The 140,760-nt window shown below is 51.7% G+C and overlaps 2 protein-coding genes across 3 annotated transcripts; one reads left to right on the top strand and one right to left on the bottom strand.

Annotated features, from left to right (window-relative positions):
- Positions 1-701: 701 nt before the first annotated feature.
- On the bottom strand, positions 702-38,786 carry USH1C (USH1 protein network component harmonin). 2 transcript variants are annotated; one of them, XM_068989106.1, is made up of 21 exons: positions 38,672-38,786; positions 38,176-38,243; positions 37,227-37,370; positions 36,946-37,084; positions 32,306-32,414; positions 32,154-32,178; positions 31,915-31,972; positions 31,548-31,642; positions 29,936-30,020; positions 28,940-28,999; positions 28,722-28,778; positions 28,277-28,419; positions 27,162-27,227; positions 26,439-26,563; positions 23,347-23,420; positions 8,719-8,760; positions 8,191-8,244; positions 7,752-7,851; positions 4,667-4,773; positions 3,247-3,302; positions 702-1,140 (listed from the first exon to the last, which is right to left on the bottom strand). In XM_068989106.1, exons 1-21 carry the CDS (start codon positions 38,738-38,740, stop codon positions 1,128-1,130), a joined length of 1,689 nt encoding a protein of 562 aa, XP_068845207.1. In that variant the 5' UTR covers positions 38,741-38,786; the 3' UTR covers positions 702-1,127. The 2 variants fall into 2 exon arrangements, with proteins under 2 accessions (XP_068845207.1, XP_068845208.1); XM_068989107.1 differs by lacking the exons at positions 38,176-38,243; positions 38,672-38,786 and adding exons at positions 11,492-11,542; positions 37,715-37,798.
- Positions 38,787-54,922: 16,136 nt separating this feature from the next.
- OTOG (otogelin) lies at positions 54,923-136,941 on the top strand. Its single transcript, XM_068988828.1, has 56 exons — positions 54,923-55,019; positions 55,454-55,514; positions 55,680-55,740; positions 58,514-58,589; positions 59,496-59,588; positions 59,756-59,910; positions 62,384-62,502; positions 63,950-64,155; positions 64,989-65,119; positions 65,385-65,491; positions 65,891-66,000; positions 66,392-66,520; positions 67,383-67,491; positions 67,757-67,803; positions 68,286-68,431; positions 70,593-70,725; positions 71,608-71,785; positions 73,459-73,583; positions 74,466-74,678; positions 75,260-75,452; positions 76,773-76,847; positions 77,088-77,131; positions 78,632-78,785; positions 86,510-86,617; positions 88,048-88,186; positions 89,873-90,007; positions 90,300-90,446; positions 90,752-90,871; positions 92,669-92,785; positions 93,471-93,627; positions 97,774-97,800; positions 100,351-100,518; positions 104,723-105,001; positions 107,100-107,217; positions 107,783-107,862; positions 108,350-110,151; positions 110,961-111,129; positions 111,413-111,558; positions 112,102-112,191; positions 114,056-114,239; positions 116,562-116,782; positions 116,999-117,137; positions 118,777-118,971; positions 119,193-119,405; positions 119,976-120,080; positions 120,240-120,347; positions 121,238-121,339; positions 124,390-124,488; positions 125,715-125,755; positions 127,202-127,277; positions 127,404-127,582; positions 128,305-128,409; positions 128,603-128,722; positions 133,879-133,924; positions 136,538-136,617; positions 136,741-136,941. The coding sequence occupies exons 1-56, from the start codon at positions 54,923-54,925 to the stop codon at positions 136,939-136,941; spliced, it is 8,778 nt and encodes a 2,925-aa protein (XP_068844929.1).
- Positions 136,942-140,760: the final 3,819 nt, after the last annotated feature.

Raw genomic sequence — 140,760 nt, 5'->3', positions numbered from 1 at the left:
CAGGAAGCCTAGCCAGAGAGAGCTGCTCCTCTGAGGCACCTTAAATCAGAATCACCTTCCACTTCTCAGAAGGCCTGGGGACCCTCGGCTCCTCATCTTGGATCCCCATGATATGCTGACCACTCTTTTCCTTGGAGCCAGCCTGGGAGCTCAGCCCTGGACTCTGAATCAGGAGGGCTTCCACTCACCCCCTCCAGCCCCTTAAAGCTATGTCCCTTCTGCCTCACATCTTGCCTCCTTCCATGAGGATTTGCTAGATGTAATTTCATGGATGGAGTGGACTGCCTGAAGCTGCCTTGCTCACATCCTGTCTTGGTGACTTCAAGAGAAATACCTGTGACCATGCTGTCTGTGAGAGAAACTGGGACACCTCACACCTTGAGGTGACCCTCTGGAGCTGCAGGCTTCAGCTATACTTTCTGGAATTGAGCAAAGTCCCTGCCACAAGAGCTTCATTTCCTGCCATCCTTCTGCTGAGAAGACACTGAAGAGCCCAGCCTGTCTCCAGCTTCCCCAGCCCGCTGCTCCAAGCCAGCTCCTAGCCATTGGATCACATCCTTCAAGTCCGTCCCAGATCCCAGCACCCAGATCTGTTTCTCATTCTTGAATAGGTGGCAAAACTACATGAATTTTAATTTGACAGCCTTGAACCTGCTGTCCAAAGCCACACTCAATCCTATAAGCTAGAAAAGAAGTCTGCTTATTTTATTAATGAGTTCAGAGTAAGGTTGTGGCATCAATCATAGCAGCAAGGAGACCAGGAGAAGGAGGAGAAGGATCGGGAGAGAGAGAGAGAGACCCAAGAGTCAGGTCCTAGCAGAGCTCAAGGGAGGAGTCTCCCAGATTCACTGGGCCAGGGGAATGACAGAAGAGTCTGGATCACAGGGCCTCTTCAGAATGGCTGGCTGCTCCCTCCCTCCATGCTGGCCTTCAGAAGGGTGGCCCAGCTGCTCCTTACGCAGCCCTGCTTCCAGGTCAGAGGAAGTTTGCCATCCCTGGGGGGTGGCTGCGGGTTTCCAGGGAGCCTGCAGGCGGCTGTGTCTCAGATGGTTCCCGGCATGACGATCAGGAGGGTGGAGCCACAGCTCACTGGCTTCTAGGGGTGAATTTGTTTTCTCCTCTGAACTTCAGAAGAAGGTCCTGTGGGGAAGAGGAACAAACCAGGCGGGTGCAGGCCTGCGGGCGGGCACTCAGCCGAGGGCAAGGCCAATGGCAGGGAGCACACACTGCACCCCCAGAGGCACAAAGCACTGCCGGTTTCCGGATGCCCCTCTCGGTGCAGGCCCCGAGCAGCCACACCCCAGCCATAGCCGCAGCACACAGGAGCCAGGGAGGGAGCAGGAGGGACACCAGGGATGAGGTAAGAGGGGACGAGAAGGCAAAGGGGCCGAGGTCCCTAGAAAACAGCAGATGGCAAGTGACGGAAAACATAGGGCCACTGAGGCCACCCCGCCAGCCACAGGCACAGTTGAGGTCAACTGACTTGGGAGCATGAGGCCCTAATGTTCTGAGCAACTTGTAACCAAAAAGTCAGCACGTCCAGGCTTCGGTCCACCCCAGAAGCTGCCAGCTGTGGGCTTTAGGCCACACCAAACCCCAGGTTCACGGCCACCTACCAGCTCTGTCCATGGGCACCGTCCTGTCACAGGGCAGGAAATACATCCCAAAGCTGGGCTCCACAGTGTCCCACAGGTAGAGTCCAGAGTCAAGGGGGAGGGAAGGCGCCAAGGACAGTCTGGCCTGAGCCGGGCTCAGGCCACAGGTCACAACAGGACATGGACCAGTCAGATAGGCCAGCCCTGGTTCTCTGGACCAGCCTCAGTTGCTTCTAAACTGCCCCAGCTCTACTCCAGGACAGTGTCCTGGTGGAGCTCCAAGGGGTGGGCTCACAGGGAAGGGGACATCCAGGCTGTGCTTCCTTTGGGCTCTCTCAGCCCATCATACCTGGTTTGAGGCGCTGCCTGTGCCCAGCAGAGAATGGTGCTCACTGCTCCATCCTGCTTAGGGGGTGCGGTGGGGACCCAGGGCAGATCCCCAGGCCTGTGGTGAGTGAGGACACCCAGATCTCAAGCATGCTACAAACTGGGCTCTGCTCGGCTTTGCTGAGCAGGAGGGCCTCTGAGTCCCACAGAATTGCAGCGTCATCACCAGCAGGCCCAGGTGGCACTTCAGGGATGGCACATCCCCCAGACACCAGTCCAAAGAACGTGCTGACAGCGTGGGCAGCAGACGGCCACGACATGCAGCCCGCCTGCCTATTCACCGGTTGCAGGAGGAACCCATGTCTAAGCACGGGAGCACGGTCTTCAAGGAGCTTTCAGACTGGCTGGGGGCTTTTGGCTGCAGAAGAGGGAAGAGAGGGGCTAAATACGCAGAGCAGAGCAGGAAACACAAAACAGGGCTTGGTTACTCCAGGCAGAGCGCCTCTGGACTTCTCCCTTCACTGGGCTCCTGCTTTGGGTCCTGCCTGGACCCTGGGTTCCAGAATTAGTTGCTACAAGACCTTGATTTCTCTCTAGGACATACAGGACTCAGCTTCTGCTGGGATGGGGAGTGAGCAGGCACAGCTGTGACAGGCAAGCAGGGAGGTGGGGGAGGTGCTGTAATGAAGTGAGGATGAAGGCCAAGAGAAGGGGGAGAGTGATGAAGGCGAGAAGGATGCAGGGGAGAGGAGTGAATGGGAGAGAGAGGGACAGGAAGGATGGGGGAGTGGGAGGGAGGGGCAAGAGAGTCAGAATGAGACAGAGAGATATACACAGAGACAGGAATGAGACACACACAAAGACAGGCCCTGGACCAAGGAAAACCTGCAGGGTGGGGCCGAAGCCTATGGCCCTGGCTACACGAGGTAAAGGAACTAAGGATCAGGAAGACCCTCCGGAGAACAAAAGACACAGAAGTCTTTAAACTAGCTGGTGATGGGGCTGGAGACGAAGGGTTGCATGGAGAATCAGAAATCTGAGGCTTTGTCCCTACTTCTTTGTTTACTTGGCCTGTTTTCCAGATGGAAAGAAGAATTTGAACAAGACGGACTTGCAGACAGCTCTGGCAATACTTGAGGACTGTGACTTTGTTCTAGGCTTGTTCTAGACGGGGAGCTTTCTAGGATCAATTATTACTAGATGTTGTGTGCTTGGGCCATTCCTTCAAGCTGGAAGAGGGCTGGGGCTGGGGTGAGAGAAAGTGGCCAAGATTCCAGACGAGGAGGAAGACAGCAGACTGGGCCAGGTGCCCGCACACACTTACAGCTCATCGTCATACTCCTTGGGGGGACAGACGGCGACAACAAGGTCGATCCAGTCCTGTGGGGAGAAGCTGTGTGACTCTGGGGCATGCTCAGTGGTCGCGGTGTGTCTGCCCCTGACACTCCGTTCCCATGCCTGGGCACTGTGGCCCAGCACCAGCCAGCTGGGATCTTCTCCCCATGGGAAGGTGGGCCCAGGTGGGGCTGGAGGTCCTCCTGGTGGGGAGGACTCTCACAGTGCAATCCTTTGGTCTGGGGAAGCTTCCAGTCCCTGAGGTTTCAGAACCACTGAGACCAGAGTTGCCAGGTCCTTAAATGACACCAGATTCCCAAATGGTGATCTGTGGACCACAGTCAGGCAAAAACCACAGAATCACTCAGGAAATTTCTCCAAATTCTAGATTCATGGACTTGGTCCCCAGAAATCTGAGGTTAGGTCCTGGGAAACAGCATTTTCAACAAACTCCCTAGGTCATTCTGATGCACAGCCAATTAGGGAACTTCAGGCTCTTTCTGCTCCTAACATTTAAATCCCCTCAATGGCATCACCTCCATCCTTATCTTGTTCCTCATTGTCCATCCTTGGCTTGGGTATATCCAACACAAATTTTGTGGAATATCATTAGGCCCCTCTACCATGTAATCGTTCCTGATATTGATCTGAAATCTCTCCCCAGGACCTCCCTCCATCCAATCCGGTTCTGCCCTCAAAATCACAGAAAACACTCTGTTCCCTCTACCTTAATGCAGCACTTCAGATAATCAGAGACAGTAATCATGTTACCCGTAAGTCTTGTCTTCTCCACATCCCTTCATGGGGGTCCCAGGCCCATCTGGTCAGCATCCTCGGCACTGAACTTAATAGCTCAGGCTCGGCTGCCTGCATACAGTTGCACAGGTTGTGCACTGCACAACATGAGCGGGCACCATTCACACTGTAGTCTGTAGGAGGGCACCCCCTCTGATTGTGCAGTGCACAGCCTGGGAGACCTTACATGGCAGTCCTGACCCAGGTGGGTGTCTAATGAGCCAGAGCAGACTGCCACCAGCCCCTCCTCCATTCTGGACCCTCTACTTCTGTTAATGCTTTCTGGTAGCCCCAAGCACTCTTTGATTCCTGTTTGGCATGTACTTAATGAAGACTTTAAGTCTTTTTCTTGAGTGGGTTGCCACATCTGGTCTGGTGAAGTCTATTTATGCTACTTGGTTTTTGGACTCAAGGTCAGAAACTGACTTTGTGAATTCTATTTTGTCAGATTAAGATCACTGGCCAGATAGGATATGTGGGTGTCACCCAAGAGTTACCTGGACCTTGGATATCTGCCCTGGGATGGGGCACCCTGACTGTAAGGTCTGGCTGAAGAGGCCAGGGTTTGAGGCAGGCAGACCAAGGAGAGAAAAAGGGAGGGGGTTTGTTCTTACCCCTTGATTCCAGGCTTTCTGCAAGGCGGCCTCAGCCTCAGCCAAGGTGTAGTCTGTCACGATCTTGCCATTGATGGCCATGATTTCATCCCCTTTCACAATGCCACCTGCAGGAAAGGAAGGCTGACATGCAACTGGGCTGTACGTGGAAAACAGGGCGTCACTGTAGGGCCACAGAAGGGCCTGACTCCAGGATTCAGAAAGCTCATATAGGTTCAGAAAGCATGAGGGGAAACAATCGACCAGGTTACTCAAAGGCAGCACTTCCTTCCCACCCCATCCACACGCCCTCCCCCGAGCTCAGCAGAATTGGGACACGAGTGATGAATTACTGCCAACCCAACTTTTGTCCCTCTGACTGCAGAGGAAGGCTGACCTGTATTTCCGGTGAGGTTAACCAGAAACACAAGCTACTTCTGTCAGCCCTCCCTCTCTGTGCTTCAGCCGTTCTGGTTGGTTTTAGGTCCCTGAGCCCGAGTTCTTTCCTGCCTCAGAGCCTTCACATGCTGTTTTACCTGGAGCACTTGCCTCCACTCTTTCCTCATTTGTTCCAAGTCTGAGATAAAACCCTTGACAGGTCTTCTCTGACTCACTCCCCACACTCAATCTCAAGTGGATCTTTCCTATTATCCTCTCATAACATAGTATTCTCCTGGTCTTTTCCTGTACAGCATCTTCACAATTTGTAATCATATATCTATTTGTTGACTGGTGCTCTCCCCTATCATACCGTCAGCTCCATAAGGGCAGGGATTGTATTTTTGATTCACCACCACGTATCCAGTGCTTAATGAAATACCTAAAACAAAATAGGAATTCAACAGATAGTTCTTGAATGAATGTGGTTGAAGGTGTTCCTGGATAAGCGGACCTATGATCTGATAAGGTTGAGAAAGGCTGAAGTTATAAACTAAATGGAAGTACTTGCTGCAGGACTTGTCAGAGCCTTGAATATACTAATACAGTATGCTTGAGTATCCTGATATGCATTGCGCCTCTCCAAGAAGTTGATTATGCGTGGTTTCCCCACACATCTTCAACTTCAGAGCCTCTTCTTATTTTTTTGAGGACTTTCTCCCAGTCCTGGTGTCCACAGAACATTCTGTGTTATGTTGACACAGCTTACCCAGGAGCCTCGTGGACACGAAGGCCTACCAGACTGTGGTGTGTGCTACTGAAGATGGTGGCTGTGGTGGCTTAAAACACACGTGCTCCTGGGGGAATTTCACCAGCTGCTTGTATGTCCAAGCAGTGTGGGACCAAACTGTAGACAGCAGCTTCTTCTGGACAGCGGGTCCGGGGAGAGGCAGCTTTCACATTTTCATTTCGTACAAACCCAAGATGGAGCTGCAGGGCCAATAAGACAGTGCTTGGGCTGGGGTTTCATAAGGAGGGGAGGGCTCAGGAAGTCACCCAGCCATCCTGGTGCTCTTTCCCTGCTAGGCATGGCAGACAGGTGGGGCTGAGCATCAACCCTTCCCTCATCTGATGCAGGAAAGGAGGGCAGAGGAGGAGGCTGTGAGCTGGGTGGGGAGAGGTGGGCCCTGGCAGCTGCCTGGTTGAGCAGGACCCCCTTCTATGGCAGAAATGAAGGCTCAGAGTGTGGCTGTGAGGGGCGAGCTCATGAAGGCCATGGGAGGCTGAGCTGGACTCACCCTAGTAACTCACAGAAGCCTGGCTGCCACCGTGGCCAGGTCCCCTTGCCATCACTCCACCTCCTTCCTCAGGCCTGCACCGCCCTCTGTTCTCACCTCAGCTTGTGGGAGAGACTCCAGCCTAGCACTGTCGAGAAGGGATCTGACCCCGGGATTCCCTGCAAGGGTGTGTGGTGTGTTCGTTGCTCAGTCATGTATGACTCTTTGTGACCCCATGGACTGTAGCCCACCAGGCTCCCCTGTTCATGGGATTTCTTAGGCAAGAATACTGGAGTGGGTTGCCATGCCCTCCTCCAGAGGATCTTCTCTACTCAGGGATCAAACCTTGGTCTCCTGCATTGCAGGCAAATTCTTTACCATCTGAGCTACTAGGGAAGCCCTCTTTGGCCTGTAAAGGGACTCCTCCTTCAAGGACATCTATTCCTCCACAAGGAGTCAGGAGTACTGAAAAGCTGCCGGACTGGAAGAAGAATTCGTTAGTGGTGGCATTTTGGACACTGACACATGAATGGGCTGATCATTTGAAGCATGAGTCTGTGCTGGGTCCACAGAGGCTACACTCATTAGCAGGGGGTGTTTTTTTGTTGGTAAGAGGATCAAGGCAAAGCAAGAAGATCTGCTGCAGAAGGTCCCAAGCTGGGTGGCACTTATGCTGGCCAGTAAAGCAAAGGACCAAACAGTTGTGTCCAAGTGCTGCCTCCACTGCTACTGGCTGCAGGCCCTGAACCCTTCCTGTGCCTCAGTTTCCTGAGATGTGAAATGAGAGTGATAACCGGATCTACTCTCAGGGTTGTATATGGATTAAACAGGTTAATACACATGAAATACTTAGACACAGGCTATATGCAGGTACTTAGAATAACGTCTGGTGCAAGGCTAGTTCTGGACAGATGTTAGCTCTTATCGTTGTTAAAAGCACAGGTAAAGTTTCAGCGGTTTCTTTCTTGCCTTTACTTGTGTGGTCCTCTCTGTCTGGAAAGCTCCTTCTCTCCTTCTCAAGGCAAGCATTGACTTACCTTTAAAGGCTCAGCTCAGGTATCACCGTCACAGGGAGCCCTCCAGGCTGCCCCCTTTCCCTCAGTGGGTTAGGCCCTCAGGGTTCCCACAGCTTCCCTCTACCCTCTCAGTCCTTGGCCAGCCTGCAGCACACCACACTGGTATAGTCAGCATTCGGTGATTCTGAGGATGTTTCCACCCCTAAACAAGGAGCCCTTGGAGGGCAGAGTGGTGTCTGCGTGGCTCTTTGCTCTCAGATCCCAACACCATCATGTGCCTGCAGGGAACATGTGGGACTGGTGGATGGATCCAGCGGGGAGAGCATTCCTGAGAGCTGTCAGCCCTCTCCCAGCAGGCTGCTGTTTGCTTTCCTGGAGGAGCCGGTATAACCATCACACCATCCCCAAACCTGAGCACGGCTGGTCCCCACTCACCATGCCGCTCAGCAGCTCCACCCTCGTAAACAGCAGAGACAACCACCTTCCCGATCGGGGAGTCCACGCCGCCTTCCAGGGCCAGGTCTAAAGCTCCCTCCTGATGAGAGGGAAACAGGCCTTTGGAGCCAAGCAGACAACAGACTGTGGGCACCTGGGCACCCAGGACCCTCTTGTCGGGGCCACAGAGAGGGCAGGAGAAGTCATGGGGGGCAATGACGGGCAGTGCCATCAGCAAGAAAATGGGACGTGGGCACCAAGTGGGGCCTGGGCACGTGGTCCCACCAGAGGAAGGGGTGTCCCCAGGGGGGCGGAGGAGAGTGGGGATCTGAGAAGTCACCCAGGAGTCACTTTGAGAGTAGGAGAAACAAGGGACCAAGACAGGAGGGGGCAGGGACAGAGAAGCATGGTCCCCGCCCAACCTCCGTGTGCCCCATACCTTCTTAATGCGCAGGAGCCGGACATCCTTCCCCATGATCTGCTCCGGGGTGAACTAGAGGAAGAAGACGGGGTGAAGGATGCAGGTGGGGGCAGGGGTGGGAGCGAAAGCCAGGCACCTGTGGGACTTTGGGCCCCAGAGAAGGGATGGACAAGGGGGCCCTGCCCACCCCACTCCTATCAGTCATCTACTGGGGACCCCATGGACACCCATACACAGAGATGGTTTGTCCCTGGGATTGTTGTGAGGACTGGGAGACAGCATGCCAGGTGTCACCAGCACAGTGCCTGGTACGCAGTTAGTGCTCAGCAAGTGTAACTATTGTTATAGAGCACACGCACACACACTTCACAGTGGAATGCTGCTTGAAAGAAGCCTTCACAGGCAAGAGCCTCCTTGGGGCTCTTCACAGCCCCTAACTCATCCCCAGGACCCTCAGAGCCCAGAAGGCATCGCCACCAAATAGACCACAATCCCCCACCCCCTGCTCCTGGGCTTACTCCCCAGGGGAGGAGAGTCATCTCTCACCATGGAGTAGGGGTCGAAGCCTTCCTCATATTTCCGGAAATCCTGGAAGCAAAGAGAGAGTGTAAGGGCTTCGGGCTCCTCCAGGGGCGCTGCAGGAAAGAAGCCTAGGGTGAAGGAGGACAGCGAATGGCGGGAGGCAGGGAGAGAGCGGCGGCGTAAGGGGGCAGCTGCGGCCAGCATGGGGGATGTGGGGAGGAGGCTGCTCACCCCGACAGCCAGAGCATCTGTGTCTGGGAGAAGCAGGAAGCTTGGGAAGCATTTGAAGGACCCCAGCCCTGGACCCTGCACTGTTCTGGAGGGGTGGGCATCTGTGGCTGGCAGGGGCACCTGCTGATGTCAAGGTGGTCTGGGCAGCCTTGCTGAAGGTTGCCTTGCCCACAGCTTTAGGTCTTTCAAGCCCTTTCTCAGTCCCTCCAAGCCCACCGGAATCCAGGTCGAGGTTCTGGGGGTGAAGCCAAGCTTTTCTCCACCCACTGCTCTAGCCCCTAAATAAGGACGATACAGCTTAGGGGTCTTCCTGTGGAAACCAGCTACAGCATGATGGGCGTGGGGAAGGGACGTAAGGCACCCAGAGGGAAAGGGGGTGTCTGTGCTTGCCCAGTACCCAGTACCATGCTTCATGCCATGCTTATCTAGAAGGCAAGGCTCCCCCAGAACTCTAGCCAAGGGAGGAGGAGGGAGGCCCTCAGTTCAGAGGACCTGGCTTAGTGGGCGCTGTGGGGACAACATCCCCAAGAAGTAGAAATAAAGTGATGAGAAGGGAGAAGGAGAAGCAGAATCAGAAAGCACAGTCTTTCCAGGAGTCACGCACAGGCAGTGGAAGCCCAGGGTCCACAGACTGAGGGGCTGGGCACCCCAAGCCTCAGTCAGTCCCCTTGGCAAGGTGGGTGCAGAGGAGAAGCCCTGTGACCGATGCCCATACATGCTTTGTTGAGTGGAGCCATCCCCCAGCACACAGTCACCTGGGCCATACTGAGTCCCCTGGGGCTTGTGGTTGGCATCATGGGTAGCCACAGCCCCCTCCATGCCCAGCATGGAACAACCAAGCTCAGGGCACAAGACAGGGGCCAGAGAGCAGCAGACAGGTCCCTGGGCCTCTGCCTCCCCTGCCTCCTCATGAGCCTTCATCACTCAGGCTCACCCCCAAAGAGCCTGGGGGTCTCCAGCCCGGCCCAGCTCTGAGGCCACTCCCAGGCTGGCATGTGGGTGTCAGGGCAGCAGAGAGAGAAAGGGGTGCAGCAAATCCACGGGCAAGAAGGGTAACGGCAGGACGTGGAGTCAATTCTCTTCTACCAAGAGGTCTCTGCCTACCCATGGCTGTTTCTTCTGGAAAACTGAGCTATGCTGGCCAGGGGTCTCCCTCTTTCCTTCCCTCTGAGAATTTGCTCTCAGCCACAGGCCAGATGGCAAGGACTTGTGCCTTGCATGAATTCAGATGAGAGATCTATAACCAACTAGCGCCGGTCAGCCCTTGAAGAGGGACTTAGCCCTTCATCCAACAGACTGGAGACACTGGGACCCAGAGAGGTGACATTCATGCCCAAGAGGGAGGTAGAGGATTTAGGAGCCTGACTGTGGAGCCCGACCTCTTAGGTTAAATTCCAACCCAAGGTCTGACACTGGCTGTGCCACCAAAGGCATGACTCCCAATCTCTCTGCATCTACAAAATGGGGATGATATAAGCGGTTACTTCCTAGGTTCTGGTAAAGATTAAAAGAGTTAAAATACATAAAGTAGTTATAAACAGTGCTTGGCACAGGACACCTTGGGTAGCTGTCACTGCCCAGTGGGTTGGGGACAGCCTCCTTAGAAGGCCCTCCTGTTTCACTGTACAGCTGATAGCTCCCCTTCCTTCCCTGCCTGCAGTCTGTTTCAGCCTGTACTCAGACATTAGGCTATTGGTGAGCATGTTGGTGGGCTTCCTGAGTAGCTCAGTGGTAAAGAATTTGCCTGTCAATGCAGGAGACACAGAAGACATGGGTTCAGGCCCTGGGTTGGGAAGATCCCCTGGAGGAGGAAATGGCAACCCACTCCAATATTCTCGCCTGGAGAATCCCATGGACAGAGCCTGGCAGGCTACTACAGTGCATGGGGTGGCAAAGAGTCGGGCATGTCTGAGCATGCACACACGAGGAGGTTGGCTGTAAGATCTCCATCTTGAGCTCTTTCATCGGCAATGGCTAAACCAACGGCTGGCTCTGATGGTATAAGCCCCAGGAGGTGGGATGACAAATGGTTGCCTGCCTGAACCCACTCAGGGACCAGCAAGGACTTCGGCGGGCCCCGTGCACAGGTGTGCCCCTGCAGATAGAGGTCCTTGGGCCCCACTTTCTTCCTGATGCTGGTTTGGGGCCAAGTGGGGTTTGTTGAAGCTGTGATCTGCCTTGAGAAGGAAAGGAGGGGCAGGGGCAGGGAAATGCCTCAGGCAGTGCTTTCTCTCTAGGCTGCAGCAAGCAGCCATCTTGGCCTCTGTGACACTCTGAGCGTTCCCTCTTCCTGCTCCTCTGTGAACAAACGGCAGCAAAAGGGGTGAGTCCCCAGGGACCTGCGGCCTTCTCAGCTTGGGCATGGAGTCTCACCCCAGGGTTCCCGCCTTATATGAGAACCCCCAGCCCAGAGCCACAGGGAACGGGGGACACAGTTTTGGCCTGAGGCTGCCAGCAGATGGTGCTTGGGGCCCCCTTGGAGCTGACAGGCACCCCCAGAGAGGTCAGAGCGGGAGGGGCAGAAGGAGGTGCAAAGGTCCACAGACACACGACGGGGATCCTTTACTTGTCGGAACGCTGTCTGATAAACCACCATCCTCTTCAACATCTCCTGTGGCTGCCAGAGGGGAGAAAAAGAAAATCTATGCTGGACTCTACCAATAGGTCTCATCTGCCCCCTGGTGCCAGGCCTTGGGCCTGCCAGCCTGGGGCTGCCTGGCCAACATCCTTCCCCAGACAGACGCAGCCTGGTTTATGGTGGAGGGGGCCTCAACACCCCCAGACACAGCAGCTACCAGTCCCAGGCAAGCAGATACCACCCCTTGTCATCAGCCTGAAAACGCAATGCAGAGGCATCTGCAGGCTGTCATGGGAGAGTGAACTTTCGCTTTTTGGGGAGCTGAGAGGACAGTTAAAACTCAAAGTAAGTATCAAAGTGGCCCCACCCTGACATTTGGATAGGCTTTCCTTGAGAGGGGAATATAAACTCTAGCACGGCTCTTCCCACCATGGGTGGGAGGCCTGTCAATGGCTGGCACCTCTGGAGGGGGTGCACCTGGTCCCAATTTGCTCAGTCATAGGTGACGGGAGTGGGAGGGTAGACCATCCCCCTCCCCCCAGGACCACACCCCACACTCCTGGCCCCAGTGAGGAGTGAGGCGAGAAATGGAGAAGGGAAATGGGTCAGCTTTGCTCACTGCCCCATCTGAGGGTGACCCACCATAGGCCTTAGGGGCTCAGGCCAGGGCAACTGGAATTGCTGTAGGTTTTGACAAAATGGCATGGAGAAAAGAACTTGGGCTTTGGAGTCTGAAAGACTGGAGTAAATAGTCAGATTTGGCTCTGCCTTGGACAACCTACTTAACCTCTCTAAGCCTCAGTTTCCTCAAGTGTTGAACTGGGGTAGCAAAGGAAACATCTCACTGGATTATTGAGAGGATTAAATGGGGCCTGACACATGGAGGCTGATAATAATCAGTCCTGTTATTATTTTTACTTTGAGATGGCGCTCTAGGCCGTTTGATCAAGTGAGGAACAGGAATTTCACTGGTTGTGGCAACACCCACCTATACCCACATGGATTCACCGCCTGGCTAATGAGAAGGTTATTAGCCTTACAAAGAGTTATTACAAACACTGATGTGAGTTTGAATCCCACCTCGCTTTTCCTCTAGAGGCAGCAGCAGCAGCCAGGGGAGACAGCCCATGTCCACTCTGAAGCAGCCTTGCAGGGGACCTGAGGGGCTTACCAGGACCTCGGATTTCACAGGTGGCCTGTAGACATAGTTGGACTCCTGGTGGACCATGACAGGCTTGGAGATGGTGGACACGCCAGGGCCTCGTGGAGGCTGTGGGCTTGGGCAGAATGTCTACAGGGGTTAGTTTAAAGAGAGGCCCATGTGAGGTCATGAGATGGGCGACCCAAGCCAACCACGGCACTTTGACACAAAGGCAAATTCACACCATGCACTGAGCCAGCCTGGCCCATTCGCCCTGTGGCATGTCCTAGGTGTGTGACCTTCAGCAGAGGGACAAGAAGTCCATCGGCCACAGTGTGTCCTGAGGCTACAGAAACGTTTGGGTGGTTCCGAGGAATCAGGGACTTGAGCTGGAGCCTGTTGTGGCGGCGCCAGCAGGCACTGTCACTTAGAGAATACTTTCAAGGCTCCCCCTCATTGGCCATGGGTGCCATCCATCCCCTTCTCTTTCTAAGGAGGCAGCTGCAGTCCCCAGACTGCACACGCAACGTCTGCTGCTCCTGGTGGGTGGGCACAGAGGCCCTGGAGGCGGGGGCTGGGAGGGCGGACCAGTAAGCACAGCATCAGGAGAGCTGATGCAGCATGTCTTCTTGGCTCTGACCCACTTGATTATCTTGGGCAAGACAAATCGGGTCACAGCCCTGCCTCGAACCCTTCATGGGTCCTCATTGACTACCAAGCTCCTTGGATCAGCCCCCAGGAGCTTCTCTACCTTCCTTGGCAATCTCATCCCTCACTCCTTGCCCTCCTCACGCTGTAGATTGAGCCTCCAAAGCGCTCGGCTTCCTTGCCTCGAGGCTTTTGCACATGCTCTTGCCTCCTGCTTTACCTGCCCAGGTGTCGGCTTGGGTGTCACCACCTTTGGGGACCATTCCTTGAGCTTTTCCTCCCCACCCCTCCTGCGTTTCCCTCATCTGTCATGGTGCGCGGGCATTTCCTGCCAACTTGGCTGTCCTCCCACCAGACTCAGGACTGGGCTGTCCATCTTGTGCTGGCTCTCAGTGCCCAGCACAGCGTCTGGCATAGAGTAGGAGTCACTAAACAAGTTACATGAGTAAATGAAGGACTTAGTAGGTAAGTGGGCGCATGGGACTGGGGGCGGACAGTGCCCTGGAAACCTTCCCCTGGCAGGTGCCTGTGCGGCGGACACGGGTGTTTGTTTCCACCACCCGAGACCTGCTGGGGGCAGGGCTGACTGTGCAGACGTGTGATGCCACACGTCCTACTGCAGCACTGGTGACCCTCGCCTGAGCATGCAGGGAGGAGGAGGATGGGCAGGGTCAGTGGTGCATGGACCCAAGTGCTGATGCAGGAGAGATGAAGCTCACCGAGACAGCTCACCCCCAACCTTCGCGGCTTTTATGTCCCTTAAGGCATTTAGGGTCCAGTTCTTCAGAGGCTCCTTGTGTGGGGGGAGCTTTTAATTTTCTCTCTGCTCTGATCAGGAACTAACAGTGGGAAACTTCATGATGACTGGAGGAATCCGAGAAAGTGGGACCTGGCTTTGAATCTTGACCCTGACTCAGAAGGCTGCAGTTTACCTCTGACCTCCTGTTCGCAGCTTCACCCAAATTTTCTTGTATCCTGATCTGTCACTGATCACAGGTAATGTCTACTGAGCGCCTTCTATGTGCTCCAAGTATTAACTTAGAATGAGTTCATGTGTTAATTCATTTGATCCTTGTAATAAGTAGGTGCCGTTAGCATTCCCATTTTACAGATGAGAAAACTCGGGCTCAGACAGATGAGGCAGTGCATGCCCAAAGTCATAGAGCCAGCGACTGAGCCAGGATTCAAACCTGGGTAGCTCCTTCTCGTCATTGCTACGTCCATGGCACCTGCAATAGCCTTCTCCCATCCTACATGTATCACTATCCCCCAAGGCTTAGCTCTAAAGAGGTGCCGTCAACCTTCCATTAGAATGAATCCCTCCCATAGCACCTAGCCTGTGCTGCTGCTATAGCTGATTCCCGCCTGGTCAGCTGTTAATCCTTTAGCTGGGTCCTGGAGAGCACAACTGTGCCAACTGTCTCTGTGCAGTCTTCAGCTCTGCTCCCCGCACCCTGCCGCCACAGCCCCAACACAGAAGCACAGGGAAGGTGCTCAGCTGATTACTGAGCTGAATACATGGAGGAGAAGCTGCTGCCCATCTGGGTGGGTGGCCCCCTCAAGAAGGATGTTGGCTTCTGTGCCAGACGCACTCAGCCCCCTGCAAACCTGCTCTGGCTGGGCCTTGGGGCAAGACATCCTGGGAATGCCATACTTCTGTCAGGGCTCAGGGCTCAGGGCTCAGGGCTCAGGACCCCACTGGGAGTGCCTCTGAGAGCCCCCTGCTGGCAGTTGCAGCCTTGTCAGCATCTGGCACTTTCTTCGTTCCCAAATTCCTTTCTCCAGGCACTCCCGAATGCTCTGAGATGCTTAGTCTGCAGGAACCCAAACCCGTGCAGCAAAGGCTAATAAAAATAGCTGATCAGGCACTACTGACTACCCTGCCCTCAAACCCCACTCGTAGTCGACATGAGTTGCTGTAGTTCTGACTCAAGTCTTCCCTTACAGCTACTGGAGCAGAGAAATATTTCGTTTTTCCCTCTCAGGGATCAAAGCTCTGTGTCTTCACTGTGGATTGCCTCTTAGTCTTTGGCTAAAGAACAATTAATGAGGAATATGTCTTTTTGAGAAAGATCACTGTTCTGCCTGCTGACATCCAAGAAAAAGGGCCCTAATCTTTTAGCTGCAAATTTGGAGCTTTCTAGGAGCTATCCATTTTCATTTTTTTCCGTAGCTGGCAGTTGGCCAGAAATTTCTGGGTATTATGCTTCAAGCTAATATAGTTGGCTAGTGTCATAGAAAAAGGCTTGGTAATGTCTTAATACTTCAGTGGACTGACGGTGTTATCACCTCATTTACAGAGCCTAATACCGCTCCCCTGTTAAACAGAGGATTCATTCACCACATTCAAGGCTTCCTGAGCTAATAACAAGAAAGGACTACCTGGCATATAAATAGAGCTCTGGCTCTTCATTAACACAACCTTGCAAGTGCTACAGTGAAGGTTACCAGCGGTACTAGCCAAGAGGAGCAGAGAGAACAATCAACACTGATACACTGTTGCTCACCCCAAGTATCACAGGCAATTCACCATACCATGCAGCACTTCAGAATCAGCAGAAGCCACAGACATGCAGGAAGTCCACAACTGCAGGCTGGGGAGCCAGTGCCTGGAAAAGGGGCTGGGGTGATGTTTCCTCCCGTCTGTACTCGCAGGAGCAGAGGAGGGCGTAGGAAACAGCAGCCCGGCCCACTCTTCCTGCTTCCCTGCGTCGCATGCGGAACAGAGGCAGTACCTTCTGGGTGGGTGGGAAGCTCCGATCGGGGACAGGAGAGTTGGCAGGCTTCCCACTGTGGTTCTTGGCCTCCCAGTCCTCTGCTGGATTGCCTGTCTCCCCAGCGCGGAAGGGGTGGTTGCCCAGCGCTTCTTCCAGTGCCGAGGGCAGTGGGCGGGTGGGAGTGAGGTCTTGGGTGGGGATGGAGGGCGGGGGAGGGATGGGAATGGGGGGTGGAGTGCGCTGCACCCAGGGTGAGGAAGAGGCACTCACCCGGCCCGATGAGGGCAGGACAGGGGGCGCGGGGACCTTGGAGGGTGGGTTGGAGGGTGGAGGGTGAGGCATCACAGGCAAGGCAGAGGCACTCTTGGGGGGATAGTAGAACATGTCCAAGGGGATGTCATCCAGGTCAGTGGTGTGCAGGTGCAGGCCGCCTGCGAAGCGTCTCAGGGGCGGGGCCAGGGGAGACACAGAGGGCGGGGGAGGGGGGGGCCCTGTGGTCATCTGGGGGTAGCAAGGAAGTTCTGTCACTGAGGAGCACCCCACTTCACGATACACCGAGTCTAATGCTCATCTGTTTCTCTTGCTGCTGGAGACCCACCACCCTCAAACCCGAACCTTGGAAGCAGAGGGGCAGTCAATTCTCTGCCACTTGGGTACCCAGCTGATCCCATACCAGGCAGCCAGTAGGGGGTACCCAAACCCATGGGAGTGATGAAAAGGCAACCATATAATTCATCATCTAAACTGGAATGCACATGACAGGGAAACGTACACTCCTAATAATTATGCCAGGACAGCAGGCCTAACTGATCATTTCTGATGGGCTGGGACTTAGAGGTCACTCTGGAAATAAGCCCAGAAATACAGACACACCTCCCTCCTCAAGAGGGGAGCATGGAGCGGGCTGGTCAGTGGCCCTGGAGGATGAAGCTTGTCAGTGGCCAGGCTGCCTCCCGCTGTCCCCAGGGTGGGTGGTTCCAAAGGCAGCAGGAGGGCCTACTAGACAGAAGGGCTCTGGGAAGGGCTCTGTTACCTCTGAAATCTCATTATCAGCAGAGGAAATCTGCTCAAGGCGTGTCTGACAGAGCCTTTCCACCCAATACTGAATCTTTTCCGACTCCTCAAGGTCTTCCCGCTCTGTCTCAGATACCTGGGACCCAAGGCAAGAGCAAAATGGAGAGGACAGAGGGCACACTGAGTCACACATGGGTGGCACACTCAAGTCAACAGTTCAAAGCACTTCTTAAAAAACCCAGAGTACTGCTGAATGTGTCAACTACCTAGAAAAAGCCCCAGGCTTATTCCACCTGGCCCCAGTGGAGGGGAAATAAGAGAGAGAGGGGTTGGGGTGTTAGCTTACAGCAGGTGTAGGCAGAATTCGAGAAGGGGCATATGCCTTGCATGGGATTAGCTGTCTTTAGGATTCCCACAAACTCTGAGGCTCTTAGGATTCTCCAAAAACGGTCCTTTTGTAGGCACATTCCAAGAGTCCAGCTTTACTGTTTGTTTCTTTATCCCCTCATTCCAGGCTGCCTTGTCCTCAGGAGCACAAGCTCAATGTTGTCTTTAATTCTGTAGCTAATTTGTTCTAACGTCAAATCTAATGCATCTCACGTTTTCCAGGATTTCTCTGGTTTTGTGATCTAATCAGCTTGGCATTCTGACTCTCAGAAGCCTTAAAGAGAAACATCACCTGAGTTGCTGATGGCGGGGGCGGGGTGGGCAGGGAGCTCAAACTGCCCCAGGTCTAATGACAGGTGAGCAGAAGGCTAACATCAGATCTACAGTCGGGGCAGAAGGGTGAGCCTCAGACTCAAACCCTGAGCAGGGAGGCCAGCCTTACGGCCATACCAAGCAGGAGAGGCCTAGCCTTGTGCTCAGTCTGTGGGGGCGGGGATTGAGGACAGACACAGACCTTTAAGCATGTGCAGGGAGACCAACCTGAGACCCACAGTCTGGGCAGAGAGGCCAACTCCTGAGCAAGGAGGTGAGTCTCGATCCCAAACATACACACCTTAGCCAGAAGCTAGTCTCGCGCTGGGGAGGTGGGAAGATTTCACCCTCCAGCCTGGGGAGGGGGCTGGGCTCACTCCATCCTCAGACTCCATCTGGGAACAGCTACTCTAGCTGGTTCCCTGAAAGCATGGTGGGGACCAACCAAACTGTCCCAGGGATGCTCCCTGGCCTGGGAGCAGGACACATCATACCTCCTGGGCTAGCCGGTTGATCTTCAGTTGCTTTTCCTTCTCCAGCATTTCCTCTTTCTCTTTGTAAAGCTTCTGCTCAAACTCCAGTTCCTTCTTATTCTTTCTCAACTCCTGAAGGCTATCATACTTGGCTTTCTTCTTATCCTTTCCTTTCTGAGCAGATGTGGCATTGTTTATACAAGGGTTACAAGGCAGTGTTGACACTGGCACGGCACAGCAAACAGGGCATTCAGACAACAGCAGGCACCTCCCCGCCATGAGTCCCTCTCCTCGGTCTGCTCAGTCACACTCGGCACTGGGCTTCGGGTTTAGAACAGGCAGGATGCTGCTACCCATCACAGAGCAAGACACACTTCCTGTGCCAGTCAGAGGAACTAGCTTACTGGTTCACTAACAAGCTGTGTGACCTTGGTTAAGCTCCTTAACCTCTCTGGGCCTGGTTCATCTCACCTTCAAAATGGGGGAAACACAGGTTTGCCATCTAGAGCCAATGAAACATCTATGAGAGCACTTTGTCAGCTTCCAAGTGCTGTACTTTAAAAAGGCACTGTATTTATTTCCCAGTGTCTGGGCACAGGCCTTCTCCATTATCTGGATGTTCAGACACCACAGATGCATCCTGGTAGATTCTAGAGAAAATCTGAGACAGCTGGCTAAGCCTCATTTACAGAGATTCTCTGTCCTGAGCTAAAGGAGAAGGGGGCAGCCTCAGACCTGGAAGCCCAGAGCCAAGGACATCAATTTTGTCCTGCTGCTTTAACTCCGGACCTTTTCCTCCTGCAGAGTCCAAACCCACTGTTTCCTCTGAACTAGGTGGACTAGGGAGAAACTACAGGACTGGGAGTTGGTGTGGAGGGGCAGGTAGGAAGGATGGCCCTCAGGGTTCCAGGGGACTCAGGGCAGGCGGTGGGGGGTGGGGGGGGGTGCAGAGATGGAGGGCAAATGGACTTCTTTTTCCTGTTTGAATTAGCCCACAGTCTGCTTTCCTGGCTGCTTCTCCCATGGGCTTGCAGGGAAGCCAAGGAGTAAAGAAGGAAGAGAATTAAGACTTATGGACTGCCTGTGTGCCAAGAGGTTTACACTGCTTATCCCATCCATGGGGCTTCCCTGGTGGCTCAGATGGTAAAGAATCTGCCTGCAATGCAGAAGACCCAGGTTCAATCTCCCTTCTCTTGATGAAGGTGAAGTCCCTTGCCTGGTGTCAAACATCTAGCAAGTGGTGGTGCCAGAATTTGGACTAGAGTCTTCCAGGTCCCACAGTTTCCCCACTGCAACCTGATGAGCTGGGGCAAGGGGAGCATGGCAGGAGGGCGTGTCAGCCCCTCGTACAGCATGGAGGACAGGGGCCAGGAAACGGGGAAGAGGGAAACCCACACGTTCGCTGAACTCGCCCCCACCCTCCCAGGCCTTCCTGGGTGGGGCCTGCTCTCAGAACTCCTGAATCATCCCATCATTCAAAGCCAGGAATGAGAAATTGAGTTTCCCAGCCATGGACACATAACTTTGTTCACAGCTAGAGGGGCCTGATGGATCATTATGGACCTGTGACGGAGTCATTCTATCTCCCTTCCTAAAGACAACAACCACCTCTGTGGACAGGTGCTTTGGAGATGGTCCCCCATCTAGCAGACGGGGGGCCCACTCTCAGAGCAGTCTATGAGCCACTTGAGAAAATGGTTTTCACTGCTTCAGAGCCCTGCTTGGTTCCTTCTCACCTTATTCACTAGACTCTTGGCTCAGTTGATAGATGACTCTCTACCCTAGCATTATGGATTCAGACAACTCCTCAGGAGGAGTCAGAACCATTCTGCCCAATGGCAGCTTGCTAGACGAAGGGCATGACCTCCCACAGGGACCATCATAATAGGCATGGCCATTCTACTGCTTTAAAAAACAAAACAAAACAAAAAAAAACAGTGTTAAGATTTTAGGGCTAGGGCTCCTGGATGGGGAGGGAGCTGTGACAGTTTCTGTCCCATCTCCAAGAAAAGAGCACCTGCTTACTGATGCAGAAAGGCAAGCTGCCCCATAGCGTTGCATGGTGATCTCACAGTAGCCTTCTCCGTATGGGTTACTTAGCTGTGTGTGAATCTGCCTCTCTTGCCAGATGGCAGGCTCCTACCAGGAGGGTTGGTCTGCATAATTTACTCAAGCAGTCCTGAGGAAAGGACTCAGTCAGGACCACAAAGCCTTCAGGCACTGGAATAGACTTTGTGAGGCCACATGCCTGGGCTTCTTGAGCCCCAGGGGGCCCAGGAAAACTCTGAATCTTTTCAAATAAGGGGAATTTTGTGCATTGCTGATCACGGCCATCAAAGGCCACTTGTAATACCTGGGGACTTGGTTCTAGCTGCTTGGAGACAAAGCATCTTACATAACTCTAGAAAAAAATGTCAGTGGATTTTCAGAGTCAGCATGAGGGACATAATTCTGTTGTCCTTTAGCGGTCAGTTAAATTCACTGCAAATGTTCCTTCTGGTCCAGACCAAGAGGACAGGCAGATGGGGGGTGGGGGATGCTCTTGCTTCTACCTTCATGTAATTTTTCTCTCTTTTGGAAATGAAATGAAAACCAAAACACAAGTGATTTCTGGAATGACTAGACTAATGAGTAGAGGAAAACAGGCTTTCTTCTTTACCAACAGCGATCCTCAAGTGCTGCGATTTCTGATGGGAGGTGTGTGTGAAGGAGACAGTAGTTCTTTTAGATTTACCTAGTTATTAGTGCTTGGAAAAGAATTTACCTGTAAATCTCCTCTTATTATTTTTTCAAGTAAAATCCTCTGTGGAGGGGGCATGTGTGTATGTGTGTGTGCACATGTGTGTGTTATCTTGTCTAGTAGAGACAGTACGTATATAGAGAAGAATTAGAAATTGAACCCAGTGAAATATCATAAGCCTTAGAGTCAGCCTGTAAGATGAAAAGGACAGCCTATGAGACCAAGACCTTTCTGAGAGAGGGGCAGTGTAGAAAGGGATCCCCTGAGATGCTCTGTTGTGCTTATTCAATGCCATACACATCATTATCTGTGCTCCTAAGGTAAAGACATTTACCCCTGTCAAGAGTAATACTGCCATCTATTATCTTAACAGTACCATGTTACAGGAAGGGGGTGGTTGTTTCCAGCACATCAGATATTCCCATTTTCCAGACAGGGAGATGTTACATATCATCAAGGTCACCCAGCTGCCAGTGCTTTGGTTTCTGGGGAACTGACATCCTGCCAGAAAGAGCCAGTCTAATGATAACACCTAAATTAGTTCACCCAGATTTATGCTGATGCCTGATTTCCAAATACCAAGTCATTCTGAATGTCCAATCTACAAATATTAACAGCAGCATTTTCATAATCAAATGCCAAAGTGGCTTAGGAAAAAAAAAAAAAAAGAGGGAGCTTTATGGGGTCTGAAGATATAGGAATAAGATTTAGAGAGAAAACTCAAGGCCCCAGAGGCCAGAAAAATGCATTATCCTGGGCACATGCAGGGAAATTTCTAAGATAGAGCTAGGATTGGTGCGGCTTTGAATCCAGCCTGAGGCAGAAAAATCCCCACCCTGAAGCCAGTCTGTGTCTGGTGCAGTCAGCCTCATAACCCGTCCTGCATGCACCCAATTGGATTTTTCACTCTCTCTGACCTTGGCTTCTGCTCTTAGCCTCTGGTTCTACTTGACAGAGAAACAAAGCAGAAGATTCCTGCCATGGCTCTGCCTTGCCCCGTGCCCAGTGGGCCTGGTGCCGACCTAGCAGAGCCTGATGGTACCTGGGAAGGTCTCCACCTGTGAGTACTTCCCCCACGGTGCCCCTGTGAGAGCGTCCTGTCCTGTGACAATCAGCATCAGAGAGGCACAGAGGGGGTTAGCCCCCCCAGGAAACAGGTGGTCACACTGTTGAGAGGCAACAGGAAAAGAAACAATGGAAAGGTCAAAACCCACAGCAAATGCAGCTGCCAATAGCACTCAGTCCTGGCCTACCTTCCGGATGGTTGGGAATTTGCCATCGTATCGATAAAACCAGCCAAAGGCTATAAGAACACAGAGAACAAAGCGATGAGATGCAGATCAGCTTAACCAGGGCATCCACAGGCAGCAGCTGGGAGCCGGGTTCCCAAGGAACATGCGGCTTTGTGAGCTGAAAGCAGCCCTGGCAAATCCAACAGCTGAACCACACCCTCTGCCTGACTCTCCACTTACCTGGCCTCACCCAGGTTGTAAAGCAGGCCCAAGACAACCCAAGAAATGGCCCGATTCCCAGGCACTGGGCCGCTATCAACTGCCTCCCCCTGGACACTGGCTTCAGAAGTCAGTGCCAGAAAGTCCAAGACAAAGCCCCTTGTAGAAGGATGAGCTTTTCCCCATCACAGCCACAGTCTGCAAACACAAAGCCCCATTGAGTAAGGCCTCTCCTAACCGGTGTCGGGTCCCTCCATCCAAGAAACAACCCAAAACAAAAGGGAGCCTGGGTCTCTGCCTAGAACGACTGTCAGACAGGACAAAATGGTCTTGCCTCACAGTGTGGTCCATGTCCTCAGGTTTTAATGTCGAAAGAGGAGACCCTGCAGGGTGGGGGGAGGGTGTCAGCCCTGGGAAGGATGCTCAGGCAGCAGTGGGCAGAAGAACTGCCCCCAGAAAAGCATATCCCCATCCAGGCCAGATCCGCAGCCCCTGCCTTCCCCAACAACAGCATGAAGGATGGGCTAATATCGCAAGGCTAAAGCTCCCTGGCCAATGGTGATGGCTTAACGACCCACCCTTGATCAGCTTGAATTCTGGAAGAGGATCTAGAAAGCCCCCTGCTGGAGCCAGCACTTCCCTCTTAGTTGCTGGATGTTGGGGAGGTCTAGAGAGCCCTAGGGGAGAGGCCAGGGCACCAGAGGAGGAACCTGGGCCTGTGGAGTATTAAATATTTGAATCAGCGGTTCCAGCTAACATTTCAGTCCAGGCACAAGTGTTTTCCTCAAGGTTTTGTGGGCAGTGCTTGGATCAAGTCGGGGGCTTGGAGGAGCTTCCCAGACTTCAGGAGTCCCCACCACATACTGGCCCCACAGAGCTGAGAGTGTGCAGGTTTGGCAGGAAGAAGCAGGCAGGGCAAGCAGAGCAGCAAAGCCAGGGAGCGAAGCAGGGGCTGCAAACCTGCTCTCCCCGCTTGTCCGTGCCTCCGTCCAAGTCATCTGCTGGGTCAAACTCGGGGTCCACGCCCAGATCGTCTACCCAGGAAAAGAGGAGGAAGCTGGTGAACCAAGAGAGACTCGGAAGACCAAGGGGCCAGAGGTGGCTGGGGGAGCCTGGGGGCCTGTGGCCAGCTTATTCCGTGGGAGAGCTGGGAGGTCAGGGGCAGGAACAGGGCTCAGGAATCCAGAGGAAAGGTTTCTTGCTGTGGGATGGTGCAGGCACCACTTTCAGCCTTAGAAGCTCTCATCTCTCTTTTTTGGGCTAATCTGATCTGACAGCAGCATGAGAAGGATTTTGCAAGGTATTTGGTTGACACGGGAGGGGTGGTGCTGATGACGGGAACACCTGAGTATTTACCAAGGGCCTGCGATGGGAGAACAGATCCTCCCTGCTTCTTCTGATCACCCTGGGAGCTCTGGGTCCCCAGGGGATGTCAGAACTGTGTGGATGGGCAGCAGATGGAAGTTGGGATCTTAAGGAGGTGAGGAGATACCAAGGAGTAAAAGCAGTTAGGAAGACATGGATTTTGACCTAATGTGGAGAACACCAAACCATCTGTTCCAGTGGTTCCTAACCCGGACTCTGGCCTCCCTGGGGCCCTGGAATATTTGAGTCTGTTATGAGCTGCTTATTAATATTCAAAATATTAATGAGAAGAACTTTCCCATTATCAAAGGAAAAGGTTATAAGTATTAAGAAGTTCCTTTGCTTTGGGCTCTGTTTATATTTACTCCACAGTGAAACACTTGCTTTCTTGCTAATGAGAGGGATTACTTAATGAAACAATGAACACAAAAGGATGACTTAATAGTTTGGTAGGAAATTAAACTCAGCTTCTAAACCATGGGGTCTAATGGGGTGGGGGCTACCAGATGGGATCCTTGATCGGGAGAAATGGCTAGAAAGCTCTTATTTAAACTTCTTTATCTCTCAAGCCTTCTTCCAGCTCTGGGATCCTTAAATACCCCTCTGCTCTCTGTTGCTTTTGCCAAGGAAAGCTATTTTGGGGCCTCTGTGATGGCGTGTCCTGGCTTTGTCCATATGGTGTTGGGGTTCTGCTGGGTCAGTCATGGGTAGGCAGCCAGATCCCTGGGGCAGGGAGTAGGGAGAAGATCAGGGTGGGTCATTAGGATGACCAGGCAAGGGATGTTCCAGGCAAGAGATGTTCCTCGCTCTTTCCTGTCTGTTCAGAAATGCAGGGTCCACATAGACAGACACTTGAGTCAGATAAATAACCTGTCAGCTGACTGGTCCCCCAAACTGAAGAGTGGTCAGGGAGAGGCAGGCTGCAGCCTAGTTCCATCAGCTCAAGAAGAGAGCGTTCCAGCCTCCCAGCAATGCGCAAGAGGCAGGAATTGGGCTGGCTCAGAGGCCTTAGTATATTTCCTGACCAATCTGCAAAGCAGAATTAAACTGCCAATGCAAACAGAGGTGGATGAAGGTGTAGCCACTTCAGCTCAGCTGGCAGGCCCTGGTCATCAGTCACGTGCTTCCCGGGGTCCCCTGAGAAAACACTTATATCTCGAGCAAAGGGAAAGTTCCTGCTCCTTTTATTCAAGAAGATTGATTTGGGTTAAAAGCAGTGAATAAATAGCTAGAGAAAGGGTTTTTTATTTTCTACAGTTCCTGAAAGGGTGTGTTTGCTCTGAAGCCCAGATCCAGTTTCTAGGAAGGTACTAAATTGACTAGGATTACTTTCATAAGAAGCAATTAAAATTGATTCCTCTCCTTTGGAAGCTCCTATTTCACTCCTAAGAGCAAATTAGCTCCCTGTCTAAAACACTGATTATTCACTGAGAATTTAGCTCAACTAACACCAAATGTCATAGGGTGACTGATGACAGCGTGCTTGGTCCTTGGGAGAGGACCCGAGATGACCCTGCCCTGGTGCCCGCAAGGAATGTGCTGGGGGCTGTCTGCCCTGCTCTAGGGAGGGGTGACGTGGAACTCTCCAGAGGCCCTGCACCTCTTGTTGACCCAAGTGGCCTGTGCTGGCAAGCTGATGTCCCTCCAGGGCTCAGTGTGACCCACAGTTGGGGCCACATCTGTCCAGACCCCATCACAGGATTCCACATGGCTGTTGCACAGCAGAAGTGGGGGAACCTCGGTTCTTAGATGCAGACTCAACTCCATATCTGGAGGATCCCAGGTCAGCTGAGCACAGTCAGCTGGAATAGATTCTGCCCCATGTCAGGTACAAATCAAAACAGCTGGAAAGTCAGAGTAAAGGCCCAACCGGGAATCCTGGACCTGTGACTGCCTCGCCCCCACACTGCTTTGCTCCTGACTCCCCACCACTAGCCCACAGGTGAAGCGCTGAGACTGAACCCCCTCCTCTGCCCCTTGAAGAGACATGACATCCTGGGAGCTGAGGTGGACAGCAGGTGGACAGGCGAGCAGTTGGTGGGGGCCTGGACTCAAAGCGGACGTGGGATCAGAAGACAGATGAGGAAAGATGGGAAGGGTAGAGGTTGCTGACGCCCCAGGATGGCTGAAGCTTGGTGCTTCGGAGGGTTGCACAGTTCTCTCCCCAACTCCACCCTCGGAGGGGAGTGACTGCGGTCCACACACAGAGGTGCAGGAGGTAGGGGTGTTCCCAGGAAGCTCCTCCCACGGCTACCCATCATCCGTGGATCACAGAGTCCTTCTCTCACGTGAATCCCTTCCCCTCTTTCTTACCGCTCTTTCACCACAGCCCCAGTTTAGAACCCGGCAAAAAGAGGACGTGACACCTGACATATGAAGATGATCATCCCTGAGCAGTTTCTGCTTCCACCGCTCTCTAGTCCCTCTTCAGAGGTCCAAGGGCACATACTGGAATCTGTGTCATGGGGCAGAGCGTGGCAGCAGACCCCAGGACAAGGTGGGCAGGCAGACTCCACTCATCCCAACACCCTGGCAGACAGCCCCTGCACATGGCTGCCCCTCCGTGAAGACAGCCATGGCCGACTGGCCTGGGCAGGTGGTGGTAGGTGTAGGGATACCTGTACTTTTGTCAAGACACCCCCAGGCCCCTGGAGGAAGCCCTCTCCCCGCCAGCACATGATACATACACTTTGGCTTGTGAAGCGGTATTGGGTGCACCTCGGCAGTGATGGTTTTAGGTGACCGCAGCTGTTCCTTTGAGCCCCAGTCTTCTTCCCATTGCTTCCTGAACTTCTCTTCCTCCTCCACAATCCTGAAATACGATTCCCATGCCTGTGACTGGAGTCACAACCTTCACAGGCCAGCCTTCTGCCTATTGGAGAACCCCAACCACCCTGGGGAATAGCCATGTGGTTCCAGTTGTGGTGAAGGAACCAAGTCCCTGGCACTTGTATTCTAAATCAGGTGGGAAGGCCACCCTGGCGAACAAAACCATGTTCCAGTCACCCCAATCTAGGAAGAGCCATTACTGGGATTATGGAATGGCTGCAAATAAAGGACGATCCACCAGGGGACAAGCTGCTGCTGCTAAGTCGCTTCAGTCGTGTCCGACTCTGTGCAACCCCACAGACGGCAGCCCACCAGGCTCCTCTGTCCCTGGGATTCTCCAGGCAAGGACACTGGAGTGGGCTGCCATTTCCTTCTCCAATGCATGAAAGTGAAAAGTGAAAGTGAAGTTGCTCAGTCATGTCTGACTCTTTGCGACCCCATGCACTGCAGCCTGCCAGGCTCTTCTGTCCAGGGCCAGGTAAACTGGGCCTGCAAGTGGCCTCTGGGGTCACACTCCTGCAAGCACACCCACGTCCACACACAGATGTGTGCGTGCAGACATGTGGGGCCAAGGCACTCACTGTTCCATCTCCTTCCGGTATCTCTCATTCTCCTCTGCTGCCTTCTGGGCAATTTCCTTTTTCCTTCTGAAACACAAATTCAGGTTGACATGCTGGAGTCGACATAAGAGAAGTTAAATCTTCCTTGCAGCTAATCTCTGATTTGAGAAAAAGCTTTAAATATTTCTTCCAGGCTCCTTTCCAAGGATGCCTGGACCAAATTTGGATGCTGGGGAAGTGGGTCCAAAAAAGTCTGGGTCCCAAAAAAGTCTGTGTGGTTTCGCTTGGCACTGTTGAGCAGAGATGCTCCTCTGCAGGGGACTAAAGGCCATTCAGGGTAGGCCACATGCCATGCAGCCACCGCTAAACACCAAGAGGAACTGACTGAGTGAGGTCCTCCCAGAGGAGGGCCCCAGACCCCAGAAGCAATCCTGGGGCTGCTAACCAAGGCCAGGGTGGTTCTCCAGGCTAATTCTGTGATGGGAAAGATGGAAAGATCCTGTCCACCTTCTTTTCCCAAATTCTTACTATGCTTGTAGAATGCAGCTAGATTGGAATTTTGACAGTGGGTTTTGAGTTATGAATTGCTAGCTCCATTTATTCTCAGTCATCATCCCAGCCACTCTGGGATTGTTGGGGGGACAGTTCTTAATCACCACAGTCGGGGTGGCCAAACTGCCGGGGTGTGAATTCCACAGCTTGGCCATATCTGACTTGGTGCACGAGCAGTGTAACCTCTCTGAGTCTCAGTGTCCTCACCTGTAAAATGGGTTAATAACCACATATCTTTCACAGTTATTATGGGAATTCAGTTAAGGAATATAAACAAGGCCCTCATGCAACGCCAGCCGCATGGTTGGTAGTTGACAAACGTTAGCTACTGCTAGTAGAATCCTCATTTTCCATATTTCTGAGTCTTGGAAATCAGGGGGTTTCCTTGTTAAAGAGGGTGGAGCCCAGTGGTCTGGAGGCAGGGTATACTTGCGCTGAGCATCACTGAACCCCTCTAGTGTGAGGACAGGCCTCGGGGGAGAGAGTGAAGTCAGCTCAGGACCCAGCCGACAGGAAGCAAAGCAGGTGGGATGGGACGGGGCCCGGAAGGGCTGGGCGGGGGCTCCCTGGCTGGCCACACTCACTGCCTCTCCATCTCCTGCTGCTCCTGGAGGATCTTGTTGGATTCCATTGCCAGCCGCTTCTGCATCAGGAGCTCCTGCCGCTGCAGCTCGTGCTGCCGAACCTCCGCCAGCCGCTCCCGGTCTGTCATGAACAGCTCCCGGCCCTTGTGGAGAGAAAATAGGCCCCTTGCTCAGTCCCCGGGGAGCCTAGAAGTACAGAGCCAGAGTTTTGGGGAGGGGGGCAAGATGTGGGTTGTCTTTTCGTCACCATCGCCCCCCATGTCAGGCATGTGGCTCCTGCTCTCTGTGACCCTAATATCTGGCTGGGCAGGGGTCTTCCCATCAGCTATCAGAGCTTTAGGGACGGAGACCCCTGGGCCAGGAGAGTGTGGCGGAAGCCAGAGGTCTGAGTAGCTGGGCTGCAGGTAGGGGTCGTGGGGCCCCCACCAGCTCGTTCTGGACTTACAGCTCCAGCTACAATGGAGATGGTCAGGCTGCGGCTACTCTTCAGCACGTTCACGGCCTACAGGGGACAGACGGACAGTCAGCAGAGGCCTGACAGACCAGAGCAACCGAGGCCTCTGGGGAGCACAGAAGGGTTCAGACTCTGTGGCAAGGGAGAGGAGGGTAGAAAGAGGAGTGCAGAGAGGCTCGTGGCCGGCAGGTGAAAACCCCACATCTCACCTCCTTGTGGTCCAGGTTGGAGAAGTCGATGCCATTGACTTCAACAATCTGGTCCCCTGTCTGGGGGAGAAGCGGAGAGGCATCAGCGTACTTGTACTATCTGGACACTTTTTCTGTTGGAAGGGCTCCCCCTGGAGGCCAGTATCGGACACTGGCTCTTCAAGTAGCAGCACCTCAACTCTTTCCAATGAGCAGCGTTCCAATGGGGTCCTCCCAGGGCCCTTCCATTCTGTATTTCTTTCAAATATTACACCAATAGAGGTTCATTCCTTTGGTTGAATTTATGCATTTGCTTAAAAATCTCAGTTTGTAGACAGGAGCCTTTAAGATTCTCATACAGTAGATTCTGTGTGGAATCATAATTAGTATAATAGCTAATATTAATTGATCCCTCCCTACGTATCAGACACAGTTTGAAGTATATGTGTTAGTTCATTTAATCTACACAATGACCCTAAAAGGAAGACTATTACCCCCCATTTTACAGGATAGGGAACTGAAGCACAGAAAAAGGAAGTAATTTGTCAAAGGTAGAGGTTAGAAGTTCTTGTTTCAGCATCAGACCACCGAGAGTTGAATCCCAGCCCGGCCTTACCAAGTACATGATCTTGGGAAAAATCACATACTTTCTCTGGGGCTCGGTTTCCTCATCTGCAAAATGAGGCTAATGATAGTACCTAATTCTCAGAGTTCTCATACGTTTTAAAGGGCTTAGAACAATGTCCAATCCAGTAATCACTCAATGAATGTCAATTCAGATTATTGTTACTACATTCCCAAGCTCAGGACCAAAGGATCCCAGAGCTGGAGAAGGGCTGTAGAAAGGGTCAAATGTCACCCACTCTGTGAAGCCTTCCCTTCGAGGGATTAACAGGAATCCTCAGCCAATGAGTGCTGAGAGAGCACTCTGGGAAAGCATGTGCTGTATCCCTAGGAGGTCACAGTCTGATCTGGCATCCAATGGGGCCCCCCTGGAGCAGGCCCAGGGTCACTCACCTCCAACCCCACCTCAGCAGACAGGGAGCCAGGCTTCACATGGCTGATGAAGATGCCGGGTTTCTGGATAGGGCCACTGGAAATGCTGTGGGAGAGATGGGAGGTGTAGGTGAGCCTCGGCTCCAAAGTGCTTGCTCATTCAATGTCCTGCCCCATCTGCCTGTGTATCCAGGCCACCTGTGAGCTCAGCACCCAAGTCCTCTGCCATCTACCTCCTCAGCCTCTGTCTACCAGTCCAGGTTCATTCCCCTGGGGCAATAACCACAGGAAGCTACTTCTAACTCCCCACACCCAACCTCTCATCCAGCACATGCAGGTGCTGTTTCTTCTCTTTTTATAGCATTTGCCAATGCTTTCTTTAAAACTCAAATGCTATCTTCTCTTCATGGTTTTAACCAAACTCCTTAATACTCTCAAGATGAAGCTGGTTGCCCCCTTCCCAGTGTGCCTAAAACACCTACAGCTAGGATGGCGTTTGCACTGTTATCCTCCCCTCCCAGGGCTGTGGCAGACATCACTAATCAATCAAACACTCTTTTCTACCTGAGCCTAGATACAGCCTTAAAGTTCTTTTCAAAAGAGTACTCCAGGGTGGCCGCTGCTGCTGCTAAGTCGCTTCAGTCGTGTCCGACTCTGTGCGACCCCGTAGATGGCAGCCCACCAGGCTCTGCCGTCCCTGGGATTCTCCAGGCAAGAACACTGGAGTGGGCTGCCATGGTGGCAGCTACCACTAATTGATTAGAGATAGCACAGAGTAGACCATCTGTTTGCCATGCTTGCGTGAGAGCCCCCCCTCAGTACTGTAACTATTTATGTGGTTGGCTTCTATATTAAGGTATAATTTCTTAGAAAGGAGGGACTTTTTTTTTTTTATCACTTACACTTGGCAGAAAAGTGTTAAATAAATGTGACAGAAAGGAAATAAGGAGAATCACTTAGGGAATTCCCTGGAAGTCCAGTGGTGAGGACTCTGCACTTTCACTACCAAGGGCCTGAGGTCAGGGAACTAGGATCCTACAAGCAGTGGGGCATGGCCAAAAAACGAAAAAATAAAGAATACCTTAAATAATAATAGCTAATATTTGCAAAATGCTTACTACCTGCCATGCACTAAGCTTGGTGCTTCACTCTGTCATCTCATTCTTTCTCACAACAACCTTGTGAGGTGAGGACTGTGACCTCTGATTTATAGGGAAAGCTGAGGCTTGGAGTGCTTAAGGAATTAGTCCAGGGTTCTAGAGCTCATAGGTGACAGAGAAGGGCCCAGAACCTAGATCTCTAACCGTTGCACTTATGTGCTTAACAAGACCGTCCCATGAGCCCCTCTGTCTGTTAGCAATTCCCTGGCTGCCTCTTAAGGAAGTCACAAAGTAATAAGTAGCAAGAGAACTGTGTCAGAGGTGGCCAACTGGACAGGCTCCTTTTGCGTGACTTGAGGGCCCACCAAAGGAACATGGCTCTGCTTTTGGGCCTCAGTTTCCTCCTCTGTAAAATGAGCCTGATAGAGCTGTCCCTCTGGCCCTACAGGACTGTTGTGAAGCTCAGAGGGGAAATCAGCGGTGAGAGAGGCCAGCTGGCCATGAGTGAGCCCCAGTGTGCGCCTGCCACCCACCTGCAGCCAAGGCCCCGGGAGCCCACCAGGCTGATGAAGACCTTCTTCTCCTTGTTTTCCTGGCTGCCAGGGGAGCCCAGGCTGCTCCGCCCGCCCTGGCGGAAGGAGAGGCTGAGGTCACCAGGTGTCCACACTGCAATTGGCCTCCTGTGCTCAAGGCCTCCAGGGTGCAAGCCTGACTGCTGTTCTGGCCCTCGGGGTGTGTGTCTGCACTGGCTGGGCCACCGCCTACAGGGCCATTCTGGATGCGCTGGCAGCCTGTGTGAAGCCCCCAAGAGCACCTCCCTAGAGCAAGCCCTCCTTCAGGCAGGCTGCCCCTCCTGGAAGACCGCCCCATCCAGACCCACCAGCGTGGTCCTGACCTTACCCCAGATTCTGACACAAACTGGTCCACGTACTGCCATTTGAGGGGCTCGTCGGGAGAGCTGATAGGATGGGAATGTAGAAGAGGGGTCCTTAGGGAGAGAAGGTTAAGGCACCAGCCCAGAATCCAAGTCTGCCCTCTCTGAAGCCTCCACTGTCACTGGCCTAGGGGCAGAGCTGGCCAGACCCCAGGACCCTGAGTGCACAGGGAAGAGTCTGCCTGTGGAGGAGGGTCCTGCTCACCTCTTCACAGGGATCAGGCCTATGTCTGTGGGAGAAAGGGGAGGTGGGTTATGATGGCTTCTCTGCCCTTCCTTCCTCCCATCGCAGCTGGGTACCACCAGCTGCCAGGCCCCACCCCACCGTCAGCAGCCCTTTGTCCTGGCCTCACTCACGTCTCACTTTGATGGACACAGTCTTCTTGGTGCGGATGAGGTTGATGACCTCCTCATGGGTGCAGGAGGAGATGGAATACCCGTTGATCCGGACGATCTCATCCCCTACCTTGGCCACAGACAGAGAGAACACGCATCGGGCAGCTGGGCAGGCTCACGGCCAGCGCCTTGTCACCAGCCACACCCCCTCCATCGGCTGGAGGACCCCCAGGGCAGGCAGCACTCCCCAGCAGTCTTTCTGCCCATTTCGCAGATGGGGGAACCAAGATGGAGGTGGGCGTCACAGAGAGCAGGAAGCAGAACTGGGGGTAAAAGTCAGAACTCGCTGCCCTCACCCCATGTCACTTCCATCCAGGGGGCACCATCAGGTTCTGGAACCCATGCAAAGGGTGACCTTTCACCCAGATTCAAGCGCTTCTTCCCTGGCCTTTGTCCCCACAACCCCAAGGAGCAGGCTTGCACCACAACACCGCAACTGAGTTGGGGTAGGAACTTCCATGGCTCCTGACTCAAGCTCACATCACGGACACACACAATCTCTTCTGTTCCATTTGATGGAAACTCATTGAACATTTTAACTCTGCCCTGGCCCTGGCCCTGACCTCTGAATTCCTCTTCTGGAAGAAAGCAATGAACACTGAATGAATACAAGGCTCTAGCATCAGATGTCCTGGGTTCAACCCCCTGCTTTTATTTTTATTAGCTGTGTGACCTTAGGCAAGTCTCTTGAGCTTTTTGAACCTGTTTCCCTCATCTGTAAAATGGGGAAATACTGTGGCTGCCATGAGAATTAAGAGAGTGTGTAAAGTCAGCTAGTGCCCAGCACACTGTAAATAACCAATAAATAGTTGCTGTTACCATTAATTGGGCTTCAACTGTAAGCTCTCTGCTCAGATCCCTCTTCTCAGGACTTTAGTCTCATTAACTGGGAGAGATGGGGGCTGAGGGACCTGCAGGGCCAGCCCTGGATACGGATCCCTGGTGACATCAGTCGGTTCCAAGCTGGACACAGCTGTGGGCTCCCCCAAGCACCTTGGCTCTGGGGGTCAGTCCTGAAGTTCCTCATTTAACAACCACAGGCTGGAAGGATGCCCAGACACCAGTTGAAATGGAGGCCCAGGAGGTGATGGTTTGCGCAGGGTCATGGTTCTGAGCTGCAGAAGAGGGACTGGTTGGTGGAGGCCCTCCCCAGTCTGAGACCAGCACGGGTCAGCTGTAGGCTTAACTCACACCACATTTGCTGACCTTTTGGAGGCTTGTCAGTGCATGCAGGAGACTCAGCTTGACTCCTTGGAGGGTCAAGGACTGGGCAGGCATCCAGCCTCTCAGAGGTCCCTTAGGCCAATTCCTACCCTCTACAACATCCCTGCCCCAGAGTCACCTTCTTCCTATTGTCACCCAAACACTTCCAACCTGGACATAGACCCCAGTCTTCTCAGGGGCCTGGGAGGAGTGGCAAGCAGCTCAAAAAGGTGACACGGGGCAGGGGAGGGACTTGCTAAAGAACTCGGTATGTTTCTGGGGATGTCTCAAGGAAGGAGGACAGCTGGATGACCTACCTGCACCCATTCTTCACAACAACCTGCATTTCTGCTAATAAGGTGAGGGAACTGAGGCTCAGAGAGGTAAGGAGACTTGCTCAATGTCATCCAGCTAGTAAAGAGTGTTGCTGAGATTTGAAGTCAGGTCTCCCTGACAGACAGCAATTGCTGGTTGTCTGGAAGCAGGAAAGAAGGGCGTCTGGCCAAGCTGGGCTGCAGTTCCCTGCGTCCTGTCTTCTCTGGATCTTTGCCGCCTGACAGAGCCCCTGAGGACCATAGGAAAGGCAGGGATTACTCTGTCCATTTTACAGCCGGGACAGCCAGGGCACACGGGATCATTCTCCAGCCCTGGACTGTACAGTAAGCTGTGCAGGGCAGAGGATGCAGGTTCAGACAGGATACATGTGGATAAAAACCTAACACACCTCCAGTAGGGAGACTGGAGAAGGCAATGGCAACCCACTCCGGTACTCTTGCCTGGAGATTCCCATGGACGGAGGAGCCTGGTGGGCTACAGTCCATGGGGTCACTAAGAGTCGGACACGACTGAGCGACTTCACTTACACTTTTCAATTTCATGCACTGGAGAAGGAAATGGCAACCCACTCCAGTGTCCTTGCCTGGAGAATCCCAGGGACGGAGGAGCCTGCTGGGTGCCGTCTATGGGGTCACACAGAGTCGGACACGACTGACACGACTTAGCAGTAGCAGCAGCAGTAGGGAGACTAGAGCGGAGATGGAGTTCCAGGGCAGGGTCCAGGACCCCATTTGGAGTTCAGACTCACAGGTCAAATCAGCAGAACCTCTGGTTCAGCCAGGCTTGTCTGAACATGCCCCTCCCCTGCCTTCTGGAATCTTCCCCTAGCCACCCTGAGGCATGGGATGTCTCCAGAAACATGAACTCCAGACAGGTGAGTGGAGGCAGCCCTTTCTCCCCAAGCTCCTCTGAGTGAAGCTCCCTGTCTTGTTCCGAAAGGGAACTTGTGGGACCCCAGCAGGATGATTCCCACACAATCCCCAGCTCAATTTGCAGGATCAGCTTTCCTCTCCTTCCCGCCCCTGCATGAAGCCCTGCAAAAAGGCCTTTGTGTGAGGGCCACGGTGAAATGACGATCTGAGGGAGAGCGGCACAAAGGAGAGATGAGCCCATCAACCTGAGAAAGGGTCAATAATTCATAAGCCTGAGAAACGGCAGGGAGGTACAACTCTAAGATTCATTAAAATGCCCCCAAGTCCCCAGGCACAGAAGCGTCGTTGAGAAATGGCCTGTCCTAGGAGGAGAGCTCACCCTGGGAGAAAAGAAAGGGCTCAGCTGACGCCAAGAGAGGGGCTCATTATGCTTTTTCTCTGGCTGTGTTTCTGGGCTGGAAAATGTGCGGCACAGGAGAGGGATAATGAAGGGGCTGAAATTTCAGACGCTCCCGGCGAGCCGTGAGACGGGGATTTAGAACAAAGCACTGCCTGTCAGCGCCCAGTTTCTACCTCCCACTCCACAGAGTCTTATACCAGCCTTCGGCCCCCTGAAGCCCCTGGCTTGGCAGCCCAGATTGGGGTGCTTATGAGAAACATGCTGGAAGCTCTGGGGAGGGTGTGGGAAGGCCTCTTTTAACTGGACATATGAAAACACAGCTCTGGGCTCTGGCAACAGCGAGACCTGAAGGTCTTCCCGTCTCTGCTCGGACACTGAGGTGTGGAGACCCCAAGGGAGGGACCCTGGGGTGTTGGACAGAAATCCCTGGGCTTGGCAATAAGGAGACCCAGGTTTAAATCCTGGCTCTGTCACTTAATGGCTGTGTGATTCTAGTCAAGTCCCTGATCTATCAACTCTGTAAAATGGGGATGATCCAGCCGAGGCACATAAAAAGAACTGATTGTCAGCACGTTATCTGGCACATTACAGGTGCTTATTAAATCTCCCTCTCTGCATGTTTAATAAGCACATGGCATTTACTGGTATAGAAAGAATGGAGAAACAAGATTCTTCTGTATAGCACAGGGAACTATATTCAACATCCAGTGATAAGCGGTAATGGAAAAGAATATGAAAAAGAATGTATAATGTTTATAACTGAGTCACTTTGCTGTACAGCAGCGATTAGTACAGCACTGTAAATCAACTAAACTTCAATAAAACATCCATTTAGAAAAAAATAATACATTCATATGATTCAAAAGCCAATCTAAAAGGTGTAGCCGTAAAAAACTCACTATCACTTTATTCCCTATCCACTCGTTCCTCCTCCAACAAGTAACGGCCTTTCACTGGTGTGCGTGTGTGTGCTCCTGCACACAAATACAAACAGAAGTCATGCTATTCTAGGAGCATTAAATACATGCACATAGCATTTATGTGCCAGGTACTGATACAAGTACTTTGTAATATGAATTCATTTATTCCGTCAGAACAACCTCATGAGGTAGGCTGTTTGTCATCCCATTTTACAGATGAGGAAACTGAGGTAGTAATTTCACCAAAGGCATCCAGCTAATGAATAGCAAAGCCAGGAGATTCTGGCTCCAGAATCTATACTTGAAGCACTGCACTATGCCAGGATTTCCTTCTCCCTTCCAGGGAGAAGGCTATGTATCCAGAACTTCAGGTGTCAGGGCATAACTATGCTTTTCCTTTAGACATAAGGGAGGTGGGTGCAGAGCAGCAGAGGCAGCGGCAGCTGGAAGCCAGGTTCTCCACTCCCCTCAAGAAAACAGGCAACACACTATTAGATATAAAGTGGATAATAAGGACTTAGTACATAGCGCAGGGAAAGCTACTCAGTACTCTGTAATGGTCTATATGGGAAAGGAATCTAGAAAAGAGTGGATATATCTATATGTGTAACCGATTCACTTTGCTCTACACCTGACATCAACACAACGTTGTAAATCAACTATGCTCCAATAAAAATTAAAAACTGAAAACAGACAAGTGCCTGCAGCCCGATTTCTATGGGCCTGAGAACAATCTGTCAGGATACAGAGGCCTTTTCCTCTCCCAAAGGCTCAGAAGGGTGAGGTGACCACGTTACACCACACAACCTAGTGTGCAGAGACAGGAAGCCTGAGGCCTGGTGCCACGACCCCTGGGCCCTGCTCACTCACCTGGAGCCCGACGCTGTCGGCCTGGCCACCTTTGATGAGGTGGGAGATGAAGAGTCCACAGCCAAACTCGAGGCCGCCACGCACGCTGAGGCCGAGGCCTTCGGGGTGCAGCCGGTCCAGACGTACCTCCTTCAGCTTCCTGCCACGGGAGGAGGGGCCGATGACAGCCCAGCTCTGGTCCGATGGCCAGCACTGCCCCATCCACTTGTCAGCGACCCTGTCCATCCCAGGGTAACCTCTCCCACCCCTGCCTCCAGCCTGCAGCTCCCTCTGTTCCACACCTGGAGCGCCGGGGGGTCAGCTGGTCATACTCCACCTGGTGTTTCAGTGGGATCAGAGGTCTGATGGCATCGAACAGGGGCAGACGGCTGGGCTCGTTGATGACCAGCTTCAGGTCCCCCACAAGCACGGCCACATCCATGGTCCTGCAGTGACACGGGGGCCCTGGAGCCTCATCCACAGCCATGGCCTCTGAGACCCAGGGATTCCCAGAGGAAGCAGTCCTGGGTTGAGTCCCCAGCCCTGGGCCCAGACCTTGGGTGGATAAAAGCTTAGAGCCCCTAACCCTGGGCCAGGTGCCTCAGAAGAGTCTGTTCTCCCATCTAAGTATCCCAAGGAAACTGTCCAGGTAGGGGTTGCTAAGCCATCAGGCAGATGGAATCAAGCCAGGATTCTCACTCGTCTCTGCCTAGTTCCAAAGCCCAGGGTCCTTCCAGACTGGAAACGTCTGTGAGGTGGTGGCCAGCCCTCTCAATCCCCTGCTTCTCACCTGCAAGCTGCAGCTGAGCTCTGTAAATCCTGAAATCACAGTATATCGCACGAGCCTCCACCTCATACTGTTCAGACCCTCAGCGTCTAGAGCCGACACTTTTCTGGCTACCAGCTGACTTGCTTATTCTCAGTCCATCACCTACTTTTAAAAATGTAAGTTGGTCCCTTCTCAAAACCCTTTGACGGTTCCCCACTGCCCAAAGGGTGCAGTCCATCCTCTTGGGCAGGTTCAGGGTCTCCGTGACCTGTCACTGTGGACCTGCCTGGGCTGTGTAAATATTTGCTGACATAAGTGAATGGCGTGTCTATCTGATTCCCAGGAACACTGAGCATTGGCCTCCCTGAGCAACCCCAGGATTCAAGAGGGAAGTCGTCCTGTCTCAGAATGACCCATCGCAGGGCTTCCTGAAGATAGAGGTACCCGGGCTGGTCCACGGAACCTGGAACCCGCACACTTACTGGTGGTACATCCGCAGCACATCATACAGATAGTCCTTTTCTGCATCATTTTCAATCAGAAAATCCACCTGGAAAACCCCAAGGCAGAGTTATATCTCCAGGCCCAGCACCCCCACAGCAGATCCCAGGACAGGGAGGTCACTGACGGTGGCGGCAGGGGGTGACCCTCCTCCGCATCTCTTCAGGGTTGTGAGAAGAGGAGGGAAGCCAGAGGCCAGGCTGGCACCTGACTGCAACACATCAGAAGTGCAGACTACCCTGATGTGGCCACAGGAGTCCCTCTGCCTCGCGTCTGGATGTGGTCGGGCTGAGCCTCGTCCCCAGGGCGGTGATGCACAGAGCGATGCATACGCGCATCATACTTGTGAACCCCTCGCGAGGGTGATGCTCCCCCGCGGCAGCTGTACTGCCGATCACCTCCACGGCTATGTCACCTGTGTCCAGGCTGGCAACTCGAGTGTCAGCTCCCCGGTCTGGAAGAAGCCCACTGTCTTACCTGATGGTGGCTGTAGTGCCGGATGACTGCTTTCAGAAAGGATTTAGGCCACGCACTCAGACAGCACATTCCCCGCCCCCCGCCGGAGCCCCCTAGCACTGAATTCTCCCTTGTCCAGTCCTGGCCTAAGCTGGGTCGGTCCTGACTTCTGGTCACGCTTTCCCCTTCCCACGTCCGTGTGTGCCTCCCCTGCCACCGGAGGGGGAGAATCAGGTTACGTTTGTTCAGCTTCCCTGACGTCAATGGCTGGGAGCCCAGGGTCAGGGTCAAGAGCAGGAGCCCCAGATTCCACTCCCTGGGACAGCTCATTGTGTATCTCTGCACTATGTCCTGAGCTCTCTCTTCAGCCCAGGACTGAGTGAGAGAACATGGTGGGGGCTTGAAGGGTGCTTGGATTCCTCCCTTCTCCAGGCCCAGCAGCATGGTCCAGGGCCTCAGCCCACATAAGGGAGAAGATGCTGCTGGAAGCTGCAAGCTCCCACTTGATTGGTCCTCAGAGGAAAATCGGAGCACCTTTGCCTTTTCTGTGGGTATCTTAAGGATTCTGGGAAGTTGGGGGGAATCCATCTGTTCCAACCCAGAGAGGACATACGAACCCCAGCCCTTGGGATTTCTGGCCTGAGCAGATGGGTACAGAATGCAGACTTCTGGTCTTCACCTAGCAGTACCTTCTTCCCTCTTGGAATCAAGCTGAACATTTGATTAGAGATGAGAATAAGCTAGGAGGCTTGCCCTGCACTGACTCACAGTTGGGCTTCAGAAATTTATCCTACCCGCTCCAAGGAGGGCATTCCTACTTCCTCCTGTTTCAGTGCCCCTTTCCTCCAGGCCAGTAGAAGAAGGGGGACAGAAGCACATGCTAGAGTGGGCAGCACTGAATCTCAGGTGGTAGCCTTGGCTTTTCCACTCACCACAGAAGTGGGCACCTCGAAAAGCCCACATCTGTGAGGACCCAGTCTGGACTCTCTCTGCACTCTGGCTGGGCTTGCGTGAGAGGGGTGGGGAGCCACACTGAGACAGACCTGGACTGCCCACATGTGGCTGCCGTGCAGGAGTCTGAGCATAGAAAAATTCTGAATTTCTCTAGGATCAGGTTCAGAAATACTTAAATAAACTGGATCATATCACTTTCGTGCTTAATAACTTCTCATTATACTTAAAACAAAACTCAAGAACTTCCCTGGTGGTCTGGTGATTAAGATTCCAGGTTCCCAGTGCAGGGGCCCTGGTTCAATCCCTGATCTGGGAACTAGATCCTGCATGCGGCAACTAAGACCCGGCACAGCCAAATTCCTTACCTTATCGAGGCCCAGCTTTAGCTCCTGCCACTCTTCCTAGCTACACGAGCCTCTTTTCAGTGTTTCTCACAGGCTACACTAGCCTCAGGGCCATCACATATGTGTTCCCTCTGCCTGGATGGTTTCCCTCCTTCCCTGCATGGCTGGCCTCTGCCCCAGGGAGGTCTTCCTGCTCACCAACCTAAACAGAACCCACTCCATCACCCCAAAGATGCTTCAATTCCTTCTTTACAACAGTCACAATTTGCAATTATTTAAAGGCTTGCTTTTTTGTGAACTGGTTTGTTTCCTTCATCAGACAGAAAAACCCCACGAAGGAAAGATGAAGTCTGTTTTTTCTAAGTCTCTTAAGCCTAATGCATAGAATGTGGTCAGTAAAGAAGTATCAGAGGGGTTTCTCCATCCCCCTGCCTCCTGGTCCATGCACAGTCAGATGGGAGGAAAGGAATCATGGGAGCCGAAGGGGAAGGGAAATAATACTTGCATCATGGGATGGCATCAGGAGCTTCTCTGGGCTTTACTCCACTTGTTTATCTCACCCGCCCTACAAGGCCAATTTTGCAGATGAGGAAACTGAAGACCAGAGAGGTTACAACATGTCACACATGGTCCCACAGCTAATCAGAGACAGAGCTAACATTTGAACCTCAGTCTATCTGATTCTGGGGCTTCTCCAGTGGCTCAGCAGTCAAGAATCTGTCTGCAAGGAAGGAGACACAGGAGACATGGGTTCGATCCCTGAGTCAGAAAGATCCCCTGGAGTAGGGCATGGCAACCCACTTCAGTATTCTTGCCTGGAGAATCCCATGGACAGAGAAACCTGGTGGGCTTCAGTCCATGGGGTCGCAAAGAGTCGGAGTCACTGAAGTGACTGAGCATGCGCATGCTATCTGATTCCAAAGCCTGTGCTCTCCCTGCTACACCACTGTCTGTGTGAGTCAGGACTTCCAGGGAAAAAACTTCAGGGCCTCTTCAGGCCAAAATTTCAAAACTTTTGCTCTCAAGCAGGTTCCCCTTATCTCGAATCCTCATCTCTCTCCTTTACACTCTTAAGAAATCCCTTTGGGTTTGGTCTATAACAAGCAAGAAAATACCTCTCGTGGATGACTCCTGGAACTACGGATGTTCTGCTTTCTATGAAAGTACAAAAAGCCTATCTGCTCTGATTGCAGTGAGGAGAGCCCAACCAAAGGGCTTCTAGCTCAATTCCAGCCATGGGCGGTGACATAAGACAAAGTAGAGGAGAGGGAAATCTCTTCTTGACTGAGGCCTTATGACTGAAGCTCTCTGCAACCCCTCCTTGCAGAAACGCCTCCTGCTGCATCATTAAATGTAAGAAATGAGGCACTGTCCTTGGCAGACAGCGTTTATGCACTGGGTGGAAAGTAGAAACGGAAGACAAAGGCAATTCCCAGTATTAGAGTCTAAGGTTCTGCTTTTCTGCATCCCAAGCACAGATCACCTGGAGATGCTCTTCAAGGAAAGAGCCTATTTCTGGGGGTCCCAGGCTCCTGGTCCTTGTGGGCAGCCCTCCAATGCTGACCCCTGCATCCAGAGGTCCCCAGAAACTACATCCTATCAGTCTCCTTCTGAGGCAGCCTGCAAAGTTCAGCTCTTTAGCTCCACTCATTCTCAGAGCCTAGGTCACTCCAACCCTGACTTTCAATTCTGCCCTTCCCTATCCCTCCAGGGTCATCTCTATCACCTCCCAAGTGTGACTCAGGCTGCAGCCAAATAGACCTTCCCCTAACACACTGGAACCGCCTCAACCTCATTCAGAATTGTCCCATCTATCCCCAGCAATTCAACTTGTCCATTAAAAAAATTATCCATTTACCATAATATCTGGGAAATCATATCTGGCTTATGTAGAATATTTTTTAAACCCCAATGTAAGGGATAAATAAAAATGGTGGGAGTCTCGTGACCCTGACCATTCCCCACCCAGGAATGTTTCCAAAAAGACTCAGAGATAACAGCATCACTTTGTCCTCTGACCACACCTGAGTGAAAACACACACGCCAAGAAAGACAGCTGAGAAGGATGGAACTTTCTCTGGAAATCTGAATGTGCAGAAACATCACCACTGTAGTTCAAATTTTGCTTGTAAGTATTTTAAAAACATATATGATGTCTCTTCCTCCTGGAATCTAGGTTCAAGCAAACTCCCCAGGAGGGTCTCCCCCATACCAGTCCAAGGGGCAGCTTCAGGGATCCTGTCCCTGAATGGGATGTGTGTCAGAATGGCTGTGTGCCATTCTCCCAAAAGCTTGTGCTCAGCTACCTGTAATATACATAGTACACAGTAGGTCTTAAAGTACCATGCCATGCAAATAGGCGCTCAGTGCTCAGTGGTGTTTGCTGAATGATGAGTGAACTCCAGCGGCCTTAGTCTAGAGCCTTCCTTCTATCCTCTCTGCCAGTCCGGAGTCACCTTCCCATCACTCCTCAGTACACAGACTCCTGGATCTGTCTCTTAGCTCAGTTCCAGTCTCAGACCCACACAAGATGACTTGCCCTCCCTCTTCCCACTGACCTCTGTTTTCATTTAAGGGGAGTCCAAGCCCCCTCCTCTAGAGTCTTTCCTGACCATGCCCAGCCCAGAACCTCCTTACCAGCCTCCCAGCCTGAGGCCCTTGACTGGCTCCCTCATTTGGGCCAGACTCTGCTCACAGACAGGCCACCACGTCTGAAGTTCTTTACTTGTATTGTCTTTAACAATCCTCTGAGGTGGATGGATATTACCCCCATTTGACAGATGAGGAAATCAAGGCTCAGTAGTAGAGATGAGATGACTGCTGGCTCCAAAACCCTTGCTTTATCCAAACTACCACATGGTATCCACTTACCAGGTAGAACCTCCTTATTTGCATTTGTCTAATACACATTAATTGAGCACCTACTGTGTGCAAGACACCATGTCTTCTTTCTCTAACTAGATATAAAAAGCCTTTCCCTTTCTTGGATCCCTCCTGATGATGGACACAGAAGCCCTAAAGAGACCACCATGTACAAGTAACCGTGTGGGGGTCTCTTCATCACATCAATACCCTATGGCCACTCATCTTGTGCCCACTCATCTTGTGTCCAGCATTGGCCTTCTCTGGCCCATGTTCAGCTGGCTCAGTGCTATCTGCCTGCATGGTAAGGGATCTCTCCCTCCTCACAAGGTGCAAGCCCTTGTCTAGGGCACTGGAAGTTGACTCTGGGTTTGGCCTTAGGTGTCTCCAGCTTCACCTCCCTGCCTTCCTCCATACGGACTGCCCTTTCATATTGGCTTCACAGAGGAAGCACACAACCTTCCGCTCATGAAAATTCATGTATGCACTCAGCCAAAGATGGAAAAAGAGAGCAAGAAGCAGATTAAATAATGCATGTTGTTCCACTGGGTGACATTTGCCCTCCTAGGGCTGTGTTGGGATTAAATGAGTGAATATCTGTAAAGTGCTTAAGACAGTGCCCAGGGCTCCGAAACTTCAAGGGCTCTAAAATGTGTGCTGTGTCACCTCCCTTTTGCCTCCAGACCCACAACCCAGCCTCCTCCATCTAGAGGAGTGTCCCAGGAATCTTTGCTGGGCTCGCTGCCCTCTACTTCCTTCTGGGTTCAGCCAAGGAGGGCGGTAAGACACCTGGGGAGAAAGGGAGTGGGGTTCTGATTCCCCGGCTCTCTCCGTGCCAGACCACCATGAGGCAGGTGCCCCCACCTGAGGCTGCAGCGTCTGACTGGGCGTCTCTCTGCAGCCACTCTCTCCTTTGTTCTGGAACACCCTTCCCTTGCCCCCTGGGGAGCCCCTGGCCTCCAGCTGCGGCTGCTCCCCGGCTGTGTCACCTCGCCTTGGCAGCTCAGCCATCCCCGCCCTTTCTGTAAGCAGCCCCTTCATAAAACTCGTCAGTCTCCCATTTGAGTGAGCCACCTGCTTCCTGCTGAAGCCCTGGCTGGTGTGAAATCTTAGCTATAAGCACTGGTGGTACCAGCAGTATTTCTTCCCTGTGAGCTCTTCCTCTACCTATAAAAGTCACTCAGTCGTGTCTGTGACCCCAAGGACTGTAACCCACCAGGCTCCCGTGTCAGTAGAATTCTCCAGGCAAGAATACTGGACTGGGGAGCCATTTCCCTCCTCCAGGGGATCTTCCCGACCCAGGGATCAAACCCGGGTCTCCCGCGTGGCAGGCAGATTCTTAACCATCTGAACCACCAAGGAAGCCCAAGTCTCCTCAAATGCCAGCTCCCCTTGGGCAAGCCTTTCCTCAGGCTCCCCCACAAAGCCTGCCCGTCATTCTCTCTGCACAGACTGACACTTTGTCCCCACCACTGCGGTGGGACTCACCAAGCTGTGTGAGTTTCTTCACCTGCCTGTCTCCTCACTAATCCGTACGTGGTCCCAACACAGGCCTAGCGGAAGGAAGGTGGGTAGTGAGGCCACGCCCCCTTCCCCACGTGGGTCTGCACGTCTCCGCGCTTTCAGTTTCTTCCTTCGTAAAATGGGAATAAAAGTATCTCATAGGATTCCACCCTTTTGTGAGAGATTAAAAATGGCTTTTTAAAAAATTCTTCCTTGAGTGAATAGTTGTTACTTTGAACAGTGCCTAGAAAATAGCAGGTTCTAAGTGTTTGTTAGTTAAACTAGGAATAAATAAATATAAGTTCTGTGTTCTCAGCAGCTGGCAGTGAGTGGACCTCCATAAGTGTTGTTGGGATGTTGGGATCTAGTTCCACTTCCACCCAGGCCTGCACAGTGTGTATCCGGGACTTCAGCTCAGTCGCTCAGTTGTGTCAGACTCTTTGGACTGCAGCACGCCAGGACCCCATGGACTGCAGCATGCCAGGCTTCCCTGTCCATTACCAATTTCCAGAACTTACTCAAACTCATGTCCATCAAGTCGGTGATGCCATCCAATCATCTTGTCCTCTGTCGTCCCCTTCTCCTCCCGCCTTCAGTCTTTCCCAGCATCAGGGCCTTTTCCAATGAGTCAGTTCTTTCTATCAGGTGGCCAAAGTATTGGAGTTTCAGCTTCAGCATCAGTCCTTCCAATGAATATTCAGGACTGACTTCCTTTAGGATTGACTGGTTGGATCTCCTTGCAGTCCAAGGGACTAAGAGTCTTCTCCAACACCACAGTTCAAAAGCATCAATTCTTTGGTTCCCAGCTTTCTTTACAGTCCAACTGTCACATCCAAACATGACCACTGTGGGCATCCCAGAGAGCACTGGGTTTATCTGACTCATGTTTTATTATCCTTTGTCTTTCCAAGAGACTTGTGTCATGCTTACTAGTTGGTAGCATTTGACCCAGTGCTGGGCTCAGCAGATCACACCCTCCTTCTGCTGGTTCTCTTGCCTTGCTTGAGATTCCTTCTCTTCCTCGTCTCCTCTACAGGCTGGGGTGCCCCTGGCTCTGTCCTGAGTCTTCTCTCCATCAGCACTGTCTCCCTAAGTGACTTCAAATACTATTTATACCATAAGAATTCACTGAGGCTTATCCCCAGCAGAGAACTTTTCTGATTTTCACATTCCTACCTCTACTGATCTCAGTTGCTTTTGTACTTGGAGATCTAAAAGGTATTTCAAAGATGAAACATTCAAAAGGGAACTCTTGGTTTCCACCACCTCCGGCTCTGTCTCCACCAACCTACTCCTCCTCCTTGCAACACAGTCTCACCCTTGATACCTTTCTCTCCACACCTGCAACCATCCCATCAGCAAAGCCTGTCAGATCTACCTTGAACATGTATCCTGGGTCTGGTACTCCATCTAGTCCACTGCAGGAGCCTCCTAAGGGAGGTTCCCGCTTCTCCCCTTTGCCCTCTCAGTCTGTTCTCTACCAGCAGTCACAGCAATCCTCTTAGAATGTAAGCCAATCATATCACTCCCCTGCTGGCTTCTTTCACTTAGAACAAAACCCCAAATCCTGAGTATGGCCCATTAGGACTCCACCACCCGTCTGATCTATCTCCCACCACTCTTCATTCCATAAGTCTTCTCAGAAACACCAGCCTGCTTGCTGTTCCTAAAGAAGGCAACCAGATGCTTGCCTCAGGGCCTTTGCCTTTGCTGTTCCCTCTTCCTGGAATGTTCTTCTTACCACCTGAGACACCAGGTGTTCTACCCAATGACGCAGAAATTGGCTCATGACGTAGAAATGACTGCATGCTGATATATCTGCACGACTCCTTCCCTCATTTCTTTTATATCTTTATGTCTTTGCTGAAATATCACTTTTTTCAGAGAGGTTTTCCTGACTATCCTATAAAAAGTACTATCTCATCACTCTTTATCCCTTCACCTCACTCAGTTTATTTTTTTCATAGCGTTCATTACTACTCGGCATTTTATGACACTTCCATTGGTTTGCTTGTTAACCGTCTATCTTCCCTACTAGAATGTACTCTCTAAGAGGGGAGAGACTTTGTTTTATTAGTCAATGGTTAGAGTACTGCCGAGCATGTATCAGCAACTGAGTCAATATTTATTGTATGTGTGCAGGAATGAATGAAAGATTAACAAATCCCTAGAAGGTAGGGGCTCTTCCTGACCTTATTTATCCCCCCAAACCCCCAAGCCAGATGCCTAGCTTTGGGCAGGGTACACTACAGATGCCCATGAATATGTGATTGCTGAACAGTCAATAAATGCTTTTTGAGCAAATGAGTAACCAAGTTCCTGCAACCTGCGGGTGCAGTGTGCAAGAGCAGGTTTCTTTTGAAAAGCTGGTTCTCTTGGGGGGAAGCCTTAGTCTCTGATAACCTCCTCCCCTTGCCTTGGTGTCCTGGCTGAAGGCTGTGACCAGGAAGGGCATGTAAGTTCTGCTCATGGCCTTGGGGAAACTGTACAAGCCCAACAGTCCCCGCTCAGTGGTCTGGAGACTGTTTGGTCATCCATTAGGATGCACTGTAGGCATCAGTGGGGAATAGTGAGGCCATTTACCAAATGGTTGCTGCACAACCAGAGCAGCCAGTATTTGAACACCTATTTCATCCTAACTATCCTGTGAGGTGAGCACAACGAATTCCATCTCACAGTGAAGGAAACTAAAGCTCAGTGAGGTTAAGCACCTTGCCCAAGGTCTCAGTGCAGTGTGGGACAGGACTGAGATTTGAGCTGATTTCTACCTCATTGTGTAGAACAGCTGGTAGCTCAGCTGGCGAAGAGTCTGCCTGCAGTGCAAGAGACCCAGGTTCCATCCCTGGGTGGGGAAGATCCCCTGGAAAAGGGAATGGCAAACCACTCCAGTATTCTTGACTGGAAAATCCCACAGACAGAGGAGCCTGGTGGGCTGCAGTCCACGGGGTTGCAAAGAGTCAGACTCGACTGAGCGACTAACACACACACACTGACTACCTCATTGGAAAAGACCCTGATGCTGGCAAAGACTGAAGGCTAAAGGAGAAGGGGACAGCCAAGGATGAGACGTTTAGTTAGATAGCATGACTGACTCAATGGACATGAACTTGAGCAAACTCCGGGAGATAGTGAAGGATAGAGGACCCTGGGGAGCTACAGTCCATGGGGTCAAAAAGAGTCAGACACAACTTAGCGACCAAACAAGAGCTACCTAACTCCAGACGACGGACAACAGTAGACGTTTACTGAGGCTTCAATAAGTAACAGGCTCTATTTAAACTCTCTGCACATGTGTAGGTCTCATCTATCTCTCACAATAAACTTACTAGTTAAGTATTACTGTGATCCTCATTAACCAAATTGGAGAATGGAGGCACAGAGAAGTTAATAACTTTCTCCAGGTCACACAGCACTTTCCGTGACAACACACTACCTTTAATGCTACCTCCAATGACTAAGGATTTATTTAGATTACAAATCATTCTCAAGGGGGTAAATTTGCTCTGAAACAATAAGGAAGGGGCATCTAAAGAGCAATCAACAGCAAGGTCTCTCCTCGGCTGTTTCATCTTCTCTCCCCAGTTCCCAGATGATCTCCAACCTGGGAGGGGACGGCTGCTGTGGCTTCCGAAGAAACAGGGCACAAAGTCCAGCCCCCGCCTTGCCCAGCACACCCCGCCTGCACGCTCAGGGCATTAATAGGTAATGACTCTTGTGATGAGGAAGAGCAGGGCGGTGGAAACACAGAGGCCTGGGGCCCTTTGGGGCTCATGGGGCCTGGGGAAGAGAAACAGGGGCTAACCCAGGGGTTGAGTCAGACACCAGGGACCCCAGAAACAACTCTCTCAAAGAGGAAAAGAAAAGTACCTCATGAGGAGAAGACAAAAGAGGACCCGACATTACTTTCAACCCCGGGGCAGGAAAGTGAAATTCAAGCATGAGTCATCTTGGGGTAGGGGACGGGCAAGTGGGTTGCCTGAAATCTACACTCACCAAATGTCCCCGGCGGCTGAAATTTCTCCCCTCGGGTCCCTTTGCAACAGGATGCGGTGGTGAACACTGTCTCACACTCCCCTTATTATTTCCCAGCCCCCATACTCCTGCGTGAATTTCCGGTTATCTCTCATCCCTGGGATCCCAAGGCCTCATTTTTAGAAGACTCCAGCCAGCAGGAGCTGTCCCCTTTGTGCCTCCACCAAACCTTGCTTCCAACACTCAGCACCCAGGTGTGGGTAGTTATTAGCATAGGGTCTGTCTCCCACCCACATGACCAGCAACTTGAAGGCACAGACTGGGTGCTCAAAACGTTTCTTAAATGAACAACTGATCGTTGGTCCTTAGTCCCAGGCCACAACCCGTAGTCCCTGTGGCCTCCATACTGCTGGCCCCTTGAGCTCCCCTGGGCCTCTCTGTGGTGAGAGAGGGGCCAAGCCCCCGGACCTTGTCTACCTGAGCTCTGCCTGCTCAGGCTTGGGAAGTCGGTTGGCTGGGTCTAAAGACACTGCTTCTCTGGGTGGGTCTCAAGGCTCAGTCACCCTTCCCTCAGGCAGGGCCTGTGGGTAGCTCCAGATACCACTGGCTGCACCCTTGGGCTCTGAGGCATCCTCGGGCCTAGTGGGGAGGTCCACTGGATCTCTTCAAAGGGTCCTCTCTGACCTCAGGGCCTCAGCAACTCCTGCACAGCTCTGGAAACAGTTCTGGGAAGCCTGGGTCAAACCCAGTGGTCTCCAGCAATGGTCTCTGACAGTTCTGGGCCACCAATGAGGACCCTCACTGGTGGAGAGCCTAAAGGGTCTGGCTGACTCCCGTGGCCCCCTGGGCAGTCCTTCCACTATTTCTCAGGTCCTGAGAAAAGCCCTTAGGTGGGGAGTGGGCTGCCTGACATGCCTCCAACTCGAATTTTCAGGTCAGAAGACAGATGGAGGCATCCGCTTGCCCTCCCTCCCAGTCCTCACCTCTCAGACACTATCCCAGAGCCTCTCCACACGCTCCAACACCCCAGAGCTGGGGGCGCTAGGAGGGAGCGGGCAGGGCGGGTGGGCGTTGCCCACTATGAGGCATCTCAGAGAAATATCCCATCTCAAGCCAAGATCGGAAGGAATTCTAACCCCCCACCCCCACGCCCGCAGCGTATTAAGAAAAACGACACTTTCAGGAAGGAAATCGGTTTAGTGGCTTCTACACCTAGAGTCCCAATGCTCTTCCCTAATTTTACTGGGGATTCCTGCTGGCAACCAAAGGACCCTCAGGGTCCCACCCACCCAGAGCCCCAGGACCGGCTGGCAAAGGGAGGGGTGGGGCCGTGGGTATCCGCCGCCCACCCACTCCGCCCCCGGACTCCGCGGGGGCGCTGGAGGGGCCGCTAGTGGCTCTGACCTTGTGCCGGAACTCTCGGGCCACCTTCCGATCCATGGCTGGGTGGGATCGAGCCGCTTGCTACACAGTTCCGCTCCTTCGGGTGCCGGCTGCTGGGTGACGGGCTGCCCCAGGCCGCAGAGGCGGCGACCGTGACAGGCGGAGCCTGGGAAGGAGAGGGTGGGGCCTGGGCCGGACGGGGCGGGGCGGCGGGAGGCACCTGTCCTGAGTCTCGCCGCCTCTCGCTGAAGCCTGAGAGCCTCTGGCCACGAGGGCCGTGGTGGCGGCATGGTGTCTATGGTGGCGGCAGCGATGGCGGGACGTGTGACTGGCCCTGCCCTTGGAGTGGTTCCCAAACACACGCGGTTAACGGAAAGGATCTCAGGAAGCTGTCTGTCACCCCTTGCCAAGCATCGCACCTTCAGTATGCATTCTATAGTAGTCGCTTCCCTGGACTTTTCCAACTTGGAAGAAACCTGTTTGTGAACTCCTTGCGGCTGGGTCTTACTGTAGCCCACAGGAACCTGAACAGTGGGTAGGAGGGCCCCTTCTCTACTGACTTCCTCTCCCACAGTTCCCTAGCTCCCCTCCACTCACACACACACACACACACACACACACACGCAAACGCACAAGCATGGAAGGGCCTGGAAACGACATCCTGATTTATAGCCGACCTTTACCCGGGGATGAGGCCACGTCTGGTTCATCAGATTCAAGTCAACTAAGATCTGAGGTAGGAGACAGACGGGCTCCAGGCTGGACATTTACAATCAGCCAGCCTGCCTCCTCTTTGCATTTCCTGAGGCAAGAGATAGGTGGGCTGCAGTTGAGGAACAGACCACCAGCCCCCTGTTTGCTCTCACAAATGGAAGCAACAACAGAAACAGGGTAAATAGAAAGTCTTTGTCTCCTGTAAACATCTCAAGGGAATAAGGCAAAAGTCCAGTCTGAGTGGAGGATACAGGAGACACTGCACATGTGCAGAAAGGCTCCTTGGAGTTAAAAGTCAGGGGATAACTCCAGGCCACATGAGTCTTGCTCCTCCCAGAAGCCTTCACTTCGAGATCCATCTTGGCTGATGGGGTGTGTGCACACCCCAGGGGAGGGTCCTAGGGTAGGCCAGGTATGGGAAAAGAAATCAGGCAATTGGCCTGAAAGAAGACAAAGGCCCGGAAATACTGACCTATATAAATGATTTAACTGCCTCTGTACTGTACTCCTCCTCATTAGGGGGACGCCCACACCCTTTCTCTCTGGGTGTGCATCTCAGCCTTGCTTCTATCTCAACTAAACAAACTGTTTCTCAATGCGCTCTCCCACTTGTTGTTGTGTTATGTCTCTAAAACAAACTTTGTACCTGCATTGACAGTTTCTGCCTCCGTGATAAATGCACTTTTCACGGGGGCAAAGATCCAGGGAAAACTTCTAGCCTCTAGCCCTTGCTGGTCTGGTGGCTAGGATTTCTGGTTTTCACCCAGGCTACCCAGATTCAGTACCTGGGCAGGGAATGAAGCTCTCGTTTCAGGCCACCAGTCTCTGCTGCCCCACCCAGATCAGGTCTAGTGCTGGGGTGCAAAGATAGTGACGTACTACGCCTGAGACAGACTGAGAGCACAGAGGGGGTGAGGGTGATAAAGACAGCTGTGAATGAAGAGTGGGCACCTTTAATTACAAATTTGCTTACTTGTTTCTGCATTCCACCCAGGGCGAGGGCCTGCCCTGTTTGCACCATGTCAAAGGGGAGGGGACAGGAGATGGACTGCAGTCCAAATCAGCAAATAACTGTAATTTCAGAGGCACCTAGGGACCCCGTCCTTTGCAGCCCACCTGCAATAGCTGAAGTTTTGCCAGCAGACTGTTTTTATTTGTCTAAATTATGACCTAATTTGAGATGTAAATCCTTTCTGGAAAAGAACCTTAAAATAGCATCCATATTCTCCCCTTAGTATTAACTAGTTATGTCAGAGATAAAAAGACTTCTGGGATTTTCAAAGGTCTAGGAAATGTGCACAAAATAAATTCCCCTCCAACTGACTTTTTTGACTTTCTGCATTTCATAACTATGTCATATGGCTATTTATTTCATGTATAGACTTCAGGCAGAGCATCAAATGCCCTTATGACGGTGAATGACATCCATTGACACCCCAATCCTTCTTTTACCTGAACACTGCCCACACAGATGCTCTTCTCTAAATGCTTCCCTTTTGGTTTTAGGGACAAAACTGAGTCTTGGTTCTCCTTTCCCATTGATACCGGGCCCAAGCTCATACTGCTTGCTGTACAACAGACCAATAAATTGAGAGATGACTTGTTGGGGACTTTATTTGTAAAGCCAGCAGACCAAGAAGATGGTGGACTAGAGTTCCAAAGAACCATCTTCTCTGAGTTAGAATTCAGGCTTCTTTTATACTGAAAGAAGAAGCAGGCATCTTTTATACTAAAGAGAGAGGGAGTGTGGTTGGATGTTGCAAACTTCTTAATGCTGGAATCCTTTGTTCTTATAGCTGTTCACATAGCTTGGGTCTCAACGTTCCTGTAAGCATCAAACAAGACAAATGTTATTCTCTGTTCTGAAACTTTTATCTCTGTATAAGTGGGAAAGTATTAGACCTTTAATGGTCAGAGCCCTGAAAATGGGTTATCATGTATATTTCACGCTATTGGCTACATTTTTGACTTAGAGCAAAAGCAGAATCAGTTCAGTTCAGTTCATTTCAGTTCAGTCGCTCAGTCGTGTCCGACTCTTTGCAACCCCGTGAATCGCAGCACGCCAGGCCTCCCTGTCCATCACCATCTCCCGGAGTTCACTCAGACTCACGTCCATCGAGTCCGTGATGCCATCCAGCCATCTCATCCTCTGTCGTCCCGTTCTCCTCCTGCCTCCAATCTCTCCCAGCATCAGAGTCATTTCCAATGAGTCAACTCTTTGCATGAGGTGGCCAAAGTTCTGGAGCTTCAGCTTTAGCATCTTTCCTTCCAAAGAAATCCCAGGGTTGATCTCCTTCAGAATGGACTGGTTGGATCTCCTTGCAGTCCAAGGGACCCTCAAGAGTCTTCTCCAACACCACAGTTCAAAAGCATCAATTCTTCAGCACTCAGCCTTCTTCACAGTCCAACTCTCACATCCATACATGACCACAGGAAAAACCATAGCCTTGACTAGATGGACCTTAGTTGGCAAAGTAATGTCTCTGCTTTTGAATATACTGTCTAGGTTGGTCATAACTTTTCTTCCAAGAAGTAAGCGTCTTTTAATTTCATGGCTGCAGTCACCATCTGCAGTGAGTTTGGAGCCCAAAAAAATAAAGTCTGACACTGTCTCTACTGTTTCCCCATCTATTTCCCATGAAGTGATGGGACCAGATGCCATGATCTTCGTTTTCTGAATGTTGAGCTTTAAGCCAACTTTTTCACTCTCCTCTTTCACCTTAATCAAGAGGCTTTTTAGCTCCTCTTCACTTTCTGCCATAAGGATGGTGTCATCTGCATATCTGAGGTTTTTGATATTTCTCCCGGCAATCTTGATTCCAGCTTGTGTTTCTTCCAGTCCAGCATTTCTCATGATATACTCTGCGTATAAGTTAAATAAGCAGGGTGACAACATACAGTCTTGACATACTCCTTTTCCTGTTTGGAACCAGTCTGTTCTTCCCTGTCCAATTCAAACTGTTGCTTCCTGAGCTGCATATAGATTTCTCAAGAGGCAGGTGAGGTGGTCTGGTATTCCCATCTCTTTCAGAATTTTCCACAGTTTATTGTGATCCACACAGTCAAAGGCTTTGGCATAGTCAACAAAGCAGAAATAGATGTTTTTCTGGAACTCTCTTGCTTTTTCCATGATCCAGCGGATGTTGGCAATTTGATCTCTGGTTCCTCTGCCTTTTCTAAAACCAGCTTGAACATCAGGGAGTTCACGGTTCACGTATTGCTGAAGCCTGGCTTGGAGAATTTTGAGCATGACTTTACTAGCGTGTGAGATGAGTGAATACAAAGGTTAAAGTAAAGGAAACAGATTCAGTACGGAGTCAGATTTGTCCTTCCCTACTACACCATGGATGTTCCTTTTCAAGCTTTCTCTAAGACAATCTCGCTTTCACCCATTCCTTAACTGGTGTTCTTTAAGGTTCCGTCCTTGGCTTTTTCCTCTTCAAGGGCTTTTTCCTAAGCCCATGGCTTCAAATACGCTGTGTGGAGATAGCTATCCATGCTTTATTTACCACTGTATTTCCAGAACAGTGTGTGGCGAGGAGTAGATGCTCAATAGACTTGTTGACAGGATGAATGAATAAAGGCATCCCAGATATACACCTCTGCCCAGGGGCCTATGAAGGCTGACACTATCATCATCACCATCTACAAGGCCTGGCATCTGGTTGGTGTTCTAACACTTAGTTGGCCAAGTGAAAGATGCAAAGTTTCCCAAGGCTCTCAGGCCCACATTTCTATCATTCCAAAATTTTTCCTGGGCAAAGTGTATCTTATTCACAAAACTAAAGTTGTTTTTGTCAAACTCAGGCCTCGATGGGACCAATAATATCTCAGTGTAAGGCATTTCTGTTAGTCAACATATCCTGAACTGGGGCCTGAGCTAGTGCTGGACACACAGAGGACTAAGGCATGATTCAACTCCTAGAGGTTGCATCCCTAGCTCAAAACTAGGGGTAGAGTGTGGTCTTGGGGACCCAGAAGGCTGTAGTGGGAAATGGTGTAAGCACAGGCTAGGACTCTGCAGGCCTGAGCCATGGTTCTGCCACTGACCACTGAGTTGCACCTCCTGGGACCTCAGGAGTGCATAGGACCAGACTTATACCAGCATCTTGGGTCTCCAAGAACCCAGTAAAGGGCTTCCAGAACCCAGGTTCCTGAGCCAGGGATCTCTGAGGAGCAAGGGATTATTGGAAGCTGCACAGATGCCTGCCTCCTTGCTCCCCCAAGGGACTCAGCGCTGAGTGTGATCTGAATTCAACCTCCCTCGGGGAAAGGCAGCCACAGGCCAAGAAGAACAAAGGCGGCCACGCCCCAGCCCCCCAACACCCGTCAGGCTCCTAAATTAGGGTAATAAGTTGGGCGGTCCTGTCTCTCTAGCTCTGGGCGGAGGCAAGTGCCTGGGAGGCGGAGCCAAGGGTATCCTGGGGCAAGAGAGCAAGAGGCCCGGCGGCTTCCAACCAGTGAAGTGTGACTCTACCTTCGCCGGAGAGGCACTCGGACTCGGTCCTGCGCTCAGGCTTCCCAGTCCCCGCGCGCCCCTATGGGGGCCCCGGCGCCAGCGTTCTGCCTGCTCCTAGCTTGCGTCTGGCTGCCCTGGGGTGAGCCAGCAGGGGAGTTTCTGCCACTGCAGTCTCTCGGTGAGAAAGGTGTGGACTGGGGAGGCCCGGAACCTGGGAGAACGTTTAGAGGGACAGACTTGGGCCAGCTCGAGAGAGGGGAAAGAAAGAAGGTTTGAGGGAAGGCAGGGGGACAGCCAGGGAGTGGGTCCAAGGAGCGGGACCGCAGAAGGAAGGAAAGGCCTGCCGCAGTCAGGGGAATGGCTCTCAAACTGGGCAGCGTGGAAGAGATCCAAGGAGGGGGAACCAGAGAGAACCGGGGCACAGGATAAGGAGGAGGGAGACCCTTGTTGGAAAAGAGTCCCCAGGGAGGGGGATAAAGGATTTGAGAAGGCTGCAGGGAGAGAGAATGGGGGTGATGCCAGGTATGAGAGAGGTTTCCCAGCAGGTGGGGAACGGGGTGAGAAGGGGTGGGAGGCATAACTTGAGTGGAGAGTAATCCCCCTACCCGCTAGCCGCAGCACCCACACCCCGGGGCAATGCAGAGCTGCAGCCTGAGCCAGCCCAGGATCCCAGGTGAGTAGGCAAGAACTGGTAGCTACCCTGCTCACTGGTTCCATCTTCATTCCTGGTATGGGTGACCTCAGGGGTTAGCACAGGGGATGGGATGGGCCGGGGGGTGGTAGGGGGGCATGGCCCGCTCTTCTCCCTTCACCCACACCAGGCTTGTTTCTCACCTAGCCACAGCCATCAGGAGGCAGTCCTTGCCATAGGGGATGCTGCCACGGTGATGGAAGGCCAGGTAAGGGGAGGCCTGGGGAACAGGGCGCTTCACTGGGCAGGGGCTTATTTCTGTCTGGTTTGAGGCTGTCTGGGAGCTTTGTAGGTGGCAGGAAGTATGTTTCTACAGTTATTCAAAAGGGAACCAACAAGATTCTTGGTATGTGTCTGAAGAATGCAAATTCATAGGATATTTCTACTTCCACTTTCCTAATCTCTTGGGGCACTACAGCCAACTTTTGTTTATTTATAAATTGTGTTTTAGAGGAAGAGGGCACAGAGTCGCCATTGGGAGACAGCTGAGCTCTTTCCTTTCCTGGGTGAAAGCGGGAAGATGAGGGTTTGGGAGAGTGGAGTTCTCTGTTCCCTGCCTGGCCTAAACCCTGTCAGAGGTCCCTCTTCATCCCCTGAGCAGTGCCCCAGCAATGATGCTTTGAGGGGAGAGACAAAACTGGGTCACCTGGTGGGGCCTGCAAGGAAGGGTTGGTTGAGAAGCAGAGCCATCCTCTAAGTCCTGACCATTCCCTGTTGCTCACCTTCCCCAGGTCCTCTGTGCTTTATTACTTTTTTTTTTTGATTGAAGGATGATTTTCTGTCATACATCAGATCCTCTGTACTTTAGGAAGAGGTGGTGCTTTTCTCTATTTGCCAAACTTTGGTCGGTCTCTGGATCAAGTGACTCAGGTTCCTTTTCTAGTCCTGGCTTGTGTCTGTCTCCTTTCTACAACCACAAACATGATACAAATACAGCCCACCCGATAGCAGGTCTCCCAGAGAATCTTGGGCCTCAGTTCACACACCTTGGCCCTTGGGATCTGCTCTGGGGAGCTCCTTGTGCCAGCAGGATGGAAGCATCTTTTATAATAGAAAACAGTGTGTCCCAAATACCTGCCCTTTTGAAATAGATATGAAGATCCCAAGGAAGGAGGAGGCATGCTTACTTTTGAATGTCTGGATTATGTGGGGGTTTTGTATCTTTTTTTCCCATTTCTCCAGGCCCCAGATTGAACTGAAAGATAATGTCGTCATTCTTTTTATTTAGTTTTTATTTTATTTTTAAAATGTTTTCATCATTCTTTTTATGGATGGGGACACTGAGGCAGGTGGATGGTTTGCCGGGCCCTTAGGGCACAGGCAGATCAAGGTCTTCTAGCTAGCATGTTCTACCGCATCATAAATGCCCCCACTGGACTCCAGGGATCCCTGTATTTTAGTGGGGTAATGATCCTCCTACCCAAGCACTTCATTCCCCTAGAGGGCTTCGTTCCTTGCTGGATTCCAGGGTAGGCCTCCCCTTCTTTTCCTTGGGGAAGCATCCAGACCAGGCAACCCCAGTAGGTTTCTCACATTACTCCTTAGAACAAACAAGGGGTTAGAATGGCCGTCCTTGAAGGCAACTGGAGTTGGAGGAGGCTGGGCAGGAATAAGGCTACTTAAAAAGTGGCCTGTCACTTGGTCCTGTGATTTAACGTATTAATAAAGAAGCACAAATATTACCATTACTCATTTTTATAAAATATTTGATCACTGCATTGCAATATGTTTGATTTCCTTTATAATCTTATGTTTTATTTTATGTATTTAGAAACATCTGTTGCAAGAAGGGGCCCATAATTGTCACTAGATTGTCAGAGGGATTCATGGCATAAAAATGATTAAGAACTCCCCATCTATACTGAAGATGAATCATTTGGAAAGGATTTAAATTCTTCTCCAGAAATGGCCTCGATTCGTTGCAGCACAGGCCAGGCAGGAGGTGGAGAGATACAACCCACAGGAAGGACAAAGAGCTGGGGTTGGGCTCCAGGGACCAAGGGTTCTGAATACTTCTGTGTTTCTAGTTTTTTCTAGACCCTGGGGACTTAGCCCAGGGGTGAGGAGGTGACAGTGAGGGAGAAAATACATGAGACAAACACCCTCAGTGTGGTTCGTGCCTTGTCAGCCCTGTGAGCAAGATCACGTGCACCTGTTCCCTGTACTTGGGCCAGGCTGGGCCCTGAGTCCCAGAAGTTGTACAAATGAGAGGACTTAGGCCCTGAGAGTGAGGATCCTACTGTGCCAAGGGTCCCAGTCCTAGGTGACATTAGACCCTCAGGCTGGAGTGCTGAGAGGGACTGAACACAATGAAATGATGTTCAGTAAAGTCCTGATTTCAGATGTTCATATCTCAAGAGACCATGGGATGGGGTTTCTGGTCTGGAAAACAGGATCTCAGCGGGGCTTTGCCTTTGTCCTCAGATGTGTGGTATCGGGGAGAGTTCTGACTCGGACGAGTTCTGAGAATGGTGGGTTGTGATCCGTGAGGCATTTTTTTGTTGCTAGAGCCCAAAGACTGAGTTGGGGTGGGGGATGTTCCCCTGCCCTGGAATGAGGGGCTGCCTTTGTTTCCCAGCTCTGCCCCATATGGTTTCTGTGGTGAGAAGGTGTTGTGTTTGTTCTCCAGACAAGAGGGTTTCGTGCTGGGCTGTGGCGCATACAAAGGTTTACTAGGGAGGGAGTCGGGGGAGGCCAGGGGACATTGGGGAGGGGGGAGGGGAGGGGGTTGTGTTCAGGCTACAGGCCTCCCCAGCCTGCCAGTGAGATGCCACTCGGGAGGGTGTAAAGGAGGCCTCACGCTACCTGAAAATCCTGCCTCCAGGCTTCTCAGAGTTGGGCTGGGTAACTGGGGCGCCCAGCAGCAGAGGGCCTGCCTCCCTCCAGGTAGTGAACAGGAAGGGCTGTGACCTCCAGAAGCCTGCCATCCCTGAGGTCAGCCCTTGATTGAATTCTTTTCCGTCTCCTCTCTGTAAAAGGAGGAAGCTGAAGTCCTGGACTCCTTGGCTATGTCTTCCTGGGAAAGGCGGCTCCATCGGGCCAAATGTGCACCGTCTTGTAAGTGCCCCTCCTTTCCTGGGGCTCGTGGGAGACCCTTGCCTGCAGAAAGGCCCGTGAGGGAAGCCCGGGGCTTGTCTTGGGGCCTCCTGGGACCTCTTTTCCCTGCAGGGTTCTCTTTCCACCGTCCCCAGCCCCAGCGTCCAGCTCTACTCTGCTTTCTCCTTCCTGCCCGAGGAGTGTCCTGTTCTCACGACCACGCCCTGCGGCTGTCCCCCGTCACACTGTCTGACTCCAGTGAGGCTGAGCTTCTTGTTTAGTGGTGGTTTTCCCCCTGGATCTCACTCTGTGTCTGTAGCCTCTCTCTACTATTTTGTGGCCTCTCCCCTCACCTGGTCTCTGTCTGTGGTCCCTCTTCTCACACTGTGGCTCCCTCCCTCGCCACACGCCACCCTGCTTTGTCCTCTCATCCTCGGCGGCCTTCGTTTTTACTACATTCCAAGGGCGAGGCCCCTCCGCTTCCCTTGGTTTACGCTATGGACTCTTCCCCTAAGCTTATGGAGCAATGAGGAAGAGCAGTCCATGAAAAGCTCTGGGCAGGCTCCTGCTCACCCCTCACGCTCCGTGTTCACAGCTTTGATGCCTTGCCTGGTGGCCAGGAACTTTTAGCTTAGGAAACTGAAGGCCTAGGTGGGGCTGGCCTGGGGCCATTGATACCTACCGAAGGTCAGTACTCAGACTTCACGGCCTATTAGGGAGAGGGTGGGGCAGCTGTCCGAGGCACCCTGCTCCTGCCCCCATCAAAGCCAGCTCCTGAGGAAAGTTGGGGCTCGCTGTGATGGGGATCTGAGTTCCATGTCGCTCTGGGAGAGCGGGGGCCTGGGGTCCCATCGTGACGGAGGTGCTGCGTCAGTGGATTCTGCCATTCTCAGCTTGATGGGGCGATGCCTTGCATCCCTCTTGCAGACTTGTTCTCCTGCTTTAATGGGGGCGAATGTGTGCACCCGGCCTTCTGTGACTGCAGGCGCTTCAATGCTACCGGGCCGCGCTGCCAGATGGGTGAGTCTGGACTCCAGTCCGCCTCTGGGAGGGGCCACAGGTTTAAGAAAATCTGTGGACCTGAGACTCAGGGGTCTGGGCTAGAGGGAGTGGGCACGGAACCCACTAGCCTTGGGCTCAGTGTCCACTGCTGCTGCACAGAGATGCCGTTTTTGTCCCTGGCTCAGTGTACAATGCCGGCCCTGAGAGAGACAGCATCTGCCGGGCGTGGGGACAGCATCACGTGGAGACGTTTGATGGCCTCTACTACTACCTGTCTGGGAAGGGCAGCTACACTCTGGTGGGGCACCATGAACCTGAGGGGCAGATCTTCTCAGTCCAGGTGAGGTGTTCACTGCCCCCTGCCTGTCCGGGAGGGTTCCTCTAGGCCCTGAAGGCTTGGCTGGCCTGGGCTCTGCTCGGCAGAGTTAAAGAGGCTGGCAGTTTCCTTCACCCTCCCAGCTCCTGCCCAGGGCTTCTGCACCTGGAGGCAGCTGAAGGCTCCATGGTTCTCACTCAACCACTCACTTCTGGTTGCCCCTGGCCACTCATTCACTTAGTCTCTCATTCACCAAGTATTTATTAAGTGCATAGTTATACTCTTTTCTTGGCACAAAGCCTGGTGCTGGCCCTGTGGACAACACCGCAGATGTGGTCTCTGTCCTCACGTAACTTACAGTCTAATGGGAAAACAGACATCAAGTCAAGTGAATCATTTCAAGTGTCACTGAGTGCAATAGAGGAGAATGTCAAACGGTTAGAAGAGCATGTGATGGAAACCTAACCTTGCCTATTGGGAAAGATGGTGATCAGGGAGGGCTTCCTGCTGCAGGAAGTGATATTTACGTTGGTATTTGAAGAATGAATTAGAGCTAGACAAGTGAAGGGGTAGGGACAGACAGGAGAACACTCTAGGTCAAAGGAACATTGGATGCTGTGGTATTGAACCTTAGATAAGAAAGTGTGGTGCCACAGAGGAAATGGTAGAGGTCCTGAGTGACTCAGCTTAGGGTGACCTCTTCTAAGAAGACTTTTTGCATGCTCTGACCTCCTGAATGGGCTCAGGGGCTCCTTTCTGTGGAACCAGAGTTCCACACCATTACCCTATCATTGTGTTTATTTTACAAAAATCTGTTTCTGGGTTGGTCTCCTCTTCAGATGTAAGTTTTCTAGGCAGGGATCGTGTCTTTTCCATTGCTGTTCCCAGTACCTGGATTAATGCTCAGTAAAAGCTTGTCTTGTGTATGAACACATGTGAGAGTCACAGTCTCATGGTCAGACAGATTTGATTTTCACATTTACCCTGTGTGTCAAGTGGGCAGTCACCTGTAGGTATAGTCTCTACCTGGAGAAGAGTCTAGCTGGGGAGGCTGCTCTGCTGGAGGGCACCTTGGCCAGCGTGGAGTTAGGCTGAGAGGTTGGGAGATGGGGGAGAGCATGGTGCTCAGTGTCACCCCTCTGCCAGCTGGGTGTGCCCCTTCTGTCTTAGGCATAGCCCTGCCAAGGGACTGTCTGGGGGCCAGGCCCTGGATGGACCGGGAACCCTGACCCTCTTCACCTCAGAGTATCATGGGTATCACACATCATGACTGTATCATTTCATGGTGGCTCAGATGGTAAAAAAAAAATAAAATAAAATAAATCTGCCTGCAATGCATGAGACCCAGGTTTGATTCCTAGGTTGGAAAGACTCCCTGGAGAAGGGAATGGCAACCCACTCCAGTATTCTTGCCTGGCGAATTCCATGGACAGAGGAACCTGGTGGGCTATGGTTCATGGGGTCAAAAAGAGTTGGACATGAATGAGTGACTAACACACAGGCGTTATGATTACCTAGACCAGTGGGGTGCCACACATTCATGAGTTATGAAATGAATAAGTAATAAGTCATAACCAGCATTAAAAAAAAAGACAAAATAGAATATAAATAGAAAATATTATAGGAATGCTTTGCACATTAATAGTGGTGAATATTATTTTGTAAAACTTTTTGTTTTATTTAATTTATATGTGTATATATTTCTCACTATGGGTCATGGTCGCAAAAGTTTGAAAAATATTTAGGCTATGGAATGGCTTTCACAGGTCCTACTTTTAGTTGAAATGGCTCCAGCCTGCCTAACCATGTTTAACAATAATCTAGTGGAAGGTTTGTTCACTCATGGGATGGATTTTCACATTTGGCAGAGATACATTTCAGACTTTTCCCTAAACTCTGCGAGCCCCTGCCTGCTTTCCTTGGGTCCTGTGGCTTTGGAGGTGTAGGTTCTGTCTGAGCGGGGGCAGAGGAGACGCGCATGTGTCAGGCAACTCAGGAGTGATATGTGTGTGTGGGGGACAGCTAAGCCGCCTCTACCAGGGTGGTGGTAGAGTGTGTGTTTATAGTGTGAGCATTGAGAGTGCCCTGTGATGTACCTATTTGAGATGTGTGTTGTGTTCATTATGAGTGTGAGATGGTGTGAGTGTATAACTGGGCCTTCAACCTGATGGGATAAGCTGGGGTGGATAAACAAAAAAGTCCAGAAATAGAGACAGCAGAGTTGGATTGGAATCCTGGCTGTGTGTGTGTTACCCGTGTCACTTCACCTCTCTGAGCACGAGCCACCTCCTCTCTGAGGTGCAGGTAAAGATAGCTCTGATCTCCCTGTGGTGCTGTGGGGCCTGGGAGAGATGACAGAGGACAGGTGCTTGGCATGCAGCGGGCAGGCAGTCCAGCATTGGTGGGAGCTCAACAGGGTGCCTTTGGGCCCATAGCCGAAGCTGGGGGCCAGGTGAGTGGCAGGAGGTTGCACAGTGGCCTCTGAAATCCCCTCCAGGTGCACAATGACCCGCAGTGCGGCTCCTTCCCCTACACCTGCTCCAGGTCGGTCAGCCTCTTCTTTGCGGGCGAGCAGGAGATCCAGCTGGCCAAGGAGGTCACCCGTGGAGGCGTGAGGTAACTCCAACACCTTCTGTCCTGAGCTCCCCTACTCCCTGGCATGGGTGGTGGGAGAAGGCTGAGCATCTGCCCTTCTCGAGTTGTTTTCTAGGGGCAAACAAAATCTCCACCACTATGGCAGAAACATTCTGGCAGGTCAGCTGGGATACAGAAAGACGAGTCCCTCATGATTTTCTGGAACTCTCAGGCCCTGTGGGTTTCCAGACAATGCATTCTCAGGCAATAAGCGAAGTTTCCCAGAGCTGTATAGGCATTATTAACGGGTTTTTGCTTTCACAAGTCAAAGGAAATCTTCCTGAATGTATCCTACATAGTTCAGGCCTCATCAGAGCAGACTTTGAGTACACTTTCACCCTTTTCTGATGGCATGGGGTCATTTGAATGTCACTTACCTTGTTGGGACCTCAGGGATGACTGAGGGACTATTTAAGGGGTGAAGTCCCAGCTTCCTACAACAAAAGTCCCCAGACTGTGGTCCTTTCGGAAATCTTTCTTGCATCTCTTCCTCAGTGGCCTCTCCTTCCTTGGCTGTCCACTGCCACTTCATCTTGCTGTCAGGGGGGCCCTCCTGCACTGACCCTTATCCCTTTCTCATTTCCTGCTTCAGACCTGGAAACCGAGTAACCAAACTTTCTCGTGCTGAGTGCAGAATTGAAGATCCAAAGTGTTTCCCTGTGAATGAAGCCTTGGTAGATGGCTCTTTTGGTTCCAGCTTTGACTGGTTAGACACTCCTTTTGCTTTCTTCCTGATTTTCAGCTGTGTTAATGTTGCCAAATTCCAGATTGGCTAAGAGAGTCTGTGCCAGTAAAACAGGGGAGGATATCAAGATTGCTGGAGCCCTGAACTATTTCCTTCATGTCCTGTTTGTCTTCTCTCTTGGCTTTTCCTTTTTCTCTTCCAACTCCTTTCTGGCTTCCCACCAAAAATATAAGCAAAGTGGATGTCTGTTTATACCATCACTCCTGTCTAGGAAAAGGAACTGGCAATTTCAGTCACTCTAAGATTTATTCCTGCCAGGGAAATTGCAGTTTTATTTTTTAAGTATTATTTTCTGCTTAACTAACTGCCCTTTATTTATTGAAATACCATCAATAAAATATATGTTAATAATTTTTGTATAAAAAGTCGCCACTATTAGTGCTCAAAATCTCATGATTGTCCTCACTGTGATACCAGATATCAAGGGAAATTATAGTTTTGAAAAGCAACTTTAAAACTCTGAAAACCAAGGAACCCCTTTCTAACTATGGACTTCTAAGCACCCAAGAAGTCAGGGGAAAGGAAAATAGGGGCCTGAGACCCTGTGGTGTCGGTGGCCAGGGGCTGAGGCTGATCCTGTGCACATGGTGGGCCCTGCGGGTAGAGGATGGTGGTCCCCTGGTGAAGGGCCTGGGCTGGTGGAGGTGATGTGGATGCCCTGAAGCTCTGGGCTGTATCCTGCAGGCTCCAGCTGCCTCAAGTGATGGGGAACCTGCGTCTACAACAGCTTGCTGGCTATGTCCTCGTGCGGCATCAGTCGGCCTTCACGCTTGCCTGGGATGGCACCTCAGCTGTTTACATTAAAATGAGTCCAGAGTTCCTAGGCTGGACCCATGGGCTGTGTGGGAACAACAATGCCGACCCCCAGGATGACCTGGTGACCAGCTATGGTGAGGCGCAGGCCAGGTGGCCTCCAAAGGGGTTTTGGTCAGGGTGGGGGATAGGCTGGGCTGGGAGGAGTGGGAAGGGACTTGGCACAGAACCTTGGGGTCATGGTATAAGCCTGGGGGGTCAGAGGCCTCTTCCAAGTCTGTTTTAACCTGGTTTCCGCATTTTCCTCTGGACCTCAGTTTCCTCATTTGTAAAATAGCTGTAATGAGAATTTCTACTTAGGTTGTGTGAGGATCTAATGGACACTTGGCCAGGTGATGCTGGCCCTGCAAGGTGTCTTGGGGATGGAGGGGCTGAGGGGACTGCAGGGTGCAGGGGCCAGAGGGAGCCAGGGAGAAAAAAGTTCCAGCTAGAGAGGCAGGAAGTTAAAGTGAAGAGTTTAGACCAAATCATAGCAGCTCTGGCCAGAGAGAAAGTGACACCTGTGAGCAGCCACAGCACACTGAACACTTTACCCGTAGCGTCTTGTGTAGTCCTTGCAATAAATTCACAAGGGGATGGTTTGCCCTGTTCACACGTGGGAACCTCATGCTCAGAGAGGCATGGGAGCTTGTTCAGACTCACACGTTCATTCCCTCTCGATGGCATGGTGCTGCTTTTCTGAGTTTAGAGCGGCAGGGAGCCGCTCCCTGGAACCCTGAGGATCTTGAGCATTCTTGACTATGCTTACCAAACAACTCTTTCAGGAGAATGGCTCTGTAGGGAAATGCAGACTGAGATGGCAGCTCAGGAGGCTGGTTTTTCAATGCCTTGCCTTTCTCTTGGCATCTCTTCGGCTCCACCTGCTTCCCCTCTGGCCCCCACCTGTGGTCATGCTTCTTCTGCCCTACAGGGAAGCTGACGGACGATGTGGCGGAGTTCGTGCACAGCTGGCAGGAGCAGGCTCCCAACCAGCCTCCAGGTCCCACAATCTCCTCCCTGCCCCGCCCCCCATGCCTGCAGCAGAGCCCGGGAACCATGCAGGTGTGGCTCCTTGGCTGACCCCCCTACTCCGGCCCCCTAACCCCAACCCTAGTGTCTGGCTTAGGTTGGTTTCCTGTCTACTTCTTGGATAGTCACTGGCTGCAGGGGACCAAGGTTGTTGGTGTCCACACCCCTTCCGTCTCCTCTCCATCCTCCTCCTTCTCTCCCTTGGGCCCAAGTTGGGGTGCTTCATGGGACTGGTGAAGTCAAAGGGCTGTGTGTGGCCCTGCCAGCCTCCAGCTCTGGCTCCTGGCCCACACCCCAGGGTGTGTATGACCGCTGTGAGGCACTGCTGCGACCTCCCTTTGACACCTGCCATGCCTACGTCAGCCCTCTGCCCTTCATGGCCAGCTGTACCAGCGATCTCTGCCAGTGAGTGGGGACCCAGGAGAGAGGGTGGTACTGGGCTGTGGGGAGACCTCTCCCAGTAGTGGGTGAGGGCTCAGCACATGGGCCACTGAGCTTGATCCCAGGCAGTAACAGATATGCTTCCCAAAGTTCTGAAATGCTTACATACCTGCATGGGTGGGACAGACCATCCTCATTCAATCGAGGCCCAGAAATGGGGCCTGACCACCCCCGGGTGTCATCAGTCAGGGGCAATGCTGAGACGAGAGCCCAGATTTTCTGACCTCCAGTCTAGGGGTCTGTATACCTAGCTGCCTCCCCTGGCTCCCTTTCCCAGCTGTAGAGTCTGAGCCCTGGCAGACTCTATTGGGTGCTGGGGACTGGCTGCAGGTTGAATCTTATATCCTCGGCTTCCCTGCACAGATCATCAGGCGATGAAGCCACCTGGTGCCGGGCACTGGCAGAGTATGCACGGGCATGTGCCCAGGCAGGTCGGCCGCTGCAGGGGTGGAGGAACCAGCTCCGGTCATGCAGTAGGTGCAGCCTGATTGTGGGCAGGGAGGGATACAGACAAGCTCTGTTCTGAGGCTGTGGGTGGCATTCTCAGGCCTCAAGTCAATGTCCTGTCCTGCTGAGAACCACAGTGATCAAGAGTATTAAGCCCTGAGGTTCCATCCCCATGAGACAGATGGGAAAACTGAAGCTCAGAGAGGGAGGGACTGACCTGGGGCCACCGAGTGTGATGAAAGTGACTTTCAGGGTCTCCCAGGTTCTCACTTATTTCCTGGTCACCCAGTGCTCCCACTGGGACCAATAAAGCCCTCCTACCCCCACCCTAGGGCTTGGGTAGGCCCTGGTTGTGTCCTGGCAGAGCTGGGGCCAGAAGGGAGTGGGCAGGCCATACTATGCTGCCTTCTTTCCAAGTGGTGCTCTGCAAGGAGAAGGCCTTTGTCTACAACGAGTGTGTCGCCTGCTGCCCGGCCTCCTGCCAGCCGCGGACTTCCTGTGTGGACAGCGAGATAGCCTGTGTGGACGGCTGCTACTGCCCTGACGGTATGCTAGTGGTTCAGTGGGTGCCCGGCAGCATTTCTCTGGCCTGGCATAGATGAGCGTGAAGCCAGGGGTCAGAGCATGTCTGTTTGTAGAATGAAGGAAGAAAGGAACAAACAATACATGAGCGAGTGAATGAATGGCTTAAGGGAGGTAAGGGTAGGGGCAGAGCCGTAGCTCTTGAAGATTCATCAGGATATTTAATTTCATTGAGACTGAGCTTTTTAAGGTGTGTAGATGGGGACAAGTTATTCATTCATTCACTTATTCATTTATCACACATGTAGTTGTTTAAACTTTCATCCGTGTACTGCTTTTCATGGTGTATAAATCTGCAGCACATCTAATGGTGCAGAACTTGCTTGGTGAGGATGAGATAAAAAAATACAAAGATACAGTTGTTGACTTTAGGAATCTGAGTCTGGTTGCAGTGATGACACTTACACATATAACTCCAGTCTGAGGCATAATATGGTGAGGACCAGCTCAGGAGTTCAGACAAGAAAAGATACAGGAATTCATCTGTAGGGAGAGATTATCAGGGAAGGCTTCCTGGAGGAGGTGGCCCCTTAGCTGATTCTAGATACGGTGACAGGCTTCTGAGAGATGGAGAGGAGAAGCTAGTCAGTATGCACTTTGTGTGGGGTGAGTCGTTCTCAGAGCAAAGGTCTGGAGGTGGGATTATTTGCTCAAAGGGGATTCAGATCTGGCCTGAGCCATGCATTTACACCGGAGAAAGTTTGAAAGTGAGCTGGGTGGTGACAGAGTGTGGATGAGTTGATTTTTATCACAGGCCCTGGAGAGCCATGATAGGTTTGTGAACAGGAGTAGAGGTGAGTTAAGTGGGCCTTTGCTGTCACTCTAGGGCTGATCTTCGAGGATGGGGGCTGTGTGGCACCGGCTGAGTGTCCCTGTGAGTTCCATGGGACCCTGTACCCGACTGGCTCTGTGGTGAAAGAAGACTGCAATTCCTGGTCCGTGTCCACTGCTGGGGAGGGGAACGGTGACCTCTGGGGCTTTCCATCAGGGCTACCCCTCCACGGTCTAGGAGCCTGACCACATGGGGCACTCACTCGGCACCTCTGAGTCATAGATCTCATCAGATCCACTCTGTGGGTGGAATCTCCACCCATTTTAGAGCTGGGAAGACTGAGGGCTGGGAAGGAGCTCTGCAATCCTCTAGCATCTATCCTAGCCCTGAAGGGGTGAGTCCCTACTCCTTTGGTTTCTGTGTTTCAGCACATGCACTGCGGGCAAGTGGGTGTGCAGCACGTCTGTCTGCCCAGGTACGTCTGGCCCCACTTGGACTCTACCCCTTCTCTCAACCCCTCAGCTTTTAGGGCCGGGGAGCTCAGAGGGCTGGGCCTGCTGCTGGAGTGGGGCGCTCACTCAGTTCCATTGGCTCCGCCTGCCCCTCTTTGTGTTCTCAGAACTGCTCAGACTGATGAAGGGTTTTGTTCTGCCCTGTCAGGGAGGGTTTTTCATGGGGTCCCTCCTGAGTGTAGCGGGCTTGGACCGAGACTGGCCTCCATGCTCAGGGCCTGGTCTCCCATCAGAGGGAGAGGAGGGGAGAGCTGCATCTCTCTTCAGACAGACCTGGGGGACTTCTCCCCAGTAACCGGGGCTCTCAAAGGGAGGGCCAGGGCTCCAGGCACCCCCCTAATTCCTGAGGATGAGGTGCCGTCTTCTCTGGGTGCTCAGAGCTGCAGGGCAGAGGCACACCCTGTGGGGCAGCCCCCCAGGTCAGCTGCCTCTCTCTGCCCCTCAGCTGAGTGTTCAGTGACTGGTGACATCCACTTCACGACCTTCGATGGCCGCCGCTACACATTCCCCGCCACGTGTCAGTACATCCTGGCCAAGAGCCGCTCCTCAGGCACCTTCACAGTGACGCTGCAGAACGCCCCATGTGGCCTGGTAAGGGCTGGGACCCCAGGCTCCAGCCAGCCAGCTGCCCCTGACTGCCGCCTCCTAGAGAGGCTGGGGCTTTAGGGCAAGGGCTCAGGTCCTCCCACAGCCCCACCCTGCTGTCTGTTGTTTCTGGGCAGAGCCAGGGAACAGCAGACTGGGTTCTGGCTCCAGAGCATCTGTTGGCTGAGTCACTTCCCTGTCCTGGCCATCGTTGTTTGTTTTTTTTTTAATTTATTGAAATACATTTGATTTACAATGTTGTGTTAATTTCTGATGTACAGCAAAGTGAGTCATTCTTTCTGGTTTTGTTTTCTAAATTTTACTGGAGTATAGTTGATACACAATGTTATGATAGGTTCAGGTGTACAGCATCGTGATCCAGTTATACATATACATATATTCACTCTTCTTCAGATTCCTTTCCCATATAGGTTATTACAGTTTATTGAGTAGAGTCCCCTGTGCTATGCAGTAGGTCCTTGCCGGTTAACTATTTTATATGCAGTAGTGTGTGTATATTAATCCCAAGCTCCTAATATATCCCTCCTTCTATGCCACGTTTCTTCTTGGCTAACCATAAGCTTGTTTTCAAAATCTGTTTCTGTTTTGTAATTAAGTTCATTTATATAATTTTTTAAAAATTAGATTCCACATGTAAGTGATATCGTATTTGTCTTTCACTGACTTCACTTAGAATGATAATCTCTAGGTCCATCCAGTGTTGCTGCAACTTGCATTATTTCATTCTTGTTTATGACTGAGTCATATTCCTTGTATATACATATTACATCTTTATCCATTCCTCTGTCAGTGGACGCTTATATCGCTTCCATGTCCTGGCTATTGTAAATAGTGCTGCAGTGAACATTGACAGGCTTGTATCTTTTCAAATTATGGTTTTCTCCTGGGCTGTGTCCATGAGTGGGATGGCTGGATCATATGGTAGTTCTATTTTTAGTTTTTGTAAGGAACCTTCATACTGTTCTCCAGAGTGGTTGTATCATTTTACGTTCCCACTAACAGTGTAGGAGGGCTCCCTTTTCTCACACCCTCTCCAGCGTTTACTGTTCGTAGACTTGGAGCATTTTTTTTTAATGTGTGGCTGTGCTGGGTCTTCGTTGCTGCATGCACGGGCTTTTTCTCTAGTTGGGGCGAGCAGGGGCTGCTCTCTAGTTGTGGTGCATGGGCTTCTCATTGCAGTGGCTTCTCTTGTTGCTGTGCACAGGCCCTAGGACACATGGGCTTCAAGAGTGGCAGTTCCCTGGCTCTAGAGCACAGGTGCAATAGTTGTGGGGCTCAGCTGCTCTATGCACGTGGGGTCTTTCCGGACCGAGGATCAAACCCTTGTCTCCTGCATTGGCAGATGGATTCTTTACCATTGAGCCACTGGGGAAGCCCTATAGTAGTACTGTATCGATAGTATTACTATGTGTTATATTATTGTGATTATTTTTACATTATTATCATTCCCCAGGATGCCCCTTCCTATCTCTGCAGGCTAAGTCTTGTTAGCACCCTACACCTGTTTCCAGCACTGATCACAACAATTAACCAATTTTGTAATCTCTTATTTAAAATCTGTATCCCTCACGAGTATGTATTCTTCATGAAGTCAGGGACTATATCTATCACTTTCATCAGGTATGATTGTGTGGAAGGGAAGTATAAATGGACCCAATGTGTACTGCCCATTTCGGGGATGAGACCCTGAGGCCCAGAGAATATTAGCTCATTTCCTGCCTGCTTATGAGTGGAGCTTGATATTCCACAGGGTGTGACACATGGAAAGAGCTACACAAACACCGATAAAAGGATGAAATTAAAGTCCTGCGTTGCAGTCAAGTGGGGAGGCCAGTGTTTCCGAGACTGGACTCTGAGCCATCTGGGGCCCAACTCTGCTCTGTGTCATAGCCTGAGGGTTGACTACCACTTTTATTTGTATTAGCCCAGTCCTGCCACTAACCTTCTCCAGCCTGGGCCTCTGCCTTCTCATTCCCCAGATCAGAGCATTTGGTTAGAGGACCCCTAATGTCCCTTGGGTCTCTGACACTGTGAGGAGCTTGCCCCTGGCCTCAAACCTTGCTGAAATCCCTGCCTTTGGAGGGCTCTGTTGGGCTCAGCAGGGAGACAGACTAACCCTCCCCATTTGGCCTTCCTCTCTCACTAGAACCAGGATGGAGTCTGTGTCCAGTCAGTGTCAGTGATTCTGCATCAGGACCCTCGGAGGCAGGTGACCTTGACCCAAGCAGGGGATGTTCTTCTGTTTGACCAGTACAAGGTCACCCCACCCTACACAGACGGTACGCCCTGGTGGACAAGAGCTAGCTGAAAGTTAGCAGCCAGGCTCTTCTGGCAAAAGCATTGCTATATGGGCAAGAGCCCACATTCTAGTACTGGGTGAATCAGGCCAGGGGACACCTTGGTCCGAGGAACATGGACTCTCGCCTTGTAGAATTGTCTCTGCCCCCCACTGCAATGGGTTTCATGGCAGTATGATGGCTTCTCCTAACTTAAGGATATTAATGGAGCTCTATTCCATCTCCTCTCTATTATTATCCTTTCTGATTTCACAAGGGCTTTGTGATAGCTTGTAGGAAGCACAAAATCTAACAAAAATGGCAGAATGATTAAGAAAAAAAATAGCATCAAAAAAACTAAAAAGAAAAAAGAATAAGGACTCAAGGCTGAGAAGAGTGAAAATCCAAGGGGTGTAAAGGGGTTTAAAAAAAAGCAAGTCACAAAAGATGTAAAATTCACTACAACTAAATCTAAATTTTAAAACTGCTACAATTGAATCCGAAATCATATTTTCACCTTCCTAGTGGCCACTGTGAAAAAAAAAAAAACAAAACCCAAAACGGGTAGTTACAGAATTCTTTTTTGCTAGAGAAGGAAACATACCAGTTGCTTAGGGAGGCAAGTCTTTAATTGGCACTGAATGCCAGAAGAAATTTCTCATCTGGGGCTGCTGTGGTAGCTTCTCCCTGGGTCCTGATTTCATCATTGACCAGGATTTCTTCAGGGCTCCCCAAACCAACCCAGACCTTCACTTCTTTGTGGCAGAGCTTTACTGTGTGTGAAGACTGGGCTGGGTATGGGGTGAGCGTGGGCTGTGCAGGTGATGGCGGTGGATGGGGTGATCTTGTCCGAACTTCCTACATCCCTTCTCCTTCTGTGCCTAGACGCCTTTGAGATCCGGAGGCTGTCCTCAGTGTTCCTGCGCGTGAGGACCAACGTGGGTGTGCGGGTGCTCTACGACCGCGAAGGACTGCGGCTCTACCTGCAGGTGGACCAGCGATGGGTGGAGGACACCGTGGGCCTCTGCGGCACCTTCAACGGCAACACGCAGGACGATTTCCTGTATGTGCCCTGCCCCGGAACCGGAAGGAGAGGGGGAGGCGGGGCCCTAAAGACTATGTGCACCTGGACACTGTCTAATATTTCTCCAGAACCCCCATGGGTTCTCACTGTGCAAAACGTGCATCGTTGGTTGTTTATTCCTCTACATTTAAATTTAAGTATGTTTCTTTAGGGCGTCCCTGGTAGCTCAGCTGGTAAAGAATCCACCTGCAATGCAGGAGACTCTGGTTCGATTCCTGGGTCTGGAAGATCCTCTGGAGAAGGAATAGGCTACCCCCTCCAGTATTCTTGGGCTTCCCTCGAGGCACAGTCAGTTAAGAACCTGCCTGCAACGTGGGACACCTGGGTTTGATCTGTGGGTTGGGAAGATCCTCTGGAGAAGGGCATGGCAACCCACTCCAGTATTCTTGCCTGGAGAATCCCCATGGACAGTGGGCATGGACTTCGGGGCTGCAGTCCATGGTGTCACAAAGAGCCGTACAGGACTGAGCAGTTAAGCACAGCACGTGTTTCTTTTAGGCAGGAGTTCACAGTCTTTCTTGTGCCAAAGAGTCATCCCAAGAGCTTGTGAAAATGCTGACTCCTCGGCATAGACACAGTTTGGGAACTTGGGAGGGGACAAAGTCAGCCTTTCCAGAAAGGAAAACAAATAATTGATATTGACGGCTGGAGGTTCTGGTCAGTCCTTCAAGTTACACGCATTGGGTGATATAGAAAGAAACGTGAGAGGCGTTCTTCGGCCAGAAATGAGAATTTGTTTGGAAAATCAAGAATACAGAAAACTTGAGAGCTTTCCCATGCAGGTACCTTTTAAAATGTAGCATCCTACTCTGCCTTGCCTGGTGGACAGCTCCTTGCCTGGTGTCAGGGCACCTGGTCAGAATGAGGGGAGCAGACCATGTTTATTTAGTGTGTGCCATGTGCCTAGCCGTGAATCCTGGGTGGAAATAGTGCTCTGTGTAACTTGCATTCTCACAGTTGTGGAGCAGGAATGTGCCTGTGGTGGGCGCCAGGCAGAATTTGCCCCTCATGGACCTATGACCTCTGGCCATTGTACCATCTACACCAGTTCAGTAACCCTTGGAGACTGATGATATCTAGGAAACTTGAGTATCTCCCGCCTTTTGTTGCCTCTTGTGTGACTATTTCCCACCTGGAGAGAAAGGGAGGGAAAAGGAGTTTGGGGGAACTGTCCATGGAGGAGGGTGAAAGAAATCCTTACTTGGTGAAGTTTGGTTCATGGTCTCCCTGTTTATCTCTTTCTGACATGAAGACCCAAGGGTGGGTAGGGAGTGTGAGCTAGTGTATGGCCCCAAACCCATATGGAGCCTGTTAAATGTGATGTGTGTATGTATGCCTGCACGTTTGTAATTGTATGTGTTTGAATGTGTCTGGGTAGATCTCCTTTTTGTTTGCATGTCTGTATATATTTGTGGTGTGTGTGTGTGTGTGTGTGTGTGTGTGTGTGCTGGTGGTATTTGTGAACCTATGAATGTTATATATTTGGGAGGATACGTATGCATCGGAATGTGGGTGCTCATGCTTATGTTTGCCTGTGTGTGTGTGCACATGCTTGTGTACATGAGCAGGTGGACGCTTACCTGGGTGTATGCTGTGTGTTCACTTGGGTGCACATGGGCCAGTGTGTGAATGTGGCTCTACCATGCCCGCAGGTCCCCAGTGGGTGTGCCTGAGAGCACGCCACAGCTCTTTGGCAATTCTTGGAAAACACTGTCCGCCTGCTCCCCTCTGGTCTCTGGCTCCCCGCTGGATCCCTGCGACGTGCATCCGCAAGCCGGTGAGGTGGTTGGGAGGGCGGTGAGTAGGACTGGTTTGAGAGAGATGAGCTGGGAACCTGGGCATGAGGAGGTTGATCACGTTGGGTAGGAGTGATCAAAAAGGAGGAGCTGTCTGGAGGGGACAGGCCTTCCTTTCTGGTGAGGATCAGGCAGAAGCCAACTTCACGTTCTACCCCCGTCACTTATGCGCACACTTGTACTGGCTCCCCCATCTCAGGGCAAAAGTCCAGGTCCTCACAGTGGCCCCGCCAGGCCCTGCACTCTCCTCCCATCCCCATTATCTCACCTCCTCCATGCACCCACCCTTCACCTAGCTCAGCAGCACTGGCCTCCTTGCTTTCTTCTGACCCAGCCTGGTCTGTCTCCTCTCCAGGTCTTTGCACTTGCTGTTCCATTCTCCTGGAATGTTCTTTCCTCATAGACACACGCCTGACTCTCTATCTCTTTCAAGGTTTTAGTCTAACAACATCTTTCCACTGAGGCCTTCTGAACCACTGGGTTGAAAATCACAATTCCCCTCCATCCCTACCTTGCAACCCCCATTTTCCTTCTCAACTTTCTCTCCTTAGATTCTTTACCTTGAAGTTACTGTTTAAGTTGTTTAGGGATGGTCTCCCCAACCCAGAATGTCTCCTACACGAGAGCAGGGACTTTTGCCTGTTTCCTGTTTTGTCTACTCCTGTGACTCCTGACATGAGGAATGCATTGCGTGAGTGCCTGCACACGCTCACGCACGTATATACTGCAAATATATACACACACACGCATGCACACACACTCCTGTGTACAGTCCCTGCTGCTGTGGGGAGGCAGGGAGAAGCTGGGGCCCAGAGCACCAGGTAAATCAGACCCCTGACCCTTGCCCGTTCATCTGTCTCCAGCCTCCTTTGCCCTACAAGCCTGCAGTGTGCTCACGGGGGAGCTGTTTGCGCCCTGCTCCGTGTACCTGAGCCCCGTGCCCTACTTTGAGCAGTGCCGCCGAGATGCCTGCCGTTGTGGGCAGCCCTGCCTGTGTGCCACACTGGCTCACTACGCCCACCTGTGCCAGCGCCACGGGCTCCCCATTGACTTCCGTGCCCGCCTGCCAAGCTGCGGTGAGCAGTGTGGCCCTGGGAGGGCACTGGAGGAGCCGGAGCTCCAGATCTGAGTGTCCACCTGCCCCCGCCCCCTGTCTGGCTGTGGGAGACCCCAGGGAGTGGGCTGGTGGCCAGGTAAAAGAGAGGGCAGCCCCAAGTCAAGTCCCTTGAGAGGCTGCTGGAGGAGCACAGTTGATCTTCACAGCCCATAGAAGTGAGAGAGGCAGAGTGTGTGTGTGTATTTACACACCTGTGTACGTGTGTCTATGTGTGGGGTGAGTGCAGGACTATCAGGACGACCTCCACTCCCCCCACAAAATCACTACCTAAGAGGAATGCCCTGCAGAGAGAAGGAAATGCCAGTGATAGGGTCCAGGCTGAACTTGGGAGATGGGATCTATCTCTGTGGCTCTGCCATTCCGGGGCAGTGGGAGGCAGACTGGGTTCAAATCCCAGCTGTAACCTTGACCTGCTGTGTGACCTTGGGCGAATGTCTTAACTTCTCTGGCTCTGGGTTCTCTTCTTTATGATGGTGACCCCACTCCACAAACTTGTGGGTGTGTGAGGGAGGCAAAGCACGGTCACATTTCTCCCTACAGCGTTGTCCTGTGAGGCCACCAAGGAGTACAGCCCGTGTGTGGCTCCATGTGGACAGACCTGCCAGGACCTGGCTGGCCCTGAGGCCTGTGGGGTTGATGGTGGCAGTGACCTCAGCGGGGACGAGTGTGTGGAGGGCTGTGCCTGCCCACCAGACACCTATCTGGACACCCAGGCTGACCTCTGTGTCCCCAGGTGAGGAGGCTGACTTGAGCTCTGTGTCAGGGCCTAGTAAAGCTGGGAGTCTCCAGAGCATATGAAACTGGGTACCTGCCTGGGCCTCTCCTGTGCCTACTTCATCTCAGTCACAGGGCAGGCCTTGGAGGATAAGCTGGGCTTATCAGACACCCTCCCCACTTTCCACCCAGGCCTCTCTCCCCAACTCTGGCTCTTGGGTCCAGTCTGACTTTGCCACAAGACAGGACAACCCCACAGAGCCAAGGGGGTCTCTACCCTCATCTCCCCTCTCCTTCCACACATCTCGATTGATCTGGTATGTTCCAGACATTTCTAGACAATTCAGCAACAAGCAAAATGGAATCCTGCCTTCACAAGAACTCACATTCTAGGTGGTGAGACAGATAAAATAAGCAAATAAACGAAACTTAATGGATCTGGTGATAACAAGAGCTACAGCGCCAAGTACAGCCGAGCGAGCCCAGGGAGTCCTGGGGAGGGAGGGGTTGCTCTTATGTCACATGAGGTGAACCTGGGAGAAAGGCCTTTCTGAGGAGCTGCACGTGAGCGGAGATTTGAGGAAGGAGTACTCCAGGCGAAGGGGACTCGGGAAGCACCCTGAGACCTGGCTGTGGGCGTTCTCCTTGCAGCTGGAGGGCAGAGTGGAAGGGGTAGGTGGGAGGTGGTGACCTCACAAGATCTCAGGGTTGACTGGCAAGACCCCTGGTCCCCTCCAGGCCTTTTTTTTTTTTTGTAAAACGGTATCACATTCAACTGAATGTGGGGGACATCAACATGAATGATGGGGGACATATTTGATTCACTCAGAGGCCTTTTTGAGCTGGAGTCCTCACTTGAGATCCAGATGTGTGCCGTGGCCCCACCCCTTGAGGTTGAGTGTTGTGAGTGAGGGGAGCCTGTGAGGGTTATGTGGGATGGAGGAGGAGTTAGGGAGGGAGAAGATGGGGAACACTGGGGCTGGATGAGTACAGACAACCCGTCCAGCCCTCAACTGCTCTGTTCCAAGGCCTGCACTTGGCTGTAACCAACTGTTTGAGGTATGGGAGGAGGAAACACAGTCTTTGCCCTCAAATGACCTACAAAGAGGAACCTATGAAGAGGGTCGCATAAGGATCCCCACTTTACAGACCCCCTGAAAGGGGGTGCCTAGCCTGATGTTGGGGGGCCTATACCTGGGTGTGGTATAGGCACCGAGCTATCAGAGCAGATGTTGGGTGTGAATGCCCCTGGCTGGCTGCAGGGCGGGGTCCCTGTCCTTGGTGGTCCCTGCCCCGACTCCAGAGTCACCTCGCCTTTCTCCATTCATGGCTTTTATAGGAACCAGTGCTCCTGCCACTTCCAAGGAGTGGATTATCCCCCTGGAGACAGCAACGTCCCAACTCTGGGCCACTGGTGAGCTTTCTAGACAGCAGCGTTATTATTCCTGTCTTTAAATGGAAGTTGCTGACTAAAGAAAATGCAGCTGTGTGGAACTTTCCATGAAGTGACAGCCTCCCTCTCTGTACAGGGAGCCAGAGACAGCAGTGGGATGCCTGTCTGAACTCTGCAGTAACCTGAGTGCAGTGACTCGGGGTCTCTGGGCCCTGCAGTGACTGGGTGGGCTGACCCCAGTGCTTCTCTCTCTCTCTGCAGCCACTGCAAAGATGGAGTCATGAGCTGTGACAGCGGAGCCCCGGGTAAGGGGGATTGGGAGGGAAGGGGCTCCTTCATGGTGGTGGGATGGGGAAGAGGAAGGTTGGGAGCTTGAAGACAGGCCAGGACGAGGAGAGCCCGCCCTAGGTCTCGTGCCAAACCAAGCTTTCTGTAGTCCTTGTCCTCTTGGGAAAGGCTGCAGCTTAGAGCGTGGCGTCGTGAGATCCTGTCCCAACCTCAGCTCCACTCTAGAGGCTGTCCCTCCTGTTTGTCAAGGAGATGCCGAGACTCTGTCTCCCTCAGGGGTGACCAGCTGGGATATCTGGCAGTCCTGATCTCCCCTGGCTCCTGGATTTCCTCCATCTGAACCATCATGTGTCTGCTGAGGCTGACTGTATCCAGCCCATGTGGGATGTGGGGGTCACAGCAGTGGGAAGGATAGGCTGGGTCTTTGAGACCCTCACAGGCAGTGGAAGTTGGGGTGGGAGTGCTGGATGACACAGTAGTGGATTGGCTGGTGAGTGTCTTGGATGGGCAGGGAGCTGGAACCCTTAGGGAGGGCCTTGGAGGGCAGAGGATGCTGCTAAGTATGGAGACAAGCACAGAGAAGATCAGAGAGTAATCACATGGCAGGGGGCTAAGAGCAGGGCCCCCAGACTCCGATAGCCCTGGCTCCACATCCTGCCCAGCCCTCCCCACCTGTGCAGCCCTGAGGAACTCCCTTCACCGCTCTGAGCCTTCACTTCCTCTCTTGCTGTATAACCTGGATGCCTGCCTTCTTCCCACGTTTCCTGGGTATTCCTGAAAGTGTGCCTCTTTTTGTAGTTCCTGTCCTCAGATTTCTTCTCTTTGGGACTTTTATCTCATCTCCTGTGTCTGTCCCTTTCTCTCTGTTCCATCCCAGGCTTGGCATAGAACTCAGCCCTGTTTTATTGATTTCCTTAAGAAAGATCACTTGCATGGTATAAGTGTACAAGGCCGACTTGACTGAAGGCTCTGGGAGAGAGAGTGGGTTTATGTCACAGAAATACAGGTGAACGGGAAGTTGACTTCCTGTTGTTAAACGTTCCCAGCCACTTTGTCACACTGCATGGCTGTCCACTTCCTGGCTCCGCTTCTGGTCCCTCTGGGATGCTTCTTCTTTCTTTATCATGTCTTTTGAAAGCAGAAGTGGCTTCTCTCCGTCATATGGGAAAGTGGGAGATAGTAATACCTCGCAGAGTTGTGTCAGGATAAATAAGAAAATGCAGGTGAAGAGCCGGGAGCAGTACCCATGAAAGGACACACCCGGTGATTGGTACCAGTGGTGGTTGTCCTGGGAACCACAGTCGTGTGCTCCTGGGAACCTGAGGGATGTTTCAGGGGCAGCCTGGGCAGCAGAAAGCCTCTGAGCCCCATCTCTGCCTGCATCCCCCAAAGGCTCGTCCCCAGGTCTCCCTGCCCGCCCCACCCCCTGCCTCCCAGGAACCCACCCCAGGCCCACGTGTCGCAAGCATCCTTCTGAGGGTCCAGGCTCTGGCCAGCACCACCCTCTCCTTTTCCAGCTGCTGCCTGCCCAGCGGGCCAGGTCTTTGTGAACTGCAGCAACCTGCATGCCGACCCTGAGCTGAGCAGAGAGAGGACGTGTGAGCAGCAGCTGCTGAACCTGAGTGTGCCAGCCCGTGGGCCCTGCCTCTCAGGATGCGCCTGTCCTCAGGGGTATGTCTCCGTATTGCCCTGGGTTTCCATCCCCGAAAGGCTGGCAGAACCAGGGACCACAGTGTGGAGTGAGGGGCAGAGAAAACCTCACACAGTCTTGCAGGGAGGCGCCAGCCCAGGGCTGCCCAGGTACAGCATCATAACCAATGAGGAATCTGAGAAAGAACAGGAGGGTGGGGAGCCAAGCCGGAGTGGTGCCTCCCTCCCTCTGCTTTTCACCAATGTGTGGCCTTAGACAAGGAAGGGGCCTCGCTCCTCTGAGGCTCGGCTTTTCATCTGTTAAATGGGAAGAGTAATAATACCTGCTGCCTCAAGAAATGGTTGTGAGAATTAAATGAGGTGCTGAAGGGGACGCACTGGGTGGGTGCCGAGCCTGCCCTAGAGGTCTCATGGGCTGAAGACCATGAGAGAGGAAACCCATGTTTAGCTCTCAGCCTTCCTCCCTGCAAATTTCTGACCACGCTCAAGCCTCACCCAGTGGAAGCTGTCTCCCTCCTGGGTGTCTGAGATGCTGCCATCACAGCTGTGTGATCTGCCTGCACTGACTTTATGGGTTGGCCCATGGGTCTTCTGCTTGCCAAGGTGACTGCAAGGGCCCAGCGCCTCACTCTGCCCACTCCTGATGCTGGTCTTACTTCAGGTCTAGGCTGAGAAGACAGCTGGGTGCCTCGTCTCATGACTTGGCAGCATGGGGCTGTGTCCTTCCACCTGTGCAGAGCTCAGTGCTCAGCTGGGAGTCCCAGGCCAGGCCTGGTGGCCAGAGAAAGTGAGAAGAGGGTCAGGGCTTCTAGGGTGCAGAGGGGAGGGAACATTCAGCTGGAGTTTTGCTATTTATAAAACACTTTGGTATAGTGATGTCTTTCAATCGCAGAGCATCCTTGGGAGAAAGGAGGAGGAGGATCATCATTCCAATTTTGCAGATGAGGAAATTGAGGCCAAGGGTTGGATGGAGGGAAGTGGTCTGCCCAAAGATCCATGACCCGAATCCAACTGTGCTTAGTCCAAACCCTACCCTTCGGAAAGAGGATGCTGGCTCTGAGAGGCCTGGGTCTAGTCCCCTTCACAGAGGTTATGATATGGGTCATGAGCCTGCCATTTCCCACACAAGGGCATCCACAAGGGACCCCTGTGAGGTCTGGAGAACTCGCACAGGATCCTAGACCTGAGACTCTGCATTTCTATAAATAACAAGCTCCCACGAGGTGCCGATGTTGCAGGACTGGGGACCATACATTGAGGAACAAGCCTCTAAAGCAATGCCTGACATTAGGGATTAGTTTAACTCAAAAGATTCTGAAACCAGAGTGGGGTTCCCTTTTCAATCCCCAGGCTGTGAAGGGTGGGCTAGGATGTGAAGGTTTCCAAGGGCTGGGTGACCTTTGACAAGTGACATGACCACTTGGGCGACAGTCTTCTTGTCTGTGAGGCCCTGCTGCTGTTTGCAAGACTAGTCTGAGTGGACAGTACCTGAATCCTCTTCTTCTGCTCCACGCCTCTCAAAGTTCAACCCATGCCCTGGTGCTGTGCCAAGAGCATCCACAGTCCAGAGGGCTTAGTGTTTGTCACTAGCTATGTGATCTTGGACGAGTCACTTAATGTTTATGAGCCTGAGTTTGCTCATTCTGTGACTTGAGGGCAGTAACACCCACCGTGCAGGACTCTAGTGAGATCTGATGAAGACAGCAGCTGTGAGGAGCTGGGCACACTAAATTCTCCAGAGAAGCTTGTCGTCTTCCCCTTGTTAGTGTTGAACCCCTATCAGCTCCTGGCATCTTTGCTGTAGTGACTCATGCTCTGCGTTAAATGCCCTCTGAGGAGTTTCCACACTCCACGGGGGCTTGTCAAAGGGAAATTGTTACAGTCGCAACTGTAAAGGAAGGACAGGCACTTCCTGGCATCATGGAACATTCTCCTGGGAGCTGGGATAGGGCTGCCAGTGATAAGTAACGACCCCTGCCTGGGGCCTTCTGGGTCCCTGGTCCCCCTGCCACCCTCCTTAGTGTTTCGTAGAATCTCTGGGTGTGTGTATTGCTCCTGGGCCCCTTCAGGCATCTGGCGCTGTCTGTGCTGCTCCCAATTCTTTCCCATCTTGGTGCTGAGCCAAGGGCTCTGGGGTTGCAAGGCAATATTAGGAGCATGATCTCTGGAGTCAGGCTTGTGTCCTGATTCCACCTCTTACTGGGTGGGCCAATTAACTTCCCTGAGGTTCAGTTTCCTCATCTGGAAAATGGCACAGAGTAAGCACTCTCTATGAGTGATAGCACTGTCGTCCTTTACTTGGATCCTATGCATTTGCAAATGCCCCTGAGAAGAGACTCCCTTAGCAGTTAAGGAGAAAGAGCAAACTGAGGCCCAGAGCTCCTCCCTGCATATTCCTGTCTGTGGTGGGCACACAGAAGGTGCTGAGGATACACACAGGTCTGCAAAAGGCCAAGAGGGAGTGGTGGATGGTGGGTGGCAAGGAAAGGCCTGAGGGTGAGGATGGAAGGTGATGAGCCAGTCCATCACTGGTGTCTGATTCAATTATGGGGAAAGGAAGGACAAGAAACCAATATTTATTGTGTATCTACGAAGTGCTAGGCAGTGTGCCCAGGTCTATGATTAAATTCTCTTAATGACCTTCGGAAGAAGGTGTCATCATCCCCATTTTACCTATGAAAAAAACAGAGACTTAGAAAGGTTAAGTGGCCTCAGGTAGAACATTGTGGATTAACCACATGCTTTTTTATTTTTTCCTCTCACAACCACAATGAAATGTTGGTAATGGAGTAAAAAGAAATGTATAAATCACCAGGGACAAAGGGAACGAGAATGGGATGACAGTGGCATGAGATGGGCCAATAGTTTTTGAAGAAGGAACCAGGGTGGCTGTGTAGAAACTGACCCTGCAGAACAGAGGTTGACACTGATGCTTGTAGAGGGGAAGGCCAAGGAGAAACAGGCTGCATGGTGTAGACAGCTTCAGGAACAGGATGCTCCAGACATCTCAGAAGAGGCAGTGGTGGGAGCAAGACAGTGGGATATGTGGCAAGTCTGTGTAAGCAGCAGTTAAATGTCCAGATTCCCTTACCCCATCCAGCAGGAGAAAGAGAGGAAGAGTTTCTAGAAAAGTAAAATCAGAGATTTTGATCTTGGGGACAGAGGCAGGGATGAGACGCAGAGTGACGACAGGGAGATGAGTGAAAGCCAACTGGGGCCCAGCCCGCTTCCCTAGCTTGGTTCCTGGGACGGTGGCGTCAAAGTTTTTGCCTCTCAGGTCAGAAATGGAAGAGGATTCTGATCCTGAAAATTGGCTGGGCAAAAAAAAAATTTCTCCAGAAACTGACATTTTGGAGCATCCTCAACAAAGTGGTGGGCCCCCCTTAAATATGCAGCTTCCAATCAATATGTACGTAAAACACACAGATCGTAAATATACAGTTTGCTGTGCATGGGGGCCTGGTCGCTTCAGTAGTGTCCGACTTTGCAACCCTATGGACTGCAGCCCTCCAGGCTCCTCCACCCATCGGATTCTCCAGGCAAGAATACCGGAGTGGGTTTCCATTGCCTTCTCCAGGGGATCCTCCCAACCCAGGGATCTAATGCCGCTGCATCTCGTGTGTTTCTTTGCATTGGCAGGCAGGTTCTTTTTTTCTTTTTAATATAAATGTATTTATTTTAATTGGAGGCTAATTACTTTACAATGCTGTATTGGTTTTGCCATACATCAACATGAATCCGCCACGGGTGTACACGTGTTCCCCGTCCTGAATCCCCCTCCCGCCTCCCTCCCCATACCATCCCTCTGGGTCATCCCAGTGCACCAGCCCCGAGCATCCTGTATCAGGCATCCAACCTGGACTGGTGATTCGTTTCTTATATGATATTATACATGTTTCAATGCCATTCTCCCAATTCATCCCACCCTCTCCCTCTCCCACAGAGTCCAGGTTCTTTACCGCCAGCGCCCCCTGGGAAGCCCCATACAGTTTGCTGACCTTTGACAAATTTATACCCTTTTGTAACCCATACCTCCATCAAGATATAGAAAACTTCTTCCCCCTCAAAAAAATTTCTTGTGCCCTGTGTCTTTTCCCAGTTGGTATCTCCCTGTACCCCTTCACTGTAGTTTTTTATTTTTGGCATAAATAGGCTCTATCTGTTCCAGAACATCATGAAAATAGTCATACAGTATCTACCCTTTGATGTCTGACTTCTCCTTAGCATATGTCTTTGACTGATCCATTGTTACATTTCCCAGCCATTTGTTTATTTTTATTGCTCAGTAGTATTCCATTGTATGAATGTACTGTAATTAAATCATCCACTCAAATGTTGACACATATTTAGGTTATTTGCAGTTTGGGCTATTTTAAATAAGGCTGCTTTCTCTTGGAAGAGCACTTCAGTGTGGAATTGAGTGGTAGGGTAGATGTACATTTCACTATGTAAGAAATTGCCAAACTATTTTCCAGAGAATTTGTACCATTTCACACTCTCATTGTGTGAGAGTTCTGGCTGCTCTATATCCTCACTAACACTCAATGTTTTCAGTCTTTCTCATTTTTGTTATTTTAGTGAGAACAGAGTCAAATAACATTATGGTTTTAATTTATATTTCCCTAGTGACTAGTGATGAGTACTTTTTCATGTGTTGTTTGGTCATTTGCATATCTTCATTTGTAAAGTGTCCAGTTAAGTCTTTTGCTCACTTTTATTTAGCTGATTTTTTTAAAAACTGAGTTGCAGAAGTTCTTTATATATTCTGAATGCAAGTCCTTTGTCGGATATATGTATAGCGAATATTTTCTCCTAGTCTGTGGTTTGTCTGTTCATTTATTTAAAATGTCTTAATATGTCCAAACAGTTCTGATGAGCAGAGGTTTAAAATTTTGGTGATATTTACCTTGGCACTTTTTTCCTTATGATGCTGTCTGTGTCCTAAGACATCTTTGCCACAATTCCAAAAATATTCTTCTATATACCCTCTAGCAGCTTTATAAATTTTGCTTTTACATTTGGGTCTATAGTCTATCTAAAATTATTGTATTTTGGTATCTGCTGTAAAATGGAGTCACTTCATTGTATTTTTTTCTGATGGATATCCAGTGGTTCTAGCCCCATTTAAGAAGGACTTTTCTTGTTGAATTGTTTTGGCACCTGAAAAAAAATCAATTGACTGTATAAATGTGGGTCTATTTCAGGGCTCTTTCTTCTGTTTCATTGATCTATTTGTCTATCCTTAGGCCAGTATCACTCTGTCTTGATTTCTGAAGGTTTATAGTAAGTCCTGAAATCAGAAGTTGATAGTGCCCTGACTTTTTTCCTTTTCAAAGTTTTTTGGACACTTCTAGGTTTTTGAATTTCCATGTAAATTTATGATAAACTTGTCAGTTTATACAAAATGGCCATTGGAATTTTGATTGGGATTGTGCTGAACCTATAGATCAGCTTGGGAGAACTGACATCTTCATACTAGTGTATCCTCTAATCTACAAGTGGGTCACTATTGTTCCACTTCCTTGGCCTTCTTTAATTTCTCTCAGCAGTGTTTCCTAGTTCTCACCCAGAGGTTGACACATTTGTCATTGAATTATTTATAGATATTTAGTGTTTTTGCTGTTCATCCCATAGAAGTTGTCAAATTTATAGGGACATCAATAATAATTTTTTTTTTGCCTGTTTGTTCTATCATTAATGGAGAAGAATGTTAAAATCTCCAATTATAATTGTGCTTTTATCTTTTTTCTCCTTTAGTTCTGTGAGTTTTTGCTTCTGTTTTTGAAGCTCTGATACTTGGTGCATGCCCATTTAAGATTCCTATGTTCTGCTGATAAACTGATTTTTTTAAAAAATTAATTTATTAATTTTAACTGGAGGCTAATTACTTTACAATATAGAAGTGCACAGTCTTAGCCACAGGACACCACCAGGGAAATCTCTGACTCTTATTATTATGAAATATCCCTTGTTATTAGAGTTAATGTTATTTGTCTTGAAGTATATTTTGTGTTGGAGAAGGCAATGGCACCCCACTCCAGTACTCCTGCCTGGAAAATCCCACAGACGGAGGAGCCTGGAAGGCTGCAGTCCATGGGGTCGCTGAAGGTCAGACACAACTGAGCGACTTCACTTTCACTTTTCACTTTCATGCATTGGAAAACGAAATGGCAACCCACTCCAGTATTCTTGCCTGGAGAATCCCAGGGACGGGGAAGCCTGGTGGGCTGCCATCTATGCGGTTGCACAGAGTCGGACACGACTGAAGTGACTTAGCAGCATACTTTATGTAAGTTTAATATAGCCACTCTGTCTTTCTTGTAACTAGTGTTTACATGGTGTCTTTTCCCATCATTTTGCTTTTCATTTATTTGTGCTATTATATTAATATTTCAACTATATTTTTGGGAAACAGAGTACAGTTGAGTCTTGCTTTCTTAGCCAGTGTTACAGTTTTTCCCTTGTAATTAGACAGTTAATGCATTTGCCTTTAATAATCAGATTGAATTTAACACTACAATCTTATTTGTTATTTGTCTTTGTTTTTTCTTCTTTTCTTTCTTCTTTTGGATTAAGTAAATTTAGTCTTCTATTTTTTTCTCCTTTATTTCATTTAAAATATATACATTAGTATTTTTAATCTGTATATTTTAAAATTTATTATTGTTTTGGCTGCACTGCATGATATGTGGAATCTTAGTTCCTCAACCAGGGATCAAACCTACGCCTCCTGCATTGAAAGTGCAGTCTTAAGTATTGGACTGCCAGGGATGTTCCTATATCCTGATATTTTTTGTTTTATTTTTGTAGTTCTCTAAAGATTACGATATGTATCTTTCATTTATCACCATCTACTATGAATTAATGTTTTCCCACTTTATGTAGACTGCTTGCAACAGTCTGCTTTCCTTTACTTCCTTCTTGTCCTTTTTATTATTATTATCATACAGTTTACCTTTACGTGTGTTAGAACCCCACAATTAATTGACATTAAGTGAAAGTGGAAGTCACTCAGTCCTATCTGACTCTTTGTGACCTCATGGACTGTACAGTCCCCGGAACTCTCCAGGCCAGAATACTGTGGTGTAGCTTTCCCTTCTCCAGGAGATCTTCCCAACCCAGGGATCAAAGCCAGGTCTCCCGCATTGCAGGCAGATTCTTTACCAGCTGAGCCACAAGGGAAGCCCAGTTCAGGTCCAGTTGACATTAATCTTGCTCTCAATGCTCAGTTATCTCTTAAAGAAATTAAGAAATAATTAAAAAAAATATTTACCACCATATTTTCCACTTTGGGAGTTCTTCATTCCTTCATGTGGCTCTGAGTTTCCATCTTCCTGAAAAATTCCCTTTCACATTTCTTTACAATGCAAGTCTATTAGTTACTCCATGAGCCACCTGGGTAGAAGGGTCCATGCCCATGCCCATGCTGTGTTCATTAGTGTACAGCTAGTGTCCACAGGACAGCTGGCAACCAGCCTGGCCGGGGAGGTGCGGCTGGTAGAGCTGAGCCTTGCTTCCCGATGGATGGCAGAGACTTCTGAGCTGGGCCAAGCCTGCCTCTCATTTTCCAGTTGCTGAGGTAGCTCTGAACCTCACTGGGCAGGAGCAGGATGGTGGTAGGTACACTGTCTTCCAGGGTAGATGCTGAGAGCCATCCCAGGGCATCCATGCGGCTACAAGGTCGTCCACAGGTGGCAGAGATGGAAGGGTGCTCTCCTGACCATCTGCCTGCTGTGTCCTTACAGCCTGCTCAGACACGGGGATGCATGCTTTCTGCCAGAGGAGTGCCCATGCACTTGGAAAGGGAAGGAGTACTACCCTGGGGACCAGGTCATGTCTCCCTGCCATTCCTGGTAAGTGAGGGCCCCGTCCAGGCTCTACTTTTTGTTGGGGCTGCGGGTGGATATGGGATGTGTGATTGTGAGTACAGTCTAGCATTCCCCCTTCAACCACGTTCATATTTATCTTGTGTGATTGTGTGCTCTGTAGGGGTTTGTGTATATATACAAATATATGGACAGAAAGAATTTGAGGGGATGTTTTTGTGACTATAAATATCAATGTGAGTTTGTTCATACGTGTATTTGAATGCGTGTGCATGTGTGTTTGTAACCGTGATGATGTGTTTGCATATTTATAGGGTGTGTGTCAGTACATGTTCAAAATGCAGAGACTGCACTTGTGAGTGTATATGCACATTCATGTGCTTGAAAAAGATGGACATTCAGATCGTGTTATTCCCATGATGAAATCCTCTGAACGCTCCCTGTCTCACTGCTGGCAAAGCTACCATTCTTACCGTGGCCTTCTAGGACCTACGGGATCAGAACCTCTGTTACCTCCCTGAGTTCCTCTTCTCCTCCTCCTGTCTCTATTCTAGCCATGTTGTCTTCTGGAGTGTTCTTCAGGACCTTTGCAAAGGCTGTACCCTCTGCCCAGGACACTGTTTTTCCAAATGTCCATATACTTAATTTTCTCACACCATTAAATCTCTGCTCTCCTGTCCTTCTGTCCATCTTATTTAAAATTGCAACCCACCCCCACACACATTCCCAGTCCTTTTTATCTTGTTCCTTTCCCCACATAGCACTCATTACCTTCTAACTATCACCCACTCGGGGCTTCCCAGGTAGCTCAGCCGTGAAAGAATCCATTTGCAATGCAGGAGATGCAGGCTTGATCCGTGGGTTGGGATAATCCTTTGGAGGAGGAAATGGTATCCCACTCTAGCATTCTTGCCTGGAAAAGTTCATGGACAGAGAAGCCTGGTGGGCTACAGTGCATGGGGCCACGAAGAGTCGGACACAACTGAACCACTGAGCACACACACATTACCTACTCATGCTTACTTATTATTTTTAATCATTTAGTGTGTGTCCTCCTCCTTTAGAATACAAGCTTCACAAAGGCAGATATTTTGCTGTTTTGTTCACTGATGTAGCTCAGACTCCTAGAATAATGCCTGGGATATGGTAGATGCTTATTACTTGTTGAATGAATGAATGATTGGAGTGGCAAAGAGAGTGTGGATATTGGAGTTGAATCGATCTCGAGTCAGTCTTGGCTCTGTTATTGATTGATTTAACCTTCTGAACCCCAGTGTCTCTTGGATAAAATGGGGACCCACCCTCGTATCCTTTGGGCCTTTGTTGGAGGTCGATGATGTTTGTTGGCACTCAGCCCAGGGGTACCGAGTGGGCACTTGATGGGCAGTGGCCCCACCGTGGGTGCTCAGGGTTGGGGAGGGCATGCCCTGTGAGGGGTCTGGGCACGTGTATTTCAGTGTGTGCCAGCGCGGCTCATTCCAGTGCACCCTCCACCCCTGCGCCTCCACCTGCACGGCCTATGGTGACCGGCATTACCGCACGTTTGATGGGCTCCCATTTGACTTCGTGGGGGCGTGCAAAGTGCACCTGGTCAAGGTGAGCGCCTGCGTATGTCTGCACAGTTGGCTCCATGGGTCCCCAGAGCGACTGATGCATAACTGGATGGTTGGGGCGGGAGGATCTAAGCCCTGGCGTTTGGCAATTCAGAGACTCAAAGAGGTGCTGAGGAGCAAGATCAGGGCTGGACAGAGCCCACCAGTTATAAATACCCCAATCCCTGTCCACTCAACATTATAACCTTGCCCTTCTTGGGTGTCAGTGGTTTTTCTGTCTGTTATAGTAAAAATGAATACTTTCTGGGCCCTCATTAGATGCCTGGTGGTCTACCAAGCCATTTTAAAGCATTATTTCACTTAATTCTTACAGCAACCCTAAATGACAGAGTTTATTGAGCCCGTGTTAGAGATAGAGCAAATTGGCCTGAGGAAAGTTGGTATCTCACCAGGTTCACACACTAGTCAGTGACAGAATTGGGGTCAAGCTGAAACCAAGAAATCTGACTGGAGAGTTGGTGTGTAAAGGAGTCATGTGTTAAAGCCACCAGCTCACTCAAAGGAAAAGGAATGGTGATGTAGGAGAGCATCTCAGAGGCAGGATCCCCTCCAGGAGGAGAAGAGGGTACCAACTGGGCAGGTGGGAGAGGCCTCAGGCCCTTTGGCCAAAGCCCTGCCCATCCCATCAAATAATAGTAATAGTAATACCTTTTACGGGCTCCCCTTGTAGCTCATCTGGTAAAGAATCCGCCTGCAATGTGGGAGACCTGGGTTTGATTCCTGGTTTGGGAAGATCCCCTGGAGAAGGGTAAGGCTACCCACTCCAATATTCTGGCCTAGAGAATTCTATGGACTGTATAGTCCATGGGGTCAGAAAGAGTCAGACACGACTGAGCGACTTTCACTTTCAATACTTTTTATGGAATAAGCCCTATCTATGGCGCAGACACTGTGCTGGGGTTTTTCATATAATTTAAATGATTCCACGAGACAAAGATGATAGACCCTGTTTTATTTTATTTGTTAAATCTTAAAGGCTCTGCGTGCTCTTCGCTAACATTTAAAACAATGGAAAGGCGTATGTTAAAAACGAATATCCCTCTTCATATCTCTTCTGTTCCTGTTGCCTGCTGAATAAGCACTCATAACAGACAGGAGTGAGTCCTGCAGGAACATGAGTAGGACGCAATTTGCTTTCATCACTTGATAGTATACTTTGGGCATTATCTCATGGTTGGTAAATTTCTCTTCTTTCTGTAGAATTCCACAGAAAGGATGTGCTCTAGTTTGTTTTATTATCCACCAGTATGTAAATACTCAATGAATATTTGTGTGGATGTGTCCCTAGACTCTTAGAAGTAGAATTTCTATAAAAGTTATCCCTTTAGAATGTTGTCTGGTGCCTGCAGATTGCCCTCCAAAAAGGCTTACACTACCATCATCAGTGTCTGTAAGACAGTGCTCCTTCCCTCACACTCCCATCAGCACTAGTCATCCCTATTATATATTCATTCACTCATCAAACACTGTTTGGAGAACCCCTACATGCACCAGGCACCCCAAACAAAACTAAGCTTCAGAGAACTGAAGTAAGTTGCCCGAAGTCACACCACTCATATGAAGCAGGAGTGGGTTGAAAACCACTTCAGAGTCTGCGTCCCTCTGCCCCGTGCCTCTCAACAGAATCTCTTCTCGCCCTGGTTTATTGCGCTAACTTATTTCTCCCCAGAGCACATCGGATTTCAGCTTCTCTGTGATTGTAGAAAATGTAAACTGCTACAGCTCTGGCATCATCTGCAGGAAATTTATTTCCATCAACGTGGGGAACTCACTCATTATCTTCGATGACGACTCGGGAAATCCCGTAAGGCCTGGTGCAGGTGAAGGTTGTATCAACAGTTTGCCCGTTGATGGGGGCAGAAGGGGGTTAAGGACTGGCTTCCTTATCACAGCACTTTCTCTTGGAGCCACTGAGTGATCAGCCCAGATTGAGTTCCTTGGTCATGACCAAGAACCCCGAGGTCACTGTCAGGACATGAGGGAGGCAGAGGAACTGATGAACTCCTGGGGCTGGGCAGTGACTTGTTGCCAGAGCCAGCTGACCCAGCTGCTGGGGGATGCTCTGGCCTCAAGAATGCTCATCTCTGTCCCCCTAGAGCCCCGAGAGCTTTCTGGATGAGAAGCAGGAGGTCCACACGTGGCGGGCAGGGTTTTTCACGCTGGTGCATTTCCCACGGGAGCACATCACCCTCTTATGGGACCAGAGAACCACGGTGCACGTCCAGGCCGGGCCACAGTGGCAGGTAGTCACGTGAGCAGTGACCCTTGTCGGTGCTGTGCTCCTCCCAGAGCCAAGAGCCCCTGGGTGTCCTTGCATGAGCTGTACCCTCGCCGAAGAGCCAGGCGCATCGTACCTCTGTCCTTTCTGCCCCGCCCTGCCCTGGGCCCCTTCTCTCTGACTCTCCTATCTCTCTGCACTCTGTGACCCCAGTAGCTGTTTCTAGGCCCATGACAGACTCCTAGGCTCATAGCGACCCCCCCGCCACGCCCCTGCCACCTATGGTTCACCCTGGGAATGCCTGAAACTGATCATTCTCTCTTCTTTCAGGGCCAGCTGGCAGGACTCTGTGGGAATTTTGACTTAAAGACGGTCAACGAGATGAGGACCCCAGAGAACTTAGAGTTGACTAACCCCCAGGAGTTTGGTGGCAGTTGGGCTGCAGTCGAGGTAAAGCCTCTCCAGGCTGGCTCACTCCCCTCCCCCAGATGGACCCTAGTCAGCACTGAGAGAGCCTGGCCACAGGTCAGGGCAGAAGGACATCGGTGCAAGGCTGCTCCCGCAGCCCGCTGTCAGCCTCTGAGCTGGCGTCCTCAGCCCTGTGGTCTGAGGGCAGGCACCATCATCCCATCTCTCAAGTCAGTCCCTGGACCAAGACATGGTGGGAGAGCTGGGGCAGGGAAGCAGGCAGAGTCTCTGCCCTAGGAGAGGTGACCACCTAGTAGGGAAGATGAGGCTTGTTGAAGCAGGACCATTTTATCCATCTCTGTGAGGTCTAGCACAGAGGAGAGACCAAGAGAGAGCTACATGGGTTGAGGCAATCAGAGAAGACTTCCTGAAGGTGGCGGGACTAGTGTGATACTTAAAAGACAGACCATATTTGGATGGCTGAATGTATCAGAGAGAAGACCTCTGAGAGGGTGGACAATATTATCCGAGGCAGAAATTATAGGAGATGTCTCTGAGGTTTGGAAGATGTCTGACTGAGGCTGCCAAGCTGTGAGGGGTGAGGGGACAGCACTGAACTGAGAGCAGAAGGCCTGGGTTCTTGTCTTAGACCATCCAGGGACTTGCTTGGTGACCTTGCATAAGCCCCAGCTTCTCTGTGATCTTCTGTGAAGTGAAGGAGCTGGAAGAGGAATGGCGGATAGATTTTACCTCGTGTGACAAATCTGATCAGTCAGATGAGGCTGCCTGGGAAGCCAGGCTGAGAAATGCCAACCCTTGTGTCAGGATCATCTGGAAGAACTGCGATTGATTAGTTATGTCTGCCATGGGTGCTGCATTAGAGAGTGGTGATGGGAATGTTACATATTTGCCTTTCCTCGACTGAGTGGTCTTCCGTTCCTGATTCTCTGTTGGAGAGCAGACGGAGAGAAGCCTGTATAGACTGGAATCAGGGGAGCAGTTAGTCATGGCATGGAGCTCAGGGGAATCCTGAGATGGGACTAATGTTTTCTCAAAGCCTCAAAAAAGTGTGCTCTTAACAGAAAAGCTGAATGGGTGATTAACTTTCATTACTTCCCTCCTCTTACCCACCCCTTAATGTTATTTCTCTCTCAATAATTCCTATGGGCACACTCTAGGATGCTCAAGTGACAATGTAGGCCCAAGGGTGGAGGCTCAGCAGACGTCAGGGTGATCTGTGTTCGTTCACTGTCGCAACATACCTATAGACTTAACAGCATCCAGTCACACACGTGGATTATCTCACAGTTTCTGTGGCTCAGGAATCAGGGTTCAGACTCGGTTCTCTGCATACAGTATCACAGGCTGCAAATCAAGGTGCCAGCCAGGGCTGGGCTCTCGTCTGAAGGTGTCCCTGGAGAGGGCTCTCCTTTCCCAACCACTCATGTGGCTGTTGACAGCATCTGAGAGAACTGAGAACTTTCATTTTTTTGCACACTGTTGGCTCAGGATGACCCTCAGCTTCTAGAGACCACCCACAATTCCTGCCATGTGCCATTCACAGTCGGAGAGAGAGGGACTCCAGCCAGATGGGCCCTGCAGGCTTACATAACATGATCATATGCAGTCACTGACACACAACCACATCCACGCATCACCTTTCCCATCTCTTGTTGGCTGTCAGTTTGGTCCCACCCACATTCAAGGGCAGGGGATTATCCAAGGACATGAACACAGGAGGCCAGCATCAAGGGAGATGCTCCAGGAGTCCCTCCACCACATCAGGCAGTGGGCATGTGAGGGGTCAGGAGATCAACTGTGCTGCCTTTGCCCCCTCAGTGCCCAGACACTCTTGACCCCCGAGACACTTGTGTCCTGAATCCTCTCCGAGAACCCTTTGCCAAGAAGGAATGCAGCATCCTGCTCAGCGAGGTGTTTGAGACCTGCCACCCTGTGGTGAGTGGATGCCGGGCTTTGCTGCTCCTGAGACCCACCCCCTCGCCCCGTCACCTCCCTGGAGTCCCTTCTGCCCTCAGACCCTCTGCCGTACCTTGGTCTAGAGGGGAGACTCACCTCTGCCATCCCCTGTCTCTGGCCTTTTCAGATGACTCTGTCCTGTTTCCCCAGACAACCCAGGACAGACAGACAGTCACAGCTTCTGTGCCCTTTTCAAGCCTATCTCCATATGTCTCTTCCTCCCAATCAGGCTGTTCTTCTGAATGGTGAACACAGATCCCTCATGCTGCAGCAGCAGCCCTCAGGGGAGACAGGAAAGCTGGTGCTCAGCTCTGCACGGGCCCCTCTGGGGCCTCGAAGGCTGCTGTCAGACCCGTCTTGACTGTGTCTGGCCCTGGATGGGGGTTCACAACCCACATCTGTTTCTTAGCCGCACCCTGAGGCTCTGGATCCTATAGCCTAGGCCCAGAAAGGAGAGAGCTTAGTTCTCAAAAGTGGGGTCTGCCCAGGCCACGGAGTTAGCGTTTCCCTCTGAGCTGCTGCCTTCTGCCCTCACCCAACATGGGCAGCGCACACCATCCTTCACACTTGTGCTGCTCCCTGGGGCTGAGTGGCATCAGCCCAGAAGCTAAAGGGCTAACATTTAGGGCCTGTCCTCTGACCTCTGACTTCTGACCTCCTCCAGGTCGACGTCAGTTGGTTTTACTCGAACTGCCTGACAGACACGTGTGGGTGCAGCTGGGGCGGCGACTGTGAGTGCTTCTGTGCCAGTGTGTCCGCCTATGCCCACCAGTGCTGCCAGCACGGGGTGGCCGTCGACTGGAGGACCCCGCGCCTCTGCCGTGAGTGTCCAGACCCATCACCTGAGGGGGGCAGTGGGGCCCCCTCTCTGGGCAGGCCTGAGGGGTCCCATCACTCTGGTGAGCGTCTGTGGAGTACTTACCATGTGCCAGGCATCAGCATGGCTTGTTTATATAATTCCTCAAGTTATCAAGTACCCAGGTGACTCTAGTGGTAAAGAACCCGCCTACCAATGCAGGAGACATAAGAGATGCAAGTTCAATTCTGGGTCTAGAAGATCCCCTGGAGAAGGGAATGGCTACTCACTCCAGCATCCTCGCCTGGAGAATCCCATGGACAGAGGAGCCTGGTGGGTTATAGTCCAAAGGGTGGCAAAGGGGTCAGACACGACTGAAACAACTTAGCACGCATGTACCCTGTGAAACAGGACTGTTTATTCCTGTTTTACAGTTGGAGAAATGGGTTAGAGAGAGAGAGATTCAGTAACATGCTCAAGGTCACAGAGGTTGGTAGAGGAGCCAGGGCTTATCTCCATGTGGTCTGGGTGCAAACCCAGGACTGTGCTCCTGACCAGTTCACCAGATAAGTCAGGAGCCCTGGGTTCCAGACTCAGAGCTGCATTTGCAAGCTGTGTGACCTCAAACTAGATCTCCAACCTCTCTGGGGCTCAGTTTTTTTATCTGAAAAATAGGAATAGACCTGTCCCACAAGGTTTATTGCAGGGGTCAAAGGAGACAGTGAGTATGAAAGCCCCTGTCAGCTGAGACACATTAAGGCCCATCAGAGACACCACAAGATAGTAGGGTTTTTTGACCATTGGTGGTCTACAAAATGCTTTTGGTTGCACACTCCTATCAAGTAAAAACATATGCACATTCACACACACACACATACATATATATACATAGTTTCAGTTCAGTTCAGTCACTCAGTTGTGTCTGACTCTTTGCAACCCCATGAACCGCAGCACGCCAGGCCTCCCTTTCCATCACCAACTCCCAGAGTCCACCCAAACTCATGTCCATTGAGTCGGTGATGCCATCTAACCATCTCATCCTCTGTTGTCCCTTTCTCCTCCTGCCTTCAATCTTTCCGAACATCGGGGTCTTTTCAAATGAGTCAGCTCTTCACATCAGGTGGCCAACATATTGGAGTTTTGGCTCCAAATAAGTCCTTCCAATGAACACCCAGGACTTACTTCCTTTAGGATGAACTGGTAGGATCTCCTTGCAGCCCAAGGGACTCTCAAGAGCCTTCTCCAACACCACAGTTCAAAAGCATCAATTCTGATCTCAGATTTCTTTATAGTCCAACTCTCACATCCATACGTGACTACTGGAAAAACCATAGTCTTGACTAGATGGACCTTTGTTCACAAAGTAATGTCTCTTTGTACATGTACATGTATACATGTATATATATATGTATATATATATGTACATATATATACACACATGCATGGACATGTACATGTATACATATATATACATATATGGAGAAGGAAATGGCAACCCACTCCAGTGTTCTTGCCTGGAGAATCCCAGGGGCAGAGGAGCCTGGTGGGCTGCTGTCTATGGGGTTGCACAGAGTCGGACACGACTGACGCAACTTAGCAGCAGCAGCACATATATATATACATATACATGTACATGTACATGTACCTATGTACATACATATAATATGTACATGTATATAATATTAGTAGTGTAAAGTATGCCACAAAACAGATACAAAAATAAATATTTAAAAGATGGAGTAAAATACACAGAAATTCGAATGATTTATGGTTTGTTCCTGCACATCAAAGATCTTCTGGGCACAAGACGCCTCACTTTGGGACACAGCACTAGTGCTAGAGCTGACGTTACTGTCATTTTTCGTGGGGGCATGGGTGCTTGGCATGTCCTGAGCCCGGGGAGCTCCAGGCAGGATGACCTCAGGAGGAAGATGGAGCAGAATCACCTTTGGTTTCCCCTTTCTCTGCCTGTTTTACCCTGAGACCCACCGCAGATGCCTTAGGTCCTCGTGCAGTCTGCTTCTCCTCCTACTTTGGCAGGAGTTCTTCAGGAAGGAGGCTTCCCTGGTGACTCTGGAGGAAAAGGATCCACTGGCAATGCAGGAGACACAGGCAGATGCAGGTTCGACCCCTGGCTCAGGAAGATCCCCTGGAGGAGGGCATGGCCACCCACTCCAGTGTGCTTGCCTGGAGAATCTCATGGACAGAGGAGCCTGGTGGGCTACAGTCCATGGGGTCACAAAGTATCGGACAGGACTGAAGCGACTGCGCGTGCACTTCTGGAAGGAGAAGGGAACATGTCTATTGAGGATCCACTGTGTGTCAGGCTCTGTGCCTTCTGTGCATTAAGTCATTTAATATTCAGGACTAGGGAAATGCAAGTGAGGCCAGTGCCTGGAGCCTAAGATTTAAAGGAGTACCGAAAGACTCAGTAATCAAGATAAATCACATTTTCAGGCAATACTTTTTAAAAATCAAAACTAATGCAAGAACATCTTCGATGAATAAAATACCACAATTTTAGTAATAACAGGCTCAATATTATTGATTTTTCCTTTTGCCTCAGGCTCCAATATGGCTCAGCAAGGTGCTGTCACTGGTTTTTGTCTTTGTTTTAAAATTTTGATATTTGTTCATCATGGATATTTTTCATTAATTCTGAAATTTAAAAAGTTGTATGAAAGTATGACATATCCTGATTACTGAGTGCTTTTTGAGGTTCCCTTAAATTTTGCACCTGAGAGGACCACTTGCTTTACTCCAGTTCAGACCTTACTGGTCTGTGGGGCAATACTTGTGGTTCCCATCCTACAGAGGAAGACACTAAATTTCAGATAGGTTGAGAAACTTGTCCCCAGTATGCACAGCTGATGAGTGAGAGATGGGATTTGAACCCAGGTCTGTGGGTCTCTAGATAGCTGGCTTTTGGGGCAGCCTGGTACACGCTTGAAAACAGAGACTTGGAGATCTGAGTTTTAAGTTCAATCTTCTGAATCCACAAGTGAGGAAAAGCACATACTTGCCCATAACCACATGGCGGGTCAGTCTACTTATTCCTAGTGCTCTTTCCAGAGGGCAGTGCCAAATGCAGAGGAATAATGCTCATCATGGGGTGTGGAGGGTGTGGGGGGGAGTTGGTGGTCTGTGAGTGAGGGAGGCCCTTCCTCAGCCTTTATCCCAAATCTACTGGGTCAACTGACTTCTCATGGTCTTGCTCCTGGGTTAAGGTGCCCCCTGCAAAGTGTTAGTGATAGTTGCGCAGTTGTGACCTTTGTGACCCATGGGGCAAGATGCCAAAGGGCAAGACCCCATGTACTGTGTAGCCCAGCAGGCTCCTCTGTCCATGGAATTCTCCAAGCAAGAATACTGGAATGAGTGGCCATTCCCTTATCCAGGGATCGAACCCAGGTCTCCTGCATTGCAGGCAGATTCTTTACCTTCTGAGCCACCAGGGAAGCCCCCTGCAAAGTCCCCAGCTTATCCCAATGGACTGATCCATGGCTGAATTGCCAAGGGAACAGGCTGCGGTGCTGTGCTAAGCCACTAGAGGGCGTATGGAGCACATACTTGGCGGAGCTCATCAAAGCCTGATGGAAAGTGCACTCAGGGCCCTGGATCCTGGAGGCCTTTGGGTCCCTTTCCATGCTATTGAAAGACCAGCTTCTGTCTTGTGCTTGCATTTCTCTAGTACCTTCCACATTTTTGACTGGAGCTTCCATTTCTTTCTTTTAAAAAAAATTTTATTATTATTTTTTTAATTGAAGGATAATTGCTTTACAGAATTGTGTTGGTTTCTGCCAGACATCAGCCACAGGCTTACATATGTCACCTCTCTCTTGAACCGAGCTTCCATTTCTTGATTCTATTCTTGACCTTTGGGATCACACAGAATACACCCTTCTGTCCTAGCAGTCATTCATTCATTCATTCAGTTCATGCTGAATGCCTACTCTCGGCCAGCCTTTGAGCTTTATGCTGGGGGCAAAGAGAGGAGCCATTGTATTTCTTACACTTTAAGACATCTGGATCAACCACCATGTCTGAATCCTGGAGTTTGGGAGGCAGGCCAGGTCCAGCCCTTGGGGAAGGAGGGAGAGTTGGGATACTAGGGCCCTTAGCCTTGTCCGTCTGTCCCAGGCTTCTCAAGAGGTCTCTGTTCTCTGTCTTTCAGCCTACGACTGTGACTTCTTTAACAAAGGTAAGCTCAGCCTTGAAAGCCGAGGGATTGCCATCTGTGCCCTGGTGCCACAGCTCAGCCCTCCTGAGGCCCTGCTGGCCCTGAGTGATGTGGGGCAGGAAGACTCCGTCAGGCAGAGAGGGCCCTGACAATGCAGGGCCCAGAGATGCCCTGGGACTCTGCCCAGCAGCTTCTGCTGCCTCTGTCCAGAGCCCAGGGCAGGCTAGCTTCCCAGGTGTGCTCATGTGGCAGCTTCACCAGGAATTGGAAACCCCTTTTGCACCAACGTGCTGCCCCGTAGCCTTTATCATCTGGCTCATCAGGCCCATGGATTCTTGTCTTGGGTTTCCTGAAGTTTTGAGTTGGCAAATGCAGATGCAAACTGCTCTTCCTTTGTTGGGGCAAAACCTGTGGTCCAGCGTGGTCTGTCAGATTTGTCTTCAGTTTTAACCAAGGTCTCAGGGTAACAGGATACGCTCCAACTTCTCATTAACTAGGTCATGACTAAAGACTCCAGGGAGGTTAATGTCCAGTGTTAGAACCAATTAGTCAGTTTAATCACTGGGGTTGGATGGGATTGGAGGGCTGCCCAGGAATAGTTTTCAGCACCGATCTTTGTGCGGTGGGGCCAGGTTGGCCGAATTAAAAGCTCATCAAGTCCTTGGTGCCATTCACCTTTGACTTCTGAGGTCCCCTCTGCCCCTGCTTCCAGGCACCATCCTGCCAGGAACAAGTCTATATGGGTACAAGCCCAAGATTTTTCCCTTGTTACCCACATGATCAGATTTTGGTTTGCAAAACATCCCCTGGAGGGAGTATAGCAGGTGAAACAGTGGGGGCCTGACTAGAGGGACAAGGATACCAGGTAGGGGGTCCATGAGATGAGAGGTGGACCAGGTACAGCATGATCATTCACAATAGCTGCAGTGGCAGCTCAAGGGGCACGGGTTTCCCAGACAATCACAACAGCCCTGTAGCCAACCTCACAGGCTCTGGTGTGCCCTGCCTTCCAGGGTCTTCTTTCCAGCCACAGTCCCTGCTGTGACTGAAAATATTAGCCTCAAGGGGCTCCTGATAGCCCCTGACCTTTAACTCCTGGAGGCCTGAATCTGTACTGGGAGGACTGCAGTCCCTTCACAGGCAGGGTCTGTCTGACACCAGGCAAGACATTTCAGCAAGACAGCTCTGAGCAGAGTTTTCTCCCTTCTGTGGCATTTTGGGTGGCAGTAACTGACAAAGGACAAGCTGCTTCTAGCATCCTCCACCCACCCACCCACCCACCCATCCATTCCTTGCTCGGCTTTTCTGCCAGCATTTTCTCTGGTCCAGGCCCTTGCCGGGTGCTGAGGATGCAATGGTTAACGACACCTGTCCCAGCGGAGCTCTGGAGCCAGCCCACCCCGACTCTCTAGAGCCCACTGTGTCTTCTTCACTCCACGTTCAGTTGGTGTTTGAAGCTGACCACTGGTGGGAGTATTCACACCATGGAAATCAGCAAACATTACCAAATGGGGGTTTGTGTATTTATTTTTTGAGTGGTGACTGTTCACCATTTCCCAGCACAGCACTGCCTGTGTCCCATCTGGTAGGGGAGACAGATGTGGACTCCCCAGCTGAGACCCTCCTCGTAAGAGCTGTGATCAGCCTGTGCCATGCATCGACGCTGCTGGAGCACAGGGGAGGAAGGGTGCTCACGTGTGAGAGGGTGCGGGGAGAGCTGCACCACAGCAGTGGCATTTGAGCTGGGCCCCAGAGATGGAGGAGGCGTTGGTCGCAGGCACAGACAGGGAGGACTGTGCTGAGTGGGTGGGACAGCACGGGTGGAGACAGAAGGTGGAGCGCCGTAGGGTTCTTACAGGGAAGAGCGGGAGAAGTTCAGTGTGGCAGGGGCAGGGGTTGGGGCTTGAGGGGTCCCTGAATTCAGGCCGGGCTCTTAGACTCTATCCGAGGGGAGAGGGGAGCTGTTGAGGAGTTGCAGCAGGGACTGGAAAGATGATTCTGGAAGGCAGGGCACACCAGAGCCTGTGAGGTTGGTTACAGGGCTGTTGTAATTGTCTGGGAAACCCATGCCCCTGTCCCGCCTGTGCCAACAACCCCAGAAACCCAAGAGACCCAGAAGTGACACATGTTTGAGAGAAGTGGATAGATGCTAACGCTGAGCCCAGGCCTTTCTGGCCTTTACTCTCCAGACCTTGGTGGGCAGAGACTAGGCAGATGTCTTCTCCCAGGGGCAACTTTGACCGGCACAGCAGCTGGGATGGTAGAGCCTCAGGCAGGGGGACCCAGATGCCCACCCCCACGCCTGTAGGGGTGGCCTTGTTTCCAGGCTTCCCACAGAGTGATTCGGGGGCTATGAAGGGGGTCAGTTCCTCAGTGGCTGGTAGCTTGGGCCTCCCGTCCCTTCCTTCTGGAAATCAAGGTCCCCAGGGCCTGGGGCAAGGGACCTGACCCAGTGGAGCTCTTGGGCCTCTCTTCTCCCTGCTCTCCAGCAAGTCTGGGCAGGTAGGGATAGATAGGAGGCGAACGGAGGCCCAGGGAGGCAGGGCTTATGACTGGGTCCCCTTTTCCCAGCACTAGGGAAAGGCCCTTACCAGCTGGCCAGCTTGGTGGCCGGCGGCGCCTTGGTGGCCCTGAAGCTGGCAGGCGGTGCCCTGGTCCTAGTGAGGGCAGAGGACGTGGCGCCGGGGGACATTGTGAACTTCCTGCTGACGGCTGCGCTGTACAAGGCCAAGGCCCACGGTAAGGCCCGCCCCCTGGCCCTTGGTGGAAGGAGGGGCAGATGCTGTGGCCCTAAGCCCGCTCTGGTAGCTGGAGAAATGTGGGATTCCAACAGGCACCCCTTTCCTACTTGAGACAGGGTTCTGGGTCAGCCTCTCAGCCTCTTTCAAGAGACACTCTCCATCTTCTTCCTGAGAGATCAGGGAGGCCAGGGTCCCAATGAACCTGTGCACCCTGCTTCACACAACAGCTATGGTCCAGAAAACGCGGGTGGCAATAATTACGACTTCCCCTCCCCTCCCCTCTGTCTCTCTCTTCCTCCTCCTCTGCCCCCTCTATTTTTAAGATTAGACAGACTTCAAATGCCAGGGGGGAGCTGGCTAATGTCTCGACTCCAGCGGAACTTCTGTGAATGGAGGAGCGGGTTCTTGATTTGCTCAGGTTGCGGTTCGGAATTCTGGATTTGGGGTTAACACAGACTGAAGCACACAGCCCATCTCCTGAGTCTCAGACCATCAGCAGACCCCGAAGGCTTAGCTATAGTGGGCACCGTCTTCTCTTCAGAATGCAATAGTGCCTGAGGGTAGGCAGGACCTTGCCTGGTGGGGAGTGACCCCCGGGTGGGATTTGTGTTGGGTCCTGGGCCAGCCAAAGCCTCAGTTCACCGGTGCTGGGAAACCTTCTCCTCTGTGACCATTTCTGCATGACCCAGCTTGTGGTCACCGTGATCAGTTTCTTCCCCAAGTCCTGTTGGTCCCATCTAGTCAGTATCTCCTAATCACAAGGATGGTTCACACAGCCAATTCCAGCGTGGACTGGAGTCTTGAACCAAGGCACATCTCAGAGAGTTCATTCTAGCCTGAGAATTTAAGTTCTCACATTCTTAGGATCTGTGGTTTGTCTAGCTATGAGGATCACCCTCCCCCCTCTCTATTTCTCGCCCCTCCTCCCTCCTTCCTCTTTCTCCTCTGTAGCTTCCCTTGCCTCCCTCCCTTTCATTGAGCCCTGTTCCCATGCCAGGCACAGAGTTGGGCACCAGGGAACCAGCGGTGTCCGAGACATCATCCCTGCCCACCAGAAACCCACCGTCCCACTCAGGGGACACAAAGGCAGTTACAGTGCCTGTGGGAAGGTGGAGCCCCTAACTCAGTCTTGGGGAGTCAAGAGAGGCTTCTTAGAATATGTTCCTCGAGGGGTTGGAAGGAGCCGGGGAGGGACCTGTAATCCAAGTGGGTCTTTATCCTGAGAGCAGTGGGGGCCATGGAAGGGCTTTAAGGAGAGGAGGGACACCCCAGCACAGCTCGGGGTGATGTCCATGGTGGGGTGAGTCAGGGGTACAGGAGGAGGTGCCGGGAGGAATCCCATCAGTGCACGGCGAAATGTGGGCATGAGGAGCCAGGGGCTAGGCTATGGGAGGGCCAGAAGCACCTCCAGTATCCCCCAAAGAGAACGCTTCCTCCCTAGACATTTCTGACCTTCAGATCTGTGTGGTCCTGCTTGAAGAATTAAGGGTGTCTTACAACCTTCCAGATGTAATGTGCCATCTGCTTAGTGGGAACTTTCTATTCCCCAGTCGGTATTTTAGTCCAGTGAGTAAGGTCTAGTGGAGAGGGGGTGTTGATTTTCCAGTGGTTTTATGGCATGTTAAGCAGAACCTAGAGCAGCCTGACCCTGGAGAATGTCACTGTGGATGGGATGCCCCGAGGCTGTGAAAGCCAGCCTCCATTTCCGTCAGACCTGGGTTTCCTGAGCAGCTGGGGACAGGACCTAGTGAGGACCCCGCTTCCCCTCCTACCCCATCCTGTGCTCCTTCCCTGTGCTGAGCCCAGAGTACTGGGTAGCAGAAGAGAACGTCCCTTCCAGGTAAGCTCTGGGGTGGCTACGTGGAGGAGGTGTCCTTTGAACTTGGCGTTGAAGAATGTGAAAGACCGTGATGGAAAGAAATGTCACAGATGTGAAAAGGTCACAAAGAGGAGGACTCAGCGGTCATTTAGGCCTAAGCCTCTCGCTGGCAGTCTTGAGCGCCTGTGGAATGTACTGAAGGGACACATGGCCGCATCCCGGCAGCACATCTCCCTGGAGTATCAATTTTCATTCAAGATTTTTAGAGGAGGTTATCTATTATTGATTCTATTATTTATTATTAATAATAGATTTATTATTAATAATATCTCACTCTTTTGTAGTACCTACCATGTGCTGGGCACTGTTTTAAGTGTTTCACCTGTAATAACTCACTTAATCCTCACAACAGTCTTAGGAAGTAGGTGCTATCATTTAAATTATTTTTCCAGTTTACAGATGTGAGAACTGAGGCCCAGAGAGGTTAAGTAACTTACCCAAGGGCACATCACTTGGAAGTGACAGCAGCCCACTTTTTGATAGGCTGCCTCCCAAACAGAGAAATTAAAAGAAAAATAAAATTTAGAATGTGGAAGGTGAAAATCACTTGATTAATTAAGGTAAAACACAAGACTGTACAGTCAGTCCTCTGTATCCATGGTCCTACACCCACAAATTAAAACCAACTGCAGGCAGAATTTCAGATGTGAGACCTACAGATCAGGATGGATGACTGCTAGGACTTTTAACGTAACAGACTTGGGCATCTGCAGATTTTTGTACTGAGGGATGACTGTACCTCAAGGTTTGGGTTTCAGCCTCTCCCCTATTAGGAGGACTTAAGGACAAATGATTGAGAAACTTGATTTAGGGCAACCCCAGTCTTCACAAAGGAGAAAGCCAAGACTCAGAGATGGGGAGTGACTTGCCTGAGATCACACAGCAAGGGACTTCACGCTCCACACCTCTGGGATGCCCCATGCCCACTCCTGGATCCCATCCCTAGGGCTGACTGCATGGTGGTTAAGAGTCTGGACTCCAATCCTGCCTCCCTCGTCCACCATCAGTGTGACTCTAGGCCTCGCTTCTCTCATCTGTAAAATGGGAATAACAGTGTCATCACCGTCTAAGCTATTATAAAGAATTTGCTTCTTCTCTAAGTTTACTCCCCATGCCCCTCCACAGCCGCCACTTGAATGTCAGCTCCATGAGGACAGGGGTTTTGTCCTTTTGTTCTCTTGTGTCCCCAGTGCCTAGAACAGTGGCTGGCACATGATGGGCCCTCAGTAATATTAGCTGCTGAATGAGTGAATTCACTACCTCACAGGGCTCTCTTGGAATTTAATACAAGCAGCAAGCAGAGGGCTTACTTGCTTAGCATTGCGCCTGGCATGGAGTAAGTCCTTGATCAGTTGCAGTTGTTGTTGACGTTAATAATTAATTCTTCCTCAAGTTATCTCATGTCTTCTCACAGCTGCGCAGGGAGGTCTAACAGGAACTCCTGGGGCCACGAAGGGAGGGATGGTGATGGGGCAGACGCACAAGGTCGGGTGCTGGGCTTTCACACGTTGTTCATCCTTCACAACCTGGAGGCGTTAATTCACTTGCCCACAACATGCCAGCCGTGGCGGGCAGGGACTCCAGACACCTGCTTGTGGATTTGGGTCCTGACCCTGCAGGGCTCTGTGTGTGTGTGTGCACACACGCATGTTTGTGGGTGGGGGGAGGATCCACCCAGCAACAATGCACTCTCTAGAAATAGGCCTTTGTGGAGACAGGAGAGAGGACAGAGGGGCCCAGCTCTGGAGCAGTTTCCCCTCCATGAGTTGGAGTCAAGTCCCCAGGTCCCCCAGCTCTGGCCCTCTGGGTTTCTGTGAGGGGCAGGATCACGGAGCCCGAAGCCTGGCAAATCAGCAAAGCCCAGCTTGTCCAGTACGTCCCAGGGAACAGAATTCCGCCGGGACGGCCATTTCTTTCTGTCCTGCTCCCCGCCGTTTTCTCGGCGTCTAGAATAGCACCTGGCACACGGAGGGGCCTCAGAGATGTTTGCAGGAGGGAGGGAGGAAGGGGAAAGTGGGGGAGGGAAAGAGGGAGGAAGAAGGGAAAGGGGGAAGGGAAGAAAGGGAGGGAGGGGGTGGTTCGGTCACTTGCACAAGGCTCCGCAGTTGGGACTGTAACTCCCCCCATCGCCACCCCCCAGGCAGAGGTGGTGTGTGCGGAGGGGTGGCCGCGAGTGGGCCGAGGGGAGGTGGCTTAGGCTTGGAGGAGCAGGGCCCAGTCCTGGGTCGCTGAGACTGCAGACGGTGCCTGGGTGTCTGCCCCACCCCCGCCCATCTGGATCCCTCTCTGCCAACTTTAACCCCCACCCCGTGGCTCTTTGCAGACCCAGATGTGGTGTCCCTGGAGGCAGCAGACAGACCTAACTTCTTCCTCCACGTCACAGCCAACGGGTCTCTGGAACTGGCTAAGTGGCAGGCCGGCGATGCCTTCCGCCACCATGCCTCCTTCTCGCTGCACCGGGGGACGTGGCGGGCAGGCCTGGTGGCCCTGGAGTCCCTGGCGGAGCCCGGGGCCTTCCTTTACGTGTCGGGCCCAGTGCTGGCCCTGCGGCCGTACGAGCACACGGAGGCCTTCCGCCGGGGCACGCTATTCCGCCTTCTGGGTAGGTGTCTGCCCTGCCTCACCCTCCCTGCCCTCTCCCCACCTCACCCTTCCCATTGCCCCTGAGAGACGAGACCCTCACTCTCCTGTTGCAGGGAGGCCACAGGGTGCCACCTCTGAGATGGGAGGGGGCCTGGCCTCTGTGTTGGTGGCCCAGGGAGCCTTGGGCAGTGTGGCTTGGTGCCCAGCCAGCCTCCTGGGTCTGCCTACTCCCACAGGCCGTTTACATGGCCTAAAAATAGGGCGGCCTTCGTGGAAGCAAGGAGGAAAGTGATCATCCTGGCCACAGCTTGCGTAGCCTGCTGGCTCAGGTTTCCTGCTGATGGGGGCACATGCCTGCCCTGTGAGCTCAAACACTGCCCACTGGGGCACAGACGAGGAGCCCGCAGACCCCTCATCCCGCTGAGAGGCCCCGGACCCTGGGTGGTGATGGGGCAGCTTCGTGCCCTTTCTAGCCGAGACCAATGGCTTCCAAGGCTTTGCCATACCCCTGCCAGGTGGGTCTGCCCCCAGAGTAGTTGTTCTCTGCCTACACCATGGCGACAGTGATTATAGTGTCCTTACCACTCCAGGCTGGCCTGTCTTGTATGTGGACATGCATGTTTGTGCTTGTGTGGGCACCAGTGCTGTATGAATTGATGCGTTTACATGCACACGCATGTAAAAGTGTCCCCAGTCAGCCTTTCCTTTACCATCCCCTGCCCCTCCCAGCCCAGGGCGGGGCCAGCTCATTCTTACACTCAGCGGTCACCTGTCAAGTCCACTAGGGACCCCACCCAGCATGGATTCATCACTGGCTATGATGCCAGGACTGTGTCCCTTGCTGGAAGTCACCAGGGCAGCGTGAAAAAAGCCCAGGCTATGAAACCAGACTGCCTTGGGTTTGAATCCTGACCCCGGTCCTTGGCACTTGGAAGAGCCCCGGAACCCCTCTCCCTGTTTCTTCACCTGTACAGTGGGGACATTTGCCTCAGAAGGTTGTTGTGAGGATTGAATGTCTCCTGGGCTTTGCTCTGGGCCTGGCTCACAGTAGGTGCTCCTCAGATGTAAATTCCTAGTTCTGGTCTCAAGGATCTTAGAAAAGCAGGCTTCTTTACAGTCAGCAGCAGTGTTGGGGACTGGGGAGTCAGGATGGGGCTGCTCCCTGCAGCCTGGGGAGCTTGCCCACACCTCCCAGCTCAGGCCATGGTTTCAGAGACTGGTCACTTGTGCCAATGTGGTCTGGGGTCTTGGTGGCTCAGACAGTGAAGAATCTGCCTGCAGTGCAGGAGACCTGGGTTCAATCCCTGGGTCAGGAAGATCCCCTGGAGAAGGGAATGGCAACCCACTCCAGTATTCTTGCCTGAAGAATCCCATGGACAGAGGAGTCTGTTGGGCTACAGTCCATGGAGTCTCAAAGAGTCGGACACAACTGAGTGACTAATATACTACCTCGAAACCCCCCATGGCCTCCAGACTTTCCCTGAAGATCCTTCATTTGTCAAGGCACTGGCTACAAGGCCTTTTTGGAGGAAATCACTTCTGGGAAAGTTTAATATTCCCAGCATCTTCTGTGCTGTTTCCTCATCTTTGAAATAGTGCTACCTGTGAGGATGAGTGAGTAAATACCTGTGAAATGTTGAGTGCAGTGCTTGCTGTTAAGAGTTGGCTGTTGTTATCATTAGCCACCAAGGTCAGAGGGGGCGATTCTGGCCAGCAGGGTCTCAGAGGGGCAGGGTGACAGGGCAGCCTCATGGAAAGGTCAGGGGTCCCAGCCTCTTTGGCCACTTCTCAAAGTCCAGCCCCAACTGCCTGCTCCATAGTCCCACCCTGCTGAGACTTCAGCCCCCACAAAACCAAGGTCCCAGGGTCCCAACCCAAGGATCCCCCAGACACTGACTTCAACTCTCAAGAATACAGTGTCTCCTTAGGTTGGCTTTTCATTTTATTTTAAAATTTCTTTTCAGTCTTCAGTTTTTTTCCATGAGTCCATTCATCTCTTCCATGGGGCAGGGTGGGCATGGGCTGAGCTGGGATGGCCTCTGTGCTCGGGTACCTGGTCAGGAGCTGGTGCCTGATGTCGCTCAGTCTCGGGGCCCTGGGTTTGGGTGCCTTTCCAGATGCCAAGCCCTTGGGGGCTGCCTACCCGACTTGTGAGTGGCACTATGATGCCTGTGCCAGCCCCTGCTTCCAAACCTGCCGGGACCCACGGGCAGCTGGCTGCCGGGATGTGCCCAGGTGAGGGGTCGTGGGAGTCAAGGTGCGTACATCAGTGTTTGAGCATTCATCTGTATGAGTGGGTTTGTATGCCGTCTGTGAGTTTAGGCATGAGCTTGTACTGACGTGTGTGTGTGTTCAGATGTACTTGTATATATATGTTTCATTTACTGGGTACGGGGATGTGTGTGAACCAGGGTGAACCTGACTGATATGGGCATATGTGAATGTGGATTTGTGCATGTGTGCATATAGCTGAGCCCCGTGTGTGTTCATGTGGGTGTAAAGTGCAGCTGTGGCTGCACAGGTGTACACAGCTGTGTGTATGTACTTGTATATGAGCTGCAAGTACATGGGTGTTGGTGTAGCTGGGTGTGTGTGCATAAGAGTGTGTACACTGATGTTTTGGCAGACTGTGGACATATAAGTGTCTGTGTGAATGTTTTTGAGTCCTGCAGGTGTGGAGAAGAAACATGAAAATGTGCCTAAATGGAGACACATGTGCCATGTGTGAGTGTGGGCACCAGGTGTGCATAACCAGCCCTTGTGCTCCAGACCATTAACTAGCACCCTGCTCTGTCCTCAGGGTGGAGGGCTGTGTGCCCGCGTGTGCTACCCCCAAGGTCCTGGATGAAGTCACACAGAGATGCGTCCACTTGGAGGACTGTGAGTGGCCTGGACTTCTCACCCCTCCTCCAAAGTCTTGTAAATCCCCCGATCTCACTGACCAGTCATGCTCACCAGAGCCTCCTGGTCCCTGGAGAAGCAAAGTCAGCAGAGGGGCCTCTGGAAGGTGACGATCCTCTAGAGCGGGCAGGGACTCATCCAGTCCATTACCCCACTTTTCACAGAGAGAAAAAATAAGGCCCATGTGGGGAAGAGTCTGGCTTGGGGTCCTGCGCTGAGAATGTGGCCAGATTCAGACCTGAGGTCACTGGGCTCTGGACTCAGGGTTTGAGGTGTGGGGCAGGGACCTGCTGATGTCTTGAGTCATCTGACACCACATAACAGAGGCCCTGGGTGGGTGAGCAGCTGCCTGTCCTCCTCGCCGAGGATGCTAGCCTAGGAGCCTCCCATCACAGCCCTGTCCTGTGATGACCCCTGGACACAGGAGTCACCCCATTGGCTGAGCCTCTTCTCTTGTCTGCCCCAGGTGTGGAGTCTGTGGATTTGGCTCCCACAGAGGCCCTTGGCAATGAGACCCTGCCTCCCGGTCAAGCGCTCCCCACTCCCAGTGACAGGGAGCCGCAGTTTCCACAGGAAGCTACCAGGGCCTCATCCCACAGGCCAGCGCTCACACCAACTGCCCCGCTCACCACAGCCCTGAACCCGCCCACAGCAGCCACGGTGGGGCGAGCGTTGTCCCCAGGCCCCGCCCAGGCCACTCAGCAACAACTCCTGGGAGTCACAGCCTCTAACCTCCCCGAGCACCCCACAGAGGCCCCAGCCAGCAAGGGAGTGACCACTGGCCACTCTGCTAGCCCTGGAGCCCCAGAGCCCTCATCCCTCCCCGTTTCACAGCATGTGCCCACATCTGGCATGGGGTCAGGTGCCATGGAGACGACCAGGGTGACCGTGATCCTGGCCGAGAGCCCCAACATCACAGTCTCCTCTCTGTCACCCCCTGCTCCTCGCTTTCCCCTCGTGACCAAAGCTGTGACGGTCCTAGGCCTTGGTTCCTTGCCCATTAAGACGACGCCCCTCCAGCCCTTCCCCAGCCTGGAGTTGCCTGCAAGTCCTTCCTCCAGGCCTGTGGCTTCACTGGCAGTGACCTCCAGGGCCCCCACTTCCTCAGCAGCCCGCGAGGCTTTGCTGACACCTGCAATGACGAAGGTCACGACTGGGACAGGGGTCCCACAGTCCATACAGGCCCAGGGCCCTTCCAGTCCCAGCAGCCCCCCAGCTGAGGCCAGAACAGCTGCAGAACAGATTCCTGCCCATCCGCTGGTGACTGACAGCGTGGAGACTGTGCCTTCCCCAGAGAAGGTCCAACCCGGGCCCAGCCAGCCCACAGGCCTGCCAGCAGCCCCACTTCCAAGCCCGTTCCCCATGGCCCCAGCCCACCCCTCCCAGCACACCACCACAGCCGCCAGGCCCCCAGCTCGGCCCTCGGGGACTGCAGCTGCCGCCAGCCTGTCTACAGTTGCTCACACGCTGGGGGCCACACCCTTCACCACTCTGGTGTCCACCCGGCCAGCCCAGCTCCTCTCTGGCCTGCCTCCTGACACCAGTCTGCCCCTGGCCAAGGTGGGAACGTCTGCCCCAGTGGCCACGCCTGGCCCCGAAGGCTCTACTCTAACCCCTCCACTCCAGCAACAGGCCACGTCTCTCACCGTGGCCACGACTCTGCCTGCTGGGACCCTCGGTCCTGCACCGCCTCTAACCCCGGCTGTCGTGGCCCAGGGTCACCCTCCCGGTCATGTGGTCCCTCAGGCAACAGGCATGGCTCCAAGCCTGCTCCTGGGATCCACACTGCCAACCCCTGGGGTCGTGGCCATGGCTGAAGGGGCAGCCTCCACAGTATCTGCTGCCCCACGAAAGAGCACCACGGAGAAGACGGCCATCCTGTCCAAGCAGGTGTCTCTGCCCACCCGGGTATCCAGCTTTACCCAGGGAGGCCCCACGGAGCTCATGCCTGTGGTGGCCCACGCTGCTGCTACCTTGGTGACGGGGGCTGAGGGCCCCTGGGCCGGCACGGTGCCCCTGGTGCCCACATCCTACCCGCTGAGCCGAGTCTCAGCCAGGACAGCCTCCCGAGAGAGCCCACTCGTTCTGCACCCCCAGCTGGCTGAGGCCCACAGCACCTCGGCAGGACCTCAGCCCCCAGCGGTGCCGGAGGGAGAGGCCACCACCCAGCAGTCCGGGCGCTCAGCGCCTGCAGTCCAGAGCGTCTCAGTGGGTTCAGCCGAGGCCTTGGTGACCACCGCTGAGGCCAATACATCTGCTGCCTGTGTCGTGAGTGACTTGTCAGGGTCTGCCCCCATTTGTGGACCCTCTGTGCCTTCCCTCCTCCTGTGCCCCGGGGATTGGACACCATCGTGCTCTCACATCCTCACGGCTGACTGCAGCTTCTTAGCCAGCTTCCAGTCTCCCAGATGACCATTTAGCGACCATCCTGGCCCCTGCCCAGGCTCCTCGGGCCCCTAATGACGTAGCAGGTCCCGCATACCCCACCTGGGGCCCAGGGGCCTGTTGGATGGCTTGGTGGGACAGCCAGTATGGCAGCATGGTGTGCTGATGTGCGCGTAGTGTGTTTATGTCTGTGTGCCCACGTGGGACTCTGTGTAAACTCTTTTGTGTTTACATGTATGGGACTCCCATGTGAACACTCATCTATCTGCATGTGTGCTCTTGTGCATGTGATGTATGTTGTTGCAAGATGGTATATGTCTGTGTGTTTGTAGGAAAAGATAAAGTGTGTATGAGTGCGTGTTTTGGGTTTCTCTGAGTCTGAGCTAGTGGTCCGTACGCCTCTGTGCCTAGAGCTCTCTGCAGGGCCAGGCGGTTATGTAGACTCTGGGACTTAGTCCCTGACTCCAGTCTCACGCTCAGCCCAGCCCCAGGCCCTCGATGTTGTGTTGGGTGGGTGGAGGGAGGGTGAAGGCACCGTTTCCTCGTCGTTGTGCCTCAGGGTCCTCCACCTGCCAGAACCTGCAAGGGTAAGGATCTGTGCCCTCACGGCTGGGGGTGGGCCAGGGCAGGGGGCATGAGTGGCTGGGGCCCCAAAGGGGTCACTCAGGCTGTTCCTCCACCCTGTGCACCAGCCGATCGCCGAGCGGGACTGCGTCCGCCACATTTGCCTGCAGGGCGAGCTGATCCGTGTGAACCAGTCTCAGCACTGTCCCCGGGGCGCCGCACCCCCGCGCTGTGGGGTCCTGGGCCTCGCCGTGAGGGTGGGCGGCGACCGCTGCTGCCCCATCTGGGAGTGCGCCTGTGAGTCGTGGGGTCTGCCGGCACCTCCCATGTCTTCCTCATACCCTTACCCTAGCCCGACCTCTGCCCCTCACCTGTGTGCTCTCGGCTCTCAGGGTAACTTTGACATGAACCTGCAGTAGGACCTCTGACCTGGCAGATTCCCTCCTCCTGTGACCTTTGATCTCTGTGGGACCCTCCAGCCAGCCCCCAGGCCCTCTGGATCACCCCAGAAAAGGCCAGGTGCTCCTGAGTGGCCTTGGCCCCGGGGGCATCTGTTTATTCTCGTCTCTCCCCTCCCCAGGCCGGTGCTCAATTTTTCCTGATCTGAGCTTTGTCACCTTTGATGGGAGCCACGTGGCCCTGTTTAAAGAGGCCATCTACATCCTCAGCCAGAGACCGGAAGAAATGGTCACTGTCCACGTCCTCGACTGCAAAAGTGCCAACCTGGTGACTGTCCCCTGCTTCCCTTCCTTCTGGGACCTCAGGACTTGACTAGGTTTGGAGGGGAGACTGAGCAACCCTTTGTTGAGGGTTATCAGAGGCCCCTGCCCACAGCTCCTCAGGCAAGGGCGGGGTGGATGTTTTCTGGAAAGAGTTAGTGGAGCGCCACCTCCTGGCCCTTCCTAGGGCCTGCACCATTTACTGCTCATCTTAGCAGCCTAGGCCCCTGTGAAAGGTACTGAAATGCAGAGGCGCTAGAATGGCACCCCTAGGATGTGGTCTGTGGTCAAGAATGCTGGCTGCAGTGAACCACCTACCGGGATGCTCCCATGAGCCAGGTGGAAGGAGACAGCTTTTTGGGGGGCTTGCAGGAGGTCAGGTGGAACCAGAGCGTTCTGTGGGATTCTGTGCACCATCTGCACAGCTGCAGTGGGTGCTCTTAGCATATTGTAGGAGTGTTGGCTTAGGGGAATGGGGAGAGCTGCTCCCCAGGAGGAGGAGCCAGCAGCACTGGCCTCTGGGTTGATGACGGCGGGGTTCTCTCTGTAGGGGCACTTGAACTGGCCCCCGTTCTGTCTAGTGATGCTGAATGTGACTCACAAGACCCACGAGGTCACCATTGACCGCTTCAACCGCAAGGTGAGTGCATCAGGGAGCCGGCCCACAGGTCAGGGCAGCAATCAGGTGAGGGGCAGGAGGGGCTTTGAAACTTATTCATAACTTGGGGTAAAGTTGGTGAGGGACCCTCTAGAATAAAGTAGTGCAAAATTAGATATACTTGGAGGTGATTTTCATTAGGATATTTGTGACCACTCTAATGTCAGGGGAGGAAGTGTGCCAGGAGGAATACTGTGACTGAAAAGAAGCTAAATGGCAAGAGAAAGTAGCCTTAAATGATTGTGGTTAAAATATTGGATTGGCCAAAAAGTTCATTCAGGTTTTTCTGTAAGATGATGTGATGGAAAGACCCAAACAAACTTTTTGGCCAACCCAATATCTCACTTTTGCAATTTTTACAAAAATAGAAGGCCATGTGAACACACTACTAGGGGCTCTTCCAAGAAGGGGACTGTCTAAGCAAGGAGCCCTGAATTTAAGGTGCATCGGCTTCCCATTAAGCCCACCTCTGTCAAGGAGGCCGGTACCTGAGCACAGCCCCCCGCTGTATGGGGTACCCACCCCAAGGACCCTGCCTTTGCTTCTCCCAGTGGGAGAGTGAGCTGGGCTTACTCCTCCTCAGGTTCCGGAGTCCCCGCTCTTCCCACCTCTTCCTGAGGTAAGACCTGCTGCCCTCTTATTAGAATCTGCTCATGAACGTTACAAGGTCCACGCCTTCTCAGGCTCTCAGAAAAACCCACTGCTTAGACTTCAGCATAATACTCCCTGGGTTTTGTCCCACATGCTTCAGGATCATGGAGCCCACAGCACTGTCTGGTACAGCTCAAAAGGCTCAGGATAAGAGACAGCCAGGGACTTGCCCAAGGTTAAAGTTTTCTGACTGCTGGGCTGGGACTCCCTCTATTCAGCACAGTAGTTTATGCACTGGATAATTTGCCAAGTGATTAATAAAACAGTGATGCTTGGGTGGGAGGGTATAAAGTCATTATAAATATTTTAAAATCCTAATCTTTTCATCTCACATTTTTACAGAGTAAAACTGAGAATCCATAATACATACAAATTTAACCTTGTCTGTATGTAGCAGGGGTTGTAGCTTTGAGTTTAAAGTGTTGCATATTTAACAAACATGCACTGAGCCCCCAGTTTATGTCAGGCCTCAAGGCAGGTGCTGGGATTCAGAGGTGAGTAACTAGACATAGTTTCTGCCTTTAAGAAGCTCACGGTCCACTGAAAGTCATGATGAAGGAACAAATCTGTCTTAAAGGCCAGCACAGATCTGGGAAGACCCCAGAGAAGGAGTACCCAACCTAGGGGCTGGAGATTTAGGGAAAATCTCCCAGAATAAAAGGACTTCCCCCATGGTTCAGTGTTTGTAAAGAATATGCCTGCAATGAAGGAGACATAGGAGATGCGGGTTTGATCCCTGGGTCAAGAAGATTTCTGGAGGAGGAAATGGCAACCCACTCCAGTATTCTTGCCTGGGAAAAAAATCCCATGAACAGAGGAGCCTGGCGGGCTACAGTCGATGGGATCACAAAGAGTCAGACACGACTGAGCAGCTAAACATATGAGCTTTGTCCCAGAAGAAATGACCTGAGCAGAATCAGGAAAGAAGAGAGTGAGTGGAAGGGCTCAGGATTTGTGCATATTTGGGCATATAGAAATTGCCTGCCTCTGGCTATTGCATTTGTTTCATTGTTTTGTGCTCATAAAAATGATTTCAGGATTTTTCTACGCCGCCTTAGACTGTGTCTTGCCTGCATGTACCTGAAACAGAGCCTGTCACAGAGCAGATTTTTAATAACTGCTAGTTGGATAGATGGGTGGAGGGATGAATGAACAAACAAGCTGTGCTCACGTTGAACACCTGCCTCCTCACAAGGTGTCTGTGGACTCGCAGCCTGTGTGGCCCCCTGTGAGCTGGCACGGGTTCAGAGTTGAGGATACAGGCCACATGTACGTGATCCGGACGCCGTCACACATCCAGATCCAGTGGCTCCACAGCTCAGGACTCATGATCCTGGAGGCCAGCAGAGCCAGCGAGGCCCAGGGCCGTGGCCTGTGCGGTGAGAGGGGACCCAGCTAGGGGAGGGAGGTGACTCCTTGGTCCTCCTCTGTCCCCAGACACCAGTTCCCCTGGAACAGGGAAAGCTGGGACGGAGTGCCGTGCCAGAGGTGGGACCAGCGGAGCTACTGGAGCAGAGACCTAATGTCTTGTGTCCTGGGGCTGAAGTTGCCAGCTGGGAGATGGTGCGGGGCTCTGGCCTCGGCCAGTTGTCGCTTCAGCCAAGATGGTCTGTCAGCTTCCCTGATAGCCTCCTAATACCAGATAATCCCCCCTGTCTGCATATGCCTGGGCACTTCACAAAGCACTTCCACACTGATCTCACTTATTCCAGGTTATTCACACAATAGCCCTGAAGGATAGCCATTGAACTAAGGAAGAAAGGGGACTCAGAGGAGTTAAGTGGCTTGCCTAAGATCACACAGCAGAGCTGCCACAACACAGAACCGGGGCTCTTCAGACCATAGCATGATTACAGAGAGCTTTCCCTAAGAGCCTGGATGCGTTTTGATAAGAAAAAGGGGGACAGGAGTCTGAGCGTGAACTGCTGCTTCTTGCAGAAGCAGAAGGACCCCCACAAGACACTTCATGACAGACTGCCGTGGTTATAATGATGGATGACACAGGAATACTTAAACACACATACTTGCATGCCCTCCATCCGTAAATCTGCACCCATTTTATTCATTTACACTCTGTCCAAATGCCTTCTACATATGCGCTAACACATGTCAGTCTGCACCCTGCTCATTCTCTCATTTGTGCACATATGTGCAGAGTATCAGCCACTAGGGAGTAGGCAAAACAGGCAAAATGTGTCTTATGAAGCTTCCATTCCTACTGATATAACCATCTCTTCTTACACACACACACACACACACACACACACATGAACAGGCACACACCCTTCCACCACCATCAGCACCTCCTCTGCCATCCTTTCTCACCATTTCTTCCTTCCACTGTTTATGACTGGTGAAGAGTGTTGTGGTCAACCTCTGGTGGGTCAGCTACTCCCTATGATGCCTTTTTTAAACCCTTCCATCACTCAATGCCAAGACACCAAAAATCTGACCATTGGGACTGTTGATAAAAATCTGAGGATTTTGTGTTAAATTATGCTTTATATTCATGAAATTAGTGGCTAGAGGCATCAGAGCAGAAGTCAGCTAGTTTATCTCTATTTTATCCAAACTAACACTTGGTGTCTTGGGGACCTGCTAGACAACTTGGGGAAATATTGAAAGAGTGAAACTATAAAGGAAAATGAATCTTTGTACTCAGAAAGCAAGACAGACCTGCAAACTGAACCTGTCACACAGAATTGGGAAGGTCAGGGACCATGCATCTGAAGGGCGTGTGAAGGAAGGACTTAAAGAGAACATGTTTCAGATGGAAGACAAGGGCAGGGAAGTGTGTGTTCAGAGCCTAGATTGTGAGAGATGAAGGTGGAGGTTAAGCTCATGTTAGAAGCCGTGACAGATGAACTTGAGTCCCATCTCAGTGCCTTAATAGAGGTTTTTTCTTTGCACACGTAAATTCCTAAATGGAGATTCTGTCCATCCTGTGGCCCTGCCATTTTCAACACAAGTTTCCAACTGCACAGTAGGGCAAAGAATTGGGCAAATTTTATGCATCCAGCCTGGAAGTGGCACCCATCACCTTCACTCACGTTCCCTTGGTGGGGGACTCATCACGTGGTCTCGCTAGCCACAGAAAGCCTGGGAGAAGCAGGCTAGCAGACCTTCCAGGAGGAAGAGGAGACAGGTGCTATAATTAGCTAGCAATCTCTACTAAAGCAGATTTTTTGGAGTAACTTTTAATTTTGATATAATGTTAAACTTAGAAGGTGCGAAACTAGTGTAAGAAACTCTCATGTACTTTTTACCCAGATTTACCAAGTGTTCACATTTCGTCCATTTGCTTCTCTTTCTTTCTCTCTCTTTGTACCTGTCTGTGTGTGTATATATGCATGTGTATATGTATCTATTCATTCATATATGTATATGTGCATTTTATATGTTCAGTTCTGTACGCATATGCTGTTTATATAAATGCATTTTTTTCTGAACCGTTTGAAAATATGTTTGAGACATGGGTCCCTTTATCCTTAGGTACTTTGATGTGTGGTTCCTAAACAAAGACAGTTTCTTCCACAGGGAGTTTCTTGGCTTCTCTGTGTCGTATTTCTCTCATCTATAAAATGGGGATAGCAGTAATACCAGCCTCAAAGAGTTATTGCGAGGAATGTTCAGTGTGACAGCTGGGGAGCTGGGAGTGGTAGAGATTACTGTGGCCACAGGGGTACTTCTGCCCCTTTCAGGTATCTGTGATGGGGATGTGGCCAATGACCTCACCCTGAAGGACGGTTCTGTGGTGGGTGAGGCCGAAGACCCTGCTCCCTTTCTGGACAGCTGGCAGGTGCCCAGCTCCCTGACCTCAGTTGGCCAGACCCGCTTCCGTCCAGACAGCTGTGCCACGGCCGACTGCTCGCCCTGCCTTCGCATGGTGTCCAACCGCACGTTCAGTGCCTGCCACCGCTTTGTAGGTGTCACTGGGCCCCAGCAGGGGGGACCTCCCGGGCTGAGAACGGCAGCTCCTCTGCTCCTGTGTGCAGAAGGCGAACTCCCCAGAGGTGTTGATCTTGGGATGGGTTGGAAGCCTGCAGAAGCTCCTTGCTGCTTCTGGGCCGGGCTGGGAGGAGTTGAGCCCTGGCATGTGGGGGGTCAGAGTAGCAGCACCATCTGACACACGGCCCAGGTCCCCCCGGAGTCGTTCTGTGACCTGTGGATCCGGGACACCAAGTACGTGCAGCAGCCCTGTGTGGCACTGACTGTGTACGTGGCCATGTGCCACAAGTTCCATGTGTGCATCGAGTGGCGGCGCTCCGACTACTGCCGTGAGTTGTTGGGGAAGGGAGAGGGGAGCGTGGCGGCGGAAGCGGGGCACCCCAGGGTCTCCTCTATGCCTTCTGTTGCTCTCACCCCTCACCCTTGCTAGAGTGAGAGAAAGGCTCACAGACCTGAGTCCAGGTCTGGGCTTTCCCAGGTTCAGTTATTCATTCATTCACTAATGAATATCAATTAATACATTTACAAATATTTTCTGAATAAATCTATAAACTACTAACAAATTTAAAATTTTACCTTTGTTATAATTTATATGAACACATCAAATAAATATATTTTTTATTTAGTTTCTTTGTTTCCTTGCCTCATCTATAAAATGGGGGCAGTCCCTTGAGTGTTGTTTTGAAGGTGACATGAGATAATGTGTACCAAGTGCCTCTCACAGGCCCATCACGTGTTTCCATCCAGTAAATATTAGCCCTTCTCTCTTAGTTTTTGGCCGTCTTTCTCTTTCAATCTTTCCTCTCATTATGTTTGCACTGGTGGGGTAGGCGGGGTGGACCAGCCTAGAATAGTTTGATTTGTAAATGTGAACACATCCAGAAAGGCTGGAGACAGCTCAAAGGAAGACCACATCTATAATATGACAGGCAAAAGATGAAAAGACAAGCTTATCTAGGCCAGTGTTTTCCAGGGGCTTCCCAGGTGGCTCAGTGGTAAAGAATTTGCTTGCCAGTGCTGGAGCTGCAGAATATGTGGCTTTGATCCCTGGGTTGGGGAGATCTCCTGGTGGAGGAAAGGGCGGTCCACTCCCGTATTCTTGCCTGGGAAATCCCATGGCCTGAGGAGTATGGTGGGCTACATGGTACATGGGGTCACACAAGTCGGACACGACTGAGACGCTGAGCATACACGCACAGTGTTTTTCAGACTGTGGACCCCAAGTCAGTGGGTATGAAATCAGCATACCTACTGATTTGGGGGTTGGCATCAGCATTTAAAAATGGAATAGAATTTTTTAAAAAACCAAAACCCTAGTGTGTACTACACCTAGAAAGGTTAAGTATTGTTTTGTGAAAAAAGGTTTTTGTTATAATGCATCAGTGATTCTTAATCCCAGCTACCCTTTGAAATCACTCAGGGACCTCAAAAAGTATTCATGCCTGGGCCCCACAGTGAGAAATGCTAATTCAATTGGTCTGGGATGGGGTCCCAGCCATGATGTTGCCAAAGCTCCCTTTTGCAGTCAGGCTTAAGGACCACTGTTTATGTGTGAGTGTATATTGGAACACAGTGTAAGATCTAGTTTTTACAGTCAAGGAAGTTTGGAAGCACTGATCTACAGCAAGATGTTGGCAAGTGTTTTCTGTAAAGGGCTAGCTAGTAAACAGTTGAGGCTTTTAATTGTCTCTGTCACAATTACTCAACTCTCCTCTTATAGTACAGAAGCAGCCAGATATAATAGTAAGGGCATGGGCATACCTGTGTTTCAATAAAACTTTATTTGCAAAACCAGGCAGAGGCTGGATTTGGGCTGTAGGCTGTGCTTTGCTGGCTCCTGATCTAGAGGAAGGCAGCAATGCACTAAGCCCTTTTGAATTAATACTCTCTGCTGAGGCACAGATGAGCGCCCTACTCACCCTCCTGGGGTCTGAGCTGGGCCTGGTGCCCGCTGCTGTGCCCCTGCAGCCTTCCTGTGCTCCAGCGATTCTACATACCAGGCATGTGTGTCAGCCTGTGAGCCCCCTAAGACATGCCAGGATGGGATGCTGGGCCCGCTGGACCCAGAGCAGTGCCAGGTGCTGGGCGAGGGCTGCGTCTGCTCTGAGGGCACCATCTTGCACCGGCGCCACTCGGGGCTCTGCATCCCCAAGGAGAAGTGTGGTAAGTCCCCTCCCCAGGCAGAGGGAGTCTGCCCTAGAGTCTGCCCTAGAATCTGGTAGACCCCGGAGTCTCCTTTGCCCTCCTATGCCCATGACTGAGCCCCACTGCATCCCTCCAGGTCCGCTCTGGGGGTGGTCAGTTTCCCAGGGAGGGTGTGGCCTGGGACGGTCTGGGTCTCCCCACCCCCGTCAGTCCCCGGCACCTCGCCATGCCCACTGCAGCCTGCACAGACAGCACGGGCATGCCGCGGGCCCTGGGGGAGACTTGGAACAGCTCCCTCAGTGGCTGCTGCCAGCACCAGTGCCAAGCTCCAGATACAATCGTCCCAGTGGACCTGGGCTGCCCAGGTCCCCGCCCTGAAAGTTGCCCACGCTTCGGGGAGGTGGCCCTGCTGCAGCCCACCGAGGACCCCTGCTGCCTGGGGACGGTTTGCGGTGAGTCCCACCCTAGACCTCCACTGTTAGATGGTTAAAAGACTCCAGCTCTGCTCCTTGACCTTGATGGATAGGATAAGGCCTCGGGAAATGAGAGTGTCTTGTGGGGGTGTGTTGGGGAGAGTGGAGGACCACCGGGGTTGAGGGGAGTTGTGCCCTCTGAGTCAGGGTGGGGCAGGACTTAATGATGTGCGCTTGGAGCCAGGCAGCCTGATGGACGCTTCCTCTACCACCTTGCATCCTTGTGGCCCCAGCAGATCATTTAACATGAGGTCCATTCTCCTGTAACACGAGGCTGATAATAGTGCCCACTTTCTGGGTTGTTAGGAGAATTGTAGAAGTTGATACTGATCTAGCAGAACTGCAAGCGGCACATGGCCCGCTGGATGAATGTTAACTCTGATGGCTCGTCTGTCTCAGTTCTGAACCCTATGTGATCCTCAGAAGCCTTCTCCAAGAACATGGGTCCTGAGAGAAGTGCTGGGGGCCAGGTGTCCAGGGGCTGGGCAGTGCTGGAGGCTGGGAGGAGTCCCGGCCTCCAGGTGACAGGCCCTGTGGCCCCCTGGGCAGTGTGTAACCAGAGTCTGTGTGAGGGCCTCGCCCCCACCTGCGGCCCCGGCCACCGGCTCCTCACCCACTTCCAGGAGGACTCTTGCTGCCCCAGCTACAGCTGTGGTGAGAGGCCCAGGGTGGGGCTGGGGGTGGGGGGATGGGGAGCATGGCTAGCTCTGGGAATGACTGGGTTCTGGCTGGAAATGAAAGCAGGGCGAGGGTGGGGGCCCAGGCCTGGCCACGCAGCATCTGCTCCCAATCCTGAAATTCTCTTTCCCCCAGAATGTGACCCGGACCTGTGCGAGGCAGTGCAGGTCCCCAGCTGCCGCCAGGACCAGATCCTGATCGCGGGCCGCCTGGGGGACTCGTGTTGCACCTCCTACCTCTGTGGTGGGTGAACGTGCCCTCCGATGGCAGCCGGCCCACCCGGATCACTGCCACCGCCTCCCTCACCCCTGCTTCCCTGGGTGGCTGGGAGGCAAGGGTGGGGGATCTTCGGGTGGAAGGGGCACAGGGCAAAGGGTGAGACCCCTGACCAGGAAGAAGTGTAGGAGGAAACCACCACTGCTTCAAGCCGTACATTACTGAGCACAGGAAATTGGGTGCTTGTTCAGTCAAAGAACTTAGGTGGAGGTGAGGGAGAGTCCCCCCGGCTCTGACTGCAGGATGGGTCGCGTGGGACTGTGCACGCTGCAAGTGTTTCCAAGCCAAACTTGGGTCTGCTCACCTGCCCGCAGTAAAGCCCACTTACTGACTCCAGGTTGTGGCGAAGGAAAGTGCAGCCTTTATTGCAGGCGCCAGGCAAGGAGAGTTAGTTGCTCAGCTGTGTGTGACTCTTGGCGATCCCATGAAGTATAGCCCTCCAGGCTTCTCTGTCCACGGGATTTCCCAGGCAAGAATACTGGAGTGGGTTGCCCTTTCCTTCTCCAGGGGATCTTCCCAACCCAGGGACCGAACCCCAAGTCTTCCACATTGCAGGCAGATTCTTTACCATCTGAGCCACCAGGGAAGCCCGTAAGGAGAACAGGCAGTTAATGCTCAAACTCGAATTCCTTGCTTGGGGCCTGCAATAACCACGGCACTTCCCTTCACCACAACTGGGTGTCAGCAGATTGGCTTTACTGCGGGCAGGCGAGCAGACCCAAGTTTGGTTTGGTAATGCTACGAGTCTGGCTCCTGTCACACCTGTGGTTTAGGGGCTTCCCACAACCACCTGCTCTCAACCACCCTTCCCAGCTCAGGGACTGCCTGTGACAGGGGTGGCCCATCTCTCCCCTCAGCTTGTGGAGACTGTCCGGATCCCATCCCCGAGTGTCAGGAAGGGGAGGCGCTCACTGTGGACAGGAACACCACGGAGCTCTGCTGTCCTCTGTACCAGTGCGGTGAGCCCTGCAGGACGTGGGGGCCAGGGCTGGAAGGGGCTCTGGGGACCATCACAAAGTCTTCACTCTGGGATCCATGGGCATTCAACAGGGGGGCAACAAGGAGCCCCCAAGTGGTGGGCTCTGGGGAAGCCATGGAAGGAGGCCCCACCTGAGGAAGCTGGGCTGAATGATGAGGGTCTGGCTGTCGCATAGATGGCTCTGAGGCTTCCTAAAGAAGGTCCCTGTCCTCCTCCTTGGAGGCCCCCAAGAGCCTGGGTTGAGGCACAAATGCTTAGGCCACTGCCACCCACCCAGCCTGGATCGACAGTCCTCATTCTCTGACCCAGGGCCCCTGCCTTAGGGTCTCTACCAGTTACCGTAGTCCCTACACAAGGCTGCATTCTGAAGCCTCTGAAGCCCTGTTATTTTGCAATGATAAATCAAAGTGGGCCCTTTCTGATATTTTTACAAGACATAGCATCTGTATGTATATAGGATGTACCTTAACATATTACTGTATACAATTACAGTAACATATTACTGTATACGATTACAATAACATATTACTGTATACAATACCTAATAAGCATAGTCATAATACAGCCAGCATCATCGACCTTAAGCAAATCTATTGGATGAACATTAACAAAAGGGTTAAATTTAAATATGACTTAATTTACAAAAATTACTTTCCATACCAACTGTAGGAGAAATGTGAGGTGCACCACACCAACGCAATTTTCCTCCCTCCCTCCCAGGTATTCCATTGTCAATATCCTCCAATTCAGAGCATTGTAGGGGAGGGGTCTCTTCCAGGATACCCCAAGGGCAGCCCCAGTGGGATCAATTTCTAGAACCACCTTTGAAGCAATGCAGGTTCCCGTGGAGGAGAGTTCCCCCAAAGGCCCAGCTGTACCTGACCAAGCAGCTGCACCTGGGCTCAGAGGCCGCTTGTCACGAAGTGTTTACAAAGCTCATCCGAGCAGAGGGTCAGCATCTTTCCTCTCCGTCCTCTTCAGCCTCTCTCCGCATCTCTCCTTCTCAGCTTCCCTCTCGTGTTTCTCGGGAAGGACTCAAGTAATGTGGAGTGAGTACAGTGGCATGGAGTCAGTCACTGTGTTGAGTGCCAATCACTTCTAGCTGCGTGGCCTGGGGCAATGTACAACTTCTCTGAGCCGAGGTTTCTCATTTGCAAAATGCTGATAATAGCATGTGCCTCAAGGGGATATTGTGAAGATTAGAGATAATATACATGAAGTGTGTGCTATGTACATACTACCTTAATATAATGGTGCTCGGCATATAGTGCGTGCTATCGCTTTAGCCGTTTCTGACTCTTTGCAACCCTGTGGACTATATGGCCCACCAGGCTCCTCTGTCCATGGGATTCTCCAGGCAAGAATACTGGAGTAGCTTGCCATGCCCTCCTCCAGGGGACCCTCCCGACCCAGGGATCGAACCCGTGTCTCTTCTGTCTCCTGCATTGGCAGATGAGTTCTGTACCACGAGCACCCTCAATAAACAGAGGCCACTAATATTACCTTGTCCCAGTCTTCACTACACTTTTCTTGCAAAAGCGGTTAGTCTGTAGAAAGCACTGAATCCAAGTAAAGACAAGAAAGTGAAAACGCAATTTTCCTACCTCCCAGGTATTCCATTGTCAATATCCTCCAATTCAGCACATATTCTTCCAGATATTTTCCATGCCCTTATACAATATGAATGTGTTTTACCAAGTTGAGTTTATACCGTACATGCTCTTTTTAAGCCAGATTTTCAGTGAATGACCTTTACTTTTCTTGCTAATACATTTTCAAGTCCTATCACACCCAGTCTATGATTTGCCTAGTCTGTCCAATCCAGGATCCCAGCCAGACCCACACATGAACATATGTCTCGTAAGTGTCTTTGAATCTAGTAAGTGCCCTTTCTTCCACGCGATGCTAAATTGTAGAGTTTGGGTTACGGTCCAGCAGGAAGTCCCACCCTCTGGATTTACCTGGCTGCCTCTTCTTGAAAGTTTTACATTGCTCCTCTGTCTTCTGTGCTTCCATAAACTGGAAATTAGAAGCAAGACTTCATGGATTCAGGCTAAAAATCTACACTATTCTTCAGCTTCGTCACACCAGGAGGTACATACTCTGTGGTTGCTGGCCCTGGATTAGGGTGACCTGTCCATCTTACGTTTACAAATTTCCTTTCAAACAGAAAGTAACCTATCACTTAGACATGATACAAATGTCCTTCTCACCTTTTGCCTGTTAGGTTTTTGAAAATTGATTAATAATTCTTTTTTTTTTTTGCCAGTGATCATTTTATTTTTTATAAACATTTATTTATTTTAATTGGAGGTTACTTTACAATATTGTATTGGTTTTGCCATACATCAACATGAATGAAAATTGATTAATAATTCTTACCTGTGCCAATATTTTTTTTTAGTAGATAAAATAAGTTTTACAGTCTTTCACCTTCTGCATTGTCCCTGGCACCTTCCCTCCCCACCAGGAAGTTGTGTCCAGGGATCCCCTCCTCCTTGTCTTGGTCTCTCAATGAACAGCTGGGGAATCCTAAACTAAGAGGGGACCTGCTGAAGAGCAGGACGAGGGGAAGTGTGAGCCCTGGAGTGTGTGTAGCATCTGCTGAAGCAGAGCAGACTGGGGCTGAGATGTTACCAGAGGAGGAAGTCTCCACAGCATGGGAGGAGGTGTGTTCTTCTTAGAGAGGAACTGTCCATCAGGAGAGCTTCCCTTGGTCCTTGACCACCCTTGGAGCACGAGTCTCAGGGTGACACAGAATCCCAAGAGGGAGGCCCAGCTGAACGAGTTCAAGCTTCCGACGTTGTCATGTTGCTAATACCTCCTGGAGCAGAGCTAGGGTGTCCTGACATGGATCTATGGGGAGACTTCAGGAGCCCATACTTCGCCCCTGGACTCCAGAGGGTGCCTGAGGACGCTGAGGGGCCTCGGGGGGAGCCGGGAGGTAACCCCTCCTTAGCCAATGTGTTTCTGAGGACCCCAGCTCCAAGGTGTCTGTGTCTGACGCGTCCCCTGCCCCCTCCCTCACAGTGTGTGAGAGCTTCCGCTGCCCCCACGTGCAGTGCGGCATGGGCACGGCCCTGGTGGAGGTGTGGAGCCCGGAGCGCTGCTGCCCCTACAAGTCCTGTGGTAAGTCCCTGCACGGAGACGCCCCTCCCCAAAGGCGGAGACCCAGGCCCGGGGGGTGGGGTGGGGGGGGCGGGCATGGCCCAGGCCCCTCCCCAAAGGCGGAGACCCAGGCCCGGAGAGGCGGGCGCGACCCAGGAGCCTCCCCAAAGGCGGAGACCCAGGCCCGGGGAGGCGGGCGCGACCCAGGCCTCTCCCCAAAGGCGGAGACCCAGGGCCCGGCGGAGGCGGGCGCGGGGCCACCGCTGTCCACCTGGCTCAGGTGCTCGTCCTCCAGAGTCACCAGACGGAAGCCTTCAAGTGGCCTTCCTCTTGGCTTCATCCGCTCCCTGAGTGCTGGACAGTTTTTTGTCTCCCCAGAATAAAGGGAGAAAATAAGCAACTTCCCTGTTGCAAAAAGGAACTTTTTCACCTAAAAAAAAGTCTTTATTGCAGCCATCGGATAGTAATCATGATTTCGTTCAAATTCACCTGAAGTCCTTTTGGGAAGCAGGTGGAAAGTGGCAGTGATCAGTAATGAATACCAGTGAACTTTATATAAAAATGGTTTTCAAAAGAGTTCAAAACTCTGTTTTGCATCCGGGTATTTTGCTTGCATTTACTAAAATGAAGACAGGGATTTTAGTTTGTCTTATCCACGGATTTGTCCCCAAAGCACAGAAAAATCTCAGCGTATAGGTGCTTAAAACTATTTGATGCATGAGGGGGTGACTCCAAAGCGTGTTTCACAGCCACTGTGACCCTGACTTCTCCTCCCCCTGAAGCTAGAGCTGGTGGAGCCCTATGTCACAGGCAGCAGTGCCTCCAAAGTCAGCTCCTTCGCAGCTTAGAACTGGACCTGCTCCTGGGCAAAGGTTCAGGGTAGAGCTCAGCTTGCTGAGTGTATACTTTGGGAAATACAAGTGATCAGAAATTCCACCCTTGCCATGTTCCTTCTTGAAGAGGCCCCACTCTGCTTTGCTCAGTGGGTTCTGAAGCACTGGGAGGGATGAAGCCCAGATGATGGAAGGGAACCTGGGGTTGACCCATCCACCTGCTTATCCTCTCTGCACATTCAATCATGGGCCCATCACACCCCACCTGCCCAACCAGGGGAGCTGCAGCCCCCATGTGGGGGTGGAGGGAGGCTAGAAGAGAGACCGAACCTATGGTGAGGAATCTGGGAGGCCCAGGGGGCTCCCGCCTGGACATCGCTGGTGAGGTGGGTCCTGGCCCCTCCTGTTTTTCAGAATGTGACTGTGACACAATCCCAGTGCCCTGGTGCCATCTGGTATGAAGACCCTGCCCCTCCTCACTCCCCCTGGTCCCTCCCCCACCTTTCTTTCCTCCCTTTCCCTTCTCCACTCCTTTCATCTGGTCGATGAGCCTTGAACTGCAAGTCAGCATTCTTGTATCAAGTTCTGCTCTCTGGGCATAGTACCCTCGCTTGTAAAGTGGGTCTGATCATAGTTCAGAGTTGTGGTGAGGATTCAGTACTACAAGGAAGACACTGATGGTGGTGGTGGTGGCGGGGATGATGGTGGGGATGGTGGAGATGATGGTGATGCTCATGACAGTAGCTAATGTTTCAGTTCAGTTCAGTTCAGTCGCTCAGTCGTGTCTGACTCTGCGACCCCATGGACCGCAGCACGCCAGGCTACCCTTTCCGTCACCAGCTCCTGGAGCTTACTCAAACTCATGTCCATCGAGTCAGTGATGCCATCCAACCATCTCATCCTCTGTCATCCCCTTCTCCTCCCACCTTCAATCTTTCCTGGCATCAGGGTCTTTTCTAGTGAGTCAGTTCTTCGCATCAGTTGACCAGAGTATTGTAGCTTCAGCTTCAGCATCAGTCCTTCCAATGAATATTCAGGACTGATTTCCTTTAGGATAGACTGGTTGGATCTCCTTGCAGTCCAAGGGTCTCTCAAGAGCCTTCCCCAACACCACAGTTCAAAAGCATCAATTCTTCGGTGCTCAGCTTTCTTTATAGTCCAACTCTCACATCCATCCATGACTACTGGAAAAGCCATAGCTTTGACTAGACTTTATATACATTATCATATTAATTCTCATGATAACCCAAATGAGGTGGAGTCTATGATTATCTCAGTACAAAAAAGGAAACTAAGGTTAATGCAGTGTAGCTAGTAAATCTTGGAGCCAGGATTGAAACCCAGGAAATCTGACTTCAGAAAACATACCCTTAACTATCAGGCTGCATGGCCACTGAGAAAAGTTGAAAATACTTTAAGAAATGGAAAGTTGTGTTTAAAGTTATGTTGTTTACATGATTTTCTGGATCAGAAGTATTCCCTCCCTCCTACCCAGCCCTCATCTCTTCTCATGTTTTCCCTCATCCCAGCCTCTTCTCCTTTTAACTGGGTTAGGAGGAAGGAAAGTGTATGAGCAGAGCAGGGCTCTTGGCCACCAGCCATGCAGGGGCCCCACTGATATGGCCAGTGGGTCCTCAGGATAACAAGGAGAGGCCTGAGGCCCAGAAGAGGACATTGGGGAGCAACTCCTCAGCAGGGAGGAGCCACCTGGGCATCCTTATAAGAGGATGACTGAACTCACAGGGTGCCAAGGGCCCCCCTGGCCAACAGGCCTGCCAGACCCCTCCCTACCCACTGCAAGGAAACTACTGACAGAGAGAGGGCCCCAGCTGGCAGGCTGCTCCGGACGGTGGGGCTGGGCCTCCCCAGCCCTGGGGTGCTGACCTCCTCTGCCCACCCAGTGGGAGAAGTCCCAGCTGGACGAGGTGTTCATGCGCAGTGCGGAGAACGTGTGTGGCTGCGCCAAATATGAGTGCGGTGAGTGGGCAGGGGGAAGCCAGGGAGGTAGAGCAGGTTGGGCGACCCAGGGCTGGGCCAGCCAGCCTGGGGCTGGAAGGGGTGCTGGGCTCTTGCCGACTGTCACCACCCTGCTCGCCCATCCAGTGAAGGCCCCCGTGTGTCTGAGTCGCGAGCTGGGGGTGATGCAGCCGGGCCAGATGGTGGTGGAGCTCTCAGCAGACGGCGTGTGCCACACCTCCCGCTGCACTGACGTGCTCGACCCTCTGACCAGCTTCTACCAGATCAACACCACCTCCGTGCTGTGTGACGTCCACTGTGAGGCGGTAGGGGGAGGGGGCTGGGGCCCTGGGGAGCTGGGTGTCAGTGGGGCACTTCAAGCTCGCCCAAGCTCTTTGGACAAGTCTAGAGAATGGGCATGGTGGGAGACCTTCAAGACCCCCTGTGCAAAGTGCCGAGGCCAGAAGGGAATAGTAAGAGTGCGGGCCTGGCAAGGGTGGACATTTGACAGAGAAAATACACATTTATTAAGCACCTACTCGTGCCTGGCACATTCCCTATCATCTTGGTTTGTGTCTTTGTGTTGTTACCATTTGTTGAGTGCTTCTATATGCCCAGGTACCTAGGACAGCAACTCGCTTCTAGTAAGGCCTGGATCGGTATTAGTCGAGTAAAAGATGATGAAATTATTCCCATTTGTCAGATGAGAAAACTGAAGTTTAGGGAGGTCCAGCTGTTTGTCAAAATTTCCCCAGGAACTGGGACCCAAACGAAAGTCTATCTGGAATGAATACTGGAACCCTTAATTAGCAGCAATGCTGTCTCTTGGTCCACTGGGGCTGGGTCAAGGAAGGGCTATAAGGGAGGTTCAGGGTACATAAGGACGGCCCTCCTACTCGACATTGAAAGAGGCTGCGAGTTTCCTTCCCAGCCATCTCCAGGGCCCCTCCTCTGGTTCCTGGGCTCCGGGACAAGCAGAGAGTGGGAGTGCAGGAGGGTGGAGGTGGGCTCCGGGGCTGACCCCATCGTGTCCCGCCCCGTCCTACAGAACCAGGAGTATGAGCACCCGAGGGACCTGGCAGCCTGCTGCGGCTCCTGCAGGAACGTGTCCTGCCTCTTCACCTTCCCCAACGGCACCACCTCCCTGTTCTTGGTATGCAGCCCTTAACTGCGCACCTGGGAAGGTGTCCCAGACAGAGACACCTGGGACCAGCTCCCAGGACTGGGTCCACATGGGGTCCTGGGCAGTGCCAAGTTCTGGGCGGCACCTGTCCTCAGAGCTGTGCCCTGTTGGTTCACTCGGGCCATCGTCCCCAAGTCCCCATCACCTGCCTCTGTCCCCCCAGCCTGGGGCATCCTGGATCGCAGACTGCACCCGCCTCCACTGTAGCAGCACTCCCCTGGGCGCCGTGCTTGTCCGCTCGCCCATCAGCTGCCCACCGCTCAACGAGACCGAGTGTGCCAAGGTCAGTGCCAGCCACCTCTCCCTACAGCATGGCTGGAGGCCAGGGGTACTGGCTGTCTTAGTGGTGGTGGCGGGTAGGGGCAGGGGTGTCTTTTGGTGTGGAGATGTGTGGAAGGAGGGCTTCTCTGGAACCTGGACGTGTCCAGCCACCTTGACTCCACCGTACTCCACATCTCTCCATGTATCTTTGCTCTGACCCCATCATACTGCATCCACACACATCACACAAGTGTGTCCAGGTGCACACAGACATATACTGTCACACATTCTCAGCACACTCACAAACACACCAACATGGGCAGTCAGCCACTCATAGGCACCACACACTCCACAGGGCTGTTAACACCTCATCAGGCCAGTGCACAGGCCACACACCAAGGCACACTTGCACACATGCATCACACAGATGTATTGTTCAGTCCGGCAGTGAGCTAATGGGTGTCCAGTACTAGCATGGAGAGCTGTCATTCTGTACACACCTAAAGGAAAAGGATTGCCTGGAGGGTTTAGGGCTATAGTTGAAGTATTAGAGTTCCTGACATTCAGTTCATTTCAGTCACTCAGTCGTGTCTGACTCTTTGCGACCCCATGGACTGCAGCACGCCAGGCTTCCCTGTCCATCACCAACTCCCGGAGCTTACTCAAACTCATGTACATAGAGTCAGTGATGCCATCCAACCATCTCATCCTCTGTCATCCCCTTTTCCTCCTGCCTTCAATCTTTCCCAGCATCAGGGTCTTTTCCAATGAATCAGTTCTTCACATCAGGTGGCCAAAGTATTGTAGCTTCAGCTTCAGCATCAGTCCTTCCAATAAATATTCAGGACCGATTTCTTATAGGATGGACTGGTAGGATCTCCTTGCAGTCCAAGGGACTCTCAAGAGTCTTCTCCAACACCACAGTTCAAAAGCATCAATTCTTCGGTGCTCAGCTTTATTTATGGTCCAACTCTCACATCTATACATGACTACTGAAAAAACCATAGTTTTGTCTAGACAGATCTTTGTTGGCTAAGTAATGTCTCTGCTTTTTAATATGCTATCTAAGTCAGTCATAGCTTTTCTTCCAAGGAGCAAGCATCTTTTAATTTCATGACTGCAGTCACCATCTGCAGTGATTTTGGAGCCCCAGAAAATAGTCTCTCACTGTTTCCACTGTTTCCACATTTATTTGCCATGAAGTGATGGGACCAGATGCCATGATCTTAGTTTTCTGAATGTTGAGCTTTAAGCCAACTTTTTCACTCTCCTCTTTCATTGTCATCAAGAGGCTCTTTAGTTCTTCGCTTTCTGCCATGAGGGTGGTGTCATCTGCATATCTGAGGTTATTGATATTTCTCCCGGCAATCTTGATTGCACCTTGTGATTCATCCAGCCCAGCGTTTCTCATGATGTACTCTGCATATAAGTTAAATAAACGGGGTGACAATACACAGCTTTGACATACTTCTTTCTCAATTTGGAATCAGTCTGTTGTTCTATGTCCAGTCCTAACAGTTGCTTCCTGACCTGCACACAGATTTCTCAGGAAGCAGGTCAGGTGGTCTGGTATTCCCATCTCTTGAAGAATTTTCCACAGTTTATTGTGATCCACACAGTCAAAGTCTTTGGCATAGTCAATAAAGCAGAAATAGATGTTTTTCTGGAACTCTGTTGCTTTTTCAGTGATCCAGTGGATGTTAGCAATTTGATCTCTGGTTCCTCTGCCTTTTCTAAATCCAGTTTGAACACCTGGAAGTTCTCGGTTCATGTACTGTTGAAGCCTGGCTTGGAGAATTTTAAGCATTACTTTGCTCGTGTGTGAGATGAGTGCAGTTGTGTGGTAGTTTGAGCATTCTCTATCATTGCCTTTCTTTGGATTTGGAACAAAAACTGACCTGTTCCAGTCCTGTGGCCACTGCTCAGTTTTCCAAATTTGCTGATGTATTGAGTGCAGCACTTTAGCAGCAGCATCTTTTAGGATTTGAAATAGCTCTACTGGAATTCCATCACCTTCACTAGCTTTGTTTGTAGTGATGCTTCCTAAGGCCCAGTTGACTTTGCATTCCAGGATGTCTGGCTCTAGGTGAGTGATCACACCATTGTGCTTATCTGGGTCATGAAGATCTTTTTTGTACAGTTCTTCTGTGTATTCTTGCTACCTCTTCTTAATATTTTCTGCTTCTGTTAGGTCCATACCCTTTCTGTCCTTTATTGTGCACATCTTTGCATGAAATGTTCCCTTGGTATCTCTAATTTTCTTGAAGAGATCTCTAGTCTTTCCCATTCCTCTTTTTTTTTTTTTCTCTATTTCTTTGCACTGATCACTAAGGAAGGCTTTGTATCTCTCCTTGCTATTTTTTGGAACTCTGCATTCAGATAGGTACATCTTTCCTTTTCTCCTTTGCCTTTAGCTACTCTTCTCAGCTATTTGTAAGGCCTCCTCAGACAGCCATTTTGCCTTTTTGCATTTTTTTTCTTGGGAATGGTCTTGATCACTGCCTCCTGTACAATGTCACAAACCTCTGTCCATAGCTCTTCAGGCACCCTGTCTATCACATCTAGTCCCTTAAATCTATTTGTCACTTTCACTGTATAATTGTTAGGGATTTGATTTAGGTCATACTTGAATGGTCTAGTGGTTTTCCCTACTTTCTTCAACTTAAGTCTGAATTTGGCAATAAGGAGTTCATGATCTGAGCCACAGTCAGCTCCCAGTCTTGTTTTTGCTGACTGTATAGAGCTTCTCCATCTTTGGCTGCAAAGAATATAATCAGTCTGATTTTGGTGTTGACCATCTGGTGATATCCATGTGTAGAGTCTTCTCTTGTGTTGTTGGAAGAGGGTGTTTGCTATGAGCAGTGTGTTCTCTTGGCAAAACTCTATTAATAGCCTTTGCCCAGCTTCAGTCGTTATTCTAAGGCCAAATTTGCCTGTTACTCCACCTATCTCTTGACTTCCTACTTTTGCATTCCAGTCCCCTAAAATGAAAAGGACATCTTTTTCTGGGTGTTAGTTCTAGACGGTCTTCCAGGTTTTCATAGAACCGTTCAACTTCAGCTTCTTCAGCATTACTGGTCAGGGCATAGACTTGGATTACTGGGATATTGAATGGTTTGCCTTGGAAATGAACAGATGTCATTCAGTCATTTTGAGATTGCATCCAAGTACTGCATTTCGGACTCTTTTGTTGACCATGATGGCTACTCCATTTCTTCTAAGGGATTCTTGCCCACAGTAGTAGATATAATGGTCATCTGAGTTAAATTCACCCATTCCAGTCCATTTTAGTTCGCTGGTTCCTAGAATGTCGACGTTCACCCTTGCCATCTCTTGTTTGACCACTTCCAATTTGCCTTGATTCATGGAACTAAAATGGCAACCCACTTCAGTGCTCTTTCCTGGAAAATCCCATGGACAGAGGAACCTGGTAGGTTATAATCCATGGGGTCGCAAAGAGTTGGACACGACTGAGTGACTTCACTTTCTTTCACTTTTCATGGACCTAACGTTCCAGGTTCAGATGCAATATTGCTCTTTATAGCATCGGACTTTACTCCCATCACCAGTCACATCCACAACTGGGTTATGTTTTTGCTTTGGCTCCGTCTCTTCATTCTTTCTGGAGTTATTTCTCCACTGACCTCCAGTAGCATATTGGGCACCTACCAACCAGGGGAGTTCATTTTTCAGTGTCCTATCTTTTTGCTTTTTCATACTGTTCATGGGGTTCGCAAGGCAAGAATACTGAAGTGGTTTGCCATTCCCTTCTCCAGTGAACTACATTCTGTCAGAACTCTCCACCCTGACCCGTCCATCTTGGGTGGCCCTACATGGCATGGCTCATAGTTTCATTGAGTTAGACAAGGCTGTGGTCCATGTGATCAGACTGGTTAGTTTTCTGTGACTTTGGTTTTCATTCTATCTGCCCTCTGATGGAGAAGGATAAGAGGCTTATGGAAGCTTCCTGATGGGAGAGACTGACTGAGGGGGAAACTGGGTCTTGTCCTGATGGGCAGGGCCATGCTCAGTAAATCATTAATCCAATTTTCTGTTGATGGCCAGGGCTGTGTTCCCTCCCTGTTGTTTGACCTGAAGCCAGGCTATAGTGGAGGTAATGAAGATACTGGGGACATCCTACAAGAGGTCCCATGCACGCACTGCTGCACTCAGTGCCCCTGATGTAGCCTGATGCAGGCCACCGTTAACCCATGCCTCTGCCAGAGACTCCTGAACATTGACCTTAATATTGAGCTTTTAAAGATTTCTGGTCTCACCTAGAATACAGTTATACACATCCAATCATTCTTTCTCATTCATACAGACACATATGCAAAATCACACATAAATCACAAAAATCACACACACATACTGAGACCCACACTCACACACACATACTTATTTACAAAGAACTGTCACGTCCATTCTTTTACCCATTTCGCTGTAGAGGAGAAGGGCTATCAGGGACCATTGTCCCATTTTAGAGGTGGGAGAATGGGCTTCCCTGATAGGTCAGTGGTAAAGAATCTTCCTGCCAAGTAGGAGATGTGAGTTCGATCCCTGGGTTGGGAAGATCCCCTGGAGTAGGAAATGGCAACCGACTCCAATATTCTTGCCTGGAGAATCCTATGGACAGATATGGGCCACAGTCCATGGATTCGACTTAGTGACTGAGCAGAAGCACAAGCGCGAGAGATGGCAAAACTAAGTCCAGAGGAAAGAGGTATCTTATCCAAGACTGAGAGAGAGCCCAGACCACTGCTCCACGTGGGCCAGTCCCTTCCCTCCTCCTTCCCTGACCCTCTGTGCAGGAAACACTAAGCAGGCCGACAGTGCTGGGGGCAGGGTACGTAAGGAGAGCTACCACCACACAGACAGGAGGCCCTGGCACCTTGTCCCATCTCTACCCAGCCTCCAGCCTCACTGGAGGCTAAGGCAGTCTTAGATCCAGTGTCCCAACCAGTCAGGCTAGGCTTTGTGACTCTCAGTGATGGCCAGCCCAGGGGCCCTTCCTGCTCTGGCCTGGGCCTGCTGGACCACTGGAACTCCTGGAACTCCTGCCCTGAGCATCATGGGAGGAAACAAGTCAAGACTCTTGCAATCTTTGTGCCTCTTGCTGGCATCTTGGCTCCTGGCCTGGATAGAGTCTGCCACCCACCTCTTCTCCTCTCCCTCTAGGTTGGGGGCTCAGTGGTACCTTCCTTGGAAGGATGCTGCAGGACATGTGAGTGAGCAAATGTAGGCTGTTGGGGGTGGGGAGGGGGCTCTGGTTGGGGGTACAGGGTATCATGTTGGGGCTCAGAGGGCCAGGTTCCTGGCCTGGCACCTCTGGTGGTGGCTCTTTCTGGGGGCGTACATGAAGAGATAACACCCGCCCCGTGGTGTTCACAGAGCTGATGTAAGGCTGCAGGTGGGCAGGGGCCATTCTTACATCCCTTTCCCAATAAAAGGCCTCTGCTTCTTGTTGGACATGGGGGGCATTGGGATGTTGGATCCAGGAGGTCAGTAACTCCCCAGCTACTCTGCCTCCTCCGGGCATGCCATGACTTCCAGCCCAGATGCCCCTACGTGAATTCTCCCTATGCTCCAGAGCCCTGTCTTGGAGGTGCCTCCTGGGTGGGCCTCAGGCGCACGGGCTTCCTGACCAGGTCTGAGTGAGAGCTCTGAGCATCTGTCCTCACCCTTACCCCAGGAACCCACAGCCCCAGCTGCATGTGTGTGCATGTCCCATCAGCCTGAGGACCTTTGACTCCATGCCTCCCATCCCCCAAGGCCCTCGGCCCTCCCATGGAGGGATGTAGGATATGGGACCCTTTTATGTCCAACTCACATATTCCAAGGACACTGAGCTCAGTGCCTCATTGGCTGATCTCTGTTCCCTGAGATCACAACTCTGTTGTGATCCCTGTGCATCTGTTTCCTGGCACAGCTCATGTTCTCTGAATGTCCCAGGTGCTCCATGTGACCTGTGACCCATGTCCCTCTCCCCAGGTTTCCCGGGGACCCTGCTTCCCGTGGTCCCCATTAGCCCCGCCTCTCCTCCACGTGTTATTGTCCACTGCCACCCAGGTACTCCTCTTGGAAGCCCATGGGACTGGAGGCATGTGGCTGCATTGCTATTTCCGACAATGTCCCTATTGCTAGGTAGCCCCAAGCCCTGGGGGTGGGGGAGGGGGGCATGGTGCCCCGGCTCCCTGCCTCTGGCAAAGGCCATAAGGCCCGCAGTGCATGCTGGGTAGTGGGCTGCACCCTGGGCTTGCATGGGGATGCTTCAGCAGTGCCCGCTCTCCTGGCACCGCATGCCCACCAAGGCCCAGTGGTTTGCTCCCGCTGGTCACTCAGCTGGTCTCAGTCCAGGACCCTGATGCCACGGCCAGGACAGCCCTTGGTTCTTGTGCTTCCTGGGAGCAGAGAAGGAGGAAAAAGTGAACTTAGCTCTGGCTAGGAGACCTCCAGCAGGTGTGGTCAGAAACCCACTGTTGTGAAGCCCAGAGGCCGGAAGAGAGGATTCCACCCCATTTCCTGTGGGCACACTGGGGTCACAGAGGGAGTCTATGCATCTGGCAAATATTGTTTAGCACCAATACACCAGGCCTTGTTCTAGGCCCTGCAGATAGAGCAAAAATGACACAGTCTCATGGAGTTGACGTTTTAGTGGGAGAGTGAAAGAAAGTGTGAAAGTCACTTAGTCGTGTCCGACTTTGTGTGATCCCATGGACTATACAGTCCATGGAATTCTCCAGGCCAGAATACTGGAGTGGGTAGCCTCTCCCTTCTCCAGGGGATCTTCCCAACCAAGGGATTGAACCCAGGTCTCCTGCATTGCAGGCAGATTCTTTTTACCTGCTGAACCACAAGGGAAGCCATATTGCTTAGTGGGAGAGACAGAATGGCAAGTAAAATTACTGTAAGATGGATGTAACTAGTTTTATGGGGGTTAAAATTTATGCACTTGGGGGTGGGCTTCATTAAGAAAAGGATACCAAACTTACAAGAGTGAAGATTTTCTTAGAATGAGAACTCATAACAAATTGTGGAAGGAGCCTGTGCAAAAGAAGACCCTAAAGCTTATGTGTCAAGAGCATCATTTCAAATCTGTCTCTCAGGATGGTGACAGTGCCCTGGTTAGAAATAGGGAAGGGAGGGATCAGGGAAGGAGGTTGGGTGGAGGGAGGATGCTGTCGTTTAAGAAGAGGATCAGGAAAGGCCTTAGTGAGGGAATATTTGAGCAGGTGAGGGTGTGCATGGGCCATGTGATTGGTTGTGGGAAGCATGGCCCAGGAAGAGGGTGTGTCATGGACCATGATAAGCATGGTCCATGCTTATCAGTTTCTATCTCTGCGATGGCCGTGCGAGGTGGGCCTGTCTTGTTTGATAGCTATGGAAGCCGAGTGATCCTGCTATGTGCCAGCATTGACTATGCTAGGGACTGGGGCTTTCATTCACTCCAGAAACTGCAAAATCTCAATGCCTAATCAAAAGCTCAGAGAGTGGAGAATACACACCCAGGGTCACCAATGGATTAGAGATAGGCATTGGGGCTTGGGTAGAGGGGCAGCTTGCTTTGTCCCCAGATCCTCCTCTCCCCTAGCCCAGAGCCCCCAGGCCATCTCAAGCATCCTTCTCTGTCTCACCATCTCCCCTGCCTTGCCGCCCCCAACTCCTTCCGGGGCACTGGGTCACGAGCTTTTCCTCTGATTGGGAGGGGCTGTAATGTGGGGCACTAACGCTGGTGGAGGGGCCCTCCAGCATGACACTAACCCCCCAAGTCTGGCCCAGCCTGCAGCCCCGGGAGCCCTCCTTAACCGTAGCTGCCTCACTCACCCTGTCCCCCCAGGTAAAGAGGACGGGCGTTCCTGCAAGAAGGTGACAATCCGCATGACCATCCGCAAGAATGAATGCAGGAGCAACACCCCTGTGCGTGGCCCTGGCGAGACGGTGGGGGTGGGGAGGGGTGGGGGCGAACCAAATATGGGAATGGAGGGAGCTTTGCGGGGAAGGAAGCCACACAGGCTGCCTCACTGGCCTGCCTGTCTCCAGGTGAACCTAGTGTCCTGTGACGGGAGGTGCCCGTCCGCCAGCATCTACAACTATAACATCAATACCTACGCCCGCTTCTGCAAGTGCTGCCGCGAGGTGGGCCTGCAGCGGCGCTCCGTACAGCTCTTCTGCGCCACCAACGCCACCTGGGTGCCCTACACCTTGCAGGAGCCCACCGACTGTGCCTGCCAGTGGTCCTGAGGCCTGGGGGCAGGGGCTGGCCGGACCACTGTCTGCTCTGGCTGGCCTAGTGTAGGGTGGGCGGCGGGGGGCACTGAAAGTATGGAGAGCTGGTAAGTGCTGAGGGTGGAACAGTGGGCAGAGCACAGAGAGCGAGCAGAACCGGCCGCACTGCCCATCCTGCCTCTCCCTTCTCCACATGTGGGAGAGTGCCGCAGCTTGGGGCTCAGGGAGTTCAACTCTGTCCCTGGCTTGAGATCTGGGAAGGGCCCTCTGTCACTGGAGACTCTGGCTGCAGTGCTGGTGGAGGAGGAGACAGCTCTCCTGAGAAGCTGGGACCAAGGCTGTACCCAAGACCCAGCAGAGAGCCTGGATCTGATGACCCATCCTCCTCCTTGGCCCTCTGGACCACGGAAGAACCACAAACTCAGTAAAAGGAAAGAGGGCTTTAATTGCAACACCTGTATCTGCACAGTGCTGTCCAGGAGGGCTTCCCAGAAGCAAAGCGGGTGGGTTCCCAAGTCCATGTGCTCTCACCAGTATCTGTGAGGTCAGGTCCAGAGACTGGGGAGTGTGTTCAGTGACCTTCAATTTTCCCATAGCCCAGAGAGGGGAGCCCTGGTATTCTGTCATTGATCTTGTAATTCAGGAAAGGATTTAGAAGAACAGGGCCATACTCAACTCCACTCTCACCCCTCAGAACCAGCCTCCCTGGCAAGTGGCTCTGGAGAAGTGTGATGGGAGGACCATCTGTGAGGGTCCAGCTCCACTCAGCCCCATGTGGCTGCACAGTCCATCCCTCCAAGGGCCTTAGGGTGTTTAATGATACCTTCAGCCTGCAAGGGCAGAACCTGGCTCTGCCGTGTGCCTTTTTCCCAAGTACATGGTCTCTGGAGCGGCCCAAGTGTGGGTTTCCCAGCTCTGCCAGTGCCCAGCTCTCTGCTTCATGAGACTGTCCAGTAGGAGAGCAATGGTCAGTGGGAAGTGAGGCCTGACACGTGTGTAGCCGTCTCTGAGCCTGTCAGAGCCTGGTCTCGGAACCACAGCATCCTTCCTGAAGCCAGCCTGGGGCTCCCTCCACAACCCACCACGTGCCACTTTGTGCTGCTGGGTCCTAAGGGTATGAACATGAGGGTGTTCTGAGCCAGCACTGCCCTGTATGTCTGGAGACATGTGGCTGCCCTGGCGCCCTTGGGATCGGGGCCCCGTGCCAGGATAGTGCCCAGCTGTTCCTGCAGCCTCTTTGTTCCTGTATCTGTACTCTGTTCGTACATCCAGTAAACCACAGGAACCCATCAGGCCTCTGAGCATCTCTGAAGGTGTCAGGTTTGCTTTGAATCTGAAGGAATTTCAACTCTGAAGACAAGACCCTATTTTAGGACCCTGGAGGTCACCCTGACTTCTCCTGCTCCACCCTCACTATACACTTACAGGTCGCCACACGTTATGATGATCACACTGATCTCTGGAATCACAGTGTTCCTGGGTTTCCATCCTCACCCAGGTACCCCCTCCTGCCTGCTTCTCCTAGAAACCCACCTCACACCCCAACTCTGTGGCTAAAACTCCCAGTCCTGTTCCCCTAGCTTCTTCCTGGGGAACCAACTCTTTTAGGCTAAGACATGAGTGAAAGATTAACAAGAACCAAATCACCAGCCAGCACGCTTCCTGCTCTGCACTGGGGGAAGATAGCGAAAGGTGAGGATGTCAAACCTCAATCAACACTGCTCAATGGCATTCAAGAAGCCAGTACCCATAGTGCTGATATGAGTGTTCATTGATACAATTATGAGATGTTGATTTACATTAAAAATGCACATACCCTTTGACTCAGTCATCTTATTTCTAGGAAGCTGTGGTGAGCAGCGGTCCTCCAGAAACATCCACATATCAGTGCCAGGAGCTTCTGAATGTGTCCCTTACATGGTAAAGGGGCTTTGCAGATGTGATTAAGTTCAGGATCTTGTGGTGGGGAGATGATCCTAGATTATTCAGGTGGGCCCAACGGAATCACAGCAGGATAAGTGTCAGAAGAGATGCAATGATAGAAGCTGAGGCTGGAGTTTATGGTAATTTGTTACAGCATCAGGAAATGAACACAGCATCTAAAGAAGTAATTCCTAAAAAGAGGCATGTGCCAGGATGTTTGTGGCACATTGTCTTAAGTTTAAAAAAATTGATAACTTTAAATGCCTATCATTAGGGAATGATTAAAATAACCTAGTACAGTCACACCATAGAATACTGCTGCTGCTGCTGCTGCTGCTGCTGCTGCTGCTGCTGCTGCTGCTAAGTCGCGTCAGTCATGTCCGACTCTGTGCGACCCTATAGACAGCAGCCCTCCAGGCTCCCCCATTCCTGGGATTCTCCAGGCAAGAACACTGGAGTGGGTTGTCATTTCCTTCTCCAATGAGTGAAAATGAAAAGTGAAAGTGAAGTCGCTCAGTTGTGTCTGACTCTTCGAGACCCCATCGACTGTAGCCAACCAGGCTCCTCCACCCATGGGATTTTCCAGGCAAGAGTACTGGAGTGGGTCGCCATTTCCTTCTCCACCATAGAATACTATATAGCCTTTTAATAAACTGGTATGGTTGGCTTTTCAGGATATGTTCAATGAAAGAAGGAAATTGTGGGTCAGTTCCCAGAGAATGACCTGCTTCCTTTATGCACCTACGCAGGGACACACACACACACACACACACACACACACACACACACACACACACACCCCACCTACCCACCATATCCCTCTCATTCCCTTGAAGGGTTTTTAGGACTAAGGAGGCCCTTCCTGGCTGTTTGGGCTGGCTGGTTCCATGTCAGCATTGGTTCTGGAATAGCCTGTTGGGTTCTGAGGGTCCCAGAGACTGCCGTTGCATACAGAAGGTTGAAGTGACCACCCCCAAAGAGCCTCAAGGCATATCTATAGCATCTCCCCCATCCTTGGTCTCCTCCCCACTCTCTGCACATGACTTAAAGCTTGAGGGTACCCTGGAGGCCACACACCAGACAGGTAAGGAAACAGAAGCCCAGGACCCGGCCATCAGAAAGCTGGTAGCCGAGCTGGGCGGCCGTCCAGCCTGCAGCCCCCTGTGACGTATTTGCCAACACGAGGGGTTTTGAGCTCCAGAACTATCCCATTTTCCGTGCTTCAGGCTCAAGTTCCCGCCCTGATTTTCTGGGCTTAATCCTCTTCCTGTGGAAATCAATAAGGACATTGTGATGGAATGATTCACGTTCAAGGTCAGGCCGGAGCAAATTGGAGGCGACATGCTGATTTTACTGCCCTCACTTAGAGGGGAGCCAATCCTGCTCTCAGACTCCTTAACCCTTTCCTTGCCTCTCCCATCCGCTGTGTCAGCACCTGCCCCAGCTTCAGGCTTCTCCCCCAGGCCTATATCTCGGGCCTGTTCTCCCACCTGTGGCCCTGGCTTTTACATCTCCCTAAGCCTCTGACCACATGAGCCTTGAAGCCTCACACACTTGTCGTGGTGATTTAAGGGAAGCCAATTGCAAACATAGCCCCAACCAAAAAGGAACAACTTCAAGGTGAAGGTTAAATGCTGCCTGAGTAAGTTCACTGGCCATATCTTTCCTCAGGAAATCTCAGAGCAGAGTGTTTCCTTCTTCCAACCCTCTTTTCAGAATTCCAGCTCCCCTCTTCCTTGCTTTCTTGGGTTTTCCAACATGGGAAGATGGAGAAGCAGGAGGACCCAACTCCTTTTTTTTTTTTTTAATGAATAGCAACTCAGATCTTTTCTTGGGCTGAAACATGATAGAAGTTTATCTCTTTCTTACTATGGAAAATGAAAAGTAGATGTTCCTGTGTAGCTAAAACCT

Source organism: Capricornis sumatraensis, chromosome 16, assembly GCF_032405125.1.
Source record: "Capricornis sumatraensis isolate serow.1 chromosome 16, serow.2, whole genome shotgun sequence".
NCBI classification, from domain to species: Eukaryota; Metazoa; Chordata; class Mammalia; order Artiodactyla; family Bovidae; genus Capricornis; species Capricornis sumatraensis.
Note: the sequence above shows the minus strand (reverse complement) of the source record. Positions and strands in the feature narration are given on the sequence as shown.

Bases quoted from the DNA above. Each gene is read 5' to 3' on its own strand.
- USH1C (XM_068989106.1), bottom strand. From the start codon at position 38,740: ATGTGCTGTCTGAGTGCGTGGCCTAAATCCTTTCTGAAAGCAGTCATC. The intron at 37,085-37,226 runs GTGTGGAACAGA...CTCCCGTGGCAG, and splicing joins CTGACCCCCCGGCGCTCCAG to GAAGCTGAAGGAGGTACGTC. The intron at 7,852-8,190 runs GTATGGGGCACA...CCCTCTCATCAG, and splicing joins GGCTCCTGCGCATTAAGAAG to GAGGGAGCTTTAGACCTGGC.
- OTOG (XM_068988828.1), top strand. From the start codon at position 54,923: ATGGGGGCCCCGGCGCCAGCGTTCTGCCTGCTCCTAGCTTGCGTCTGG. The intron at 107,218-107,782 runs GTGAGGGGTCGT...CTCTGTCCTCAG, and splicing joins GGCTGCCGGGATGTGCCCAG to GGTGGAGGGCTGTGTGCCCG. The intron at 120,348-121,237 runs GTGGGTGAACGT...CTCTCCCCTCAG, and splicing joins TTGCACCTCCTACCTCTGTG to CTTGTGGAGACTGTCCGGAT.